At 45.2% G+C, this 103,471-nt stretch overlaps 1 protein-coding gene across 2 annotated transcripts; it reads left to right on the top strand.

Annotated features, from left to right (window-relative positions):
* Nucleotides 1-9,178: 9,178 nt before the first annotated feature.
* Nucleotides 9,179-63,189, top strand: CHMP4B (charged multivesicular body protein 4B). 2 transcript variants are annotated; one of them, XM_047853493.1, is made up of 5 exons: nt 9,179-9,510; nt 57,629-57,806; nt 59,792-59,906; nt 60,988-61,114; nt 62,320-63,189. In XM_047853493.1, the coding sequence occupies exons 1-5, from the start codon at nt 9,321-9,323 to the stop codon at nt 62,382-62,384; spliced, it is 675 nt and encodes a 224-aa protein (XP_047709449.1). In that variant the 5' UTR covers nt 9,179-9,320; the 3' UTR covers nt 62,385-63,189. The 2 variants fall into 2 exon arrangements, with proteins under 2 accessions (XP_047709449.1, XP_047709450.1); XM_047853494.1 differs by lacking the exon at nt 9,179-9,510 and adding an exon at nt 36,102-36,225.
* The last annotated feature ends 40,282 nt before the right edge of the window (nt 63,190-103,471 follow it).

Below are 103,471 nucleotides of genomic sequence, written 5' to 3'. Positions count from 1 at the left end.
ATTTCTTGAGTTCGAGCCCCACATCAGGCTCACTGCTGTCAGCCTGTCAGTGCAGAGCCCTCTTCGGATCCTTTGTCCCCCTTTCTCTGCCCCTCCCTTGCTTTCACTCTCCCGAAAATAAACAAATATTAAAAAAAAAAAAAAATTAGGCAGGGAGACAGCACTCAGGTGGAGCTGAGCTAGCAGCCCCTTTAAATGGGTACATACATTCTGGATGCCATAGTTCCTGTTTTTCTCTACTGTCTCCTTGATGTTGCAGCTGGATGTCAGTTGCTACTTGCCATACTTGTGTTGATTTGTTTTAGAGTAGAGACATAATTCTAATTTCCCATGTCTTTCAAGAGTAGGAGAACAAGATGGCCAGAGAGGGTCACATGATATTTTTTATGTTCCTGACCTCCTCAATCATCTTACTGTCTGGACCTGAGGTATACGACTTGAAGAACCCTATAAATAGTGCTTTGTTTTCTCCCTTCCACTTCTAGTCCTCTATTTGCCTCTAAGCTAGCTGGCCTCAGTTTCTCTTTCAATAAACGTGGGGAATTGAGTCATAGCTAACTTTACTGTCCACTAAGTGCCCAACCTTGTGCTCTGTGTCTTATTTACATGTCACTGAGTCCTCAAGATACCCCTTGGAAGCAAAATGCCCAGTTTATATATGGGGAAACCGAGACTCACTCGGAGAGGTGTAACAACCTGCCCAAAGACTCAGCTAGAATGTGTGGAGCTGGGCTTCAAACCCAGGGCTGACAGACACCAAAGTTCCTACCTTGTCTTAGGATCGCTAAAGCTCTCACCAGCTCTGATAGGCCAGTATTTGGGGCTTTTTTTTTAAATCACTCCTCCAAAGCTCCAACCACTTTTCATCTCCGCCATCACTACCCTGTCCAGGCTGCAAGCCTCTTTTGCATGGATGATTGCATCAGCCTTCTCTTTGATCTCCCTGCTTTCTCTCTCTCTACACCATGATCCATTCTCTTGACAGCAGCCCAAGGGATCTTTCTAGAGCCTCAATCAGATTATGCCAGTTTCCTGTTTAAAACTCTAGTGGCTTCCAATGTCTCCCAGAATGAAATCTAAAGTTTTCCTGGTAGATTTCAAGATTCTACATGATACGGCCCGTGTCTCCTACCACTCTTTTCTTCTCTCATTCTACTCCAGCCATACTTGCCCTCTTGCTGCTTTTCCATCATGTAAATTAGTTCCTGCCTCAGGGCCTTTGTCCTTGCTGTTCCCTCTGTCTAGAATGCCCTTACCCCAGATTTTCCTATGGCTGGCCCCCTCCCTCTATTTACCTTTGTCCAAAAGTTATTTCCTCAGGCTTTCCCTGGCCAATCTGTCTAAAATAGCTCCCACCCTACCCCCAGCACACTTTAGTCCCTTACTCTTCTTTTTTATCCGTCATCCTTGACACTATATTAGATATTTCTCTTTTTTTTTTAAGATTTTATTTTTAAGTAATCTCTACAACTCAACATGGGGGCTCAAACTCACACCCCTGAGATCAAGAGTCGTGTGCTGCACTGACTGAGTGAGGCAGGTGCCCCTAGACATTTCTTTATTGTCTGTTCCCTCATTAAAAATCAAAAGTTCCACAAGGACAAGGACTCTTCTCTGTTTTGTTCGCTGATACATCTATGGTGCCTAGAACTGCTCAGGAATTGCTCGATCAATATTTATTGAATAAACCAACAACAGCACTTTGAGGAAACAAGACCCACTCTACCACCCCTCCTCCCGTTCCATGGAAGCCAAGGGTAAGTTTCCCTCAGTAAGCATCTGCCACGTAGGCTAACCCAATGCACTGTAAAGCCCCATTTTCCTTTGTTTTAAGAGGAAGCCGAGACCATCTGGGACAAATGACAGTGGTTTAGAAATCTCAGTTGACACAGCAGGTATCTGGTGTGGCCTAGCAGAGCCAGTTGGACCAGTTCTGTCTCCCTTGGGAAGGCTGGAGTGGAGGTGGCAGCTGCAGGTGTTCCCAACCCCCCAAAGCTGCCAGCAAATGTCCCCCACGGATTCTCAGGTCCTGTAGGGTGGGAGCAGAAAGCCCAGCAGCTTCCACCCCAGGGTTGGGGGTGAACCCCTGCTCACCAAGGATGGCTTATGGGTGGTCAGGCACAGAATCCTGAGGCCAGGGGCTGAGGCCCAACTTCAGGGCCTTGAGCCCTTTGTAGAATCCTGGAGAATAAAATGAGGCACAGAGAGGGAAGGGGTCTTGTCCAAGGTCTCATAGCAAGGCTAAATCCAAATCTAGTTCTCCTGCCCCCCAAGTCACTGCTCCCTCAGCCCACTCATGTATTCATTTCACAAATGTTTTTATTAAGTGCCTACTGTATGCTAGGCATACTTCTAGGCATTGACAACACATTATGAGCCAAACAATGATCAGTGGAAGAAGCAGATGATAAACAGCAAAAAAGCAAATTATATAATACGTTAGAAGGTGATAAGTACTATAGAAAAAAAAGAAAAAGCGGAGGAGAGTAGAATGTGAGTGTGGGGTGGGGCACATGTTGCAGCATTGTATGGGGTGGCCTGAAAAGCCTTTCAGAAGGAAGCACTTGACCCTCTAGGGCACAGAGCCTGTTGCATGGCCTACACATGCTTGGATGAAGAGGTATGGAGTAGGCAGGCCCTGGAACCTACCATTAACTCAAGGGCAAGGGCCCTTCCAGAGCAGTCTCCACCCCCGCTCCCCACTTGCCTCTCTCAGGTTCTGCTGGGTCTCTCCTACCCCTACTGCTAACTTTGCCCTGTTCCCAGGGAGGTCATTCATACCTGCTCTCGGGCTCATCACACTTCATTTATTTGTGTTTATTTGTGCATCTCTATCCATTCATTCATTTGGATGAAGGCAGTGTAGAATAGAGAGGTTAAGGAGGTTGTTGTTACAGTAAGACTCTCAGCTTTGCCCCCACAAGCTGTGTGACCTTGGGCAAGCTGTTCAACTTCTGTTTCCCCAGTACTTAATAATATAAAATGGGGACAATGATAATGCCCACTTCATGCAGGTGTGCAGGCTAGATGGGGTAATGGATGTAAACGCTCAGCTCAGTGTCTTGCTTAGCATGAAGTACTCAATAAAGATTTCCGATTGTTTGCTGGGAGTTCAAATGCCAGCCACGTCACTTAATAATGGTATTGATGAGAGAGCATGAGGCAAGTTGAGGGGCAAAGCACAAGCTAGCAACACCTCCCACCCCCTGCCCCAGGTGGGATCTTGTGATATTCCTCAGACACTCCCGGCTACCCAAGAACAAAGGAAAGGCGTTTAAGTGCTTGCTATGGTAATGTGGGAAACTAAGGCAAATGAAAAATTAAATTCCCTTACTGCCTACAGCCCATTGACAAGTCCTTGAAACCGGCAAAGTGATCTCCCTCTAGGAGCTCAGCTGCCTTCGACATGACACTTTGCTAGGGGCAAAAGAGAACCTTGGCTTAACATTGTCCCAACCTCGAGGATCCAGTCTACTTCCTTTATCTCAACTGCCCCAGGATATATGCTGGCAATCATGCTCCAAGCTTATGGCCCCCCATATGCATTTGAGGGGTCTCATGACTGAGGTTTTATTAAAGGGTGATAAATGGTGTTTCCCTAGCAACAGCTAGCCCCTGGAAACCTTGCTTCCAAAATTCCTTAGAGACATCCTCTTTCCCTGACCCCCTCCCAACCTGAGGGTATATAATGAGTTACCCATCACAACCCCAGTGCAGCTCTTCCTGCCCATGGGTCCTGTCCCCGTGCTTTAATAACATCACCATTTTTGCACCAAAGACGTCTTCAAGAATTCTTTCTTGGCCATCAGCTCCAAAGCCCATGAATCCCGCCCCCCCCCCCCCCATCACCACAAAACTTCATCAGTATGACTGTGGGCAAGTCATTTAAACTCTCTAAACTTCTGTTTCCTCGGCTATAATCTGTACCTACCTCATAGGGCTATAGTCGGATAATTAATAAGATATTCTTTGTCAGCCATCTGACTCAAAGTGAGGGCCCATAGATGTCAGTGATTAATTATTATTCCTGTTGTTACTATTATTGTTTATTTTATAAATATGTATTGGGTGCATATTCTGTGCCAGGCCCTTTACCTATGTTCTTATTGAATCCTCAAAATGGCCCAGTAAGGAAGATAGTGTCTCTCACAGTTGGGAAACCGAGTCGGATGGCACACCTTGCCACATGGCTGAATGGCAGAGCCACAGTTCTAATCTGGGTTTGTGTGGTGGGCAGCAAAACATGTTTTCCTGTCATGACTTCAGCACACTTTTTTTGAAAATAAAATTCACATAACAAAATTCACCAATTTAACTATTTTAACATATACAATTTAGTGCCTTTTGATTGGGTTGTTTGTCTTAAAAAAAACTTCTTTTAAACGTGTATTTTGAGGCAGAGAGAGAGAAAGCAGGGGAGGGGCAGAGAGAGAGAGAGAGGGAAAGGGAGAGAGAATCCCAAGCAGGCTCCGTACTGTCAGGGCAGAGCTTGACAGGGGGCTTGATCTCACAGACCATGAGATCATGACCTGAGCCAAAATCAAGAGTCAGACACTTAACCGGCTGAGCCACCCAGGCGCCCCTTGTCTTCTTGTTTTTTGAGTTGTAAGAGGGTTTTTAAATATAAGTATATTCTGCAGGCACCTGGGTGGCTCAGTCAGTTGAGTGGCCAACTCTTGATTTTGGTTCAGGTCACGATCTCGCAGTTCATGGGTTAGAGCCCCACTTTGGGCTCTGCACTGACAGAGTGGAGCCTGCTTGGAATTCTCTTCTCCCTCTCTCTCTGTCCCTCCCCGCCCCCCCCCCCCCACGCTCTCTCAAAATAAATAAACATTTTTTTAAAAATAAAAAATCTAGGGGCGCCTGGGTGGCGCAGTCGGTTAAGCGTCCGACTTCAGCCAGGTCACGATCTCGCAGTCCGTGAGTTCGAGCCCCGCGTCGGGCTCTGGGCTGATGGTCAGAGCCTGGAGGCTGTTTCTGATTCTGTGTCTCCCTCTCTCTCTGCCCCTCCCCCGTTCATGCTCTGTCTCTCTCTGTCCCCCCAAAAATAAATAAACGTTGAAAAAAAAATTAAAAAAAAAAATAAATAAAAAATCTAGATTCTGTGTCTCCCTCTCTCTCTCTCTGTCCCACCCCCCTGCTTGTGCTCTATCTCTGTCTCTTGAAAATAAACAAATGTTGGGGCACCTGGGTGGCTCAGTCAGTTAAGTGTCCGACTTCGGCTTAGGTCATGATCTTGCGGTCCGTGAGTTCGAGCCCCGCGTTGGGCTCTGTGCTGACAGCTCAGAGCCTGAAGCCTGCTTCGGAATCTGTGTCTCCCTCTCTCTCTCTGCCCCTTCCCTGCTCATGCTCTGTCTCTCTCTTTCTGTCTCAGAAATAAATAAACGTAAAAAATTTAAAACAAAAGAAAATAAATGTTTAAAATAAATAAGTAAAAATAAAAATAAAAATTAAAAATCTATACTCTGAATGTTAACCCCTTGTCAGGTATAGGATTTGCCATTATTTTCTCCCATTTCATGGGATGTCTTTTCACTTTTATTTATTTATTTATTTATTTATTTATTTATTGAGAGAGAGAGAGAGAAAGAGAGAGAGAGAAAACGTGTTGAGTGGGGGAGAGGGGCAGAGGGAAAGAGAGAGAATCCCAACTCAGGGCTCGATCCCACGACCCTGGGATCATGACCTGAGCCAAAATCAAGAGTCAGATGCTCCACCAACTGAGCCACCCTGGCGCCCCATTTCATAGATGTTCTTTATCAGATTGAGCAGCTCTTTTCTATTCCTACTTTGTTGAGTGTTTTTTTTTTTTAATCAGGAAAGGGTGTTGGATGTACTCTGTTTGTTTTTTACAGTTAAAAATCAGCAAATTCTAGGGGTGCCTGGGTGGCTTAGTTAAGCAGCAGACTTCAGCTCAGGTCGTGATCTCGAAGTTGGTGGGTTCGAGCCCCGTGTCAGGCTCTGTGCTGACAGTTCAGAGCCTGGAGCCTGCTTCAGATTCTGTGTCTCCCTCTCTCTGACCCTCCCCCGTTCATGCTCTGTCTCTCTCTGTCTCAAAAAAAAAAAAGTAATAAACATTAAAAAAATAAATAAACAGTAAGCAGTAGATGGTATAGTAATGCTTATTTCTTGGGGCTTTGGTGGATGCAGATGAGATTTTGTAAGTGAGAGTACTTTGCAAATTAATAAAAACTGTATGCTTCTATTGCTGCTCTTACCAGACAAGTTTTAAAAATGGCAATATATTTAGTAAAGTACATAAGATATGTGAAGGGCAGTTATCTTCATTATGAAGACAGGTTAGTTTGTATACAGGCAGGTGAACACCACTGGATCTTGATATAGAACCTGTCCAGCACCCCACAAATATCATTCTGCCTGGTCTGTACCACACCTGAAGGTAACCACTATTCTAACACCTATCACCATAGATTAGTTTTGCCTGGTTTTGAACTCTGTATAAATTGAATCATACAGACTTGAGTCTGATTTCTGTCACTCAACCTAATATCTGCAAATCATCCAGGTTGTTGCATGTAATGATAGGTCACTCTTTTCACATAATTTTTAAAACTTATTTATTTATTTAGAGAGAGAAAGAGAGAGAGAAAGAGAGAGGGAAGGGCAGAGAGAAGGAGAGAGAGAGAGAGAGAGAGAGAGAGAGAGAGAGAGAGAGAATATCCCAAGTAGCTCTGTGCTGTCAACACAGAACCCGATGTGGGGCTTGAATTCACCATCGATGAGATTACGACCTGAGCCAATATCAACAAACACTTAAACGACTGAGCCACCCAGACACCCCTTTCACATAATTTTTAGCACCAGTCAGTCATGGCTTGAAAAGGCTGTGCATTTGCCCAAGAGACCAGAAAAAATGAATTCCAGGAAAACCCCGGGCTCTCCTGTGTTGAGTCAGCCCACCCTATGAATTTCTACCAAGGCAGTTGGATTCTCAGCCAGGATCGCAGCCACCTTGCCCAAATATCACCACTTCCTATCCCACACTCCAGGTAGACATCACAAATAGATCTCAGCACATTTTTCAGGGAGTCCTGATGCAGCCTCAGAATTCTTCTCAATCCAGCAATCTGAGCACCCTACACCAATTGACTGGGGTTGGTACTCAAGATAAAATCGAAATGTTCTGTCACTATATCCCTAAGATGTTTTTCTAGGCTCCAGTTATGACATGAGGGCTTCTGCTATCACCCTCAGTTTATCCCACAGCAATATAAGACATTGATGGTGGTAAGGCCTATAGTGTCTCCTGCTCATACATTCATTGAGTCATGGCTCAAAGCCAGCAAGTCTTTTGCTACCTGTATGCCTGATTGCAGCATGACTTAGGTAAGAGGGGAGGAAATAAATTGCTTAAGTATGGAGGGGTTGCTGTAGCCACGAGGAGGCGCTAATGAAGCCTCCTTATTGATATTTTTGTATTTTGATAAAAGCTTGCAATATCTCAATTACAAAACAAGCACAAGTGTGACTTATGTTTCATAATTTATGCAGCTGTGATTCTTGACAGTTCTGGCATGTCTCTCACATTTGAAAAATTCCTTCCAACCTGGAAAGTTGGGTGAAATAAACTTTCCCATCCTCTGGAAATGGTTCCCTGTGTATGTAGGCTGGGACTGTGGCTGATTACAATAAGAACAACAACATCTGAGGTATTAAAAAAAATTATTTTTAATGTGAGGTAGGTTTTTATCTACATGTAGATCATAGTCTGGGAAGGAGACAAGACTTGTATGTGAAATAATAGAGAAAATTTTCAGTTAAACTTTCATTTATTTGAAACTCTCTTCAAAACAACTTCACATATTTGGAAGATCCAGAAAGCACTTTGAGAAGCTATGTTTTTCTTTATTGGAGAGCACTTCAGACCCTCACTCAGAACTGGTTTACCCTTTGATTTCATACAAGGCTAAGTGACAAGTAACAAGACTTCCAAATAAAAGATTGGAAGCAGCAAATTAGAATGCTGGCTTAGGGTAGGTATTGGCCACTAGATGCTGCCTCACTGCTAATGGATGGAGAGTGATTTTTTTTTTTTTTTTTTTTTGAGGGAGAGAGAGAGAGAGAAAGAGAGACAGACCATGAGCAGGGGAAGGTCAGAGAGAGGGAGAGAGAGAATCTCAAGCAGGCTCCTAGTTGCCAGTGCAGAACCCGACGTGGGGCTCACAAACTGGGAGACCATGACCTGAGCCAAAACGGAGTTGAACACTTAACTGACTGAGCCACCCAGGTGCCCCAAGGTAGAAGTGATTCTTGACAGCAAAGGACAAGGGAAAACAATGAAATGTGGCCCCATAACCACAGTGATCTGTATAGTGCACGGACAAAAAACTCTTCAATACTTCTATTACTTTTGAAAGTTCTAGGTCTCTTCCTGGTTTAATTATTAGTGTGTATAATGATGACCAAGAATAAGGAATAACTTTTTGAGCACCTAGCTAGGCCATACTAAATAAGCACTTTACATTACCTATCTCATAAACTGGGAGGTGGTCTTGTTATTATCATTTCTAGTTTACAGTTTCAGACAGGAAGGCACACAGAGTAGAGGAAGTAACTTGCCTAAGTTGCAAGGTGCGTTTTGAACCTTTGCAGTCTAACTCCAGTGCCAAGGCTGTTAGTTTCTACTAGGTTTCCAAGAACCTGCTAGGCGAATAAAGAGTAGAAAGGCATTCTAGGTAGAGGGAACAAAGTATACAAAGACAGGACTAGTCAATTAAGCTAGTAAGCCCCTCAATTTCTCTGAGTCTTGGTTACTCACCTACAAAATAGGAACAGTATTATCTATCATTAGGCTTGTGAGAATTAAATGTGATAATGTGTGTGAAGCACTTTGCACAATTCCTGGATCACAGAATGTACATAATGCTAATTAACGTTTTGAAAAATATTGTTATTTCTCTTCTAGTCCTTCTACCTCTACAGAACGGGCTCCAAGGAGACTACATTTCCCAGCATGCCACCTCGCCCTTTGACTCTAGCTGGACCAAAAAGACGCGCCGCGGAGCGCCTCAAGCCGGAAGACTATAGTCTCCCGGCATGCAGTGCGCCTCCTTCCATTAGATTTGAGGCACGGCCGGCGCGTTGCCCTCCGGGAGTTGTAGTCATCGACGTATTGCTCTGACGCTGGCCGGCCCCGGGCGTGGGGGCCTGTGGGAGGTGGCGCGGCCGAGCCCAGCTGCGGGGCGGAGGCGGCGGAGAGGCCTGTGGCGGCAGGGAGCGGCGGGGCCAGGAGCGGGCGCTGGAGCCGAGCCGAGCCGAGCCGGAGCGGGCGGCGCAGGCCGGCGCGGCGAGCAGCAACCATGTCGGTGTTCGGCAAGCTGTTCGGGGCCGGAGGGGGTAAGGCCGGCAAGGGCGGCCCGACCCCTCAGGATGCCATCCAGAGGCTACGGGACACGGAGGAGATGCTAAGTAAGAAGCAGGAATTCCTGGAGACGAAGATCGAGCAGGAGCTGACCGCCGCCAAGAAGCACGGCACCAAAAACAAGCGCGGTGAGTGGGCCCAGTCCCTTCGGACTCTCCTCAGGCTCCTCTCAGGCTCTTCGGGCCCGGACTCCACCGTCGTCAGACACGCCCCGGGGGCTGCCCGGACCCTGGAACTCTCCCCGGTCAGACTCCCTTCTGGGCCTTTCCGGACCCCTCCCCTCTGGCTCCCTTGAGTGTCCCTTGGGGCCTTGGACGCCTCCACCATCAGACTCTCGTTCCTGCCTTTCCCCTCAGGCTCTCCCTACCCCCCAGGCCCCTTCGGAGCCTGGTTTCTCAGCACTTCCCTCCGCCCGCCCTATATTCTGTTCTCTTCCGCCTTTTCCTCCTCTCTCAGGCCTGCCCTCACCCACCTTCGAGACACTGCTATCTCTTCCTTATTGGCTCATTTCTGCCCCCCATCCTAACTCATGTACCCTTCCTTGTCCTCGCCCTGCCTTCTCCTGACCCTCTGTGGGGGGTCTAGGAGCTGCCCCAGCCCTTCCCCCATTTCCCACTCACAATTCGCCTTGAGGGACCTCCTTGATGGAAAGAAAAGGGGAGTGGGAGAGTGGAGACCCCTGGTACCGTCTCTGTTCACTTGCTGAGTGAACTTGAGTAAGTTGCTTTCCTTCTTGAGGCCTCATTTTCCCCGTCCATCAGCAAGTGCCTTCCAGATCTGTGATTCACTGCTTGCTGTCTCATAGCCAGGGCTTATCAGAGTTTCTGGTAGCAGCAGAAGCCTTCACGGGTGACTCACGGCTTCCCCATGGCTTCCCCCATCCCTTCCCCATCCCTCTGAACCAGAAATAGGACTCCATTCCTCCATTGGCCGTGACTCCTTCCCAGTCCCCTCTACTGGGGGTCAGGGTGGGGATAGTGAACCTCGAGGCATGCTTTTAATATACTTCTGTTGTTGTATGGCTTTCTGGGCAAGTGCTTTGTATTCTTCTTAAGGTGAACGTGACAATGCTTTAGTAACTGTAAAGCAGTTTAGAGATATTTGATCATTTTGTTGTTATGGCAATATGAGATTGAACTATAGGGTGACAACGCCTCCTCCTGCCCCCAGAGGGAAGCAAAGGTGAGAGGGATTGAGGAACTGCACAAACAAGTATTTAATTTAGAAGTCTGCTAGTTACTAGCTGCGTGACCTTGAGCTAGTTACTTTACCTCTCTGAAAGAAGATCATTTCTTTACAGTGACTTTACAGCACATAGTAGGGGCCAAATAGTAGTTTTCTTCGTTCTAACAGAAGAACAGAATAGCTTATCCTGAGGGTGCTTCTCTGCTGATAGTCAACAAATACTCTGGAAAAATTTGTTTGAGTGCTTTTCTTTGCTGCATATTCACAGGATGAACAAAGCACAGCTTCCACCCTAATGAGAAGACAGAAATAGGAAAATAAGTGAAAAAAATATTGTCTAGTGGTGGTGGGTGCTTAAAAAAAGATGATCTGATAGGGTGCAATGGAATGGGAAAAGAGGTGCCAGGGGAAGACCTTTTTTAAAAAGTCAAGTTTAGGGGCGCCTGGGTGGCGCAGTCGGTTGAGCGTCCGACTTCAGCCAGGTCACGATCTCGCGGTCCGTGAGTTCGAGCCCCGCGTCGGGCTCTGGGCTGATGGCTCAGAGCCTGGAGCCTGTTTCCGATTCTGTGTCTCCCTCTCTCTCTGCCCCTCCCTCGTTAATGCTCTGTCTCTTTCTGTCCCAAAAATGAAATAAAACGTTGAAAAAAAAATTTTTTAAAAGTCAAGTTTGAACTGAGCCTTAAGAAACCAGCTCTGTAAAAAGCTAGAGGAGGAGCTTTCCACTCAGGGAAAACAGCATAAGAAAAGGCCTGGACGTTGGCCTGTTTTGAGAAACAGAAGACCTCTGGGTCTGGGATGTAGCAATTGAAGGGGAGAGTGGTATGAACTAGGAAGATGGGGATTGAGTGGACCTTGGACTTCCTGGTAGAGTTTGGATTTTATTTCAAGTGGGTGGCAAGATGTTGCAGGGTATGTGTGTCCTTATCATTGATAAAGTTTTAAAAACACCATCTAGCTGCTCTTTGGAAAGTACACAGGTCAGGGGTGAGAGTGGGAGCAAGGAGGCCTGAGATAGTTGCTGTCGTCCATTTGTGGCCTGGATGCCAGTTGTAGGTAGCCCTGGAGATAGAGAACGGGGTTAGATTTTGCTGCCTCTAGCTTTTTTTCTCTGATGACTCTCCCTCACTCAGGATCCTCTATTGTTCATTAGAGTCTTTGTTTTTAGCAGTCTGCATTTTGGAACGCTTTGCCTGTTGCAGGGTGATGGAGGAGAGGGTATCACTTTACCTCATCTCCCATCTGAGAGGGAGATTCTTCTGAGGTCTTTTGGTCTGGAGCTAGTTTAGTTTTTGCAGTTTTAGAGGTGATTGAATTTTCTTTCAAGAGGCTTAGAGAGGGTACCAGCAGACTGTGGAGGACCAATCTCAGTTTGTTGTAATAATTTTGCTGAAAACAGTCTGTCTTCTTCCTTTTCTTTTTTTTTTAAGTTTATTTATTTATTTTGAGGAAGGGAGGGACAGAGAGAGAGAGAGAGAGAGAGAGAGAGAGAGAGAGAGAGAGAGAATCCCAAGCAAGCTTCTCATGGTCAGTGCAGAGCCTGATGCGGGGCTTGAACCCACAAACCTCGAGATCATGACCTGAGCCAAAATCAAGAGTCAGACACTTAACTGACTGAGCCACCTAGGTGCCCCCAGTCTGTCTCTTTGAGTTTGGCTGAGAGGACAGGAGCTACTATAAGCTGCCCTTCTTTTTTAGCATCTTCTGGTCTTTTAGACCAGAGGTCTTTTAGCATCAAGGTCTTATCTGCCTATTGGGATAGTGCTGTGAGGTATTAACACCACCACATACCATCCAGTTAGTCACTTATTGGCTTGCTACTGTGGTGGGATCTGCACAATCAGATGGAAATACACTGTGTGTGCCTTCCAGGAATTCAGGATTGGTAGTGGGTGTGTTTTTGTTGTAGTTTGTGTGTGTGTGTGTGTGTGTGTGTGTGTGTAAAAGAGAGAGTGAGAGAGTGGAGGAGGAAAAGGAGTAGGAGGAGGAAGAGAGGAAGGGGTAGAGAAGGGAGAGAAACATACCAGTCGGTGCTGAAACGTGTGAACATGGGTCTGAGGCTGCATAGGAGGAGGTTCCTGTCTGGAAGGGAAAGGGCAAGGGGGGCTTCAGAGATGAGACAAGTGTGAGACGGGTCAGCAGGGAGTTTGGGAGCAGTGAGAGTGATACGGGGTGAGACAGCAGATAAGTAACTGCAGACTGGCCTGTAGCCTCAGACCTCAACCTGGAAATGCTGAGGAGCCACTGGCTGTCTTAATGCAGAAGAGACAGATCAGCTTAGGTTTCCAAAGAGTATACCAGCAGCAGCGTAAAAGTAAGTAAGGAGTGTAGACCAACCAGGAAGGGGCTGGAGGCAGGAATCCATTAAGACATAAGGATAGAAAATCTCATAGACATGATTTGAGCCATAGATTTATCATTTACTAGCTGGTGCCTTGGGCTGGTTACTCTGAACCTTAGATTTCTCCTCTGTGAATAGGAGTACTAATATCTACCTTATTGGGTTAAATTGTGTTATGCGTGCAAGGCCCTTAGCAAATGCCTGCCATATGGTAAGTGATCAATAAATGCTTGCCATTATCATTATTATAAGGAGACTTGTAATTATTCAGGTGGGAACAAAGGGCCTAGAGTAGAAGCGTGAAAAACTAGATGAGAAGTAATGCATGTCAGACTTTTCTGAAGGAGAATCAAAAGAGGCTTGGTGATTTATGGGACTTGGGGGCAGGATGAAGCAGGGAGGAGTTGAGGACGATTCCCAGGTTTACAGCTTGGACAACTAGGTGGATGGTGATGCCGTTAATCAAGCTGAGAAACACAGAGGAGGAGCAATACTTCATAATTGTGTAGTCCTTTGAAGTTTGTAAAACTTCTTTTTTCCTGAGTCTCACAGCATCCATTGTGAGATTATGAACTCCTTGAGGTAGATTGGATGCTTATGTTCATCACTGTGTCCCCTAGCATAGGGTCTGACATATGGTTAATGTTCAGTAAGTATCTATTAAATTAATGGAAACCATCTGTTGACTATGTTCTGTTATTCCCATTGTACAGAGAAGAAAATGAGGCTCAAGAGAGGATGTAACTTGATTCAGAGACCAGTTCTTCTGGTGGCTGTGGGCATCTTGTGTTCTGTTTACTCCCATGATGGCTGAAGGCATCATCATTACCTTTGTCATCACTCAGCTCATTAAACACCCACCTGGGTAAGGTGTGGTGCTGAGTCGGGGGAAAAGAAGTGAGATAGGACCACGCCCGGCCGGCCCTGTTGCCCAGCCCGGCCAGGTCCTTGTGGCATACACATTGGAAAGATGATAAATTGTCCTTTAAAACAAATCTCTGAAGGGGTGCCTGGGTGGCTCAGTCAGTTAAACGTCTGACTCTTGATTTCAGCTCAGGTTGTGATCTCAGGGTTGTGAGATCGAGCCCAGCATTGGGCTCCATGCTGGGTGTGGAACGTGCTTGGGTTTCTCTCTCTCCCTCTCCCCACCCCCTCTCTCAAATAAAATTAAATTAAAATTAAAAATTAAAAATAAGTAAAACAAATCTCTGAAGCTCAAGTAGATTATTTGCAGTGCACAGATGTGTTCTAGGAAGTAGTTTTAGTTAGGGGCCTGGAGCAAAATTTGGATTGCATATTTTTTCCAAATTTCTTTTCCTTTCCTTTAGTCATGTATTCATTCTTTTTATATTGAATTATTTTATTTAATTTATTGGGGGGGGTGGAGACAGAGGGAAAGAGAGAATCTTAAGCAGTTCCACACTTGATTCAAGAGCCCAATGCAGGACTCAATCTCATGACCCTGGGATCATGACTTGAGCTGAAATCAAGAGTTGGACACTCAACCAGCTGAGCTACCCAGGCACCCCACATATTCATTCTTAAGCATGTGGTAGGTAGGCTCTTAAACTGTGTCCTAGGCCCCATGCTCAGTGCTGGAAATATAGAGAAACCAGACATGGTCCCTGCCATTCAAGGGACTTAAATATCATCACCTTTCCTTTTGTATAAAGTAGAAATAATATTCATCTCACATAACCTTTGGTGAAGATGAGCTAAGATAGTATATAAAAAAGTGTGACACATTGTGGGTATGAAAGTATACTTTTCTGGTAAAGGTTTTGCTGCTCAGGTTTCTTCCTTTCTTTCTTTCTTTCTTTCTTTCTTTCTTTCTTTCTTTCTTTCTTTTTTTAAGTTTACTTATTTATTTTGAGAGAGAGGGATAGTATGGGAGCAGGGGAGGAGCAGAGAGAGGGAGAGAATCCCAAGTAGGCTCTACACTGTCAGTGTGGAGCCCGACACAGGGCTCAAACTCACAAACTGCGAGATCATGACCCTGAGCTGAAACCAAGAGCTGGCCGCTTAACTGACTGGGCCATGCAGGTGCCCCTTGCTACTCAGATTTCTTTGGTTTGATTGTCAAAATGGAAAAGTCCTTTAACTGAGAAGTGGATGGAAATCAGTCTAGGTGAACTGACAAAAATCACTCAAACTTAGGTTTTTTTTTTTGGTTCCTTTCCACAGTACCCTGTTAGTTTTATCCCTAAGACAGATGATCAAATATCAAAGATTTTTTTTTTCTTCTTAAGGCATTGTAATGAGTTATGAAGTATCTACCCTAGGTGGTTCAGATTTGCCTTTTGTCCTGTTTTAATAAAGATGAAAACGACTTGTAGAAAGGATCATATTTTAGTTTAACAAGAACTGTGTAAGATTAGGAAATGGGTATGAGACTGGGTACCTTAAACACCCTCCACCAATACATGTCTATTGGATTTATGGATGCAAATCAGTTCGTTTACAGGTTAATTTAGGTTTAGTTGAAAATGTCTGATGGATGTAGAGAGGCTGTGTGCTCACAGGAAATACATCATCATTAAGTCCTATTCATTGCTGGAGCCAGGGTGACTCTCTCATGTTTAATAGAATTGCTTTAAAATGTTAGCATGTGGGAAGACATCTTAATAAGTTACATTTATAGTGAATGTGGCCTTTTGGTTCTCTAGACTCATTGTATCAGGTAGAAAAGTACAGCATCTTATTGGTGCATGTGTCAGCAGGATCTCCTTTTCCGGAGGCCCTGGGATGGAAAATCCAAAACTCACCCAGGGAACTGAGCAGTGGGAATTTCCCTTGGTGACGCTTAAGTTTCTTGTTTGAAGAAATGGCTGGCCAGATTGGGTTTGGTTTACTTCTTAAGACAGATGGAGTGTCAGAGAGGCCTTATGTGTTGGCTGTCCAAACATGCTGGTGCCTTTGATTCAAATGACAAAAATCTTTTTTTGCCCCATTTGGCAGGGAGATTAAATATTTTTAAGTGCCTGCCAGGAGGTTTATAATGTGCTTTGAAATTCAAGATAGATTTTGTTTGGAAGTTTAGCTACATGTGAGGACCTTTGAGCTTGACTATTTTGCTCAGGGAAATTTAGTGTTGTCCATGGTTGGGTCTGTGTGCAGAGAGCGAGATCTTGGAAAATAGCTTGTGAAGATGTATGGGAGCCCTATATCCCTGAGGCAGAAAGCCAGGACCTGATTTGTTTCCAGTGGTCCAGAGCCCTGAGGTGGAGCCGGGGCTGAATGGGAGAAGGGAAGCTCTTGGAGTCTTGAGGAATTCCTTTGGGTAGGAAAGGTTTATGAAAACTTGGGCCTCTTGCCCAGAATTTTTTATGCTGTGCCATTGTCTTTAAAAGAGTGAGAGGATCTTCAAACAATACAATTTTAGAATGGTCATTTTGAGGATAGATGGTTATATTTAGAAGGAAAAGTTGAACTTAGCAACAGGAAACAAGAACAGACCTATCTGGATATAATATAGCCTGTTTTTAAGGTGTTTGGCTCAAACCAGCAGATGCTTATTGAGTTCCTTCCGGGAGGAAGGCAGCATGATGGTTTAGGCAAAAGATTTCTCTGTTTGAATGCTGGCCTCACCACTCACCAGCAGTACCTTGGCAGTTACTTATCCTCTCTATTTCCCCATCTATAAAAAGGGGAAAAATAATACTTACTTCTTAGGATTCTTGTGAAGATATGGAATAAGTTGATACATGTAAAGTGCCTAGCAGAGTGCCTGGAACATAGGAGAGATGTCAACGTGTCCTTGGTTTCCCATGTATAGTCTTGGGCAAAATAAAGGATATAAAGATGGATAAGACACTACTTTCTCCCTACAAGGGCTCACACTTCAGTGAGGAAGACACATACATGTACAAGTAACTGATAAAAGGCAAAGCATGGTAAGGGTACAAATGAAGTATTAGAGGACAATACAGCAGGAATAGATTAATTCATCTCTGAGGGTTGGCAGGTTCATTTCACCCAGCCACCCATCCGGTGCCCAAATTCCCTTTGCAGTATTCCTGCCAAGCGATTAACCTCCGATTGAACCTCTTTGCTGACAGGATTTGTATTAGGTGCTCTATCCTCCCATACTACAGCATCGTCTGTCTTTGGATAGCTCTGACTATAAAATCACCTTTCTTTGGAACTGAGATCTTTCTTCCTGTAGTGCCTACTTGCAGTACAGGTTGAGGTGGTAGCTCTGTAGGGAAGCAGTTTGGGCTCGTAAAAAGAATGTGGTACAAGGCCTGGGGGCAAATCCTGGCTCTGACGGTACAGGATTGTGAACAGCGTTTCTTCCATTGGGAAAGCTAATTGCTAATTCTGCCTCTTGGGGCCAAAGAGAACAGGTCTAATCCTCCTTCAGTAAGATAAATCAGGGAAGATAGTGCTTAATGTTTCAAGCCTGCACTTCTCTAGGACAGATCTCTGTTCCGTTGGCTGTTGCCAGGTATTTCTGTTCTTTCCCTGTTACCCTCCTCTGGATGTGCTCCTCGTTATCAGTGTTTCCTTTAAATTGTGGAGTGAGCAGAGCTGAATTTCTGAATATTCCAGCCGGTCTGAGCAGCATAGGCCAGAGCATGCAGGGCTAGCCATTTGTCTAGGAATTAATTTGATTCTGTGTACTAAATGGCCCTGATAATTTCCATATCACTGAGACAGGTTTTTGGTTTTTTGTTTTTAAGCAAATTATGTTTCTGGTGACCTTTCATTAATAAAAGAATGAACAGGGGCGCCTGGGTGGCGCAGTCGGTTAAGCGTCCGACTTCAGCCAGGTCACGATCTCGCGGTCCGTGAGTTCGAGCCCCGTGTCAGGCTCTGGGCTGATGGCTCGGAGCCTGGAGCCTGTTTCCGATTCTGTGTCTCCCTCTCTCTCTGCCCCTCCTCCATTCATGCTCTGTCTCTCTCTGTCCCAAAAATAAATAAACGTTGAAAAAAAAATTAAAAAAAAAAGAAATAAAAGAATGAACATCTTGGGGCGCCTGGGTGGCTCAGTCGGTTAAGCGGCTGACTTCGGCTCAGGTCATGATCTCGCGGTCCGTGAGTTCGAGCCCCGTGTCGGGCTCTGTGCTGACAGCTCAGAGCCTGGAGCCTATTTCAGATTCTGTGTCTCCCTCTCTCTGCCCCTTCCCCGTACATGCTCTGTCTCTCTCTGTCTCAAAAATAAATAAACGTTAAAAAAAAAAAAATTAAAAAAAAAAAGAATGAACATCTAGGAACCACTAAAGTTTGGCCTTTAAGGAGTCTTAACTGAAGGGTTGAATGATTTAAATTTTTTTTTTTTTAATGTTTTATTTTTGAGAGAGAGAGAAAGAGAAAGTCAAAGATCAAAGCAGGCTCCAAACTCCGAGCTGTCAGCACAGAGCCTGACACGGGGCTCAAACTCCCGAACCATGAGATCATGACCTGAGCCAAAGTCAGATGTTTAGGATACTTAACCGACTGAGCCACCCAAGTGCCCCTGGATGATTGAAATTCTTGACAAAAGCATCTAGCCGTCTTGGTTCTCCCATAGCGGATATTTGTAGTTCTACCTTTTCCCTCTTCCATACATGGCAAAACTGGCTGGAGGGCTTATTTGAGGGATGCAGGAAAACTATACATCTCTGTGGTTGTGGCTGTTTAGGTCAAAAGGTTAATGGCATGGTACGGTGGAAAAGGTGATGGGCTTAGGATCAGAAGACCTGACTTATATTCCACCTCTGCCACTTGCTGGTTTTGTGATGTGCAGCAAGTTTCCTTATATCTCTGAGCATCAGCTTTTTCAGCTGCAAAAACAGTATTTAATATCTCTTTTACAACTTTGCTACTCAAAGTGTAGTCCATGGGAGTATTTGGGAATGTGTTAGAAATACAGATTCTCAGTCCCTGCCAGCCCTACAGAAGCAGAACCTGCATATTTATGAGATCCCCAGGTGGTTTGTATGCACATTAAAGTTTGAGAGACACCTCTCTGTTGTGGGGGTTAAATGACAATAGTGGGCATTTTTTATATGCCCATGTTCAATATTCATTCCTGGATACTCAGGGATGCTGTCTTCGTGGTCAGTTTGCTCACTTCTGTTGCTGCTCAGAGATTGAACTCTTATCCAACTCAATCAGTTTCCAGATGCCTTCAGCTACCTCCAAACCCAGTGAGGCCACATAATGTGGTTGGTTCAGTAGAATCTGGCTCCCCCACCTTTGAAAAACTTGAAGCACATATCCTGCTAATGGGGTAATGGCCTTCTTCATGAAAGAAGTCAGTCATCTGGGTAATTGAGAAGTATTTAGTCAAGCTGTCAGTCATGAGGACCCACTGATTGTTAGGCACTGGCAACCCTGGTGACAAGTTGGGCGCAGTTCCCATCCTTAGGAAGCACTACTGCCTAGTGGGGGGACCAGCTGGTAAAGAATTTTTACCCAGTGAGGCTTGTATAGAGTGCTATAAAAACCCCAAGTGAAGAGGAATTAATTCCACTTGGGGGTTGGGAGGTGGCTAGGAAATGAATTTTTTTTTTTAAGTTTTTTTTCTACCAGAAATGATTTTTCAGAGAGTTGTGATTTCTTGGTTCAGTGGCTTTCTGGCTGTTTCCTGTTCTGTTTCTATGGCGTTGGTAGTGTTCTGATCCACCAGTTTTCTGCATCAGGAGGGACAGATGTTCTCTGAGAGTCAGTTCTATGTTAGGAGCCATCTGAGATGCTGTGTGGATTTCCAGGCAGTGAAAAAGACACAGCTTGGCCCAATGGATCCTACAGATCTGTTAAACAGATCTGTGGCTCTTTCAGAGAAAAAAGTTACCACAACTAAATAACCCATATGTTTTTTCACTGGAGTCTTACAGCCATCCTAAGCGTACCTTTCAGGAACTTATGGATAAAGTAAAAAAAGATTCAGAGAACTTCTCCGCCAGGGGGAAAGGAGTTATATGGGATAATGAAGTATATAAATGGTGGGAGAGGATCAGTGCAGGGCATTCCATCATGAACCTGCCCTGTTTGATTCCATAAAATGATATTTTTCTGGATTTGGGGTGATAGTGAATCAAGCACCAGATTGCTTGGGGTGCTAGGCCTGGGACTTGGCACAACCTGCTGAGGAAAGTTTTCTCTCATTGAACAATCAGGGCAGTTGAGTTTGCTTAGAGCTGAAGGCTTTACAAGTCCCAAAGCAGAAGTTCAGACATTCATCCAGTTCATCAAGTGTGAGGCCTGTCGAATGATCCTGCTCTCAGAAAGCCCATACTCTTGGTAGACAGGAATAATTAAAGTGCGGTAGTGTCTGTAAGGGCCAGCCACAGGAGCACCCTAAATGGCATATGTGGTAGAGATTTGAAAAAAGGAGCAGTTCTCCAGTTTAGGGTTGAGATGACAATGTGATCTTTTGTGTTAGTCCTTAAACAAGTAGGCAGCTATAGGTTGGAGTGGGGTGGGGTCGACTGAGGTGGGGATTGGGTGTAGACACTCATGTTTGGTATTTGACACCACCTCAGATCTAGAGTTGTGACTGGAAGTTGCAGAAGAACCTCTCCTTTTATCTAGCTGTGTTGAGTATAGAGTAGTATATTTGAGAAAAGGAAACTAAGGCTTTTGAAATGGATTTGGATATTGTGTACTGTTTAGGGACCTTGATGCTGAGATCCCAAATCTTTTTGGTCTTAGTGCTTTATAGGTAAACATTTGCATTTCATTTCAGATGGTCCCTTTTAAAAGAAGGTAGCTAGAAGTCATCCAGATTGGAAAGGAAGAAGAAAACTATCACTATTTGCAGATGACATGATACTATATATAGAAAACCTTAAAGGTTCCACCAAAAAACTCTCAGAGCTAATAAATTAATAAATAAAGTTGTGGGGTACAAAATTAATATACAAAAATCTGTTGTATTTCTATACTCTAATAAGGAACTATCAGAAAGAGAAAACAAGAAAACAGCCCCACTTAACAATTGCATCAAAAAGAATAAAATAGCCCTGGTGACTGAGCCACCACGAGGGACTCAGCTGCCTCCCCCTTGAACCCACTTGCTTCCCCGATGCTCTGTCACCTCCCCCCACTTTTCCCCACCCCTTCTATAGGCCTTTTCCACCAAAGAAAAGAAATTATATTTATTTCCACTGTCCAGAACCTCCACTCTTTTGACCCCTTTGCTGATGCAAGTAAGGGTGATGATCTGCCTCCTGCTGGCACTGAGGATTATATATATAAGAATTCAACAAAGAAATGGCAGGAAGACCTTTACTACTGTCTAAAGCATTGTTGATGATTACGACAAAAACTAGTGAAGGTGTTTAAGAAGAAATTTGCCTGTCATAGTACTTTAATTGAGCATCCAGAATATGGAGAAGTAATTTAGCTACAGGGTGACCAGTGTAAGAATATATGCCAGGGGCGCCTGGGTGTCTCAGTCGGTTAGGCGTCCGACTTCAGCTCAGGTCACGATCTCACGGTCCATGAGTTCGAGCCCTGCGTTGGGCTCTGGGCTGATGGCTCAGAGCCTGGAGCCTGCTTCTGATTCTGTGTCTCCCTCTCTCTCTGCCCCTCCCCCATTCATGCTGTGTCTCTCTCTGTCTCAAAAATAAATAAACGTTAAAAAAAATTAAAAAAAAAAGAATATATGCCAGTTCCTCCCTCTTAGAGATTGGACGGGCTAAGGACAACCAGCTGAAGGTTCATGGGCTTTAAGTGCCTTTGGCTCACTGAAGCTTTTAAGTGAGGATTTCCTCGCAATGGGTAGAATTTCCTTTCTGTCCTTTGTTACATTGTTTAAAAACCTTATAGCTTCTTGTAAAGATGATGATTTGGGGTCTGCTTTTAACTTGGACTAGTTTAAGTCCTTTGTGCAATAAACTGAAAAGAACCAAAAAAAAAAAAAAAAAAAAAACAGAATAAAATACTTAGGAATAAATTTAACTAAGAAGGTGAAAGACCTGAAAACTATAAGAAATTGATGAAAGAAATTAAGATACAAATAAATAGGAAGATATTCCTGCTCGTGGATTGGAAGAATTAATATTGTGTAAATGTCTATACTACCCAAAGCAGTCTACATATTTAATGCAATGGCATTTTTCACAGAACTAGAACAAATAATTCTAGAATTTATGTGGACCCACAAAAGACCTGAATAGCCAGAGCAGTCTTGAGAAAGAACAAAGCCAGAGGCATCACACTTCCTGATTTCAAACTATACTACAAAGCTGTAGTGATGAAAACAGTGTAGTATGGCCTAAAAGACACACAAGTCAATGGAACAGAATAAAGAGTCCTGAAATAAACCCACACATATATGGTCAATTAATTTATGACAAAGGAGGCAAGAGTATACAATGGAAGAAGGAATGGTGTCTTCAATAAATGGGTTTGGGAAAACTGGACCGCTACATAACAAAAGAATGAAATTGTACCACTGTTTATGCCATACACAAAAATTAACACAATGGGTTAAAGACTTGAACGTAAGACTTGAAACCATAAAACTCCTAGGGGAGCCTGGATGGCCCAGTCAGTAAAGCATCCAACTTCGGCTCAGGTCATGATCTCACAGTTTGTGAATTTGAGCCCTGTGTCAGGCTCTGTGCTGACAGCTCAGAGCCTGGAGCCTGCTTCAGTTTCTGTGAGTCATTCTCTCTCTGCCCCTCCCCCACTTGTGCTGTGTCTCTCTCTGTCTCTCAAAAACAAATAAATGTAAAGAAGAAATTTTAAAAATAAACCGTAAAACTTCTAGAAGGAAACATAGGTGGTAAGCTCCTTGACATTGGTCTTAGCAATGTTTTTTTTGGATCTGACTCCAAAGGCAAGGACAACAAAAGCAAAAATAAACAAATGAGACTACATCAAACTAAAACACATCTGTACAGTGAAGGAAGCCATTAACAAAATGAAAAGGCAACCTACTGAATCGGAGAAGATATTTGCAAATCATGTATCTGATAAGGGGTTAATATTCAAAATATATAAAGAACTCATACCACAATAACAATTTAAAAAATCTGACTTAAAAAATGGGACAGAGTATCTGAATATACATGTTTTCCAAAGAAGATATATAGGTAGCAGTAGGCACTTAAAAGGATGCTCAACATCACTCATCATCAGGGCAATGCAAATCAAAACCGTAATGATATATCACCTCACACCTGTCATGATGACTGTTATAAAAAAGACAAGATATAACATTTGTGGTAAGGATGTGAAGAAAAGGGAACCTTGTTGTACAAAACAATGAAATCTTTATAACAATCTGGATGAACCTTGAGGGTATAATGCTAAGTGAAATAAGTCCGAGAAAGACAAATACTACATGATTTCACTTAAAAGTGGATTACAAAAAACCCAGACTCCTAGATACAGAGAACAGAATGGTGGTTGCCGGAGGGGATGGGGTTTGGGCAGGCAGTAAAATGGGTTAGGGGATCAGGAGGTACAAATTTCTAGTTATGAAATAAGTCATGAGGTATAATGTACAGCATAGGAAATACAGTCAGTAATACCGTTTTAACTTACGACACATGGAAACTAGACTTATTATGGTGATCAGTTTGCAATATATGTAAATGTCACAATGATACAAATGTTAAATCGCTATGTTGTACACGTGGAACTAATATTGTATGGTTATACTTCAGTTTAAAAAATAAGAGTAGCTAGAAACTTTTTCTTCATTCACAAACCCATTTGCTAAGTATATATTAACTTGAGCTGTGTGCCAGATGCTGTCCTAGTTTATTGGGTAAATGCAAGTGAAGGCACGTCATTGCCTCTGTGATGCTTTACAATCTAGCTAGAGTGACAAACAAATAATCAGATATAATCAGGGTACAGTGTGATCTGTTCTAGAAGCATATTCAGAATTCAGAGTACAAGATATGCAGTGGAAGTAACTGAAACAGTCTGTACGGTGTGTATGTGTGTGTTGATTGAATCTGTATTTTTATCAAATAGTTTTTGGAGAATAATAGAATATTACAGTAGGAAAGAACTCAAAATGTGTAAGTGCTTGAAACTTTGAATTAATATAAAAAGTTTCTGAGAAGGAAAACCCAGGAACATGGAAATATATGTGGTGCTTTTAAAAGCACTTTATTTGAATCAGAATCCCCTTTAGGGGGACATAAGAGTGGATATATGTTTAACTTAGCTTAGTCATAAAAGAATTACTTTTAGAATACTAAATTTAAAGTACAGCTTATTCTAATAATTATTGCAAATTCGCTTTACAGTTGTCTTATTTCTTACAAAAGAAAGTAGGAATAAACTTGAGGAATGATTTACTGTATGCATAAACAGGAACTGTAAGTTTCTTGTTTATAAGCTTTAAAAGACCTGATAGTTGTAAGAGCAAAAATTAGACTTGTACATGTGTAGCCTGGCTGCTATTCTCTGCAGAGTTTTGAGGAGGAGTTGGTATTCAACAAGGCCATCAGAAAGACTCCCCATTAGGGTGAAGGCTTTGATCAGCCTGTGTCCCCAGAGTTGATTAGATTTTGAAACGTTAACTAACAAGGATGATATTTAAAACTTAAATAATTGCGGGCTCCTGGGTGGTTCAGTTGTTGAGCATCTGAGTCTTGATTTTGGCTCAGGTCATGATCCCAAGGTTATGGGAAGGAGACCCTTGTCTGGCTCCCCGCTGAGTGTGGAGCCTGCTTAAGATTCTCTCTTTCCCTTTACCCCTCTCCCCTACGCGTGCTCTCTCTCTAAAACAAACAAAAATTTTTAATTAAAAAAATTTTTTAAAGCTCAAATAATTGCTAGTTTCTTAATTCTCCTTCAAGTATACCAGTTGCTTCCACCTCTCCAGAGCATTTTCTCCTTTTAGAATCTTGTACAAGGTCAGTGAATGGTTGCAGATTTCTTGGCAAGTTTGAAGTTAGAAAATTTGGGTTTTGAGTTGTAATGGGCTCTGATAGCCTTCTATGGCATGTCCAAGGAGGGAGCTAGTATTAGCCTGGCATCCAGCTTGTTGCGTTTAGCAGACAGGGCTGCAGAGCTGGTGGTGGCAGACAGCCTTTCTCATGTTTAGATTTTATTTATTTATTGTTAAAAAAAATTTTTTTTTAACATTTACTTACTATTTTTGAGGGGGGTTGCAGAGAGAGGGAGACAGAGGATCCAGAGCAGGCTCCACAGTGTAAGCATAGAGCCCGATGCAGGGCTGGAACCCATGAACTTCAAGATTATGACCTGAGCCAAAATCAAGAGTCTGCCACTTAACGGACTAAGCCTGAGCCACGCAGGTGCCCCCTCATGTTTAGATTTTAGAGGTAATTTTGGAGGTGTAAAGGACAGAGCAGTATGGAAACACCTTTTCTTAAGTTATTTTCATCATTCTAAAAAACTTTTTCAAAGTAAAAAGATTATTTTCAGAACTAGAAGTATCTTCAGAAAATGAAAACATTCCCCTGTCTTTGGGAAATGCCATACACTTTACAGACTTGATCGTGTTTGATTTTTTTCCAACCACCCATGTAAGTGATATTACACCCCACACCCCCATTAGAGATGAGAAAGTTGACATTCAGAGTACAGAGTCACTGGTCCAATCCAGAAGTCTTGGGGGATCCTAATGTGGGCTGCATCACCGTGGGTTTTGGTATTTTTGGTGTCCGATAGGGCCAGGACTCCATAGCCCTCAGTGCTCATAATTTTATCAGTGGACAAAATCCTGTCTTTGAGAATACATTTTTTAAAATGCTTATTTGTTTTTGAGAGAGAGAGAGACAGACAGACAGATAGACAGACATAGCACAAACGGGGAAGGGGCAGAGAGAAAGGGAGACACAGAATCCGAAGCAGGCCCCGGGCTCTAGCTGTCAGCACAGAGCCCGATGCGGGGCTCGAACTCACGAACTGTGAGATCATGACCTGGGGTGAAGTTGGACACTTAACTGACTGAGCCACCCAGGTGCCCCTGGAAATACATTTTTATACTATTCTTTACATAGTGTAAGTACAGTGTAGGTTATTCTGCAGGGGAAATACTTCACATTTGTATAGGGTTTTGTGGCTTCCAAAGTACTTTCACATACATGCTCTGGTTTTGAAAGAGAAGCTTTATAAGATAGGACAGGTTGTGATTTTAATCCCATTTTGCAGAGGAGGAAACCAGGGCTCAAAGCAATTAAGTGGTTTCCATAGGGACTAAGTCAAGGCTAGAGCTCCAGTCTGGTGCTTTCCTACTACACCATGCACTGTTCTGGCTCCCTGCTATTTTTTTTTTTTAATGTTTGTTTATTTTTGAGAGAGAAAGAGACAAGAGCATGAGTGGGGGAGGGACGGGGGTAGGGGGAGACACAGAATCCAAAGCAGGCTTCAGGCTCTGAGCTGTGAACGCAGGGCTGTAACTCAGGGACCGTGAGATCATGACCTGAGGAAAGCCGATTCTTAACCAATGGAGCCACCCAGGTGCCCCCTGGCTCCCTGCTGTTAATGCTTAATTTCAGATTCTCTTGCCAGCTTTAGCAAGGCAATGTGTCAATAACAGGTGTGGGTCAGGTTGAGGAGGAGGGGGAGGGCAAGGTTGGGGGTCCTCAGAATGACTGGATTATGTTATCCAAAGTGGGACTAGTGCCAGAGAGAAAACCAAGAGACTGTTTATATGTGTCTAGAATGGTTTGAGAGCCTTTGCTCACTGCATTCATTCACAGTCTGTTGCAGCATTAGCATTGTGCATTTCCCAGCCTGGTTTCCATTCTTTTACCACAACAAGCTCAGTTTCTCAGTGGTCTCTAGAGCAGTGTTTCTCAACCTTGGGACTATTGACATTTTGGACCAGAGAATTTGGTGCGGAGGGGGCTGTCCTGTGCATTGCAGGATGTTTAGCAGCATCCTTGACTTCTACTTGCTAGATATCCATAGCATTCCTCCTCCGGTTGTGACAACAAAAAAACACTCTCTAAACACTGCTAAATGTCCCCTGGGGGACAGAAGCTCCTAGGTTTGAGAACCACTGCTCCAGAGAGTGGCCTAAGGGTGAGAGGTTTTAAAGAGCAGAGCTGAGAGGATCCATTAAGGGTACTTTTAATCCTACCCTTTTGTTGTTCTGCTGAGGACACCAAAGTCTAGAGATAGGACACAGCCTCCTGGCTCTGCTTTCTGGGAGTCTGGCTTGGATTGGGACCTAGATCAGAATGTCTCCCTACTCAGGACTCTTTAACCAACCCAGAGGTTTTCAGTCTTCAGGTTGGAGGACGCTTTTCCAATTCCAGAAAAAATCAGGGATGGTCATGTGATAATGTGTAGTTGTACTTTAGTACCCATTAATTGAGAAGATAAATAATTACCTTCAACCAATATTTATTGAATACCCACTGTCTGTGTTTCCATCCTAGGATTGTCACATGAATGGCAGTAGGTGGTCAAGTGACAGTTGCTTTTATTATTGTGTGATATATTCACCATGTAGGGCACAGACAGTGCTGGGCAGGCACATTTCACAGAGCAGTGTAGTGTAGTGGCGACTATGAACCCTATGAGCTCACAACCCATAGGTTGGGAACCAGTTGATGTATTATACCATGAGATTTGAGAGAACAGCAGACCTGAAACTCGGGGCTTTTCTTGAAGCCATGAACTATTTTTACACTCAAGAGAAAAATCTCCATAGTCTGTGGAAATACAAAGCCACTAGGCTACCCAGAGTCCTCAGTGCAGCTCTCTCAACAGCCATACACTAGGGCATTTGTGATAAAAGAAGAGGCATTTGGCTGGAAACAAGCTTTAAGTTCTTAGCATTAGTTGGTAAATGGTGCATTGGTCTGAGGGGAATTTAAAATAATGGCCTTGAACTTGAGAATATGTGTTTCTAAAGCCTCTCATCTTGAAGCACTCAGCTTCTCTGACAAGAAATATTACTCTTATTTCAGAGGTAAGAGGCAGAGAGGTGAGGCCACACAAATGGTCCCTGAAAGAGAGCCGGCTACTCTCAGGATTAGGAACTGGGACTCTGGTTGGCATCCCAAGATGGGGTTGTTTGTTTATGTCAGATGATGGTGGGATAAGGAAAAAAGTTGTTAGATTAGCTTCTACCCAATTTGGCCAGTATTTTAAGTGCCCACTGTGAAAGACTCCATGTGAAGGGATAGTAGGACACAGATGAAGATTTGGGACAGAGGAAGGGGGTAAGGCCATTCTGTGCTGAAGGAATTGTGGAACCAAGGTACTCTGTGTGTATGTGGGAGGGGAGGGGAGATGATAGGGGAAGGGTGGGGGGTAGTGGTGGCTCAGACAGAGTGACAGTTGGAAAGATAGGCTGCAGCCTCCCTGAGGAGGCCCTGGATACTAAGCTGAGGAATCTGTTAGGTTGAGTTTAGTGAGGCACATACTGAATAGACACTCTGTCTGTTGAACAGTTTGTGGGGAACAGCAGCCATCTTGCTGCAGCACCCTGCTGAAGTTACCCATTGGTAGGCTTTCTACCCATTATTACCAGAGGGATTGAGGTGGGTAGAGAGTGGTTCCCTTATAAGGGGGGTCATTACTCTTTCTTTGGTTACTTTTTCCTGGTTCCCCTTCTGCTTTATCTGAAGCCTGGAACATCCTGGGCAGCTGGGTAGAGACAGAACAGTAACTTTTCTCCACTTGAGAGTATCTCAGGTTATATGCTGAAGATAGGCAGATCTTCCCTACTTAAACTAGTTTGACCAAGCCTCGTTTATTAATCATGTCCTTGACTACCTCATGTTGTGCATTTTGCTCCCGACTCCCTGGCCGGCTTACTCAATTAATTGTGATCTTTGAGATTATTTAATTTTCCCTTCATGTTTATCTTTGATCCATGAGAGAGGGAGATGGGGAGAGTTTACCTCCCTTGGCTGATGAGAAGGACTTCTGTTTCTGAGGTCCATACATTTCAAGTTCAGCCTGGTCTCTGCTATCCTAGTCACAAAAATCTGAGAACTCACTCTTTTATTCACTCTTTCCTGAGCTCCCAGCCTCTTGTTTTTTTTCCCTCTTTTCTAGGTGCTCCCTCCATTACCCAGGATGGTCAAGCAGAGCCCTAGGACTTAGAGACCACCCCAGTTCTAGTTCTGCTTCTGTCAACTAGTATCTTTGGGCAAGTGCCTTCTCTACTCTGGGCCTTTGTTGAGAAGCAACAATTTGTTGAGAATCAGCTATTGTTGAGAACAATAAAATGAAAAGGATGGATTAAATGAATGCTGAGATTCTTCCTGCTCTAACATTGTCTGAGTCAACAAGTGCTGTATTACAGTAACTCTCCAGAGAACCAGGTGTTGCTCTAAGCAATTTTGCTGCATAAAAAGATGGAGCAGCTTAGTGTTTGTTTTGTCTGTTAGCAGCTTGGGTACAGCCCTGCTCAGTGTAGATGTTGAGGGCAGCCACAGACTGTTTTGTAGAATGTGATGGACGTTTTTTGTTTTGTTTTGTTTTGTTTTGTTTTTAATTGTGATTCCCTGGTTCAGACGCCAGAGCTGAATAATCGTTTTTAGCTGCTCCCATGAGCCTCTGTCCAGGTGAGCAGCGCAGTTGCCAGAAGGCATCTCTTTGGTGTCTGAGCCTCCTTTGGATCAGTAGTCTGCCTCTCACTTGACTGCCAGTCTTTTGGCAAATCAGAAGCACACATTTTTTTCTGGGGCTGAGCAGGCTTAAGCCCTGCTGGACAAAAACCCAGCAGTGACCAGTTAAACATACTGAGGATGCTTCCTTGTAATAGGACTTGACCTCCTCACCAACCCACAGGATTGGGGCCACAGGATACAAAGGAGTTGTCTCCTTTGTGAAGGGAGTGGAGAAAAGAACCAGCTGGTCAAGGCTGGCCTGACTTGAGTCATTTTGTTTAAATCTGCTTTTTAGGGGTGCCGGGGTGGCTCAGTCGGTTGAGCGTCTGACTTCGGCCCAGGTCATGATCTCACGATTCATGAGTTCGAGCCCTGCGTCGGGCTCTGTGCTGACAGCTCAGAGCCTGGAGCCTGCTTCGGATTCTGTGCCTCCCTCTCTCTCTGACCCTCCCCGTTCATGCTGTCTCTCTCTGTCTCAAAAATAAATAAAAACATTAAAAAAAAAAATCTGCTTTTCAGGATGGTGACTAAAGATGATGCTGTATATCTTGGGGAGAGTAGTGGGCTTCTCTGCAAAGACCTGAGGTCCTAGCACTGCCCTGAACAGCTAAGCCTTTTAAAAATATGGAAGACATTTACTCACCTGGTTCTAAATGAAGGCCTTTAAAACCTCACCCTACTAGTGCCCATTAAAGACCATTCTCTCCCTTTTATTAACTTTCATAGTACTTTCATGTGTCCTAAGCAGCTCTGGAAAAATCACACAAGTTTAGAGCTCATCTTGCCCGTATAGAGGGAGATTCCAGGCCCAGAGAGGTTAGGTAGCTCAGGGTGCCTGGGTGGTTCAGTTGGTTAAGCGACCGACTCTTGCTGTTGGCCCAGGTCATGATCTCACTGTTCGTGAGTTTGACCCCCATATTGGGCTCTGCACTGTTAGCGCAGAGCCTGCTTGAGATTCTCTCTCTCTGTCCCCCCTCAAAATAAATAAATAAACATTAAAAATAAATAAAAAGTGACACAGCTCAGGAGTGCCTGGGTGGCTCAGTTGGTTAAGTGGCCGACCTCGGCTCAGGTCATGATCTCACAGTTCATGGGTTTGAACCCTGCATCGGGCTCTGTGCTGACAGTGCAGAGCCTGGAGCCTGGCTTCGGAGTCTGTCTCCTTCGCTCTCTGCCCCTCCCCCACTCCTGCTCTGTCTCTGTCTCTGTCTCAAATAAACATTAAAAAAAATTTTTTTTTTAAAGTGACACAGCTCATGAAGACAAACCTGGGACTAGAACCCGTGGCTCTTATCTCTTTCTGATTAGTTCTGCTGCCTCACTGCTTCTCAACAGACTCTGGGGTGGCCCGTTGCCAGAATGGCTTTGAAAATAAAATTAAAGTTGCCATGCAGAAGGCCAGCTGACGGGAGAGAAGGAGCAAACAGTTGCTATTTTAGGGGGTGGTTTTTTTTTTTTTAGTTATAACTGGCTGTTGGTGGTTTGGCAGGATGGCACAGCCTGGGTGGAGGCTCATAAACGTCAGGGTCTTGTAGCTACCTTCCTGATTCTTTGTTTAACCAGGCTGTCTTTCCCTGCCTTCTAAGAACCTATCCAAGGGATTAGAATATTCCTACTTTTAACCCCTTTTACAGGACTCTGGGGAAGATTAGGAAGTCTATAAAAAGACCTAGGAAAAAGTTGGTATACAAATGACAATTTTTGGTGCTTCTTGATTTTTTCTTTTTTTTTTTTTTTTTTTTATTAATGTGTAATTTGTTTATAGTAAAGCAGACAAGTCTTAAGTGTATAGCTCAGTGGTTTTTTTTTTTTTTTTTTTTTTTAAACAGATGTATATACCCATGTAATCACCACCCAGATCAAGACATAGAACGTTTCTAGCACTTCAGTAGTCTTGGTGATTTTTATAGCAGCTAAGGACTTTATTTGTTTACTCCAGTCCCCTTAAGTATCTCAGAGGCATTATATTATCCTTCTGTTACTCATCAGCATGTTTCCCAAACACCTAGTAGTGGAGAGTGCTGTGCTAGGTGTTGCTGTGGGTTCAGAAATGAGTAATTGTTGGCCTCTGTCTTAGGTTCACAGCCCATCAGGGATTATGACTAGGATCCAATGGAGACTGAGAAGGGCTGTGAGAAGCGGCTTGAAGGAAAGAGGCTGCTGCTGGCTGGGAGAGGAGAGTATATATATTTACATAGCCAGAGAATTTTCCCCAGCCTTCTCACTATTCATAAATATAGGAAAGGAGCCAGATTTTGGACTTTTAGTCCCTTCTCAGCCAGTTCTTTGCATTTTCAGACCATATTGGGTACTTTGGAGAGGTATAAGCCTAGCTGAAAATCTGCATCTATGGTGTTTGCTCGGCCTTTCCACCTCTGCTGGAGACAACATGGACAATATGGAAGAGAGCAAAAACAAGGCACTTCTCCCCTTCTTTGTCTGCCCCAATGCAGGGCTGAATCCCACAACCGTGAGATTATGACCTGAGCCTAAATTAAGAGTCAGACGCTTGGGGCCCCTGGGTGGCTCAGTCGGTTGAGCGTCCAACTTCAGCTCAGGTCATGATCTTGCAGTTGACGAGTTTGAGCCCTGCATCGGGCCCTGACAGCTCAGAGCCTGGAGCCTGCTTCGGATTCTGTGTCTCCCTCTCTCTCTGCCCCTCCCCCGCTCATGCTTTGTCTCTCTCTGTGTCAAAAATAAATAAACATTAAAAAAAATTAAAAAAAAAAAAAGGCACTTAACTGTCTGAGTCACCCGGGTGCTCCAGATGACAAATCTTTTGTGAGTTAATTTTAGCCTGAATTTCTCTAACCCTTTTGGTCAAATCGTTTAAAACATCGAATTTTCTGTGTCTTAAGTGAAAGCAGACTCAAGAGTGACTTTTCTGATCTGTTTTCATGTGTGAGAAACAAGTTTTTGTTTTGTTTTAAATGGTAATAAAGGCATATGGCTCTGTGGTTGGTAGGAGGGAAGAAGGCCATGTCTAAGTAGATGCAAGGTGGTCCCTTTCTTTAAAGAAAGATTCTTTCAAGGTAGTGAAGACCAATGCCTAAGATAGGGTTAATAAGATAATAGCCTAGGACATCTGAACGTTGCAGAGCTTTACCTTAGTGTATGTGTAGATAGGAAAGAAAGAAGGGCACATGACTTAGCTCGGCTGAACCTTGTTCAGGTTTGATGAATTACCGTGTCTTAGAATCATAAGTCTTAGATCATTTGGGTCCGTTCCCCATCTCCATTTTACGGATGAGGAAACTAAGACTTTGATTTGGTCAGGGCTGGAACCAGAACCAGGTCTCATGTCTAGTGAGTACAAAGATGTTCTGGAAGAGTGCTCAGCAGGATTTCGAAGGAAGCATGGCTAGGAGGGGGTAGTGGTGAGGTGGAGGGTGAATAGAGTGACAGGAGCACTGGATGGTTTCCCCCAACAGTGGACCAGGAGAAGCAAAATGCTGGAGGAGGGAGAGGTGAGAGTGTCTCCTCTAGGGAAGACTGAGGCTGTCAGTAGTCTGAGGGGGTGCCCTGGGATCCCCATAGCAAGGGGATGTGGAGGCTGCTGTGGCCAGGATTAAGTGCTTCAATTGGCTGGAGAATCTTCGGCACTTATCCTCCTTCTCTTTTTGTTTTCTATTTGACTACTTGGGGACCCCTGAGGTATTGCTTTCCTCGGTAGGAAGCCTGCTTTCTAACATTCCTTTCTTTACATTCTTTTCTAAATAATCCAATTATAATCTATCACTGTTGTGTATTGTTCAAGGGAATAGAAATTATCATCCCTTCATTATTTTGGCTTCTGATAATTCTGTGCAGTTTGGAGTTAGTTCTCCAGTTTTATTATTTTCACATATATGGTTATAAGCTACAGTGTTTAGTGGAAAGACCAGATAGCAAATTCATGATTGGGTGTGTGTGCGTGTGTGTGTGCGTGCGTGTGTGTGTGTGTGTGTGCAGTAAAATCTGTTTTTTACATATATATGTGTAATATATATGTTACTTGATGTCTGCCATCAAGGTTAACTATTTGGCCTCATCTGTAAAATAGTAATAATCATAATAAGGGCTCTGAAGTCAGACAAACTGGATTTGCAAACTGGATTAGGCTCTATCACTTAACTGACTGCAATTTGGGGGAAGTTACTTAGCTTTCTAAGCCTCTATTTCCATTCTTTTGCTATTGAAGGAGAAGGGGATGAAGATTTATTGAGCATCTACTATTAGGTATTGTACTATTCAACTACTTTACATGTGCTGCCTTGTTTTCCTTGTAGTGGTTCAGTGAGATACAGATGTTATTATCCTTATTTTATATATACGGAAACCGAGTCTTAGGTTAAGTGATTTGCCTATGTCTTCCCAATTAAAAGTCTTGGGAAAATCTTTTGGGAATGACTATTACTGTACTTTCCGAAATGGGATTTTTTTTTTCATATGGATTCTGATTCAGTTAATGTTTGCTGAACCTTTTTTAGGTGATAGGCATTATAGTTAATACCAGAATTATTTTATTGTCTTATCACCATTTTATAAATGAGTAAGTTAAAGCTCAAGGCTCATCCAAGATTATCCAAATTATAGACGACAGAGCCAGGATATGGGCCAAATCTGCCTGATTCCCACCTCATGGTACCTCAGGATTACCTGACTGTGGCCCAGTTGTTTATAGCATTTGTTGACAAAAATGGATTTCATTTCAGCATAAGAATTTGACTATCCCCAGGAAATTAATTACAATGAGATTTGACCTGAATCAGAAAATAATAAAAGGTATTAAAGGAGGAGTAGGGGTGCCTGGGTGGCTTGGTCAGTTGAGCATCTGACTTTAGCTCAGGTCATGATCTTGCAGTTCATGAGTTTGAACCCCATGTCGGCTTTGTGCTGACAGCTCAAAGCCTGGAGCCTACTTTGGATTCTGTGTCTCCCTCTCTCTCTGCTCCTCCCTTGCTCATGCTCTCTCTCTCAGAAATAAATGAAAACATTTGAAAATTAAAAAAAAAAACAATGGAGTAGATTAGGAAGAGGGTCTTCCCAGCCATTTTTAGCATGTCTGCTCAGAAGCTTTGCAAAGAACAGAAACAGAGAACTGCCATTACTATTAAATTCCCTGGAGGTTGGAGCCAGGAACAGATTCATTATTTGTTTTCTCCTTGACCCTGGGAGGTAGACCTGTGGGTGTCTTGTGATTTCATAAATAGTGAGGACTGGCAAAGATAAAAGTCTCATTAGAGCTATCTCCCAGTGTTATGAGGATCTCAGGCTGTTGGGGTTACTAGTCCATTGAGATAGTTTAAAAACTTTTTTAGTAGCCAGACTTGGTTCAAATCAACTCTTAGGCGTAGAAGCAACAATGGCAGGTTCTTGGGCAGTTTTTAAGTGACCGACCAGACCATAGGCATTGCTTATTCCTTATTCATTCAAGTGACATGTGGGCTCGAACAGCTTATCTAAGCCAGGGACTGTCCCCAGAAGCTTCATTGCACCAAGGGGATGTCAATTACAGTAGTACAGTTTGGTGTTTTGAGGCAGCTTTCAGCAAGGAGTGATTCAGGATCCAGGAGAAGTGTCCTCACTTGGCCTGGGGAGAGTGGGAGGATTGAGAAGCTGCTGCCTGGACAGCCCTGCAAGACCAGTGGGAGCAAACCAGATGAAGAGTGAGATGGGCATTTGAGGAGAACTGGAAGCCTGAGGAGGCTACAGAGAATGAAAGCCAGTACAGGGTTTTCTAGGCAGGGGAGTGGAGTGTTAAAGTTTGTGTTTGGAAGGACCACTGGTTAAAAAAAAAAAAAGAAGAAGAAGAAGAAAGAAAGACCATTGGTGACAGGTGGGGAGGGGGCACCTCCTACTCCCATCCACATACACTCTCTCTTCCCCCTGCCTTCCCCCAGCTCATAGAGCCCAAGTCACAACCTTGTGAGCAACTACACAACATAATCCCTCTGCCCCCCAAAACACACACTCAACACAGGGTTCTGCTCTGGACACAGTCCTCTTGCTCTTGGGTCCTGATTGCTTCAGTTGTAGGAAGGGGCCTTCCCTTGGTGTGCTGAAGGTTTAGGGCTTAGGCTGAAGATTTGTGGGCAAAGAGGCTTTTCATGCCTTTATGGAGGGAGGGGCTGAAGCTGTTTTCCATGTTTCAGCCTTGATCCAGGTCTGCCAGAATTGGGAGGGGTGGTAAATGGCTATGGGAGAGGAGGTAGAATTGTTAATCACCTAGCTCCTCAGGGAGGGTGAATATAGAAATAAGAGGTAAGTTCCCCCAGAGGTGTGGAAGTGCATATGTGTGTGTAAACAGGACTTTAGCCAAACTCCCACCTAATCGCCCTGGCCCAGGTCAACTGGCAAGGTGCATGTAGAAGAAGAAATGACCCTGTCCTCTAGAGATGCCCTTTTGTTCCTCTCTTCTTGTGGCCCTGAGATCCTCAGAACCTCTGCTGTATGTCTCTCCACCATGTGACAGGATCTATGACTGGGAAGAAAAAGGAAGAGGGAGGTTCTTATCTAATTACTGGGGTAAACAACCCAGCACAAAAGTTGCAGAAAGTAGAGAGTAGCAAGAAGAAAATATCAGTTCAGTTGCTTTCTTGGAGGCAGGAATATTTGTGCAGAGGCTACTGCAGGGGTAAAAGCAGGCATGAAGGAAGTTGGGGGCAGCAGAGCTAGGGGATGGAAACAGTACGGAAGTATAGACCTCCAAATTTGGTAGACCATTCAAGAACTCCTGATGGATCCTCAACTGGAGGCCCTGGCTTTGGGAGTGTCTGTCTCCCTTTTCTCAAGCTCCTTCGTTTTTAATTCTTTGGGACATCATGGACCCTTTTCAAAATCCAGTAAGTGCCGTTTCCTCCCAGAACTACACATACAGTGCATGTGAAATTTTGCAGGTTGTGGTAGGGATCCTGGACCCCGGTTGAGAATCCTGCTCCAGCTTCTCTGCTGTTTTTCTGTACTATCTCATTTCTGGTATTGCCAGTTTGGTTTTAGTTGGAGGTGATAAAATGCCAACTCATACCGGCTTACTCTGCGGAAGGAGGACTTATTGACACATATGACTGTGGGAAAGGGCAGGGTGGAGCTGGTCTCTCTTTCAGCATGTTGACTCATTCTTACTGACTTCCTCATGAGCCTGGGCCAGGGCTGCCAACTGCTCTGGCTTAGAGCTTTGGATCTTGGCAGGGAATGTGCCACTAACTCCCTTCACTCTCATTTCTCTCCTCTGGTATCTCCTAGCAAATTCCAGAAGAGGAATCTGATTGGCTGCTTGGGTTAGGTACTCGTGACTAGGCTAATCACAGCAGTGGAGGGGAGGAGCTGTTCTGTGACCCAGCTTGGATCATAAGCCTGTACCGCTCCATGGCCAGGGAGGCAGGTTTGTGTGTAGAGGCTTGGTGTTTGAGGAGGGTGGTCCTCTGGAAACAATTGCCCCTGTACTTTTCTCCTCCTGCCTGGTAGAGCTCATTGCTCCTGCTCATTCATTCTTTCTCAGCCCCAACAGGGCTTGTGGGGGCATGTGGGAAAGAACTGGAGACCTGTGTTCTGGTCCTAGGACCACCTTCCACCAGGGTTCACTGAATACATACTCTGCTTATACCTCCCTGGGTCTTAGTTTCCTCCTCTGTGCAAAAAAGGTTGGACTTATTCTCCAGAAGTGTGTTTGTCCAGCCAACCATCCCTCACGGAACACCTACTATGTACTGAGAATACTGAGATAGAGAGACAAGTCCCTTCCTCCCAGAGTTCCCATTCTTTTTTTTTTTTTTTAATTAATTTATTTATTTATTTTGAGAGAGAGAGCACAAGCAGAGGAGGGGCAGAGAGAGGGAGAGACAGAATCCCAAGCAGGCTCTGCACCATCAGTGCAGAGCCCGATGTGGGGCTTGAACTCAAGAACTGTGAGATCATGACCTGAGCCGAGATCAAGAATCAGATGCTTAACTCACTGAACCACCCAGGCACCCCGAGTTCCCATTCCTAAAGTGTGAAAATAGAGATATGCATTAGGGTTCCAGGACACTGAGATTCTGTGCCCCTATTTATTGTGGACCCAGGCAAAACCTTCTTTCCCAGAAAGACACCAGCTTACTGTGGCTCCTCTTGCCCTCCATTCTTTGGAAGCTGCCATTTGGGCAAGGAGGGTAATTTGTCTCTACCCACTTCATCATGCCTCTCCGATTCTAAGAGAAAACACTAGTTTGGTTTTCCCTCTTGCTTTGGACAAATACTTCGTAGTGCTTTTCTGCTGGCATTTCCCCCTCCCCACTTCCCCACAATCGACTTCAACCCCCAGACCTCTCTTGTCATCTCAGTTGCCAGGGTGCTTTCTTGCTTGTTCAGGCAGAGGGGGCTTTTGTTGGCTTGAATTCAGCTGAAAGCAGGGGAAGAAAAGCCAGTTGGAAAAGAAACATTTCATCCTAGCCTGGGAACGGAAACCAAGGGCAGGCTCTGCTTTTCCTATGTCCCAGCCAAGAACCTGATCACCTCCAGTAAGGCAGGCTAAGAGCATACAGCCTGAGACCTGGTGGGTGGGAGGAGTGTGATCAGTGTCCTTACTCCACTCGTGGGACCAGGCCACAGCTCAAGTGCCAGGCATAGTTAAGTTGTTCTTAATACATGTTTGCTGTTTTAAATACAACTGTCTTAGGGTACCTAAGTGGCTCAGTTGGTTAAGCATCTGACTTTGGCTCAAGTCATGATCTCATGGTTTGTGGGTTCGAGCCCCACGTCGGGCTCTGTGCTTGATAGCTCAGAGCCTGGAGCCTGCTTCAGATTCTGTGTCTCCCTCCCTCTCTCTCTGACCCTCCCCTGCTTGTGTTCTGTCTCTTTCTCTCAAGAATAAACATAAATTAAAAAAAATTTTTTTTAATAAAAAAATAGATACAACTGTCTTTTCATGTCTGGGGATGGGGCAGAAATTGGCTCTTTTATTTAGGTTACTTTTTTGTTTGTTTTGATTACATAGTCATGTAAGTGATACATTATTTTATTTATTTTTTAAAGCTTTTGACTTTTTTTTTTTAAGATTTTTTTTTTTTCAACGTTTATTTATTTTTGGGACAGAGAGAGACAGAGCATGAACGGGGGAGGGGCAGAGAGAGAGGGAGACACAGAATCGGAAACAGGCTCCAGGCTCTGAGCCTGACGCAGGGCTCGAACCCACGGACCGCGAGATCGTGACCTGGCTAAAGTCGGACGCTTAACCGACTGCGCCACCCAGGCGCCCCAACATTCTTTTAAGTTTATTTATTTTTGAGAGTGAGAGAGAGTGAGCAGGGGAGGGGCAGAGAGAAGAAGAGAAAGAATCCCAAGCAGGCCCCACACTGCCAACATGGAGCCTGACACAGGGCTCAAACCCACGAACCTGAGCTGAAATCAAGAGTTTGACACTTAACCGACTGAGCCACCCAGGTGCCCTGGTATGTAATTTTAAAAGTGCCTTCTCGGGGCACCTCGTCTTTTCTCCCCTGAGTCGGTTACTAGTCTCTCTGAGAAATGGCATCTCCACCACCTTGTTGCTCCAACCAGAACTTGGGGGTTCTTCCTGACTGTGCATTTTCTCATTTCCTTCCCCTACACATTCAAACAGATGATACAGGCCAAGGTCTTCCCTCTTGATACCTCTCATCTTCTTCTGGTCAGTCCCTCCACTGTGGCCTTAGTTCAGGCCCTTGAAATCCAAACTCTCTGGATTATTGCATTTGTCACCAGTCCTTTCTCTTCACAGCAGCCAGAGAGATCTTTCTGAAATGCAAATCTTATCACATGCTTGCCCTGCTTAGAATCTTTCAATGGCTTCCCTCTAATCCTGGGATAAAGTCTAGCAGCTCCTTAATAAGACATACAAGTTTGTTCTTGAGTTTCTCTCTTGAGCTTTTATCTTTCCTTACTCCTCCCCCTCCCCCCCAGTGCCTTTCTGTTCCTCCTGCCTGGGATATGTTTCTCTTGCCTATCTTTTATCATCCTTTATTTTTTTTTATTTTATTTATTTTTTTTTTTTTTAAATTTTTTTTTTTTTCAACGTTTATTTATTTTTGGGACAGAGAGAGACAGAGCATGAACGGGTGAGGGGCAGAGAGAGAGGGAGAGACAGAATCGGAAACAGGCTCCAGGCTCCGAGCCATCAGCCCAGAGCCTGATGCGGGGCTCGAACTCACAGACCGCGAGATCGTGACCTGGCTGAAGTCGGACGCTTAACCGACTGCGCCACCCAGGCGCCCCATTATTTATTTTTTTAAGTAGGCTTCACACCCAACATGGAGCTTGAACTCATGACCCTGGGATCAAGAGTCGGATGCTCTGCTGACTGAGCCAGCCAGGTGCCCCTTTCTTATCATCCTTTAAAGTGTGTGATAACTACAAAGGTTAGGTTCCCCTCCCCTGGGCTACCATAGTGCCCTGTGCTTACCTCTGTCATTATATCACATTGTCCATCTCTTTGCTGGTTTGTGAACTCCTTCAGCTTTGGGGCTGTGCCTTTTTTTGTTTCTGGTAACAAAGTATTACAAGCAAAGTATAATTCCTGATAGTAGAAGGAGCATGGATTTGGGTTGTTCAAGGAATTTGTCAATCTGAGTTTTCAAATTTACTAGCATGAAGTTGTGCATAATATTCCCTTTCCCTTTTAGCATCTGTGGAATCAGTAGTGATGTTACATCATTCCTGACATTGGCAACTTTTTTTTTTCCTGATCATTCTGGCTAGAAGTTCAATTTTATTGATCAAAGAAACAGGGTTTTTGTGTGTGTGTGTGTGTGTGTGTGTGTGTTTGTTTTTTTTTTGTTTTTTTTTTTTTTGTTTTTTTTTTAGGGTTTATTTATTTTTGAGAGAGAGAGACAGACAGACAGAGCACGAGTGGGGAAGAGGTAGAGAGGAAGAAGACACAGAATCCGAAGCAGGCCCCAGGCTCTGAGCTGTCAGCACAGAGCCCAATGAGGGGCTGGAACTCAAAAACTGCAAGTTGATGACCTGAGCTGAAGTTGGGCACTTAACAGACTGAGCCACCCAGGTGCCCCAAGAACAAGATTTTTATTTCATTGATTTCTATTTGTATTTCATTGTTTCTGTTTTCTATTTTCTTTATTTTTTATTTTATTATGCTTTATTGGTATAATTGACATATTAGTTTCAAGTATACAACATATTTGATTTGATATGTATATATTGCAAAATGATCACCATAAGTCTAGTTAACATACATCTGTTTTCTAGTTTATTGATTTTCATTTTGATCCTCATTTCCTTTCTTCTGCATAATTTAGGCTTTATTCTTTTTCTGGTTTCTCTAAGGTGGAAGCTGAGGTCACTGATTTGAGGTCTTTCTTCTTTTCTAATATAAGCATTTAGTGCTATAAAATTTCCCCTAAGGATTGCTTTAAGTGACATCCCACAAATCTTGATGTGTTATATTTTCATTTTCATTCCATTCAAAATACTTTTTAAAAAATTTTTATTTATTTACTTTGAGAGAGAGAGTGCACATGCAAGCCAAGGAGAGGCAGAGAGAGAGAATCCCAAGTAGGTTCTGTGCTGTAAGTACAGAGCCCAACACAAAGCTCAAGCCCAAGAACCATGAGATCATGACCTGAGCCAAAATCAAGAGATGGAAGCTTAACTGACTGAGCCACCCAGGCACCCCTCAAAATACTTTCTAATTTCTCATTCAATTTCTTTTTTGACCTATGGGTTATTTAGCAATATGTTAGTTTTCAAGTATTTTGGGAATTTTCCTGAGATCTTCTGTTTGTGACTTCTAATTTAATTTTATTATGGTTAGAGAACATACTTTTTATGACTTGAATTCTTTTAAATCTATTGAGCTTTGTATTGTGGCCCAGAATGAGGTCCATGTTGGTAAATGTTCCATGTTCACATGAAGATAATGAGTATTCTGCTGTTGGTGGTGAAATTTTCTATAGATGTCAGTTAGGTCAAGTTTATTGATTTTGAGCTGTTCGAGACTTCTGTATCCTCACTGATTTCCTGTCTATATCAGTTCTCAAAGAAGGGTATTGAAATCTGACTGTAATTGTGGATTTGTTTCTCCTTGTAATTCTATCCATTTTTGCTTCATGTATTTTAAAATTCTATAATTAGGTCTATAAATGTTTCTAATTGTTATATCCTCCTGATAATTGAACTCTTTATGATTATGAGGTGACCTTCTTTGTTCCTGGTAATATTCTTCGCTTTGAAATCTACTTTGGTATATTAATTAATATATCCATTCCAGCCTTCTTTTGTGTAGTGTAACCTTGGTTACATTGTAACATGTGGTGCAATAATGATTTCAGGAGCAGAATCCAGTGATTCATCCCCTGCGTATAACACCCAGGGCTCATCCCAACAAGTGTCTTAATGCCCCTTGCCCATTTAGCCCATCCCCCACCCACAACCCCTCCAGCAACCCTCTGTTCTCTATATTTAAGAGTCTATCATGTTTTGTTCTCCTCCGTGTTTTTATATTATTTTTGCTTCCCTTCCCTTATGTTCATCTGTTTTGTATCTTAAATTCCACATATGAGTGAAGTCATATGAAATTTGTCTTTTTCTGACTAATTTCACTTAGCGTAATGCCCTCTAGTTCCACCCATGTTGTTGCAAATAACAAGATTTCATTCCTTTTGGTTGCCAAATAACACTCCATTGTATATATATACCACATCTTCTTTATCCATTCACCCATCGATGGACATTTGGGTTCTTTTCATACTTTGGCTATTGTCAATAGTGCTGCTATAAACATTGGGGTACATGTGCCCCTTGAAACAGCATACCTGTATCCCTTGGATAAATACTTAGTAGTGCAGTTGCTGGATTGTAGAGTAGTTCTATTTTTAATTTTTTGGGGATCCATCCTTTTACTTTTAACTTATTTGTCTTGATGTTTGAAGTGTGTTTTTTGTTGGCAGCATGTAGTTGGATTTTAATCTAATCAATAACTTTTTTTTTTTTACATTAAACTTCTTTTTATTGTTTATTTTTTAAATGCTTATTTTTTTTTAATTTTTTTTTCAACGTTTATTTGTTTTTGGGACAGAGAGAGACAGAGCATGAATGGGGGAGGGGCAGAGAGAGAGAGGGAGACACAGAATCGGAAACAGGCTCCAGGCTCTGAGCCATCAGCCCAGAGCCTGACGCGGGGCTCGAACTCCCGGACCGCGAGATCGTGACCTGGCTGAAGTCGGACGCTTAACTGACTGCGCCACCCAGGCGCCCCTAAATGCTTATTTTTGAGAGATAGAGTGTGCATGTGTGCGTGCGCAAGCAGGGGAGGGGCAGAGAGACAGTGAGACATAGGATCTGAAGCAGGCTCTATGCTGACAGCAAACAGCCCATCGTAGGTCTCAAACCCATGAACTGTGAGACCATGACCTGAGCCAAAGTCAATGGTTAACTGACTGATCCACCCAGGCACCCTATTGTTTAATTTTTTAATTTACTTATTTATTTTTAATGTTTATTTTTGAGTGTGAGTGGGGAGGGCAAGAAGATTGGAAGTGTGCTGACAGCAGGGAACCTGATGTGGGGCTCCAACTCATAAACTATGAGATCATGACCTGAGCTGAAGTCAGATGCTCAGTCGACTGAGCCACTCAGGTGCCCACTGCCCCACCGCCCATTGTTTATTTTAGAGAGAGAGAGAGAGAGAGAGAGAATGAGGGAAAGGGCAGAGGGAGAAAGAGAATCTAATTCACACTGAGCATGGAGCCCAACATGGGGCTCAATCCCAAAACCCTGGGATCATGACCTGAGCTGAAAAAGAGTCAGACGCTCAGCTGACTGAGCCACCCAGGTGCCCCAACTTCTGCCTGTTAATTGAGGTATTTAGATGGTTACATTTTATGTGATTATTGATATGGCTAAATATAAATCCGTCATCTTGCTCTTTTTAAAAATTGGTCTCATCTGTTCTTTGCTACCATTTTTTTCTCTTGATTCCATTTATCTCCTTTGTTGGCTTATTAGCTGTAATTCTTTGTTATTTTTAATATTTACTTTAGAGTTTGTAATATACATTTTTGACTTATATATTCTATTTTCAAGTGATACTATCGCCTTACATACAGTACCTGAACCATACAGTGGTACAGTCTCAGTTCCCCCAGGCTTATGTGCTACTGCTGTCATATGTTTTACATATGTTATAAACCCCTCACTACATTATTGGTTTTTCTGTTTAAAGAGATTTAAATAATTAAAAAGTGGGGTTCCTGGCTGGCTCAGTCAGTGAAATGTGCGACTCCTGATCTCGGGGTTGTGGGTTTGAGCCCCACATTGGGTGTAGAGATTACTTAATAAATCTCTTTAAATTAACTAATTAGAAAGCTGTATATGTTTATGTATTTATTCTTTCTGGTGCTCCTCATACCTCTGTATAGGGCTGTATTTTCGTCTGGTATCATTTTCCTTCTAGCTAATTTTATCAGATGTCAAATGGAAATTTTACCTTACTGGGTATTGGATATTTCTGTATTCCTATAAATATATTTTTTTTTAAATATCTTTCTTTTTAAGAGACTCTTTTCTTTTAATGTTTGTTTATTTTTGAGAGAGCGTGGAGGAGGGGCAAAGAGAAAGAGAGGCAGAGAGAATCCCAAGCAGGCTCCGTCTGCACTATCAGTGCAGAGCCTGACATGGGGCTCGAACCCAGGAACCATGAGATCATGACCTGAGCCGAAGTAGGATGCTCAACTGACTGAGCCACCCAGGCACCACACTAAATATTCTTAAGCTTTGTTTGGGCATAGTTCATTTTGTTGGTAACAATTTGTGTTTTTGGGTCTTGCTTTTAAAACTTATTTGGTGGGACCAAAGCGGGGCTATTTATTTCCCACCACTCAGACAAGACAGACCCTTCTTCTTTTTTTTTCTTAAATGTTTATTTATTTATTTTTGAAAGAGAGCACAAGCAGGGGAGGGGCAGAGAGAGATTGAGGAAGACACAGAATCTGAAGCAGGCTCTAGGCTCTGAGCTGTCAGCGCAGAGCCCTACGTGGGACTCGAACCCACAAACCACGAGATCATGACCTGAGCTGAAGTTGGATGCTTAACCAATTGAGCCACCCATGCGCCCCATATTTTTTTCTTTTTTAAAGTTTATTTATTTTGAGAGAGAGAAAGAGGGAGCGGGAGAGGGGCAGAGAGAAGGGGAGAGAGAGAATCCTAGACAGGTTATGCACTGTCAGTGTGGAGCCCAATGTGAGACTCAAACTCATGAGCCTTGGGATCATTCCCTGAGCCGAAGTCAAGAGTCAGAAGCTTAACCAACTGAGCCACCCAGGAGCCCCAAGACAAGACCTTTCTGAATACTCTACCCAAAGCCCCATGAATTGTGAGGTTTTCCAGTATGGCTGAGGAGCAGGTACTGTAACCAGCCCCATGTGAGCACCTGATACTGTTCTCTCTAATCCTTTTGAGTGGTTCTTTCCCTGATCACTGATCAGTATTTTGCTGAATACTTGAGAGGGCTCTCTACAGATCTCCAAGAGTTTGTGTTTTGTGTTCTCTTTCTCTCTCCCTTCTCCCCTCTCTCCCCCTTCCAGCTTTGTCTTCTCTGGTACTGTGTCTCCTGTGAACTCTAGCCACTTTGGTCTTTCTAGACTCTTAGCTCTATCTCGTCAAGTCTGGAAGCCTGCCAGACTCTGCCTGGTTTCTCTCCCTGCACAGAGGCCTAGGAAACTCTCAAAGCAATAAAGTAGGGGAGTTGTCACCTAGTTTATTTCCCATCTCAGGGATTACTGACCTTTTTTTACCTGATACCCTGTGTCTTGAAAATCGTTTCATTTTTCTTAAGTAGGAGGTTAAGTTTTAGGTAGTCCCTACCATTTTATCTTGGCTGGAAGCAGAAGGAATAAGGATTTGGATCCTGACTCTGCCAGTTATTCACAAGCATTGAGAGGTTAACAAGTTACTTAATCTCTCCAGTTTAAATCTCCTTATCTATAAATGGACTAAGACTAATTCCTTATTGTGAGGATTAAATGAAGGAATAAAATAAAAGGCTGCAAACAGGTCTTAGCTCAGGTATGTGTATAAAGAACTCAGGATCAAGGTTCGAGGTCCATCCACCCATTTGGAATTGAGAAGAGGAGAGAAAGGATCCAGAAAAACCCAAGAATAAATGATTATGGGAGCCAGAGACCCTCTAGGGTATCTTTTTTTTTTTTTTTAAGTTTATTTATATTTATTTGGAGAGAGAGAGAGGATTAAGGGGCAGAGAGAAAAGGAAGAGAGAGAGAATCTCAAGCAGGCTTCACACTGTCATCACAGAGCCCAACATGGGGCTTGAACTCATGACCCATGGGATCATGACCTGAGCCAAAATCAAGAGTCAGACGCTTAACTGACTGAGTCACCCAGGTGCCCCTCTAGGGTATCTTCTAAGACTGACAGGAGAGAGCCATTTTAGAGAGAGGACGTCAGCAGTGCCAGAACTTACAAAGAAATGGAGAGTGAGGGCTTCTGGCTTTACATTCTAACTGTAATTACCTCTTCTTCCTGAATGATGTGTATGAATGACATTTGTGGCTAGTTGTTGAATATGAATGCTGACTTCCTCTCCCCAGCTGGAGCAGCTGAGTTCAGATGCCAGAAGGAGTCTCTGATTTTTCTAGCACAGTTTGTGAAACCAGTTGAAAGAAATACTGCTAATTTTATTGGACAGAGAAAACTTCATTATGCAAAACACTCAGGAAATGGAGAATATTGATGTTAATTACAGTTTCAAGATCACACAGGGTCAATCAGAAGAAACCTTTGTATTTGTTTTAATCAATTACTAGAAATTTCAGAACTATATAGGTTCATATATTGTTAGAGCTGGAGGAACACCTTAGAAGAAGCATTTAATCCATCCTTCTTATGTCCTTGATGAGAAGAGTCTGAGCCCTAAAAGGGGCATTGCTCAGGGACGTAATTTGATCATGGCAGATTTAGATCTGGAAGCTAGATCCATGATCACAGTACCCATGTTCCAGGTTCTGTCTAGACATAAGTCTTCTCAAGAGTAGTGGAAGGAGCACTGTCCCAGGGGACAGGGTACCTGGCTTGGATTCTTCTTAGCCATTACCTCTAACTTTGTGACTTTGAACAAGTTGTTGAACCTTTGGTTGCCTGTCTTTAGATTAGGAATAACCTAAACTGCCTGAAGGTAAGGGATTGTTCCAGATAACTCGTAACTGTTTCCTCCATACCTAAGATGAATGTCTAGTGTTATGGGGTAGTCAGGACATGTATATGAATAACATGGCCATGTATATGTTAGTGGAAAGTGGTGGGCACTGAGGTGAACTAGAGAGTGTGTGCCCTTTCTAAAAGGATAGCTGCTACTTAGTTATGTTGGATTGTTGCCAGAAAAATTGCAGTATCGAAAGGAAGCCAAAAATCTGGATATTTGTGTGAAATATGTAACATTCAAATTTATGTATTAAGACATGGGACAACTAAGACATATCTGTGGGCTGCATGGGTACTCAGTTTCCGTTTCTGACAGCTGCTTAAATAAAATTCTGTGCCCTGACCAGCATACAGAAAAGAACCTTGACCTAGGATCCCAAAGCACAGGCTGTCTGACTGTGGCCCTCAATAACTAAAGGCAGATCACTTTCCTTCCTGGGATGCTAGTACCCCCATCTGGCCCTGAGTTACCCTTGTCACAAGAGTTACTCTCTGGATGTTTGCTGTGTCTGGGAACTGAAATGGGGCTTCTTCCTGCCTGAATTGAACCCAGCTGCAGCAGAACCCTGAAAAGCCATCAGCTGCCCTTTTTGGAACAAAAGGGAGCAGCCTCACAGGCCTTTGCACTGCTACCCTGGGTGGACTTCCCTCGGCCATCTTTTCTTCTTGCTTATGGCCTAGGCCACTCCCACTGACCTAGTCTGGAACAGTCTATTGCTTACTCTGAGTCTCTGCTACTTCCCCTCAGATGTAGTCACAAAGGGAGGTCCTAGGCTCACTGTCACGTAAACAGGCCCCTGGACTCTGGTTTTAAATTTCTAGGCATTGGGGCGCCTGGGTGGCTCAGTTGGTTAAGCGGCTGACTTCAGCTCAGGTCATGATCTCACGGTTCATGGGTTTGAGCCCCGTGTCGAGCTCTGTGCTGACAGCTCAGAGCCTGGAGCCTGCTTTGGATTCTGTGTCTCCCTCTCTCTCTGCCCCTCCCCCGCTCACACTCTGTCTCTCAAAAATAAATAAACATAAAAAAAGAGAAAAATTTAAAGTTCTAAGCATCATGGGGTGCCTTGGGGTTGTGAGTTTGAGCCCCATGTTGGGTATAGAAATTACTGCCCCTCCCCTGCTCATGCTCTGTTTCTCTCTGTCTCTCAAATATAAATACACGTTTTAAAAAATTAAAAAAAGAAATTACTTTAAAAAATAAAATAAAATAAATACAAATAAAGTTCTAGGCATTCCACTGGGAGTTAATACAGGAAAGAAAACATAAGCAAGTGACAGAAGTTTGAGAAACTTTACCAAGTTCTTATAGCTGTGGTCCCTGGGTCTTCTAGAATATAGAGGGAAGGTCATTTTAGGTTCTGGGGAAAAGATCTAGGATATTATGGGGTGAGAGGACAGAGGGCAGAGCCCACTGGCCTCAGAAGAAATGACAGGGCAAAGTTGGGCATTATGAAGTACCCCCATCTCTTTTCCTTGTGTCAGTGCTATTAGGGGCACAGAAGTGTAGGTTCCACTCTTTAGGAGCATGTGGTCTAGGGAAGACACAGGGCAGGCATGAGGGAAAATATATTCTTTTTTTTTTTTTTTTTAATGTTTATTTATTTTTGAGAGAGAGAGAGAGAGAGAGAGCACATGTGAGTAGGGGAGGGGCAGAGATAGAGGGAGACAGAGGATCCAAAGCAGGCTCCATGTTGCAAGAGAGCCTGATGTGGGGCTCAAACTCATAAACTGTGAGATCATGACCTAAGCTGAAGTCAGACGCTCAATCAACTGAGCCACCCAGGCACCCCGAAGCAGATATTCTTTAAAACAGAAAAACACTCATTACAATCTCCCCATTTATGTAGAATTGCCAACCTAAATGCAGAGGAGCTAATAAAATGGTTGGACTTTAGCACATGTACCTTTAACCAATTTAAAATCCAGTAGGGAAAAAAAATTGTCTTTTCAGCCAAAGGCTTTTACTGCCTACCCTCATGGATTACCAATTAGTCAAGTGTTTCTGGGCAGACTGAGCTGCCTCTGGATGCCTTTGGTGCCAGGCTGCTAGCTTGTGGAATCTGTTGTGTGGGGAAGGCACGGGAAGCTCTCAGATCCCCAGGCTCAGGCAAAAGCAGGCCACCTGCCTTCTCAGTGCAGGGTAGATAGATGTTCTCCATGGAGTAAGAACACACTCTTTGCAGATAGGCAGCCTGGCATCGATCTCAGGCCTCTCACTGTGTAACCATATGACTTGGGCAGGTGTTAAACTCTTTGAACCTCAATTTTCATATCGGTCAATGGGGCAATAACAGTACCTACTTTATAGGGTTCTTGGGAGGATCCAGTGAACATGTAAAGCACCAGTCATGGTGCCTGGCACCCAGGAAGCCACTTATAAATGTTAGCTGCTGTTCTCTATTATATTTTGCTCACTGATCCACAGCTGCAACCCTTTCTTGGAGAGACGCACTGGGCTAAGGGGAGGAACAGGATAGAGAAAAGAAGACACAGAGATTCCCCCGAGAGAATGTCAGGCATAGGCAAGGAGAGAGAGGCAGAAATTTAAAGAAATGAGCAAGATGGAGAATGCTCGCATTTATTGAGTATTTTCAGAGAGATTATCTTTCTCATTCATCTTTGGGGTAGTGTTATCCATTTTCCATTTGATGAAGAGGTGAAATAATTTGAGAGGTGAAATTACTTACTGCAGTCCAGCGTCAGAGCCAGGATTCTGCCACCAAGCCTCACAGTCTTTTCTTTGTGCCCCTTGCCACTACACATCAACCAGGACCAAGGATGATGAAGCTTATGTTGGCTAAGTAATCAAGGTGGTTTTAAATTTTTTTTTCCCCCAAGCTATCCTTTTTTTTTTTTGGAGGGGGGAGTAGGTGGTAATCGTGGTGGTTCTCTTTCTGTTAAAACAGGCTCTGAGGGGCGCCTGGGTGGAGCAGTCGGTTAAGCGTCCGACTTCAGCCAGGTCACGATCTCGCGGTCCGTGAGTTCGAGCCCCGCGTCGGGCTCTGGGCTGATGGCTCAGAGCCTGGAGCCTGTTTCCGATTCTGTGTCTCCCTCTCTCTCTGCCCCTCCCCCATTCATGCTCTGTCTCTCTCTGTCCCAAAAATAAATAAACGTTGAAAAAAAATTAAAAAAAACAGGCTCTGAGAATTCCTGCAGTTAAGAATAATACCAATGACCACTTATTAAGCACTTGGCATGTCTGGCCCTGTGCCAGGTGCTCCACAAACATATCTCATTTTAATCCTCACAGTGATTCTATGAGATGAATATTATTATCTGAGGATTAGTGAAATTCAGTAATTTGCTCAGAGTTTACTTGATAATGGAACTGAAACTCACAGCTGAACTGCTAGACTCTCTAAATGACCATGTTAACTTGACATGACCCAGCATTTTCTAAGCTTGTTTGAAGGTGTCTTATCCTGCCTTTATCTGACTTTTGCAGAACATATTTTCTATGTGCTGTTTAAATGATTTGGAACAATTTGATACTCTGTTAGATTGTTGATTGGGGGACTTATTTCTTTCATCTTTGTCCTGTTAAGCAGATAAGGGGCTTCTTTCTGTCTCTCTAGGATTTTTCCTTGCAGTGAGTACTGTACTCCCTGTGTGTTTGCTGATGAAGTCAGCAGGGTTTCAGACTCCACTTTCCTGGTCATACACAAGTACTTATTTTACCATCTCTAAATGGAGTGCATTAGCTCCAGGCCACGGAGAGCAAATTAGGGGAACGGGGAGATACATCACAGAGAAGGAGGCTGCTCTGAAAAATGCTGCCTGTACCTCTCGCCTGTACTCTAGCCGTGTGGGCTTAATAAATACAACATTCCAAGGCTTTTGCAGGATGAGGCCCTCTTTTTCACAGGTGAGCCTGAGATATTGAGTGATGATGTTGAACACAAAACAGCCTCTGTTTGGGCTTAAAGGCACATTTGGGTTTCTGAGACCTTTCTGTAGCCCCTGTAGACTCAGGCTATTGCTATTCCTGCCACTTCTATACACGGTAGAGAAATGAGAGCCCATCCAGGCCCCTTTTTCTGCAGCTGTGGACAGGATCCACAGCATCCATGTAGGGAAAATATTCTGGAACCAGGAAGATGTTACACCTTTTTTCCATTAATTTTTCTTTTTCTTCTAACTGGGGACTTAGGAGAGAATATTGGTAGCTTTATTTATTTTTCAAGATTTTATTTTTAATCTCTACACCCGAGATGGGGTTCACACTCACAACCCCGAGATCGAGTTGTGTGCTCTACCGACTGAGCCAGGCAGGTGCCCCCAGCATGAGCTTTTAAATGAGGTTTGCAAAGGGCAGAATTTGGAAATTGGATGGAAGACCATTAGGAGATTGTTTTCCTTATGGTGGGGAAACTGCTGGTTTACTTGTAGCAACTTGATTTGGAGATAAGAGAGTCAAGGTGGTAGAAAGAGCCCTGGCTGCAGACCTGGGTTCTGGTTCTTTCTTTAATTCCCTATATGATCCTGACAAGCTGTGTCACCTTTTCTGGGCATCATTTTTTCTCAGTTCTTTAATGAGACAGGTTGGACATAAGTATTTCTGTGAGTTCTTCAAGCATGCAGCCTTCCCCCTTTTGATGCCAAAGTTGGAACTCATTTGGTCGGGTCTGGTGGGACATCTGATGCCATGGGGTGTGGGATGCTTACTAATAACCATCCCTGCAGGAGGATGGCTTTCTTTGACATTGGTGATCAACTGGGTTGTTTTGACTTTGGGTCTTTTCTTGCCCACATACACAGGGTAGATGACAGGTAACCCCAGCCGTGACTAGTGGCTTAAAGGCCAGATGTGGTTTTCTTGGCTGAGGGTATCCTGAACAACTGAGGCTTTACTCATGGGCATGATGAGCAGGGAGCATCTGAATGATGGCTGGAGGCAGGCAAAGCAGGGCTCCCTCAGCTTCACTTAGCTGCCTGCCTGCCAGTAGCCCTACCATGATCAGACTGCTGAATGTTCTTCAGAATTCCCACTTAGTGTTGCATCTGTGTGTAGGTGTCCTCTGGAGTATGTTTGTGTTTGCTGTGTAGTTCATGCTGAGAGTGGGAAAGGAACTGCACTCTCCTCCTTCCCTCCTAGTCCGTGTATCTTTTGCTTGATGAATTCAGATGTGGAATCTTGGGTCTTTGAAAGGACTGTAGACACCATCATTCATTCATTCGGTGAGAGGTTATTAGTAGGCCCTCCTTCTAGCCATTGTCTAAATCTCTCTGTATTAGTCACTAAGCATACAGTTATGACTTTTTAGCATCTGTAGAGATGCCCTGGGCTCATGGCCCCTATATTGAATGCCCCCAGATCAGAGCAGGCAAACTTGCCCTCCTTAGCAACTCTTCAAAGAGAAGTCAGATCTGCCTTTGCCTAAGAGAAAGGAGCATCCTATCTAGTTGTATTGAATTGATGTGTTCTCCGAAAATGGTTTCTGTACTGTCACTAGCAGGTGCCTTACAGAAGGAGTTTCCAGTCCTGGGTGAATGCATTTTCAACTGCTCTCTTTCATAGGGTATCTCTTCTGTATTTTTCCTCCAAATAGCTGTTTAGAGTGTCTAATGAAGCAACTGTCTGGAGACCAGTGTTTATTTCAACATGGTTGGAGTTGTTTTTGCTTCAGCTTTCAGAGCCAATAAAGCTGGTTATTAGATTCTGTAATTGCTGCTGTAATTACTCTCTTGGAACCGGCAAAGGCATAATTAAATATGGAGATTCCAAGGACTATTTTTTTCCATCTAAAAGCAACCTCTTTAACTTCTATTGGCCTGAGTTAGATTTTAGTTGTTTGTTGTGTTGTTCTTAAAATTTTGTTTTATTTTAAGTAGGCTCCACATCCATTGTGGGGCTTGAACTCATGATCTTGATATCAAGAGTCACATTCTCCACCAACTGAGCCAGTCAGGTGCCCCTAGATTTTAGTCGTTAAAGCTGCTGTGCTTATGAATGACGTTAGGGTTCTTTGGCAGAAAAGGGATTTCTTTGGACACCTCTTTATTTGGTTTAGATAAACTCCTTGTTAACCCAGTACTTTTTTTTCCCTTTGCCCTCCATTTTATTGAGATATAATTGACTTAACGTTGTATCAGTTTTAGGTATACAACATAATGATTTGATGTATGTGTGTATTGTGAAATGGTTACCACGATAAGTTTAATATCCATCACCTCACACAGTTGTTTGTTTGTTTTTTCTTGTAATGAGAACCCAGTACTGTTTTTGTTTTTGTTTTTTAACCCAATTGTTAGGAATTTAGAGACATATAAAGTAAGACATTAAGAGCCAGCATATATTTATGTAAAACATTGGGTTTGGCCCTTTAAACTTTGGCTACTTATAGAAGTAAATTTCTGGGGGCACCTGGGTGGCTCAGTTGGTTAAGCCTCCAACTCCTGGTTTTGGCTCAGGTCATGATCTCACTGTTCGTGAGATTGAGCCCCACATTGGGCTCTGTGCTGACATTGTGGAGCATGTTTGGGATTCTCTCTCTCCCTCTCTCTCTGCCCCTCACCTGCTCATGCAGGCACACACTCTCTTTCTCTCTCTCTCCAAGTAAATAAACATTTGGGAAAAAAGGAGAAAAAAGAAGTAAGTTTCTGTGGTCAGAAATAAGGTTGGGATGGATGATATTTTACTTTTAAGTGTAACTATGCAGGAAAAGTGGCACTTTGCTCCTTTAATTTGGCCTAAGTTATACTTCACCACTGTGCCACACTGTTTCTAAGATACAGAGTAGTTTAAGTGCTGTGAATATTTATGTTTATATATCTTGTAGCCCAAATGGTGACCCCATGTCTAATTTCAAGATTACTTTACTCATGAACCATGTATGAGGGGAGAAAATGAATTAAGTACCCCTTCTCTTTGAAATTTTTAACTGGTTGAGAGGTACACACAGGATTAGATTGGGATAGATAAATCAAATGTCCTGCCAGACACCGTCCTGGAGAGTTTGCTACATGGAGAGGAAGAGACTGTGTGAACCCTGCAGACAGAATGGGAACCCTGGAGAACAAAGCTCTGTTCAGGCCTTTTTTCCAGTCTCAGGACACACTTTTCAGTGAGAAGAGAGGGTAGGGCATGTGATTATAGAAGTTCCTGCAGGAGGAATGCAGGGAAAGAATCCTGCCAAATGGTCATTTTAGCCAGTGTTTCAATGAGACGTTATCATTTCTCCTTTGAGTCAGAAGTACACAAGTGATAAAATGTGGGTGCATCACACATGAAGAACCTTGCATAAAATATATGAAAAATTTAAATACAGATGAAATTAGAGATTCGGTTTAATATGTATGAAGCACTTACTATGTACTAGCCACTGTGTTGGTCTGTAAACATGAAAAATATAAACATTTCATGGGGGACCCTTGCTTACCTCCCTGGTATGTTTGGGTATTTGTTTCCATATCATTTATCGCTTAGAGAAGTTTAGAAGTAGGGTGGAGATCATAGAAATGTAAGATTAGCATGTAAGGAGTCACTGCCAATTGAAAATCTAGTAGAAAAAAAGTTAAAGCAGTTCTAAATCTGTGATGTTAATAGGGAAAGAATAAATTTGATTTTAAAAATCAGAATGTGGGGCGCCTGGGTGGCTCAGTTGGTTAATTAAGTGTCCAAGAGATCAGTCACAATCTCACAGTTTGTGGATTTGAGCCCAGCATCAGGCTCTGTGCTGACAGCTCAGAGCCTGGAGCCTGCTTCGGATTCTGTGTCTCCCTCTCTCTCTGCTCCTCCACTGCTCATGCTCTCTCAAAAATAAATAAACGTAAAAAATTAAAAAATCAGAATGTATGGGGAAGTTGGTGCTAAACCATTCATGGACGACCTGCTTCTTTCTGGGTTGGGGTTTTGTATGTAGCAGAACAGCTCCCTCGCCATCTGTTGAAAGTCAGCCCTCAATACAAGAGTTCATTAAAAAAAAAAAAAAGAAGAAGAAGAAATTTGTTTTTAAACTGAAAACAAAACAAAAAATCAGAATGTAGCTGACTGTACAAAATCAAGGCCTCTGCTATACTCAGAGCACTGAAAAGCAAGGCAGATGTGTCATCTCATTGTTCATGCTTAAGAACTGTCCCAGTGTCACTTGCCATCATTCTGAGCCTGTGTGGGAAGAGCAGAGGCCTTGGGGTTTATGCAGACCAGTGGTTGAACCCTCCCCTCCATGCAAAATAGCAGCGTGACTTGGATGAGTCGCTTCACCTTTCTCAGCTCCAATCTCTTTGTTAAGTAAGAAGGTGGCCAGGACTGCCACAACCATCTTGTTTACTTACCACACAGCAGCCAGTCAGTCAACCTTGTTCACTTTACTCATGAACATGGCAGACAAGTTTTTATAGGCTGGGGTATTCCATGGGTGATGGGGATGGCGGAGGTGGACCTGGGAAAGAGGCATCTGTGGTCTGAGAAGGTTTGAGAATCATTTGTTGATTAGAATGTGTCTGAGTTTCTGTGGAAAGGCAGCATGGCACTAAGGAAAACACAAGGAAACAGCTCCGGGCCCTGAGCACTTACATACCAGGAGATCTTCCCTCTGTCGTGATGTTCAGTGGCAAAGGGCTCCCAGAACCTGACCTGTGGTGAGAACCCCAGTCCCTTGCAGGATCTTACCGGCTACATTAAATCACATGGAGGCTTTGTCTTCTGGGTACAGGTAGATGTTGAGGGTTTTTAAGCAAAGGAATGATGTGGTTGGATTTGCACTCCCTTTTCTGTGTTTCCACGGTCTCCTTGACACTCTTTGCCGGACTAGATGACTCCTCCAGGGCAGGATCCTACCTTTTTCATTAAATGCGAGGTGCAACAGAATGGCAAAGCATGGACTTTGGAGTTCCGCACTTGACTTAATCTCTTATGTCACTTACTACCAGGTAACCTGAGTTTGAACCTTAGTTTCCTCGTCGGCTAAAAAGGGTGGTCTTTTTTTTTTTTTTTAACGTTTATTTATTATTGAGAAACAGAGAGAGACAGAGCATGAGCATGGGAGGGATAGAGAGAAGGGGAGACAGAATCTGAAGCAGGCTCCAGGCTCTGTGCTGACGGCTCAGCGCAGAGCCTGACGTGGAGCTTGAACTCACAAACTGCAAGATCGTGACCTGAGCCCTGAGCCAAAGTTGGACGCTCAATCCACTGAGCCATCCAGGTGCCCCAGATGGTGGTCATTTCTACCTTAAAGAGTTGCCGTTTTGTGAGGTACTTTTATAGCATGTATGACTTAGTATTAGCAGCTGAAGGGGTTCATTCAGAGGAGTCTTGGGGACACCTGGGTATGACTTGAAGTCATAGGCCATTCACACAGGAATCAAGGGAAATAGGTTGAATGGCTTGTCAGCATTTTTTTTTTTTAATGTTTATTTTTGAGAGGGAGGGCACGCACATGGGGGAGGGGCAGAGAGAGAGAGGGAGACACAGAATCCAAAGCAGGCTCCAGGCTCTGAGCTGTCAGCACAGACCCCGACACAGGGCTCAAACTCATGAACCGTGAGATCATGACCTGAGCTGAAGTCAGACGTTTAAACGACTGAGCCACCCAGGAGCCCCATTTGTCAGCTTTTAAGTAGGCACATTTCATTGTTCTTCAGATTTTTTGCCATTTTTCATTAGCTTGCTTTATGCTTTGGCTGGAGGAATTTTCCTGGTGGTTTTGTTTGCTGCTTTTAGAGGAAGTATGGACTGCTTATGTGCAGGCCAAGGCCATTTTCCCTTGGCAAATGGTTTTAAGGATGTAATCCTAGGCTAACAGGGAGCATGAGTGAAAGGAGCATGGAACCTATTCATGTGACATGTGGAGAAACCACAGCCCTGTAGGGAGGGCAGTTGCATGTCTCTGAGAGCCCACCAGAGATGGCTGTGGTCTGGAACTCAGGGACATGGGGAGTGTGTGGGTGGGTGCATAATATGTGTGTCCGTATGTATCTAAGGCTAGGGCTGTCCAGGCCAAGGTAGGGCTGGGCAGTTTCCCGGACCCAGCCCATTTCTTATGTTTAAGTCTGTGGTGAGCCTTCTTTCTGGCTTTGATAACCATCTAAGATGTATACTAAAGATAATTTCTGGTGGAAAGCGGGGAGACAGCAAGGGGAACAAAACCTGGGTTGAGAGTAGGGAGATGTGCTTTTGGCTCTTGCTCTGCCGCAAATGCACCTGGTCAAATTGCTTACCCTGACTGGATCCAGGAACCAGTGATCCAGGAAGCATAGACAGATGCGTAGACAGAAGCATAGACATGCCAGGAGGCATAGACAGATGATGACATTGACTTGACCAAATGGTCAGACTCTAGATTTATCCCTGATAGGGAGTTCTGTCTTTTTATTTTAGTTGTGTTTTGTTTTCTGTGATAGAGAATGCTATAGTAACCATCTTTAGGCATGAGGATTTTTGCTTTTGTTGAATACATTTCCAGAAGGAAATTACTGGGTCATAGGGCAGAACATCATTATGGCTATTGCTATATGTTGCCATGTTGCTTTTCAGAAGCAGTGTATCGATTTACAGTTGTCAGCTATGCGTGAGAGAGCATTTTAACCCAAACTGATCCAGTATTTAGTATAGTAATTATTTATTGTTTTTATAATTTAGTTAGCATAAAATGATACTTTAAAAGCTGCTTTATAATAATCAGAGGTGCTGTTTTCTGGGTGTCCGCTCTGTTTAATGTTGTGCTAGGTGTTTACATATATTATCTCATTTACTCCTCACAGTGAACCTATCAGGGAGGCACAGTAGCTCACCTAAGTCTGTGAGCTGGGGTTAGAACCTAACGCAGTATGGCCTCAAAACGCAGCCTCCATCTGGGTGCCTCTCCATTCTTTGATTTGTGGGGGTGTGGTTACACAGTGTGAACTTTTGCTTGTGTGCTTTGCTGCATTTTGAAGTATGTGAATTTTGTATAGTTTTTTTAGAAAATTGAATGTGCTCTTTGCATAGAAGAGATATTAACCCTGTGTTATAGTGAAAGCAGCAACTGAGGTGCGTCTACTATAATTAGGGAGAAGACTCCAGTGAACTTGAAGATACTCTGATCTGGGCTCTCTGAAACCCTATTTTCTCCCCCCATGCAGCTGCCCTCCAGGCACTGAAGCGCAAGAAGAGGTACGAAAAGCAGCTGGCGCAGATCGACGGCACACTATCAACCATTGAGTTTCAGCGAGAGGCCCTGGAGAACGCCAATACCAACACAGAGGTGCTCAAGAACATGGGCTATGCTGCCAAGGCCATGAAGGCTGCACACGACAACATGTACGTGGTCACCCACTGGTGGGGTGGGCACCGTGTGGCAGGGCAGTGCTGGCCCTGGAATGCCTCAATCCCAGGACAAGGCCTTAGGCAACCCCTTGACTTACCCATTCAAACATCTGAATTTGTATTAATTTGCATTCTTTTTTGGAACTCCTAAAATGGATCCTGTATCTTGTTGCCTATAGAAGCAGATCACATGGAATGAAACTGTATTTCTGAGTAATTCAGAGTTAACTGTGATGAGCAGAGCTTCTTGCTGGAAAGGTCCTTAGAAAGTCCTCTTGCCCAGGCCTCTGATTATCAAGGGGGACACTGTGTCCCAGAGAGGGGAAGTGACTTGCCCCGGGTTATATGTGAGCTTGGATAGAACTGGGATTAGAATCACTGTCCAGGGCTTTTTCCTGATGCTGTAGGGATCCTGAAAAGATTGGTGCTTCTGAGGACTTTGGATCTCTCTGTTTTTACATCTGCTTTTGATGGAATTTTCTGGCTCCCCCCTTGCTCTGTCTTTGGCTGTCATATTAACAATGTTCTTGGGGCGCCTGACTGGCTCAGTAGAGCATGCAACTCTTGATCTCTGGGTTGTGAGCTTGAGCCCCATGTTAGGTCTAGAGATTACTTTAAAAAATATATCTGTAAAAATGATGTTCTTGACCTCAGCAATCCTTCCCTTATGTGGCTACTTCTCACATACAGTGGCCTAAGAAACTAGATAGCCACCCTTGTTATAGTTGTAATTAAAGGCCAGAGTAACACTAGACTCCAAACGAGAGCCTCTCCCATGAGCAAAATTCTGCATTTGTTGCAGTGCTTGGACTTGGATCATATATTTGGGTACTTGAAGCCCTTTTTTACTTCCTTGGGGTACTTAGCCATGTTCTAGAACAGGGTTTGGCAAGATGCCTCCTATGGGCCTGCCACCTATTTTAGTAAATAAAGTTTTATTGGAACACAGTTGTGCCCATTAAGTTACATACTGTCTATTTGGCTGCTTTTGTGGTAGACAGCAGGTTTGTGACAGAGTTTGTATGGCCCACAAATTCTGAGATACTTGCTCTTGGGTCCTTTATGGAAAAAGTCTGCTGATCTCTGCTCTAGAAATGTGGGGTTGCAGGAAAAGTAGCCTTTAAATAAGTGAAGTATTGGGGCACCTGGGTGGCTCAGTCAGTTAAGCGTCTGGCTTTGGCTCAGGTCATGATCTCACGGTTTGTGAGTTCAAGCCCCACATCAGGCTCTGTGCTGACAGCTCAGAGCCTGGAGCCTACTTTGGATTCTGTGTCTTCCTCTCTCTCTGCCCCTCCCCAACTCATGCTCTGTCTCTCTCTCAAAAATAAATAAAACATTAAAAAAAATTTCTACGTTCTCCAAGATGCCCAGCAGAGAGCACGTCTCAGTGAACCACTATGTATACTTTGAAATATGCGTGTGTTTATTATATTGATTGTTTATAAGATTGATAGTATATAGAAAATAATTCTATATGTTTGCCTTTCTTTTGGAGCCCGGTGGAGGCTCATAAGTGGATTTGAGTAGATGGGGAGGAACTGTCAAGTGGCACAGCTATATTTTATGATTTGTGATTTTATCTCCCCCTGTGTGGTGTTAGAGTTGCCCTTGAGCTTGAAGAAGAGCTTACTGGCCCAGGAGTTAAAGTCCTGTAGTCTCATTTGACATGTTTATTACTAGCTTACATGAGAGATCGTGAATGTGGCATCTAACTTTGCTAAGCCTTATTTCCTTAGGGTGTTGGGAGTAGATGATGTCTAAGAATACTTCCATCCTCTTGATTCTGTGCTTCTCTGTTTTAAAAGGGGGAGGAAGACAATAAAGACAAAAAAGTAATTCCTCACAGGGAATAATTATAGCGGGTATAGAGGGTAGTGCTAGGAAGCAGATTGTGTTCAGTGGGGTTTCTCTTCCTGCCTCGTAGGCCCTCTTCACACAGACTGAATGTCTAATATTACGTCTGTCCATCTCATTTGAAGGGACATCGATAAAGTTGATGAGTTAATGCAGGATATTGCTGACCAGCAAGAACTTGCAGAGGAGATTTCAACAGCTATTTCAAAACCTGTAGGATTTGGAGAAGAGTTTGATGAGGTGAGTGGTTTCATGCAGTTCTCACAAGTTCCACAAATGACACCCAAGCCACCTTTTGATGTGCTGTTGAAGGCTCTCCAGTAGGGTGTATGTGGTTTGGAAATCACCAGTTCTCATCCCTCCAGAGACTTGGACATAAACAGGGCATGGTATTAACTCTCCCTAATTCTGGATTTTTAGAGATGCTTTCACTCTTTGATGTAGAAGTTTAGGTTGAGTAGAGGAACCTTCATAGGGACTCTTCAGCAGGCTTCAGGTTGGTAATTGGTTTCAGTAAATAATTATCTTACACCTTTCATGGTGGACCCTAGGCTCAGAGCTGTGGCAACTGAGGTGACCATTCCCTGGTACAGGATTTGCCCTCAGGCAACTCTGATTTGAGGTAAAGATGAAGCCAAGGAAGGAGCATTTGTATCTGACCCCTGAGGGATCCATCTGGAACTCAGGCCACCTGCTGGTTTCTGCTGTAGCAATTGGGACCTTGGGTCTCTTAGCTTTCTAAAATCCAATAACAGGCTCTGTTGAAGGTATTTCGTTCTGTGTTAGATTTGAGGCCACTGAAGGTGAGGTCCTCTCCACTGGACCTCTTCATGCTGATTCCCGCGGTGTAGCTGACAGTACAGCCTTTGGCTTTCACCTGTGGCTCCCAGCACCAGGGTTTTCATGTTATCAGACTAAAATTTGATGGACTAGTCAAGTCAATTTCAATTCAGCAAGTATTCCTGAACATTCATGGAGTGTGCCCAGTTCTGAGATAAAGAAATAGGAATGAAAATACATAATCCCTTCTCTGAATCGCTTCTCGGCCTTTTGGCTAAGATCAAGTGTATAATCCCTTCTCTCAAAATGCTGACAGCTAGTGCAGGACCCTGGATATAGACTCCATAACTGCTTGCTGGTGTGTTAGCTTCACCAGTAGAACCATGTTTAGGGTTTGAATCACAGAGTGTGGACCTGGAGTTCATCTCTCTTCTGACCTTCGAAGGGGTGTGTGTCCCCTGAGCCATCAGGAAAGAGGTACTGCTTCAGGGGCTAGGATTCCCAGGGACATCTCTCTCACTCTTGTGTTTCCTTTTACCAGGATGAGCTCATGGCAGAATTAGAAGAACTAGAACAGGAGGAGCTAGACAAGAATTTGCTGGAAATCAGTGGACCCGAAACAGTCCCTCTACCAAATGTTCCCTCTATAACCTTACCATCAAAACCCAGTGAGTACTTCTTACCCAGTCATGACGTATCCCTGATGCCATGTGGTGGTGTCAGTTTGGGTCCTGAGTTTGCCCAGGATTGAGAACCACATAAAATCTGTTCTGACGGCCATAGAGACAACGTCACCTGTGTTTTCCTAGTTTTTCTCTAGAACAGGGTTTTTTAACCTCGGCACTATTAACACAGTCAGGTAATTCTTTGGGTTGGGGGAAGGGGGTTGTTTTATGCACTGTGGATGTTTATGCAGCACCCCTGGGCTCTGTCCTCTCCAAGGTGTGACAACCAGAAATGTCTCCATACTGCCATATGTCTCCTGCAGAGTATGTGGGAGGTCACCCCCAGTTGAGAACTATTATTCCAGAATGATTTTTCCTATGTCACCAAACAAGACAAAGCTCTAGGCACTGGAAGAAGATGTGAGAGTTTAATTCCAGGACAGCTCTTACTCCGTCTAATAGCCTGTTCTGTGCACACCTATAAAAACTTAGGGCCTCAGAGGCAGCCACTGTGGGAAGGAAACTTCTTTGGCTTTTTTTAGAGACCTGGTTCTATAAAACCTTCGTTTTCTTCTGCCTGCTCCTTCTTCCCCCTCCCTCCTCCATTTTTCACCCTTGGTAGAAGTATTCCACACCAGACTTCTAGAAAAGATATAGCAGTTTGATTTGTCATGGAGGGAGAACCCAGGGAGCAGTGTAACCAGGCTGTTGTCCTCTTACCCTCCCACATACAGAGAGGAAATGGTCCCTCAAGTTGAGTCAGCAGCCTGTGGTGGGTTCAGGCAAAGGGGGTCCACATCCACACACTGTTTAAAGGGCACTAGTGGGTGTGGAGAGGTGGTTCAAGCCACTTAATGTGGAGGGGGAGTGCTGGCAAGTATTAGATCTCCTCTGGGGTTCTTCCTTGAATGCTCTGGATGGAAGCCTCACCTGAAGTCTGGCAGACTCTCAGGGTAGAATCCTTCTTGTTTTGCCTGGCCTCAGTGCTGGTGGAGGGGAGGTGCTGGGAACTGGTATGCCTGTTATCAGGAGTTTTATGCTGCAGCTTTCAGGCACAGAGAAACAGTCTGCTGATAGCTTGGCCACAAGGCTGGGTGCGAGGGCAGGGCTGTTTTGTAGACATGATGTGGCACAGCCCTGGCACCCAGCCAGAATGTGTTGAGAGCACTGTAACCAGCTTCTAAGTAGCCCTTTCTCTCTTTACACAGCCAAGAAGAAGGAAGAAGAAGAGGACGACATGAAGGAATTGGAGAACTGGGCTGGATCCATTTAACTGGTCCAATGCGGGCTGGGCCCAGACAGACTCTGGTGGCCTGTGCAGCGGGCAGGCATGTGCGTGTGTGGGGCAGGCAGGACATGGTGCAGGCAGGTTCCATCGCTCCTGAATCTCCCTCCAAAGCAGTAGGGCCACATCACTGCTCACTCTCTGCATAGCATGGTCTGCACCCAGCGGGATGGGGAGGGGGGTGGGGGGCGGGGGGTGGGTGGGAGGTGCCTGCTGTTTATAATGTTGAATTTCTGTAAAATAAACTGTATTTGCAAATCCAACATTGAGCTTCTGGACTACGCTAACTCCACTGCTGAACCTCAATGGAAAGGGTCGACCGTGTGCAGTTGAAATGATCTGAAAATGTAGCCTCTGTCCTTTTAAGTCAGTTGACTCGTCGCACATCTCTGTGAGACTTGTATGGTACTGGCAGAAGAGTCATTTTTTAAAGCCATAGGCTTTTCCTTGTCCTTAGCTGTAATAATGCATCTGATTTGGGTTCCTTGAGAGCTGTATTTCTGTCCATCACCTGTATACTGGCCCCTGTGTTTACCACTCTGCCCACCCCTCACTCGTACTCCCCTGGTTTTTTGGAGTTTGTGACACTGATTTGAAATGAATGGTGTTCTTGAGAGCAAGTGAGATTGTAGAGTTAAATTCCAGCTATATACATTTTTCTAACATAGCTCTAAGGTCCTTGTTGCTGTTTGTGATAACTGATAGATAACTCATTGGAAACATGTGCATACATTTATATTCAGATGAAATTATGGTTTGCACTGTCTATTAAATATCTCAATTAATTTTCATACTTTGCTGTTGTGTTCAATTAATCTGTCATTTGCTTTGGGAGTTGACTCTTTCAAGGCTAGCACGGTATCCAGTGGAGCCTGTGGAAGCATATACAAGACTTGAGCATGACGTGCATCAACAATCGGAACCAAAGAACAGAGTACGTCTTACTGGAAATGCATTTACGTTCTGGATGCCATGGATCCGTGGCCTTCATCTTGCTCAGGGATCGTCTGGGCACAGCTCAGGAGTGAATGGTTCTCGTGTAGTTCCATGTTCTTTCCTAGTTCTTCTCTGTTAGTGTCCGTGAGCAATGCCAGCAGGACAGCAGAGCCTCCACCTTTTGGAAACCATGGTCTTCCCACTGACTAGTCCTACCTGGTGCATTGGTTTATTGAACCAATCTGGTACATTGGTGCACTGAAGAAAATGGCCTTTCCCATGGAGAGAAAGTGTAGGGCAGTGACTGAGAATCTAGGACACAAGTGGTAGTCTCAGGTTTGCAGTGACTCACCATGTGACCCTGGCCTGGCCTCTTCCATTCTCTCTACCTTTCTTTAGTCTTATACCCCCTAGAGAATCTGACAAACACTGTGGACCTTCTCCTTCAGAAAAGTGGACCTGGGGCGTCTGGGTGCCTCAGTCGGTTAAGCATCTGACTCTTGATTTTGGCTCAGGTCGTGATCTCACAGCTCATGAGTTTGAACCCCACATCGGCCTTCATGCTGACAGTGCAGAGTCTGCTTGGGATTCTCTTTCTCCCTCTTCCTCTGCCCCTCCCCCTCTCGCTCTCTCTCTTTCTCAAAAATAAATAAACTTAAAAAAAATTGGACCTATGCATATTTGTTCTTAATTCTGAATGCCAATTGGCAGAATTTGAGAGGATCCCTTCTCTAATGCCCGTCCCTAAACCTCTTAAGATTAAAATCAACCTGAGTTCACAAACACTGCCATTGCTCACTGGGTACGGTGGGGCAAGTTGCCCACTTCCCTGGATCTCATTTTCCCGTCTGTGAAACAAGGGGGCCGGGACTAGATCATCAGAGGTCCTGTTTGTGAAGTTGCTGATGCCCTGTGCCTGCCTCCTCATTTCTCATCTTCCCTGGCTGCCACACTTAGGATTGAGACTTGACCACAGTGGCTTGAAAATTCATGACTTGTATGGAGGGTGGGTCTGGCTATTCTCAGAAGTTCTTTCTTTCCACTTCAAGAAGAATCTAGTGGCAACACTTGCTGCCAGCTTCCACCTTCTCACCCTGCAGTTGGTGTAGCTCCTGGATGTCCTTTGGTGTGGGAAATCCAGAGTGGATATTCTTAAGCTTCTCATTAGTTGCCTCAGGGGCTTCTGACCCCAGGTCTGGATGAGGGGAACTCACAGACCCAACCATCCAGCTCTGGCAGGCCTGAACCCAGGTCCAGGACAGTGTTTGGAGCTCCTGTGGGAAAGAGCTGCTTATTGCTCTTAGATGTGGGCTGTGGCAGGCCTGTGGGGTAGTGTTCAGTCATGCTTAGTCTCTCCTGCTCTCAGGAGGTTCTCAGTCCTACTATGTCAGGATTCATCGGCTACAAGCTAACAGATGACTCAGATGACTGGTGTAAACCTTAAAGTCATCTACTTACCATTCAAAACTTACTCAACAAATACTTACTGAGCACCTACTGTGTGCCAGGCACTGTTCAAGGCAGGGAGAGTGCGTGCAACAGACAAAGTCGCTGCCCTCAAGAAAGCTGGATTCTAGTAGTCTCAGGACAAGAAGTCTTGGGTTGGTGGAGGGTTGGGTGGAAGGGCACTGGGGGAGTCTGGGTTGGAGGCAGTGCCTCAACCACGTCCTCAAGAGCCAGGATCGTTGTATCCTTCTGCCACCCTCCATACGTTAGCTTTTCCTTATTGGGCTTGCTACCTCTTGATCATTAGATGGCCTTTCATCACACACTCAGGATCTAGAAGGAGGATCAGCACTAGCCAGATTTTCTCTTGCGTCTGCCCATGTTAACAGGAGGCAAACCTTTCCCAGATGACTCCACACAAACTATCCTTCTATCTCCTGAGCCACAACTGTTGCATGGTCTAAAGGAGTCTGGGAAAGTGTATAAAAGGAATCTGGGACTGGACAAAAGGGTCCAATCCGGATCCTCCCGTTGGGCTGGGGGTGGAGCCTCCTTCTGTGAGCCCACTATTCTCTGTTAGGAAGAAAGAAGGAGGGGTGGTTGCTGAATTAGGTGGCACCAAGTATCTACCACACAGGCAGACACCAAAAGGCAGATGTGAGATTAGCACCATCAATTTCTTCTAAAAAGCAAATCAGATCATGATGTATTCGTTTCAAACCCTTCAATCTACCTCTACTCTCTCCTCTTCTGTGTATTGGAATTACCCAGAGAGCTTGTGAAAAATTCAAGTGTATTGGGCCCCATCCCTGATCTGGGTAGGGATCCAAGAATTTACATTTTAACAAACTCCTTGGGTGATTCTGATGTAGGGTGGACGGGATCAAGACATCAGAATGGTTCACATGAACTTTCTGTGACCTGGCGCCCATTTTCACCTCTCCCCATGACTTCCCCATATTGTTATGCAGAATTTTCTGTCTCCTAGAATATGTGCTCTCTGCTTCCCAGCCTTTACATGGGCTCTGGTCCCTTGACCTTCCTTTCCTGGGCACAGCTTTCCTCGTTCCCGCAGGCATTTGCTGCTTCATCCTCTGCTTCCCACTTCCTCCTCTTGTTAGGATTCCCCACTCTCTTACCAGACAGTGAAGTCATCACATTTCCTGGCCCCTAGATCTGCTTGGCACAGATCGGGCCTCAAGGATGTTTGCGTGAAAGCATGTGTATGGTCAGAGGGGAATGTGCTATTGACTGGGTGTGCCAGGAGGAGGTGGAAATCGAGCTTGGGCTTGAAGAAGGAGTAAATTTTTAAAATTTACTTTAAGAGAGAGAGAGTGCCTGCACACATAGGTGAGGAGCAGAGGGGGAGAGAGACTCCCAAGTGGGCTCTGTGCTGTCAGTACAGAGCCCAACACAGGGCTTGATCCCACAATCCCGCAAACCGTGGGATTCAGTGACCCGAGCTGAATCAGGATGCTTAACTGACTGAGCCACCCAGGTGTCCCAGGAGTGGATTTTTTATGTGTGCCTGTGATGGATGGGGCATTCTAGACCAAGGGAACCTTATGGGGGGAAACAAGAAGGCAGTGAAGTGAGGGCTGCCTCAGGAGGATTTGACTGGAGGAAGGGCTTGCTTGAGAAGAGGTAGAACTGGAGGGATAGGTTGGGGCTCGACTGAGATCTTGAGCATGAGATTGAGGGATCTACACAGCCCTCAAAAATCAGGCAGGGGGACGCCTGGGTGGCTCAGTTGGTTAAGTTGGTTAACTCTTAGCTCAGGCCTCAAGCTCTGTGCTGACAGCGCGGAGACTGCTTGGGATTCTCATTTTCTCCGTCTCTCTCTGTCTCTGCCCTGCTTGTGTGCATGCTCACACAGACTCTCTCTCTCTCTCTCTCTCTCTCTCAATAAATAAACTTAGAAATGAAGCAGAGGAAGGAGGAAGGGCAGATAGGAAGGAGGGGAGGAGAAAGAAAAAAAAAATGAGTTGCTCAGGCAATAGTTTCGGGACAAGAGGAGCAGTGAAGAAGCATTTTAGGCTGCCTTCCATTTCCCTCATTGAAGTGAGGGTGGCAATTTTAATGTTTATTTGTTTACTTTTGAGAGAGAGAGAGAGAGAGAGGGAAAGTGTGCACGAGTGGAGGAGGGACAGAGAGAATCCTGACGTGGTGCTCTAACTCACTTATGATGAACGAGTCAAAATCAAGAGTCAGGTGCTTAACCAACTGAGTCATCCAGGCTCCCCGAGTGTGGCAATTTCAGAAACAGCAGTTACCACGGGTACAGTCCTGTGTCTTCCAAGCGCAGACTAGACAGTGGGCTGGTGTGTGGGCAGCAGCAGGCCAAGACGTAGATGCCAAGGGCACAGGGCTCTGGGGTCTGGCATATAAGGTTCAGATCCTGCCTCTATTGCACAAGGATTCTGAGGGCCTAGGGAGATGACTTCATTGCCTTGGCCTGTTTCCTCATCTATAATGTGCAGGTAATAACACACCTGTCTGTTTTGGTCTTCTAGTGCTGCCATAACAAATGACCACAAACCAGCTGCCTTAAAACAATAGAAATCTATTCTCTCGCAGTTTAAGAGGTCTGAAGTCCATGGCTTTCTTCTGCATGTTTCTGTGTATCCTTTTCTATCTCTTATAGGACACTCATCATTGTTAGGTCCCCCCTAATTCAATATGATCTCATCTTGATCCTTACCTGAATTACATCTGCACAGACCCTATTTCCAAATAAGTTCCCATTGTAATACTCTGGTTTCTCTTCAGATCGTATAAATCTTTTGTCTTTTACAAATAAGTTCCCTGCACTGCAGAAGAAACAATCAACAAAACTAAAAGGCAGCTGACAGAAAAGATATTTGCAAATGACATATCGGATAAAGGGCTAGTATCCAAAATCTATAAAGAACTCACCAAACTCCACACCCGAAAAAACAAATAATCCAGTGAAGAAATGGGCAGAAGGCATGAATGCACACTTTTCCAAAGAAGACATCCAGATGGCCAACAGACACATGAACCGATGCTCATCCTCAGGGAAATACAAATCAAAACCACACTCAGATACCACCTCACGCCAGTCAGAGTGGCTAAAATGAACAAACCAGGAAACGATAGATGCTGGCAGGATGTGGAGAAACGGGAACCCTCTTGCACTGTTGGTGGTATTGCAAACTGGTGCAGCTGCTCTGGAAAACAGTGTGAAGGTTCCTCAAAAAATTAAAAATAGAACTACCCTACGACCCAGCAATAGCACTACTAGGAATTTACCCAAGGGATACAGGACTGCTGATGCGTAGGGGCACATGTACCCCAATGTTTAAAAAAAAATTGTTTTAAATGTTTATTTTTGAGAGAGAGACAGAATGAGAATGGGTTGGAGCGGAGAGAGGGGGAGACACAGAATCTGAAGCAGGCTCCAGGTTCTGAGCTCAGCACAGAGCCCGATGCAGGGCTCAAACTCACGAGCCGCGAGATCATGTCCTGAGCCGAAGTCGGACCCTCAACCGACTGAGCCACCCAGGCACCCCAAACATGTACCCCAATGTTTATAGCAAGGCTTTCAACAGTAGCCAAATTATGTCCATCAACTGATGAATGGATAAAGAAGATGTGGTTTATATACACAATGGACTATAACTTGGCCATGAAAAAGAATGAAATCCTGCCATCTGCAGCAACGTAGATGAAACTGGAAGGTATTATGCTAAGTGAAATAAGTCAGTCAGAGAAAGATAAATATATGTTTTCACTCATATGCGGATCTTGAGAAACTTAACAGAAGACCATGGGGGAAAGGAAGGGGGAAAAATAGTCACAGAGAGGGCGGGAGGCAAACCATGAGAGACTCTTAAATACAGAGAACAAACTGAGGGTTGATGGGGGAAGGGGGAGAGGAGAAAGTGGGTGATGGGCATTGAGGAGGGCAGTTGGGATGAGCACTGGGTGTTGTATGGAAGCCAATTTGGCAGTAAATGATATTTTAAAAAAAGAAATGAAAAATGTATCAAATGGCCTGAAAGCAGCAGAATACAAAAAATAAAAAGTAAACAAAACAAAACAAATAAGGTCCCATTGTGAGGTTCCAGGTGGACATGAATTTCAGGGGACACTTCAACCCACTAGGTTGCCTCATAACTGCTGTGAGGTCATGACCTGTAAAGCACACAGCAAGGTTTAGAGAGCTCTGTGAGATAGAGGTGGGAAGCACAGGTATTAGGAGCCAGTCCCACTTACTAGATGTGAAAACTGAGGCTGTAGGGAAACTTTGCGTCCCACTGCTAATCAATGACAGAAAGAAGCAGATTAATTTTCTGTTTTGTGAAGGCCATTCCACAACTGTATTTGGGCATCTTTGTGCCAGTTCATGGTTTGGTGGGAAAATCAGGCCATCATCCTCTTCAACATCATTGCCACCACAGGCTGGGTAATCAATGTAGTGAAACCCATTGAGAAGAGGGTATCTGCCCCAGGAGGGCTTGTGAGAGGAAGCACTGCCTTAGCCAAGATTGAGGGGTGTTGAGGACTCAGCAAGGGAAATGGTGTGAAAGACAGGGAGTTAGGATAGTTTTCAAAGGCATGTTCAAAGTCCTGGAGGCCACCCTGGTCTTCCGTGTGGGTCTGAACTGGTCAAGAACAAAATCAGTAGACCTTCAGTTAAGTATTTATGAAATGAATTATAGGTGGGGAAACAAAGGCGCCAGGTACTTCAAATCCCATAGCAAATACTGCAGAACTAAGACATGAACTCAACTCCCTTGTCTCCCTACCCAGGTCTCTTCCTGTCTGCCCTGGGTACCCTGTCCTGGAGAAGCAGCTTCCTTCCTTCCTGCTAGGCTGTGTCCTGGCCTTGCTCAGACAACAGAGGAGTCAGGTAGAGCTGGGATAGAAGCCCAGAGCTTTGGGTTTCACAGCCAAGGTTCTGCACCAATCCCAGGCTAGGTTTCCATGAGCCTCTGGCTAAACCGGGCCCAAATTTGCATAGCGCAACTCTGGGCTGGAGAAGAGGGGAAAGGTCTCCCCTTTCAGAGCAGAAATGTGTTCTCTTGCTCAGTGATGTTACTTGCCTGGACTTGTTGGTTTTCAGTAAGAACAACAGCCTTAAAAGAATGGCAAATATTAAGGAGGTTGTTTACAAAGAACAAGGGTTTAATCTGTTTCATCTTATTTTATCCACCCAAGAACAATTTCAGGACAGGGCCAAATATTGCCCTATTTTACAGCTAATAAAACCTAAGCTCATTGGGATGAAGTGACTTGGCCAAGGCCACAGAAGTGGGGAGCAGTAGAGCCACAAGAATCCAAACCCCCCTATTCCCAGGCCCTGCAGCCCTTCCTTCCCTGCCACAGTGGTGTGGGAGCGGGGAGTTCACAGAATCTCCTCCCTGTCTCCCTCAGAAGGTGCCAACTCTGAATGTGACCAAATGGTCGGGTCCAAAGAGGAGGCCAACTCTCTCAGGAATCTTCCTCTGAGAGCAAAAGGGCCACAGGCAACAGGATCTAGAATCATCCAGTGTGACCAGGAATGGAGTGGTGGTGTCAGAACCACGCAGTGGAGTCAGGCTCCTAGCTCCTTCCTAGAGCCTTTCAAAGGTGGGACCCCTCAGGGGCTGGCTTGCCCTCCCACCCTGAGACCCTACCCATTTTCCTCCAGAGCATTTCACCGGTAAATACTACCTCTTTCCTCCTCTCCATCCTCAGCTTGGCCGGCTATGCGGGGGACACTTGGTTCCCTCACAGAAGGTGTGGACAGAGATACCATGGTACGTAATGATGGCAGTTCTACCTGTCTATTGTTACATGACAAACCACTCTGAAACTTAGTTGTGAAAAGCAACTATTTCATTATGCTCACAGATTCTGTGGTCAGAAATTTGGAAAGGGCCCAGTGGAAACCACTTGTCTCTGTTCCTCAATAACTGGGGCCTCAGCTGCAAAGACCTGAAGGCTGGCGATTACTTCAATGGCTGGAATCATCTGGAGACCTCTTCAGTCCTTTGGTATATGTGGTGGTTGATGCTGGTTATTGGCCGGGACCTCCTCTGGGACTGTCAGCAGGAGCACAGGCCCTCTCCATGTGGCTTGGGCTTCCTCACAGTATGGGAGCCTCAATGTAGTCCAAGCTCAGGGCTCTAAAAGGGATTGCCCCAACCAGCTTCTGGGAAGGTGCATTACTTTTAGGACCTTGCCTTAGAGGGCATGCAGAGGCACTTCGCTGCATTTTACCGGTTATGAGTTGCAGACCCACCCAGGTTCAAGGGGAGGGGAATAGACTCGACCTCTTGATGAGAGCATGGCTAGTTCTAAAAGACCCTCTAAAGGAGGTATCATTGGGCCTATTTTTGGAAGACATAATCTGTCATGGTAGCCAACAGAGAGTGTTTACATGGGCCATGTGCCAGAAATTGAATTAACTCATCTGGTCTCCAAACCCCATCCAGAGAATTCTTTTGAGTACATGTTACATCTATCATCTATCTCTCTATCAATCTTTCTCTATAGATATACATATATGTACATATATTTTCCTTCTCTCGATATATTATATGTAATATAAATATGTATATTTATATAATATATATGTGTACCTCTATACTAATATATTGTATACATAATACATACAGAACCCCTTGAGGTTTGATTTTATTTTTTAAGTTTATTTATTTTGAGAGAGAGAGAAAGGGAGCGAGGGAGGGGCAGAGAGAAAATCCCAAGCAGGGGTTCTGTGCTGTCAGTGCAGAGTCCCATGCAGGGCTCCATCCCACTAACTGTGAGATCATGACCTGAGCAGAGGAGAGCAAGAGTTGGACACTCAACCATTTGAGCTACCCAGGTGCCCCAACACCTTAAGGTTTTAAAAGGCTAAGTTAAGGGGTGCCTGGGTGGCTCAATTGGTTGAGCGTCTGACTTTGGCTCAGGTCACGGTTTGTAAGTTCGAGTCCCACATGGGACAGTTCACTGCTGTTAGTGCAGAACCCATCTCAGATCCTCTGTCCCCCTCTCTCTCTGCCTCTCCCCTGCTTGTGTGCACGCTCTCTCTCTCAAAAATAAACATTAAAAAAATAATAATAATTAGGGGCACCTGGGTGGCTGAGTCGGTTAAATGTCCGACTTCAGCTCAGGTCATGATCTCCTGGTTCGTGAGTTTGGGCCCCGCATCTGGTTCTGTGCTGACAGCTCAGAGCTTAAAGCCTGCTTCAGATTCTGTGTCTCCCTCTCTCTGCTCTTCCCTCGCTCATGCTCTGTCTCTGAAAAATGAATAAATGTTAAAAAAAAGTTTAAATAATAATTAAAATAATTAAATAATAAATAAATAAATAAATAAAAATAATTAAAAAATAAAAGCCTGGGATAAATCAGATAATCAAAAATGTCAGTGTTTTCTTCCTGTATTTCAAGGAAGTTAAAGGATTTACCTTTGAAATCTGTCCCTTCTCCTTCCTGTCCATTACCACCACCTGGTCCAGGACACCTAAATCTCAACTGAGCAACTTCTGCAGTGAACTCCGTGATCTCTCTGCCACTCACCTTGCCTCCCCATGTCCCGATCCTTCCTGGTAGCTGGAGCCAGAGTAATCTTTCTAAAGAGCTGTCACTCCTGTTATAAAAGCTCCGTGACTTCTACTGCCCTCTGGACAGAATCACAGCTTCCACTCTCAAGCCCTGATCTGGCAGGTCCCTACCTGATTTTCCAGCCTCCTTGAAGACCTGTTCTTGTCCTGAGGTTGACAGAACGTCTGCATCAGAATTTCCCAAGGATTGATTCAACATGCAGATTCCTGCCTAGATCAGAATTGCTTGCAGGGTGGGGCCCCGGAACTTGCATTTTAAACATGCTTCCACATGATTCTGTTTCTCATTAAAGTCTGCGAATCCCACCTAGCCTTTGAGATAACCTCTTCTAGTGCAACACCTTCAAACCCATTCTGCAGATGAGGAAACTGAAGCCTAGAAAGAGTAAGTTTCCCATAAATGTTCATTGAAGGAACTGAAGAGTTAAGTCAGACTGAGGGGGCAAATGTGCATGCAGAATCTCCAAGTGACATTTTCCAAACTTGGGAAAGGCTGCCACGGCTCCTTCCAGGTGCGGGGACAACGGGAAGCCGTGTGATGCTGTGCTCCAGTGAGCACGCCCCAGCCTAAGGGGTGTGAGATCCTCGCCCGTTTGAGGGGCCGACGCAGCAATGCTCTCGGGGGCCTGTAGGTGGCGCCATCTCCCAGGGAGTGAGGCCCTAGGCTCCTCTGGAAGCGCCGAGGAGTTCGGGCTCTTCCCGGGTGGTCTGCTCCCCTGGAGCTAGCGAGAGGCGAGCGCCGGCGGGAGCCTGGGCGGGGACAAGGGTATGTGTGCTTAGAATCCCTTCCCACCCTACCATTTCCCGCCACCTGCCCAGCGGGGATCCTCCCGCCGAGAGGCTGCTGGGAGAGGGATGTGTGGTGTGTTCCAGCTCCTTCCAGGGCCTGGGGGGCCAGAGGAGAGGTGTAGGAGAAGGGGGACAGGTCAGCCTTGAGGTGGGGCCATTAGGACAACAATGGTAACAATGTCCTTATTTCCTGAGCGCCCACGCCCACGTTGCTCGGGTCTGTTGGAGGGGGAGGTGCTGATGGTGTGGGCTTTTCCCTCGTCCTCTGGGAAGTCTCTCTGTCGGGGGTCCCTGCCCTTCCCCCCTCCTCCTCTCCAGACCTCCACAAGGGAGGGCAACACTGTCCACCTGGGTTTGAGCCCCACAGGGAAGGGTGAGGGTGGGTCCCAGTCTGGGGACTTTAGTGGTTGGCCTGGAGCTGGGTCCCCAAGGGCACAGGCCCCGGTATGCTGTCCTGCTCCCTTGGTGAGCTGCCACCCCCACACCTCTGCCAATTTCTTCTTCCAATCCCTCCATTGGGTAGGGCCTTCCCGCCCTGACTCTCCAGCCTCAGGCAGCCCCCAGAATCACCCAGCCGGTGGACCCAGTAGGCCTGGGGAGGGGGACCCAGAAACTGTATTTTTAACACACTGTCAAGGTGAGCCTCGGACTGGCCCTTGGAAACACTGATGAGGACCAGTACCCTTACTGAGTCCTCAACGTCCCTCAATCTTGGCTAAGGCAGTGCTTCCTGATTTCCATGGTGCCAATTCACACCATGGCCGATTTCAAGATACCAACAGGACAACCTGATTCCTCAAAATTGAACAATTGGCTCTCAGAGCTGGTACATGCCAGCTCCAGCACACCAGTAGAAAAAGATCTGTTTATGACTTTGAGTGTTTAAGGAAGATCCTGTCCCTGCTTTGGTCAGGACCTGCTACATAGTTTGTGGGCACCAGGGCTAAATGAAAACACGGGGCCCCTTGTTCAAAAATTATTAAGAATTTCAAGACAGTGACAACAGGGTATTAAACCAAGTGGCCCAGGGTGCTTGAGTGGCTCAGTCAGTTAAGCGACTCTTGGTTTCAGCTCAGGTCATGATCTTGTGGTTCGTGACTTCCAGCCCCCATCAGGCTCTGGGCTAACAGTGTGGAACCTGCTTGGGATTCTCTGGCTCCCTCTCTCTCTGCCCCTCCTCCACTCACTCTCCATCTTTCTCAAAATAATACATAAATACACTTAAAAAAAAATAAAAAATAAACCAAGTGACCCTTCTGAATGAGGGCCTTATGCAGGTCACACACCCATGAAGCTTGCCCTGTGTCTGGTCCAGGCCACCAGCTACACTCGCTTGTCACAACCTCCTCATTGGTTTCCCTGTTGTCTCCCTGACTCCCTACAAACCATTTTCCACTCAGCAGACAGGGAGACCTTTTAATGTCCAGGCTCAACATTGTCACTTCATGCCTGCCTGTTGTCTTTAAGAGCAAGCACAAGGCCCTTCTGTCTGGCTTGCTTCCCCCACCCTAGGCTCCTCAGTTATGTATTCTCATCGCTGTCCTGCCTAGCCAGCTCTCCTATCACTGGAGAGACTTTACAATTACTTGTACAACGTCTGTTTCTCCCTCCCAAACCCTAAGTTCCAGGAAGGCAGCAGCTGTTGTAGTGCTGTGCTCAGCACCACCCTGTGACCGCATGTAGTGGACTCAATACTCGCTAGTTGAATAAATGAATTAATTGATGAAAAGGATAGTTGGATCAGGACAGGGCTTTTCAAATTTTTTTTGGTAACAGAATCATTTAGTCAAATGAGATCTTGTAGGCAAGCTCATTACATAATAAAAGAGTAGTTGTTTGGGGGCGCCCGGCTGGCTCAGTCAGTGGAGCATGTGACTCTTGATCTTGGGGTTGTGAGTTCGAGCCCCACACTGGGTATAGAGATTACTTAAAAAATAAAATCTTAAAAAAAAAAAAAAAAAAAAGAGTAGTTGTTTAGCCTGCATAGGGGCCCAGAGCCCTGATCCCAGACCCCAGAGATCATTGTCTCTGCAGAATAGGGAGACTTCAATGGACCTAGTTTGGTAACAAACTTGCCACTTTTCCTTTTCTTCCTACTTTGAACCGTAACCATCCCCTCTTGGCTAATGTTAATGATCTGGTTTCTGTTCATATCAGCCGGACTGAACCCTTAGTAGTCACACTGGTTATAAATCCAGATGATGTTCCCGTAAAGAGGGCAGAGGATGTCACTGAGGCTGCCTACTGAGCACCTACTGAATACTTCCAGGAAAGGTGGGCTGGGTGTCACCGGGGGAAGCCTGCCCTACTAGCATTCCCTTCTCTGCTTTCTCCCCATCCCTGGCTACACACATCTCTCTCGGGCACCTCTCAGCTCTCAGAACAGCAGTTGGGCTGAGTCACAAGCAGAGGACAGGTGTCCTTTGGGGAGGAATGCTAGTGGTGAGCACACAGGCAGGGCCACAGCCTGACACCCTGGCCTCACTTTGGTCATAAAGTGACCTTCCATGGCCAGAGGCTATATGCTGTCTCTCACTGGCCTCTAAGCTCGCTTTAATGCCAGCCAGCATTTATTAAGCACTTACTGGATGCTCAGCAAGTTACCAACGACTTTCTGGGTTTTACTTCCATCAGTTCTCACAATAACCCTTAGGAGTGGCTGTTATTATATCTGTCATTTTACAGATGAGAAAAGGGAGGCTCTGAGTGGGGAGTGAGGTGGCCAAGGTCACACAGTGGGTGATTCACACTGTCTACCCACTCTGACCTGGGCATGCTGGGGCCACTGAGTCACAGACCAGCTCTTTATGGGTGAGAGAGGAAAGAGGAGTCAGGGCCTCACTCTGCTCCTGGTGGCCTGGCTGCTCCCCTGCCCCTAGACGGTGCCCTGTTCTTACCTGTGAAGTAGCATTTGAAGTGGCATTTGAAGCAGACAGACCTGAATTCAAATCCTAGCTCTGCTGGTGACCAGCTGTGTGGCCCAGTGTGTGGCTTTGTCTCTCAGGCCTCACTCTCCCACCTGAGCAGTGGGAGAAGAGATGTTGTCACCCATCTCCCCGGGTGGGGGTGCGCACGTGGGAGGACAGGTTGCCATGACACCTGGTACATCCTGAGTGCCCAGTGGAAAGTGGCTATGAGGGATTTTCATGATTTTCTCATCCTGGGCCCATCTTATTTTATTTTTTTAAGTTTTATTTATTATTTTAAATTTATTTTAAGGGGGGGGCTGCAAGTGGGTGAGGGGCAGAGAGAGAGAGGGAGAGAAGTGGGGCTTAACCAATGTGGGACTCGAACTCACGAACTGGGAGATCATGACCTGAGCTGAAGTCAGATGCCTAACCGACTGAGGCACCCAGGCGCCCTGGGCCCATCTTAGAGAAGAAAACGGGACCCCCAAGGGGTTCTCTTTCTTGTGCTTCCTCAGTGGGTCTCAGAATGGGATCCTGAGGGGGAGCTGCACCTCAGGCTGTCCTTTGCTATGCGTCTGCCCATTCTGCTCCTGATGAGGATACTGCTGGGGGTGAAGCGTGAGGAGGGTGAGCGTGCTGGGTACTGGTCCTCGCTTTGCCACCACATGACACCCAGCGCCTTTCTGGGCCTCCGTTTCCCCATGTCTACTGGGCGTCTCCTTTTGGAAACTGTGAAATGTCAGAGTAAAGAGCAAATGAAAATTTGAGTCCCAGCTCTGTGCAGTCATACCTCACATAAAAGAGGGGGTATGTTAATTTCCTGAGGCTGCTGCAACAAATTACCACAAATGAAGTGCCTTGAAACAATAGAAATTCATTCTCTCACATTTCGGGCCAGACGTCCAAACTCAAGATGTCAGCAGGGCCTCCTGGGGAGAGTGCATCTTTGCGGAATTTGCCAGCAAGCCTGGCGTTCCTTGGTGTGTAGAATCCAGCCTCTGGTCTGCCTTCATATTGTCTTCGGTGTGTGTGTCTTACCCTGTCTCTTATAAGGACACTTGTCATTGGATTTAGGGCCCACCTGGGTAATCCAGGATGATATCATCTTAAGGTTTTTGGGGCGCCTGAGTGGCTCCTTTGGTTGAGCCTCTGATTTTGGCTCAGGTCATGATCTTGCAGTTTCTGAGTTCAAGCCCTGCATCAGGCTCTGTGCTGACAACTTAGAGTCTGGGGCCTGCTTCAGATTCTGTATCTCCCTCTCTCTGTCTGCCCCTCTCCCACTCGTGCTCTGTCTCTTTCTCTGTCTCAAAAATAAATGAACATTAAAAAAAAATTAGGGCACCTGGCTGGCTCAGTTGGTTAAACATCTGACTTCAGCTCCAGTCATGATCTCGTGGTCCATGAGTTTGAGCCCCATGTCGGGCTCTGTGCTGACAACTCAGACAGAGCCTGGAGCTGCTTTGGATTCTGTGTTTTCCTCTCTCTGCCCCTCCCCCGTGCTTGCTCGCGCGCGCACACTCTCTCTCTCTCTCTCTCTCTCTCTCAAAAATAAACATTACAAAAATTAAAAAAAAAAAATTTTAGTTTAATTACATCTGCAAAGATCCTTTTTCTAAATAAGGTCACTTTCAAATGTTCCAGGGATTTGGATGGGACAGATCTTCTAGGGGGCCACCATTCAAGTCACTGTAGGGGTTATCCTGGTTTATCACACCTCACAGGCATGCTGTCAGAGAGAAGGGAGTGTGAGCAGGATTCTTCCAGGGACCTTAGACAGTGACGCGTGCACTGTGTACCTGGAGAAAAAAATTGAGGCACAGGGAGGAAAAAGCCAGCGGGGGAGCCTGCCCTGGCAGCACTGAGATCCTTCCCCAGTGGGTCTCATGTCTGTGGATGGGTCAAGCGGGACCTCTCTGGAGCCAGCAGCCCTGAGTCCTGTCTCCAGGCTGAGCCCCGGGTGAGTGGGCATCTTGACGTCCCCATTCTGGCAGAACACTACCCAGAAACATATTTTACCCGTAAACGGGCCAATTAAGAAGGCAAATGTTTTCAAACAGGAGGATTTATCGGCATAGAATGTGCCATCCCTCCGAGCGGGAGGAGTGGGTGTGCGCGCAGAGCCATCTGGAGGGGGACTGTTTATCATATTTATTTAGTTACGAGTTGCTGGTTTGGAACTGGCAGGGCTTCATTAGGTGTGAGCATGGATCCCTGGGAGGGTGCACGGATTCGGGCGGCTCTGTGAACACACATGTGCCTGTTTGCCTGTGTTCGTGCAGACATACATGTCTTTGTGCCTGAAAGCATGTATCCGTGTGCCTGCCTGTGTGTACGCACACGTGTGTCTATGTGCATGCGTCTGTGTGCATTCTTTGTCTGCAGGTGCGTGTGTGGCCGTACGTATGTCACAAACACTTCGTGCCTTATCTGACTCACCTCCAACTTAAATGCTGCTGGTCACTACGTACTTAAAAGTCTCTCCTCTGGCACATCCTATGTCACTTTCCATGTCTGATCTCTCTCTCTCTCTCTGTCTGTCTCATGTGTCCCTCTAGATCAGAGATTGCCAGTGGATCTCATGAATGAGAGAAGAGGGCTGACCTGGGGTAAGATTTGACACAGACTTGTTTTGCATATTAAAGGCAAGGGAATTGTCTTGGCATCCACAAAGATATACACTTTCCTGTTTTGCTTGAAAAACAGCAACTCTGACTCTAGGCAACTACACTTTATATGACAGGGGCGTGGGACATAGTGCAAGTGCAATGATAATTGACAACAGAACTACGTAGCCTTGGTTTTGTGAGACGGTCGGGAGCGGTGGGGACTGTGGGAAATGGATGCATGTGCCTGTCGGAGAGGAACCACTTCTTAGCTACTTCTTAGCAATAGTTCTTCTCTAATCCATGTTGTCAGATCTTCTGATCTTCCAAGAGAAGCCAGAGATTTGTATTTTTAAGTGAGCATAATTTTTAACATTTTTTAGTTTTTACTTATTGGTTTTGAGAAAGAGAGAGGGAGTGAAGGAGGGACAGAGAGATGGAGAGAGAGAGAATCCCAAGCAGGTTTCAAGTGGAGCTCGAACCCATGCACCATGAGATCACGACCCCAGCCAAAACCAAGAGCAAGACGCTTAACCAACGGAACCACCCAGGCACCCCAAGTGAGCATGATTTTTAAACATTGGCTCAAAGCTTTTTACAACACTGTGTAGGCCAAACTGAACTTGTGTCGTTTGGAACTGGCAGGGCTTCATTATGTGTGACATTAGGACAGATGAAGTAAGTCCATGGCTGCTCATTTGCCTCCTGCCCTCACTGTCCTAGGTGAGCCCCTGTGCTCTGTGGCTTTAGGGGTCATCACGAAACTGACCGCTGTGCCTCTGAGTTGGGCCCAGACCCACTTCTGAGGCAGACCCTCTCATCCTGGGCTCACGCCCTGTAAGCACCATGAAACCAGGCATCCAAGGTGCAGTGTGGCATCTTTCCGCTGACCTGTGTCTCCCATGGGTACCCGAGGCAGAGGCAGCCCCACCATCAGCCCTGGAGACTGGACTCTACCATTCATCTTTGGGTCCTCTCCTCCCCTCAGCCTCCATGGGCATCCAGTCAGTCTCCCCTTCCTGCTGACTTTGTCTTCATGACACATCCCTCCATCCTTCATCTCCTGACTTCCGGCTAGCGCCTCCCAGTCCCTTCCCCACTCAGCAAGGTCTACCAAACTGTGTGACTTGACTCCTGCTCACTCCTCCAGCCTCATCCTTTCTCTCTTCCTGCTGGCACTTCATGCTTCAGCAACACCAAACTGCTTTTATTCTGTTTATTGCTTCCTGCCTTTGCACGTGCTGTTCCCTCTTCATGGAATTCCTTTCCAGGGCTTCCTTCTTCCCCCAGCTAACCCCTCTTCATTCTTTGAGATCCCACAGGAAGCCCCTTCTGCAAAAGGGTGGTAATAAATCTCACGTCATGAAGTTGTTCTCAGGATTCCATGAGACTGGGCCTAGCACGGTGCCACACAGGAAAGGCCCAATTGATGTGCATCCCTCTGTCTGTCTCCCCAGGCTGCCACTCCCTGCCTCAGGAGAACTGGGGAGCCTACATGAACCCTGAGGGATTGGACAGTTTGGCTCCTGCACAGGTGAGCGCCCAGCCTTTTCCAGGCTCAGGCCCTATATGATGTCAGCCACGGAACTTCACCAGCACGTGGATTTTTCCAATCAGCCTTCTCCCATTAAATAGGCATTTTTATATTTTCTTTGGACATACATTAGTCACAGAGAATTTTTACAGCTCATGTTTTAGAGTGTGGCATTCTGGGCTGTAAAGATATAATCGGCTCTCATAAGAGACGGTTTCTCTGGCGCTAAAGGGGGGGCTGGTGTGGCGGCGGCGTGATTGGAACTCTAAGTGTCTAAAATGACTGTTGCGAGTCCCCAGAGCCACAATTCAATCAACTGTTCCAAACGGGAACCTCAACAGTGAGTGTGAAAAAGATGGGGGATGATGAAAATGAAAAAAGAAAAACATTCAAGAGGGAATTGAATTTTGGAGTCATTTGATGGAAGTTTTAAAAATGAACAGAAACAGCCCCCCAAAAGTGCATCTTCTGCACCTGGCTGAAAGAGAGAGGGTTTGCTTTCTGGAATTCTAGAAGACTCTTTCAAAGTTACTTCTTTCTTTCTCTCTCTCCATCCTTTCTTTCCTCCCTTTGCCCCTTTCTTTTTTCCCCGCAACTGTTTCCTGAACACCTACTATGTCAGGCACCCCATTAGGCACTGGGGGTATAACAGTGAATAAGGCAGATGTCCCTGCTCTTTTGGGGTTTGTAATCCTGCCTTGCTGTTGAGCACTGAGCTTGTTTCCAGTTCTTCACAACTGCAGATAAGGGGGCCGTGAACATTTTACACACATACAAGAAGGTGGAATGGAACAGTTTCTTGTTGCCCCAGTAATGATGACCAAGGCCAAAACTATTGGCAAAAACATCAAGTATCCCACATTTTTTTTTAGGTAAGCTCTGTGCACGATGTGGGCTTGAACTCACAACCCCGAGATCAAGAGTCACATGCTCTACTGACTGAGCCAGCCAGGAGCCCCAAGTACCCCGTATTCTAAAGAGCTCTGTTAAAACTGGGGCCAGACGCACCCTTTAGGGCTTATAAAAGATAGTCCAGCAATTTCTGTTATTCCCAACTGTAACCCCCAGCCCCTATGCCCTTGTCCTGTCTCCAGAAGCAGAGAACCATGAGACACAGAGAATGCTGGACTGGAAGTTGTCCACCCTGGGGGTGGGGATGGGGGAGGGGGGTTATTGTCTCCTCCTTGTGAGGGAGGAGAGGGACCTCCGAAGGGAGCATTTGCAGAGATGGGGACCACCGAAAGGGCAGATGGGAGTCTCTGCCACGTTGTGGGCTCTGCTTGCACAGTCACCCTGGCCTGTCTGCCCTGGACCAGATATGGGTGGGCAGGTCGGGTGGATTCCAGAGGAGGAGGCTGGCCAGAGCTGTTTGCTGGGACAAGGACTCAAGGGGCAGCAGGAGGTCTGAGGTAGGCTGCCAGGGGTGGGAGCCGAGGGACGGAAGGGGCAGAGCCACAGAGGTTGTCCCGTGCTGGGGCCCCTGAGGACCGCAGACCTGTGCCCACCCAGGGGCACAAGGCATGGCTGGGGAGCATCTTCACACACTTCCCTCTTCCGGGCCCTCTTTGCCCCGAAGCCATCTCTGCCTGTCCTCTTTCACCACGCCCCACACCAAGCAGGCTGGGTCACGGCCTTCCACTGGGCTCTCCTGGCCCCCAGGGTTCCTACTACCTCAGCACCAACCCCTCTGGCCTCCCTGCCTAGGACGCGTGTTTCTCTGGCTGACAGCAAGGCCTTTATCATCTTTGCGGCTGTATCTCAGCCTCTGGCACAATGCCAGTAAACAGCAGGCACTCGCTGTGTGTTTGTGGGAAGCACCTTTGTTGGAGTTGAGGGTCACTGCTGGCTCAGGGACCCTGGGGCCAGAGGGTCCCATTCTCTGCCTGCGTCTTTATTAGTTTTTCTGTCCTCTTTATGCCCTACCCCAGCCTGGCTTTCACTTTACAACTAAATAAATAAATCTTCGGCTTCGTGGAGAGCTTTCCTCTGGGCAGTGCTCCGAAGAACTGGAAACGCTCCCAGCCTAGGAGCCACTGGGAGGAGACTTCAGGAGGCTGGGCTGGGCCCCGGTTGGAAAGGGCGCCCCCCCCCCCACCCCCCCCCGGCCTTTGCCAGTGCTGTGCTTTCTCACAGTCTGACTCAGTGAGTGCCGTGTCACCAGCATACACTAGGTGCTCATTCCGTGTTTTTGAATAGAATTGCTGATTGGTCAGGCCAGGCTGGAAGCTGTGTCAGAGCTGATGTGTGAAGGATCTAGAGATGTGGTAGGTGTGGGTGCTGGGAATGAAGACACAAGGTAGAGAAGTGGAGAGAGGGAAGGGCATACCAGGGAGAGGGTACAGCCTAGGCAAAGGCACGGTGGCAGGAACTAGCTGGGACACACAGGGCTCTTGTGCAGCTCTTGGCTCCCAGTGGTGAGTGATGGGTGATGAGATTGGAAAGACCCAGCTGGTCCAGGTCCTGGGGCGGGGGTGGGGGGGGTGGGGGGGTGGGGGGGGTGTTAATGCCAGGTGAGGAGTGTGAATGTTGTCCTGAAGCCGTTGGAGCTACTGAAGGGTTGGAGCAGCGGGAGGGATGGGTTTGGATGTTGTGTTTAGAAAGTTCACCCCAGCTGGGGCGCCTGGGTGGCTCAGTCGGTTAAGCATCTGACTCTTGGTTTCAGCCCAGGTCATGATCTCACGGTTTCATGGGTTCGAGCCCCGTGCAGAGCCTGCTTGGGATTCTCTGTCTTCCTCTCTCTCTCCCCTCCTCCACTCACACTGTCCCTGTCTCTGTCTCTCTCAAAATAAACAAATAAACAAACTTAAAGAAAAAAATTTAAAAACAAAGGTTCTCTTTCTCCTTCTCCTGCCCCTCCCCCACTCACTGTCTCAAAACAAAACAACAAAAAACTCACTCTGGCAACAGAGCAAGGACCAGAGGGGAGGTGAGTAATGACAGGCTCCTCTACTGGGGTCGGGGCAGCAGACATGGAGAACAGGGGACAGACTTGAATGAGATTCCAGAGGTAGGATCAGTGGTGTCAGACATTGGAGTCGGAGGAGAGGCTAGACTTACGCCCAGGACCCTGGCTGGCACAGCTGGGACTTGGGGATAGGGGGTGGGGAGCAGCTGTGGCCAACGTTGGGACCCCTGAGTGGGAGGTGGGACATTGGGGGGAAATATTCGGGAGGCAACACATTTGGATTCAGACAAATTTCAAATAAGAAACAAGGACAGACACTATATAGCAGTCAATTATGGGCTGCTTTTCCCAAGTATGTTTAAATTACAAATTAAAAAACTCCCCTCCCTGTATCCCCCCTGCCACCTCCATCCCAATTCCCAACAGTGACTGGTGCTTGCTCCAGTCTGAAAAGGGAATTTTCAGTTGTTTGCTGTAGAATGAGTGATACAGACCCTGTGCTCCCCTGCCTGCCCCCCCCCGCCCCCCCCCCCCCCCCCCCCCCCAAGCAGAAGGTTAGCTCACTGCTGTGATCTAGGAAGAACTCTTGTGGAAACAAGAAGAGCTTGGGCCCGTGTCTCTGGGAGTGCACCTGGGGGGCCCCTAGAGCCAGAGAAGATGGGATAAACTGATGTCTAGATTACACAATCACCCTGGGAGGGGTGAGCTTTTCCCCCTATTTTGCAGAGGTAGAGACAGAGGCTGTGAGAAGTGATTTCGCTAAGGCCAAGAAGCTAGTAAGTAAGTACCTGATCCCCGTCTCCCCCCATCTGCCCCTTCAGGCCCCATATAACCCACTTGGTCTCCTGTGAGCCTACAGCTCCCGCTCAGAGCAGGTGGCCAAAGCAGTGGCTTTGCTGCAGTGAGGGAGTGAGCGAGCGCTTCAGTGAAGAATTGTGTCCTTCATCTTGTCCCCTACATTTTACACCACCATGTAAAATTTTCCATTAATTCCTCAGAATAAAATGTAGTGGCTGTTAATTTTTGACGCCTGGGACGTAGCCAGCTGAATGCTTTTTTATGCCTGAAACTATTTTCCGCCATTAGAAAAGTGTAATAAAAAGTTTCTTTTCTTTCTTTGGTTTTATTTTTTAATTAGACCAGAGGGTTTCAGTGGCTCAGTCAGAACTGTGGCCAGCAGCTGGGAGCCCAGGAAGCACAGACAAAGGACACATATTTGCTCACTCCTCACATGCCATCTCCACAGCCAGGCCTTGCCTCTCTGAAAACCAGGAGTGTCAAGGTCCAGCTCAAATCAGAGAAAGACCCAGAACTTCATTGCTTTTCCAGAAAGACCATTTGTGAGAGGTAACATGGGACTGCGAGAAGTTTCTCTTTGCTTCTTTTATTTTATTTTTTGAAGGTTTTATTTATTTTGAGAGAGAGAGAGAGAGCACAGATGGGAGGGGCAGAGAGAGGGACAGAGAATCCCAAGCAGGCTCTGCACTGTCAGCACAGAGCCTGATGTGGGGCTTGAACTCACAAATCATGAGATCATGACCTGAACTGAAATCAAGAGTCAGATGCTTAACTGACTGAGCCACGCAGGTGACCCCTCTTCTTTGCTTCTTAATTTTTTCTTCTTTGGAGCTTCCTTTTGGGTTGATCAAGTTTTCCTTTTCCTTTTCCTTTTCCTCTTTCTTTCTTTCTTTCTTAGCTTTTGTTTATTTATTTATTTTTCAATAATCTCTACACCCAATGTGGGTTCAAATTCACAACCCCAAGATCAAGAGTCGCATGCTCTTCTGACTGAACCAGCCAGGCACCATTGGATTGATCACATTTTCTTTAACTAATTTCATCTATTTGTTTGGAAGTTACAAATATTATGTTTATTCTGTTTCAGGTATCTTCTGCAACATGACAAACTGTCCCACCTGAATGGCTTAAAACACACTTTAGTTATTATTTGTTCTGCTTCACGTGATTGTGGCATTGAGAGAGCTAAAGGGTCTAAAAAAAGGCTCCCTAACACCACTGGCAATTTGTGCTGGCTGCTAGCTGGGGTAGTTTAGTTGGGGCTGTTTGTGGGGTGCCTTGGTTCTCCTCTTCAGCCTTTCCACATGGCTGCTTGAACTTTCTCACAGTGTGGCGGCTGGATTTCAAGAAGGAACGTTCCAATAGCTGAAGTCATAAGCTGTAGGTATCTTAAGGCCAGACTTGGAAGATAAACAGCATCACTCCATTCTTTTGGACAAAACAGATCATGAGGCCAGCCCAGATCAAAGTGGTGTGGGACACCACTTTGGAATGAGTGACAAAAGGATTTGTGGCCACCTTTAATTTCAATCAATTTAAACATCACAGAAGCTATACTTGAATTTCCTACTTATATTTAACTGTATAGATTTCTAACAATATCTAAAGTTGTTAAGAAAAAAATCTCAGGGCGCCTGGACGGCTCAGTTGGTGAAGCATTCAACTTTAGCTCAGGTCACAATCTTATGGTTCGTGAGTTTGAGCCCCGTGCTGGGCTCTGTGCACTGATAACGTGGAACCTGCTTTGGATTCTGTCTCCCGCTCTTTCTGCCCCTCCCCTGCTCACACTCTCTCTCTCAAAAATAAGTAAACATTAAAAAAAAAAAAGAGGGGCATCTGGGTGGCTCAGTTGGTTGAGTGTCCAACTTCAGCTCTGGTCATGATCTTGCGGTTTGTGGGTTTGAGCCCTGCATCGGGCTCTGTACTGATAGCTTGGAGCCTGGAGCCTGCTTCGGATTCTGTGTCTCCCTATCTCTCTGCTCTTCCCCTGTTCACTCTCTGTCTCTCTCTGTCTCTCTGTCTCTCTCTCTCTCTCAAAAATAAACATTAAAAAAAGAAAGAAAGAAAGAAAGAGAGAAAAAGAAAAAAATCTCAGAATGCATTGCTTTCCTTCTGAATGTCCTTTTACTGACCCCTTTGTTATTGTTTAGGATTTTAGTTCCATCTTATGTTTAAAACCTGATTGTTGGGGCGCCTGGGTGGCGCAGTCGGTTAAGCGTCGGACTTCAGCCAGGTCACGATCTCGCGGTCCGTGAGTTCGAGCCCCGCGTCGGGCTCTGTGCTGACGGCTCAGAGCCTGGGGCCTATTTCGGATTCTGTGTCTCCCTCTCTCTCTGCCCCTCCCCCGTTCATGCTCTGTCTCTCTCTGTCCCAAAAATAAATAAACGTTAAAAAAAAAAAAAAAAAAGGAAACGAAATTGGTTAAAAAAATAAATAAATAAAAAAATAAAACCTGATTGTTTTAGTTTTTTGTTTTGTTTTGTTTTGAAGTAATCTCTACATCCAGTGTGGGGCTTGAACTCACAATCCCAAGATTAAGAGTCAGATGCTCTTTGGACTGAGCCAGCCAGGTGTCCCTTCAGCATTATTTTTTACCACAAAACTTTTAAAGATTTTTCCATCATATTTTGCCAAAAGCTTTGATGACTATTATTCCTTGGATTCCATTTCTCCCTTATGAGTTCATTTCCTTCTTGTTGAAGTACATTCTTTAATACTTCCTTCAGTTGTAGCCTGTGAGTAGTAAATAAACTTTATTAATCTTTTTTTAAAAGTTTATTTATTTTTTTTAGTAGTCTCTACACCCAACATAGGACTCAAATCCCCGACCCTGAGATCAATAGTCTCACTCTCTGCTGACTGAGCCAGCCAGGTGCCCCTGAACCCTATTAATCTTGATGTCTGGAAGGATCTTTACTTTGACCTCACTCTGTAATGACAGTTTAGTTAAGTAAAGAATTCTAGGCTGACAAGTATTTTTTCACTGTGTTTGGAGATATTATTCCACTCTTTTCTGGCTCCTATTGTTTCTGATTGGAAGTCTACTTGTTTAATGGTCTAATTGTTTCTTTGAAGGGAACTCCTCCTGCCCCCGGGCAGTTTTGTTTTTATTCTTACTGTTGTTTACTGCAAAAGTGTAGATTTGTTTTTATTTATCCCACTTTGAACTCTTTGAGGACTTAGATCTTTCTTTAAGTCTGGAAAATTCTTATATATTAGATTTCCATATATTGCCTTTCCTGTGTTTTCTTTATTGTCTTTTATTGGAATTCTTATTAGATGTGTGATAGATCATCTCATTTCATCCTTCATTTTATCTTCTGCTTTATATTTTACATCTTTGTTTCTCTGCATGTTTTACTCTGGGCAATGGCCTCAGAATATCTAGCTTCCTAGGCAACGGCTATGTCTAGACTCTTTTCAAACCCATCTATTGAGTTTATTTTAATTTCAGTTTATTTTGGATGACTTTTTTTTCCTTCCATGGCCCAGGCTAGGAAACTCACTTCTAGGCTGCCGTCCAGGGTTATTGGACAGTTTTCAGCTTTCCAGTTTTTATCCAGTCTCCATTTAAAGAAGAAATAGCTCATTTCTTTAAAAAAAAATTTTTTTTTAATGTTTACTTATGTTTGAGAGAGAGAGAGACAGAGTGTGAGCAGGGGAGGAGCAGAGAGAAAGGGAGACAGAATCTGAAGTAGGTTGCAGGCTCCGAGCCATCAGCATGGAGCCCGAAGCAGGGTTTGAGCTCACAAACCGTGAGGTCATGACCTGAGCCAAAGTCAGACACTTAACCTACTGAGCCACCCACCCAGGTGCCCCTCATTTCTTTTTTTTTTTTAATTTTTATTTATAATTTAAAAAAAAATTTAAGTGCATTTATTTATTTTGAGAGAGAGAGTACAAGCTGGGGAGGGAACAGACAGGAGAGACAGAATTCCAAGCAGGTTCTGTGCCATCAGCACAGAGCCCGATACAGGGCTCAAACTCCCAAACTGTGAGATCATGACCTGAGCTGAGATCAAGAGTCAGATGCTTAACTGACTGTGCCACCCAGAAGCCCCAGAAATAGCTCATTTCTAACTTCTCCTTTATGTAGGCAGCCTAGCTCTAGTTCCCAGCCTCTTACAGGGTCTAGAACCTCATCTTCTGTGCTCACAGAGACATTAAACCCCCACCTGTTTCTTTCTTCTTCTTTTTTTAACTTTTAATGTATATTTATTTTTGAGAGAGAGAGAGACAGAGAATGGGCTGGGAAGGGGTAGAAGAGAGGGAGACACAGAATCTGAAGCAAGCTCCAGGCTCTGAGCTGTCAGCACAGAGCCCAATGCGGGACTTGAACTCACAAACCATGAGATCATGACCTGAGCCAAAGTCAGACGCTCAACTGAGCCACCCAGGCGCCCCAAACCCCCACCTGTTTCTAACCAGAAGTCCAGATTCGGCAGCCCCAAGCTGCTCTGGTGGTTCCAGGAAGCTGCCAGGGACTTGGACACCTTTGATTTTCTTGCAAGCATCTCATCTTTGAAATACCCCCATATGGGGCGCCTGGGTGGCTCAGTGGGTTAAGTGTCTGACTTCAGCGCAGGTCGTGATCTTACGGTTTGTAGGGTTTAAGCCCTGCATCTGGCTCTGTGCTGACAGCTCAGAGCCTAGATCCTGCTTCAGATTCTGTGTCTCCCTCTCTCTCTGCCCCTCCCCTGCTCATACCCTGTCTCTAAAAAAAGGAATCAATGTTAAAAAAAAAAAATTGTTTCTGAAATACCCCCATAGCTTCTGTCTTCTGTCCAGAACCTGGTCACATGGTGACTGCAAGCAGCAAAGAGAAGCTGGAAGAGCAGGCTTTTTTGGTGGTACCGTTCCCTCCCACCATGAAACAATTGTGGTGCTCTTAGTAAGGTAGTAGAGCAAGTAGGTATGGAGCTAGTAACTTGTAACGTCCACCACGCAGAATGTTATCCTCATTTAGGGGAAGAAATCGTAGCTCAGAGAGGTGTGGTGATTTACAGATTCAACTGCACTGAGCCCACGTTCCTTCTGTGAAGCCCCACTACCCTCTCCCTGCTTTCAGAGACCCTGGCCTGGATCTCCGCTGCTGGACTTTCCCTCGTCTCAGTGTTTCAGTATACTGGCCTTTGCATGATGGATGACTGGGCGGCCTCATTAAGCACTGAGTTTTGTTGGTTCCCAGAGCTTACAGGAGCAGCAGGGCCTGGGGAACTGAGTGCAGGGAAGCTGAACAGAACCCCATCTGTCCTGTTGCCTCCCTCCCCCAGCTCTTGTTCAGACAGACATTTGTCAGCATGGCAAGAGGGCAGTCTCTCTCAGCAATTAGGGGTTGCACACAGGAAGAATAATGACTGGTCCCCGGAGAGGGAGTAGGGATTAATCAGGGGCCAGCATGGCTAGGCGGAGTCTGACATCTACATCTCTTCTGAAGGAAAAGGAGCTGGCTGACACCTCCCTGTCCCACAGCAGGGGGCTCCTTAGCTCTGCCTTCTGGTTTTCCTACCACCTGTTCCTCCTCAATATATCCCTCCCTGACTGTCCCTCCACCGCACCAACTCTCCCCACCTGCCCTGGATCTCTGCCTTGGATCAGTGGCATTTCGTTTGAATGATCACACCTGCCTCATTGATGCTGGTCTCCTAGCTCTGGCCTTGCCCCGTGTAAACCACCCTCCACACTGGCTGTTTACAAGTCTGGTCATTTCACACATGTCTCTACTTCCTGCTTCCTGCTTTTATATCCTTCTATGGCTCGCTACTACATGCAAAATAAACAGCCAACTTAACCTTGCCCACCTCAGCTCCCATTCCTCATCCTTTGTACTTTTTTTTTTTTTAGAGAGAGAGAGAGAGAGAGCATGGAGAGAGGGGCAGAGGGAGAGAGAGTCCTAAGCAGGCTCCATGCTTAGCATGGAGCCCAATGCAGGGCTTGATCTCACGACCCTGGTATCATGACCTGAGCCAAAATCAAGAGGCAGACGTTTAACTGACAGCCACCCAGGTGTCCCTCATCCTCTGTGCTCTTGCTATGTTTGCTATTTAATTTTTTAGAATAGATTATTGTGATATTATGATTTATAATAAGAAATATATATTTGGTCCTCATTCAGTTGCTGGCGCAGAGCTCCTAAAACTCTTGGAATTTCTTTCTTTCTTTCTTTCTTTCTTTCTTTCTTTCTTTCTTTCTTTCCTTTTCCTGTCCTGTCCTGTCCAAGGAGATAGAAATTTATTGAATATACTGCAAAGGAGCAGTGGACAGAACAGCAAAGGAGAGGCTGTAATGATAAGAGAGGTAAAGTTGTCTTCTATTATTCATAGCAAGCCCCTTTCAACCACACCTGAGTTTATTATGTTAATGAAGTCACTTTTGGAATGTTCCGCAGGATGGGGCTGGTCACCAGGAAGACCAAGTGATTAGAGCGTTGAACTTTCAGCTCCACCCACCGACCTCTGGGAAGGGGTTAGGACTAGAAGCTCAGCTCTATCAAAATTCTTGAACAAGTCAGTTTTTTTCAGGTCAATATTTAATTTTTAACTTTAATACGCAAGTAAATTGAAAAGGAAAACTACATTCAAAACTGCTGCTAAGGAAGTACAAGCCCCAGAGCAGAAATTCTTCAAAAACAGAAGAGGCTCTCCCTAGAAGCATGCAGGGTGGGGCTCGGTGGAGTCTGGCCCACACCCCAGGCCCACGAGGAGGCACGGAAGGGGCCGTGGGTTCCCGAGGAGGATGGCTGCCTGAAGGGTCTGCTTCAGGAATTCCGGTAAGTTCCCGTCCTACAAAACAAGGATGTGGACAAAGTGCCTGGCACACTTGAGCAAACACAGCTTAGGAGACCCTGGGCAGGATACACCGTCCTTGGAATCGCCCACGCCCCGAGTCAAAGGCTTTGCAAACCTTGAGATCCACAGGTAACTTCTAGAAACACATTTCCACTTCCCAAAACGGTGGATTTGGCACAGTGCAGTTTGGGGAGGGTGAGGGCTGCCGCTGGGCAGAAACGAGGCTGCAAGGAGATGGTTCCCCATTGGTTGATCCCACTCTGATGGTGCCGGGAGCCCTGCGAGGGCTCCTCACGATGCAAGAATTTTAAAGAGCTGGCTGCCAGCCCCAACAGCCACGAATTCGTGGCCCAGAAAGCCTTGGATGCCTCTGCAGGACGGTTGCCTCAGCCCCTCGTGGCCACACCCAGGAGGTGGCTGTAGGTACGGTGACAGTGTAAAGGGCACAACTGCAGAGTTCCATGAAGAGGGCTCTCATGGCCCAAGAACCCATGGGACATGGCTGATTGCAGAAGTAACAACCATTAAGACAGCTTACGAATAAATATGTGTCCATATATATATATATATATATATATATACATATTTCTAGAAGGTCCATCTTAGGTACATGACTTTACCCCAGGTATGGGGCCACTTGAGCCCGGTGGGAGCTGTAGGCTGAGCCCCCTCCCCTCAAGCGCCCACAGTGCGGCTGCCAGGTCAACGCAGGGTCTTGAGTCTCACTTTTTCCAGAGTGGTTGAACATGTCAATTTGATGAGCTTCTGAGCCAGTGAACGTATCCACCAGAAGGCGGACACATCCCAGTTTCATGGAGACAGAAGCTCTTGAGCTCAGGACCCTTCCAGACCTCACTCTTTGTATTCCTTCATCTGGCCCTTCATCTCTATCCTTTATAATATCCTTCATAGTAAACTGGTAAATGTGAGCAAATGTTTCTCTGAGCCTGAGGACCAGGAGTGCCAATGTCCGAGGGCAGAAGATGGATGTTTCAGCTCAAACAGGAAGATAGTGATTTCATCATTCCTCCCTCTTTTTGTTCCCCACTCAACAGATTGGATGATGCCCACCACACTGGGGAAGGCTCTCTGCTTTACTCAGTTCACCAAATGCTGATTTTTTCTGGAAACACCCTTGCAGACCCACCCAGAAAATAGTGTTTTTCTAGCTATCTGGACGTCCTATAGTCTAGTCCAGCTGACACATAAAAATTAACCATTGTAACCAGTGTGAACTGGGTTTCTGTTGCTTGTTCTGGATGATACACTCACCAACTATCTCTGGGGGAGAATGCGAGGTCCCAGGAAGGGAGTGATGGGAAAGTGCTGGCTACACTGTAGTGTGCTGTGCCTCTTGACTGGGACCTTCTCCATTCTTGTGGAGCCCAGAGATGTAGCCATATTCGTCCTGTGTCTGAGGCCCCAGGCTTCAGATGAACAGACCCTCTGCATAGTGGGAAGTTGAGGCAGAGAGAGTAATGCTCAAAATACCTGCTGCTTACACCTGCCCACCCAGGCAGCCTCTAATGTGGAGATTTTGCAATGATAGAGTGAAAGAAGAGATCAAAAATAAATTCAGTCAGCTTCTTTCTCAAACCCTGTGGATATCCAGGATACACTAAATGTGTAAAGCAGAGCATCAGTTCCAGGGACCATCCTGAAACCTCTCCAGGGACCAAGGGTTCTAAGGTCACGCATTTGGACAAGAATCCATTTCTTACATTTGACAAAACTCACCCCATGGCCTTGGGAAAAATAAAATGAAGAAATACACACCAGGATGGACCATGGCAGGAATATCAACAGCCCAGCTACAAACCCTGGTAATCAGTGAGTTAGTTGGATGTCTGATCATTGCTAGACTTTGGGAAGTTTCCCCCAGAAACAGGAGCAGTGGTGGGCAAGGTCTTGATTTTAGAGCATCGTGAGGCTTGAAGAACTTGCTTTGTCATCTGGCACTAGGTAACTGGCAAAGCAAGAAACCGAGCCCTGGATGAACTGGGAGAGGTTGAGAACATTTTCCAGGTGGCCTCCTATTCAAGACCACCACATCTGTTGGCTCACGTCTCTCTGGGTTTCCCAGTGTACATTGTCTATCACAGTCAGGCTGATTCCTAGCCCCATGCTCCCTGCTTGCTCCCACCCTAGTACTTTGGCTTATGGTATACCCCCAGCCCTTCTGGAATGTTCTTCACCATTCTCAACCCACCATCTCAGGTGATCTCAGTGGAACAAGTATAGGACCACCAATTACAGCTGTTCAAGATAAGCACTGCACACTCCCAGTGGCACCATTCACAGTCTGTGTTCAAGTTGTCCGGTAACACTCAGCAGATTATTCTGCAGAAGGTTCAGAGCCAGGCTTTGGGGTTAGATTCAACACAGGTTGAATCTTGGCTCTGCTTACATAGTTAGTAGCTATGTGACTTTGGAGAAAACATTAATTCTTGGTACCTGGTGTTTTCATCTGCAAAATGGGGAAGTGCCATATTTTATGGATTCTAAGATCCACAGTTTTTCACATTTTGCATCTCTGAAACTGGGCTGTATCTCACAATTGATGGCATGCTATATTTTTAAGCAGTAGCATTTCTTTCTTTCTTGGTGGTAACAAAATAATGTATATTTTGATTGATACCATTTGTAGACTTGCTGAAATATGGAAATAGTATTTATCTCACAGGAGGATGGATAAGCTTTCACCTGTGAAGCACAGTGTCTAGCCCGTATTCCCTCAGCCCATCCTGGGGGTCACCTGAAGCTTCAGTGAGCAGTCCTTGTCCTTTTTTTTTTTTTAATTTGGAATTTTTATGTATTTTTATGCATACGACTCACCTTGATGTCCAAATCCACATGACAATAAGCAAAAGTAACATACAGTGCAGACAAACAGTTCTTTCATAACTTAGCTTTTGTTTTTTGCATTGTGGTTGTTATGGTTGTTGTTTTCCCAAAGATCAGCTCCTTAAAATGGATGATCCTGGAATATGAATAAAGAAAATATGTCTGAAAAGTGAGGATTTTAAACAGTAGACTTCCAGGGGCACCTGGGTCACTCAGTGGGTTGAGTGTCCGACTTTGGCTCAGGTCATGATCTCACGGTTGGTGGGTTTGAGCCCCACATCCGGCTCTGTGTTGACAGCTCCGAGTCTGGAGCCTGCTTCAGATTCTGTGTCTCCCTCTCTCTCTGCCCCTCCCCCTGCTTGAGCTCTCTCTCTCTCTCTCTCTCAAAAACATAAAACATTAAAAAAAAATTAACAGTAGACTTCTTTATCCTTCTAACTGCTGACCCCGCAATGGTAGGCATAGCACCTTATGGTGCCTGCTTGCCTTCTTCCATGTACACTCTGAGGTGTAACTTACGCTCTTCAGCTCTGAGTGGAATCAGGGTGAGGCTGAGACTCTACCTGAAATGGCGCTCTTGTCTGCCCTTTTCTGCTTCCTGTCTTCTTCCACACCCATATCCAGCTTCTTGCAAGAGCATTTCCTTAACAAACGATTTGCACAGGAATCTTTGTCTTTAGGTCTGCTTCTAAGACAGTCCCCCCATGAAGGGGATCAGTGGCTTTAGGAAAATGTAACATCCAGAGGCAAAGCTGGGTGTGATTATGTGACATTTTCCCCAAATTGTGCTTGGGAGGTCCTGGACCCCCACTATTTTATATTGTCACTAGCAATGTGTGAGAGTTTCTTTTCCTCAACACCTCACCGACTTAGTATTATCAGGATTTGGTGTTTTCTTTTCCCCATTCGAATAGATGTATGACCTGAATTTTAAAAATCAAGTCAATGGGAGCACCTAGGTGGCTGTCAGTTGATTTCCGCTCGGGTCATGATCCCAGGGTCATGGGATTGAACCCCATGTCAGGCTCCTCGCCAACTGAGTGTGGAGCCTGCTTAAGATTCTCTCTCTCCCTCCCTCTGCCCCTCTCCTCTGCTCATGCTCTATCTCTATAAAATTAAATTAAATTAAATTAAATTAAATTAAATTAAAAAATCAGGTCAACTGAACCATGTCATTCCTCTACTTAAATCTTCTAGTGGCTCATATCACACTGAGAATAAAATTCAAGCCATTACACGGCCTACAGGGCTCTTCTTGCCCAGTTCCTCACAGCCCTTCTGACCCCTTCTTTCTCTGTTCTCCCTCTCCAGCTGCCCTGGTTTTCATGCTCTTCCTGAGACCTGCCAAAATGCCCCACCTCAGGGCCTTTGCCCTTGCTGGTTCTCAGGTCTGGAATGCTCTTTCCTTGGATTTTCACAGGGGCAGCTTCCTTCCTGACATTCCAGTATCAGATGTAAGCCACCTCTACAGAAGGGCCTTTTCTGGCCTTTCCATCTAATATTGCCCATCTTCCACCCCTACCTTCACATAACTCTCCATGTTACCTGGTTTTATTTTCTTCATGTCTCTCATCGTGATGTGAAATTATTTCAACTATTTATTATTTAAAAATTTTCTCTCTTTTAAAAGTTTCATCAAGGTACAATATACATATATTATAAGACATCTTATGTGTATAGCTCAATGAATTTTTATGTATGTACATGCATAGCTACTTCCTGTATCAGGACACAGAATGTTTCCAATGCTCCAGAGAGCTCCCTTTGCCGTTTTCTCCAAAGATAATCACTGTCCTGATTTCTATCTGATTTATTGTATTCATTTTGTCAGCTTTGGAACTTCATTTAAATGGAATCATAAGGGGGCGCCTGGGTGGCGCAGTCGGTTAAGCGTCCAACTTCAGCCAGGTCAGGATCTTGCCATCTGTCAGTTCGAGCCCCGCGTCAGGCTCTGGGCTGATGGCTCGGAGCCTGGAGCCTGTTTCCGATTCTGTGTCTCCCTGGCTCTCTGCCCCTCCCCCGTTCATGCTCTGTCTCTCTCTGTCCCAAAAATAAAAAAAATTAAAAAAAAAAAAAACGTTGAAAAAAAATAAATGGAATCATAAGGTTTGCACTCTTTTTGTCCAAATTCTTGCTCTGTCTCTCTCTCTCAAAAAATGAATAAACATTAAAAATTTTTAAATGAATGAATAAATAAATAAATAAACCACAATTTATTTATCCATTTTTCTGATGATGGACCTGATGGTTGTTCCTGATTTGGAGCTTTTGGATAATGCTTCTATGAACATTTTTTCTCTAATGTTTATTCACTTTTCTTTTCTTTCTTTCTTTCTTTCTTTTTTTTTTTTTGAGAGACAGAGTGCGAGCAGGGGAGGGGCACAGAGAGAGGGAGACACAGAATCCGAAACAGATTCCGGGCTCTGAGCTGTCAGCACAGAGCCCAACACGGGGCTCGAACCCACAAACCATGAGACTGACCTGAGCTGGAGCTGGTCGCTCAACCGACTGAGCCACCCAGCCACCCCTGCTATGAACATTTTTATGCATATCTTTTTTTTTTTTAACGTTTATTTGTTTATTCTTTGAGACAGGGAGAGACAGCATGAACGGGGGAGGGGCAGAGAGCCAGGGAGACACAGAATCCGAAACAGGCCCCAGGCTCTGAGCTGTCAGCACAGAGCCTGACACGGGGCTCGAACTCACTGGCCTCGAGATCATGACCTGAGCTGAAGTCGGATGCTTAACCGACTGAGCCACACAGGCGCCCCTATGCATATCTTTTGACAGATACACACTCATTTCTCTTGGGGGTATGACTGAGAATGTCTTGTTCACCACTGTATTTTCAGCATGTAACACAGTGTCTACCACATTGTAGGTGATCATTAAATATATGCTGAATAAATGAAACATCAGCTCAAAGTAAGTTATGGTGGAGCCAGAACTAGATCCAACTCCTCCTGACTTCCACCCTCTGCAAGCTCGGATTTAGGAGCCCAGCTGACTCAGAAGGAGACAAAGCTGCAGGTGCTAGGTTGGTTTCAGCATCCCGTTATTCTTTGAAGAGAAAGCACTCCCTCTCCCTCTCTTGGCCTGCATTGTCACAGCTTGAAATATTCTTTTGATTATGAGAACATTTCCCATTAAGTGTACATCTCCAGCTCTCCCCCAGGATTTATGAGCTCATAACTCCAGGATCTGTCACAATCAGTGTTACAAAAGTGTATCTGAATGTAATGAAACAATTCGATGAGAAACGTGGCAAGGAGACAGTCGGAATTTTCTCTTGCCTTACAAACCATCCCCAGGGGATGGGTGTATATAAATCAGCACCTCCCTTAATTAAGTAAAACATTTTAAGGAAAAAACAAATTAATTACCACTTCATGGCACCACCCCAACCGATTACCCAAACGGTTCACGTTCCATAAACCTTGCTTGAATGTAGAACTAATTATCGCTCTTTTGGTTTGTTTATACTTCCCAATACTGCAGAGATCTGTATTAAATGTGGGTGGTGTGGGATTTTTTTTTTTTTTTTTGCACTTTCAAGATGATGTAAGTTGTCATAGAATTGAGAAGTAAGTTTTTGTTTTGTTTTGTTTTGTTTTTTAAGCTGAAAACACAGGGTATATAGAATGTGGAGCGTCCAGAGGGGGAAATAGAAATAATCTTGGGAGGGGCATGTGGATGGCTCAGTCAGTTGAGCTCTGACTTGATTTAGGCTCAGGTCATGATCTCCCAGTTCTTGAGTTCGAGCCCCACATCAGGACTCTCTCTCCCTCTCTCTCTGCCCCTCCCCCACTTGCTCTCTTTTGCTCTCTCTCTCAAAATAAATAAATAAACAGAAAAATTAAAAGAAAAAAGAAATGATCTTGGGGTGTTGCTAGAGAGGTGGGAAGAAGCCCGTGGGGGTATAGAACATGTGGAGTTTTGACCTGGATCAGTTAATGACTTGCTGTGCAATCTTGAGCAGGAACCGGATATCCCTGGTTTCCGTCTGGGTGGCTGAACATCTTTCATCCAGCCTCGTATCCCCACTATGAGCCCATGCCTCCTGGCATGTAGTCCCACTAAGAGGTGAGAATCCTGTTATCTGTGAGCTATTGTCCAGCTTGACCTGATGTCCTTTCTAATGCTCCTTTCTGCTGACTCTGTCCTCACCCTTGTCCCATGGGCCAGACCCATTGTCTTTGATCCAGACAGATTCCTATGGCCAGGGCATCTGTTAACTATGCTTCATCTATTCCCATCCCAAAGTCCCTGCCCATCCTGGCCTCTTGCATCTGGTTCTCTTCTGACAGATCCAGTTGCCTGATGAAGCAGGCTGCCCAGGCCTAGTCTTGGCTCCTCTGGGGTGTGTGTGTGTGTGGGAAGAGGGGTTGCTATGGCATCAAACATGGCTGGCCCTGGGAAACCCCCTCCAGCTGTGTTCCTTGTTCTAAGTCCAGAGCCACGTGCCCGCTCCTTGTGGGGAGAAAGCCAAACCCTTACCTACCCTTGCATCTCTGCCACTTGCTTTGGATGTCCATACACACTGTAGGCACTCAATCACTGTTGAGTCACCATCTGAATTTCAGTGAAAGACATGCATACCACAAAGATATAATCATCTGGCTCTTCAAAGCATTTTTATTAAGGTATGGTTGTACACAGTAAAGTACATACATTATAAATGTATGACTCGATGAATTTTTACTTTGTGTAGACCCACATAATCCCCACCTAGGTCAAGACACAGAATATTTCCGGCACCGCCCCCTCCCCCCCCGAAGTTTCCTTCACAGTCAATACCTCGAAGTGAACCATTATTCTGACTTGTGTCACCAAAGATTGGTTTTGTCTATTCTTGAATTTCTTATAAACGCAATCACCTGGTATCTAGTTTTGTGTGTGTGTTTCTGGCTTCTTTTGCTCATTTGCTGTGTCTGTGAGATTCATCCTCAACACAGAGAGCAGTATTTTTGAACCCTTTTTTAAGATTAAAAATTCAAAAAGTGATTACTCTAGTGATTACTGGTTGTTGGTATCTAGTTTGACAGTATGTCAAATGCCTTTAAAAAAATTTTTTTTAATGTTTATTTTTGAGAGAGAGAGAGAGAGAGAGAGAGAGCATGAACAGGGAGGGTCAGAGAGAGAGGGAGACACAGAATCTGCAGCAGGCTCCAGGCTCTGAGGTGTCAGCACAGAGCCCGACATGGGGCTCGAACCCACGAACCGTGAGATCATGACCTGAGCAGAAATCAGGCATTTGACTGAGCCACCCAGGCGCCCCTCAAATGCCTTTTTAAAAATAACCAAATGCCAAGATATTTGCGGACCTAATGTTGTCCTGATGGTATGTACCCCCCCACCAAAAGGAGTAATTTAGATCTTGAGAGTTCTCAAGTGCATCCAAGTTCCAAATGGAGCAGGGGTGAGTTTGATTAAGAAAGCATCTGACTGCATTCGTTCCCTCTTGAGAACCTTCCAGGGCATCTTTTTGTTGCTTTCATTTTTATTTCCTAGGTTACTGGAGAGGTCGAGTGTCTTTTCTTGGGATCATTTGTCATCTATGTTCCCGGCATATCCTGCAGGGACCTTCTCTGGAGGACTGGAGGAGTTGGGAGGTTGGAGGTTGCCTCCTCTGGGGGACTGGGAGAAAGCGTGAGAATGACCTGGACCCCCCTTTTGAGGTTGTCTCCAACAGGGCCACTCACCCCTGGATCCAAGGAAAATCAGTGCTGAGGGAAGGTGTGGGAGAGTCATGTTCCACTCTGTCTCAGGTCAGACTCAGACATTGCCTGTTGCCACAGAACCCTCAGTATCAAGCCTCACCTTTAGCCCTGAGAGTGTCTTAGCAATTGACGTCTGGAGTCACACTAGAGGCTCCAATCTAGCAGGTCTAGGGTGGATCCAGGAATCTGATATTTTATTCTTTATTTTATTTTCTAAAAAGATTTTATTTTTTATTTATTTTTTTTTTTTAATTTTTTTTTCAACTTTTATTTATTTTTGGAACAGAGAGAGACAGAGCATGAGCAGGGGAGGGGCAGAGAGAGAGGGAGACACAGAATCGGAAACAGGCTCCAGGCTCTGAGCCATCAGCCCAGAGCCCGACGCGGGGCTCGAACTCACAGACCGTGAGATCGTGACCTGGCTGAAGTCGGATGCTTAACCGACTGCGCCACCCAGGCGCCCCTAAAAAGATTTTATTTTTAAGCAATCTCTACACGCAACGTGGGTCTCAAACTTACAACCCCGAGATCAAGAGTCCCATACTCTACCGACTGAGCCAGCCAGGTGCCCCAATCTGATATTGTAAAGCTCTCCAAGTGATTCCCTGGAATGGTCTGGAGCCAAACTGCTTGAATTTTAATTCCAGCTCTGCCTGTTATCACTGTGACCTCAGGCAAGTGATGCGCCATAATTTCCTCATCTGTACAATGGGGATAATAGTAGTATTGATAGAATTAATTGCGTTAATGCACTAATGCTTATACAGGACTTAGGCGAGTGCCTGGCAGAAAGTAAACCCTCAAGAAGAGTTGGCCACCACCTCCACCACCTGTACCATCACCATCATCATCATCATCATCATCATCATCATCTACAGTAGTACCACTGCTTTACTCTTTCCCTTTACACATGGGGAAACTGAGGACCAGAGAGGGGCACTGGCTTCTCCAAGATCACACGGTGAACCACAGGCAGCTCTACCCTTGGGGCTGCGTTCCCTTGGCTGCCCACATAGCCAGCTAGGATGAAGGAGACCAGCCGGGTCCCCTCTTTTTCTCCTCTTTCTGGGTCTGGGTGGGGCTGGGAAGACCTGGGGCACCTCTGGATTTCCAAAGTTAGGACCAATATCTTTGACCTGTATCAAATCCTGCCAATTCCACCTTGACAATGTCTTTGGAATCCAAGCTCCCTGCCACACCTGAGGCCAGGTCACCATCATCTTGCCTGGACAACTGCACTAGTCCCTCTCTGGTCTTCCTGTTGCCGCTTTATGCCCTCCGCTTCATTCTAGAAACACACCGGTCCCCCAGAGCAATTGCTCTAAATCACAGACCAAATTGGGTCACATCCTTGCTTAAAACTCTCCAAGCTAGGGGCAGCTGGGGGGCTCAGTTGGTTAAGCATCTGACTCTTGGTTTTGGCTCAGGTCATAATGTCATGGTTCATGGCTTTGAGCCCCACATAGGGCTCCATGTTGCCAGTGTGGAGCCTGCCAGCATGGAGAGAGGAGAGGATTCTTTCTCCTCTCTCTGTCTGTCTCTGTCTCAAAATAAATAAATAAAATAAACTTAAAAATAAATAACTAAAGTAGTCAGACTTGTAGAAACAGAGTAGAATGGTAGTTCCTCAGGGCAAAATGGGGAGTTGTTGTTTGATGGATAGAGAGTTTCAATTTTGCAAAATGAAAAAGTTTTAGAAATCTTTTGCACAACAATATGAATATAGTTAATACCACTGGATTGCACACTTAAAAATGGTTAAGATAGGGATGGCTGGCTGACTCAGTTGGTAGAGCATGCGACTCGTGATCTCTGGGTCATGAATTCGAGCCCCACGTTGGGTGTAAAGATTGTTTTAAAAAAAAATCTTAGGGGTGCCTGGGTGGCTCAGTCGGTTAAGCGTCCGCCTTCGGCTCAGGTCATGATCTTACGGTCTGTGAGTTCAAGCCCCGTGTCGGGCTCTGTGCTGACAGCTCAGAGCCTGGGGCCTGTTTCAGATTCTGTGTCTCCCTCTCTCTCTGCCCCTCCCCCGTTCATGCTCTGTCTCTCTCTGTCTCAAAAATAAATACACGTTAAAAAAAAATTTTTAGGGGCGCCTGGGTGGCGCAGTCGGTTAAGCGTCCGACTTCAGCCAGGTCACGATCTCGCGGTCCGTGAGTTCGAGCCCCGCGTCAGGCTCTGGGCTGATGGCTCAGAGCCTGGAGCCTGTTTCCGATTCTGTGTCTCCCTCTCTCTCTGCCCCTCCCCCGTTCATGCTCTGTCTCTCTCTGTCCCCAAAATAAATAAACGTTGAAAAAAAAAAAAAATTTAAAAAAAAAAAAAAAAATTTTTAAAAAATCTTTAAAAAAGTGGTTAAGATGGTACTTTTTATTTTTATTTTTTTTAATTTTTTTTTAAAGGTTTTTTTTTTTTTCAACGTTTATTTATTTTTGGGACAGAGAGAGACAGAGCATGAATGGGGAAGGGGCAGCGAGAGAGGGAGACACAGAATCAGAAGCAGGCTCCAGGCTCCGAGCCATCAGCCCAGAGCCCGACGCGGGGCTCGAACTCACGGACCGCGAGATCGTGACCTGGCTGAAGTCGGACGCTTAACCGACTGCGCCACCCAGGCGCCCCAAGATGGTACTTTTTAAAAAAGATTTTATTTTTAACTAATCTCTACATCCAATATGGGGCTCCAGGAAAAATCAACGCCCAGGGTGTGGGCCCCTGACACTTTTAATATCACTACCACCACTGCCTTGGCTACCATTTAACAAGGACTCGCTATGTGCTGAACACCATGCCAACCAAGCTATTTGCATCATTATTGTAGTTAATCTTCATGATAAACCTGTATCATCCCCAATTTACAGATGAGGAAACTGAGGCTCACAGAGGAAAGGTATCATGACCGAGATCACACAACGTAAATTGTGGCCCTGAGACTTAAACCTTCCTAATGCCAGAGAAAAGCTTTTAACCACTCAACTGTATTTCCCATACACACCTAAATTACTGCATTGGGTCCATATATTGATTATTTTTCTGCCTCCCCAATTAGGGAAGGGTTGTGTCTTTGCCATCCTGCTTCCTACGCACCGTGTCTTGCCCAGGGCCCAGCACAGAGGGGGGTGCTCATTTTGTGGGAGTTTTGTTGCACGTCCTTGAGTAAGTAGGTGTCAGTGCTATAGCTCCCCTAATTCCACAGCTTCTATTTCCCTCCAGGAATTGGCAGATTGGCGATTGCAAAAGAAACATTCTTAGCTGATCAATAAGTAATAATGTTGGAGAATTTAAAATAAGAATCTGGATTATTAAAGTTACAAATCTTTGGTCTTTATACCTTTAATAAAACATGCATCTATTAATAATGGATACTAGTTCTGGCCTGCTTATGCTGAAAAGGGGAAAAAAATGACCAGTCGAAAGATGCTAATATTTTTTCTCCTTAGCGGACTTGGGTGCCAACTGCTTTGCTGACGAATTGCTCATCATTTAAAAAGGTTTAAAAATTTTAACAGCATGAAAGGGAAATTAAGGATGAGATGTTCAGCCTTGGGGTCCCTTAGTAAGAGATTGTTCCTTTTGGAGACATCTCTCTCCTAGGCTTTGGTGGACCCGCCTCTGCTGGCTCCTCTCCTTGTTCTCTCGCTACCCCTTGTCCATCTCGCTACCCCAACCTCTTTCCTGTTCCCTCTCCTCTCCCCTCCCCTCATCACTTCTCTCTCCCTCCTCACCTCCTCTCCCCTCCCCTCCCCTCTCCTCTCCTCTCCTCTCCTCTCCTCTCCTCTCCTCTCCTCACTTAACTTCCCTTGCCCTGAGTGGCCTCACCCACTCCTGTGACTAGTCATCATCTTTGATCACTAGTCATCATCTTTGCATGAAGGCAAGTCACTCAGTAGTAGAGAAAGTCAAAGAGGTAACAAAAGGACAGACCATGTGGGGCCTTGTAGGCCACGTAGTACTTTGGCTTTTACTCCAAGCATGATGGTGCCACTGCAGGAGCAGAGGAAGGCACAATATGACTTATGGCTTATAAGAAATGTCTTTGGAGACTACGAGTAAAATAGACTGGAGGGTGAGAGGGGCAGGAGCAGGAAAAGCATTTAGGAGAACATTGTCATGATCCAGGAAAGAGATGACGGTAGTTTGGAATAAAGTGGGGGCAGTGAGGAGGTGTCAAGTGGTGGGGTACAGGATGTATTTTATATTTTAAAGTAGAGGCCATAGGGTTTGCTGATGGATTA

Source organism: Prionailurus viverrinus, chromosome A3 (assembly GCF_022837055.1).
Source record: "Prionailurus viverrinus isolate Anna chromosome A3, UM_Priviv_1.0, whole genome shotgun sequence".
Taxonomy (NCBI): Eukaryota; Metazoa; Chordata; class Mammalia; order Carnivora; family Felidae; genus Prionailurus; species Prionailurus viverrinus.
Note: the sequence above shows the minus strand (reverse complement) of the source record. Positions and strands in the feature narration are given on the sequence as shown.

Excerpts from the sequence above, each read along its gene's own strand:
- CHMP4B (XM_047853493.1), top strand. The coding sequence starts at position 9,321 with ATGTCGGTGTTCGGCAAGCTGTTCGGGGCCGGAGGGGGTAAGGCCGGC. Across the intron at positions 9,511-57,628 it reads CGGCACCAAAAACAAGCGCG|CTGCCCTCCAGGCACTGAAG; the intron begins GTGAGTGGGCCC and ends CCCCCCATGCAG. Across the intron at positions 61,115-62,319 it reads AACCTTACCATCAAAACCCA|CCAAGAAGAAGGAAGAAGAA; the intron begins GTGAGTACTTCT and ends CTCTTTACACAG.